At 47.9% G+C, this 143879-nt stretch overlaps 4 protein-coding genes and 1 long non-coding RNA gene across 7 annotated transcripts in view; 2 read left to right on the top strand and 3 right to left on the bottom strand.

The window, feature by feature from the left end:
* yif1a (Yip1 interacting factor homolog A (S. cerevisiae)) overlaps positions 1 to 11949 on the top strand; it is a 29197-nt gene extending 17248 nt beyond the window's left edge. The window contains exons 6-8 of one of the 2 annotated variants that reach the window (XM_072550912.1): positions 4927 to 5082; positions 8367 to 8460; positions 10292 to 11949. In XM_072550912.1, the coding sequence (XP_072407013.1) occupies positions 4927 to 5082; positions 8367 to 8460; positions 10292 to 10444 (403 nt within the window). In that variant the 3' untranslated portion in view covers positions 10445 to 11949. Of the gene's footprint in view, positions 1 to 4926; positions 5083 to 7469; positions 8341 to 8366; positions 8461 to 10291 lie in introns of those variants that run through there. The other variant, XM_072550913.1, reaches the window with a different exon arrangement.
* A 14378-nt stretch (positions 11950 to 26327) lies between these two features.
* Positions 26328 to 78936, top strand: naaladl1 (N-acetylated alpha-linked acidic dipeptidase like 1). The gene is made up of 19 exons (XM_072551236.1): positions 26328 to 26527; positions 31483 to 31655; positions 36325 to 36446; positions 39990 to 40109; positions 42164 to 42356; positions 43272 to 43365; positions 47490 to 47591; positions 50214 to 50299; positions 52787 to 52906; positions 54100 to 54185; positions 54682 to 54745; positions 56180 to 56247; positions 58822 to 58913; positions 66991 to 67081; positions 67598 to 67679; positions 70101 to 70274; positions 71606 to 71693; positions 74606 to 74698; positions 78438 to 78936. The coding sequence occupies exons 1-19, from the start codon at positions 26328 to 26330 to the stop codon at positions 78607 to 78609; spliced, it is 2220 nt and encodes a 739-aa protein (XP_072407337.1). The 3' UTR covers positions 78610 to 78936.
* Positions 78937 to 80806: 1870 nt separating this feature from the next.
* snx15 (sorting nexin 15) lies at positions 80807 to 109080 on the bottom strand. Of its 2 annotated transcripts, XM_072550909.1 has the most exons (9): positions 108187 to 108344; positions 100772 to 100804; positions 99383 to 99503; positions 94239 to 94354; positions 93205 to 93439; positions 91433 to 91588; positions 87822 to 88103; positions 83132 to 83256; positions 80807 to 82217 (listed from the first exon to the last, which is right to left on the bottom strand). In XM_072550909.1, the coding sequence occupies exons 1-9, from the start codon at positions 108283 to 108285 to the stop codon at positions 82215 to 82217; spliced, it is 1170 nt and encodes a 389-aa protein (XP_072407010.1). In that variant the 5' UTR covers positions 108286 to 108344; the 3' UTR covers positions 80807 to 82214. The 2 variants fall into 2 exon arrangements, with proteins under 2 accessions (XP_072407010.1, XP_072407011.1); XM_072550910.1 differs by lacking the exon at positions 87822 to 88103 and having other exon boundaries at positions 108187 to 109080.
* Positions 109081 to 112428: 3348 nt separating this feature from the next.
* Positions 112429 to 121606, bottom strand: arl2 (ADP-ribosylation factor-like 2). The gene is made up of 5 exons (XM_072550911.1): positions 121489 to 121606; positions 118617 to 118727; positions 117375 to 117537; positions 115359 to 115439; positions 112429 to 113431 (listed from the first exon to the last, which is right to left on the bottom strand). Exons 1-5 carry the CDS (start codon positions 121551 to 121553, stop codon positions 113297 to 113299), a joined length of 555 nt encoding a protein of 184 aa, XP_072407012.1. The 5' UTR covers positions 121554 to 121606; the 3' UTR covers positions 112429 to 113296.
* A 7598-nt stretch (positions 121607 to 129204) lies between these two features.
* Positions 129205 to 142226, bottom strand: LOC140457011 (uncharacterized). Its single transcript, XR_011953304.1, has 2 exons — positions 134865 to 142226; positions 129205 to 131495 (listed from the first exon to the last, which is right to left on the bottom strand). It is a non-coding gene; the product is annotated as an uncharacterized lncRNA (long non-coding RNA).
* Between the last annotated feature and the right edge of the window lie 1653 nt (positions 142227 to 143879).

Genomic DNA, 143879 nt, shown 5'->3' with positions numbered 1-143879 from the left:
CAAAGTGATATTTAATGAGGGAAATTCTAAACAAAAACATGCTGTAAAAGTAAAACTGAAAATGCTGAAAACATTCAGCAGGTTCAGTTCCATCTGCAAAGAGAGAAGAATAATACTGGTGTTCCAGATTGATAGCTTTTTGCCCAAAGGGCAAAATGTTGACAATCTAGCAGGTTTAACTGAGCACAGAGACATGGCAGGGGTTGGGAGAGGAGGGATATGTGTGATCAACTAGAAAGGGCGGAAACTAAGTGATAAAACGTAAAGGGTGCTGTTGATAGGACAATTGAAGAAAGTGGTGGATCTGGAGGAGCTGTGAATGATGATGGCAGAAACCCTTTAGCCCATCATGTGTGTGCTGACCATGATACCATTCTAACCTTATCCCATCTGCCTGCATATGGTTCATATTCATAAATTATCTGTGTGTTCATGTGTCTGTCTAAAAGCCTGTTAAACATATCTGCTACCAACACCCCTGGCAGCATATTCAAGGCACCTACCACCCTTTGTATTTTTTTTTAAAAACCTTGCCTAGCATACGTCCTTTAAACCTGCCCCTCTCACTTTAAACCTGTGTCCCCCTAATATTTGACATTTCCAATTGGGAAAAATATTCCAACTATCCACTTAATCCATGCACCTCATAATTTTATATACTGTTGTCAGGTCACCCCTTGGTCTCTGACACCCAAATAAAAGCAATCTATGTTTGCCCAACCTTTTATTATAGACAATACCCTCCAATCCAGACAACATTCTCATAAACCTCGTTTGCACCCTCTCTACATCCATCCTATTGTGTGGCGAAAGTGAGGATTGCGGATGCTGGAGATCAGAGTAGAGTGTGGGGTGCTGGAAAAACACAACAGGAAGGGCATCATCCGAGGAGCAGGACAATTGATGTTTCAGTCATCCAGCGTACCCTATACCTACTAGCAATGCTTTTCGCCCATCCCTGGACTCTCATTATCTCATTTTTGAAACCCCCTTCCCCCTCCCCCTCCTTCCAACCATCCTTTTACCTGCATATAACCTCGCCCAAACAATGTTTTGAAACTTCTTGCTTAATGCTGTCAAATTTGGCCTACCTCCAATTTAGAACTTTAACTTGTAGATCGGGGGGTGGGGGGGGAGAAGCTATAGTACAATCCCAGTAAGGTGATAATCCCTTTTCTATTTCTGAGTTCCACCCATATAACCTTACTGGGTGTTTTCCCAGGAATATCCTCCCTAATGTTATCCTTAAACGAAAGTGCCACTGTAAGAGGCATGATCAGATCCGAATGAAGAATTGACATGGCAAGTGGGTAGATGTTTGACAGACAAGTGATTGGCGATATTGTGCAAACACATTGAAGAGGTGAAATGCAGATTGGACACTTTAGAGGGAGCTGCATCACAAACTCTGAGTGCATTGTACTAAATTAGAAGTACCAGTAAATCGTTGATTTACTTTGCAGGAGTGCTTTGTGCCCAGAAGTGCAAAGGGAGAAGGTGAAAGGACAGGCGTGTATCTTCTGCAATTGCACAGGAAGGTGCCATGAGACGGAAAGCAGGATTTGGGGTGAAAGAGGAGTGAATTAGTATGTTGTGAAGTGAACAGACCCATTGTGACATTGAATATAGAGTGAAGGAAAGATAGATATGGTCGGTAGTGGTATCATACTGCAGGTGGTAAAGTATCAGTGGATTGTTCACTTATTCTGGAGGCTGCTGGGGTAAAAAATGAAGAGGACGAGAAGTCCATTTTGAGGATTATATAAATGATTTGGATGTCAGCAGAAGAGGTATAGTTAGTAAGTTTGCATTGGACGTGTAGTGGACAGTGAAGAAGGTTACCTCAGATTACAACAGGATTTTGATCAGATGGGCCAATGGGCTGAGAAGTGCAGATGGAGTTTAATTCAGATAAATGCGAGGTGCTGCATTTTGAGAAAGCAAATCTTAGCAGGACTTGTACACTTAATGGTAAGGTCCTAGGGAGTGTTGCTGAACAAAGACTTTGGAGTACAGGTTCATACCTCCTTGAAAGTGGAGTCGTAAGTAGATTGGATAGTGAAGAAGGTGTGTGGTATGCTTTCCTTTATTGGTCAGAGTATGGAGTACAGGAGTTGGGGGGTCATGTTGCGGCTGTACAGGACATTGGTTAGGCCACTGTTGGAATATTGTGTGCAGTTCTGGTCTCCTTCCTATCGGAAGGATGTTGTGAAACTTGAAATGGTTCAGAAAAGATTTACAAGGAAGTTGCGAGGATTGGAGGATTTGAGCTATAGAGAGAGGCTGAACTGGCTGGGGCTTTTTTCCCTGGAGCGTCGGAGGCTGAGGGGTGACCTTATAGAGGTTTACAAAATTGAGGGGCATGGATAGAATAAATAGACAAAGTATTTTCCCTGGTGTCGGGAAGTCCAGAACTAGAGGACATAAGGTTGAGGGTGAGAGGGGAAAGATATAAAAGGGATCGAATGGGCAACTTTTTCACCCAGAGGGTGGTGTGTGTATGGAATGAGCTGCCAGAGGATGTGGTGGAGACTGGTACAACTGCAACATTTAAGAGGCATTTGGATGGGTATATGAATAGGAAGGGTTTGGAGGGATGTGGGCCGGGTGCTGGCAAGTGGGACTAGATTGGGTTGAGATATCTGGTCGGCATGGATGGGTTGGACTGAAAGGTCTGTTTCCGTGCTGTATAGTTCTGTAACTCAATGTGGGAGTGTGGTAGGGACTGCAGGAGGGCCTGAAGTGTGAGAAATAGAATGGGCATGTTGTCAAAGGCAGTACTGATGGGATGGGAGTCCTTGGTTGAAGTTTGAGATAAAAACATGAGATGTTGTTATGCAATATTGAATCAACAGAACAAAATAGATGCGGGATGTATTTCCCAACAGAACCCCAATGGGAGGAAATATAATTAAGGTTATTGTGAGGAGGCACTGGGTTTATAGATGTTGGTGCACAGCAGCATTCCCTGTAATATTTCTTGCTGCTGCCTGGACCTCTGAGGTCTATGTGGGGCAGCAACCTCTGGAAGCAGAAACATGCATTGGCACACCAGCTTGGAGGGAGTGTTAATACACGGCCTCTCTCCAGACGTGGTGATAGAGAGGTTGAAGAAGGGAAACACCAGCGATAATGTTTTCTAGTTTGAACCAGCAAGAAGCAGTACAGATATAGTCAGTGGGATCTGTCCTGGGTATGCCTGTATTTGTGCAGGTTCCAAAAAGCTCCATGGTAGAAAAGGTACAGCTAACATCCACATTGAATCCAGCTGCTGCAGGATAGTTGTGTGTAAAGGTCAGAAAGCTGTTGGGAGCAGAGGGTGGCACACATAGGGAAAAGGCTACGCAAGGAGAAGAGAATTGTTTGTTGTAGGAAGTTAGTTTGTTCCATGGCAGAGGGGAAAGAACTGGCTGCTGTGTGCCAGTGGATAGTAGTGTTACACTTGATTTGAGGGCATTGTGTAGCATTGCACTGTCAGGGGATGTGGAGAAGTGGATGTAAAATTGCAGAAACTGCAGCTGTGTGCAAAACACTGATTTTATCTTAACAGTGCAACCGGGTAATGTGTTTGAAAATTTTAATTTTTAAGTTAAATATTAGTGGCCAGGACAATTCCTTCAACTCTATACGACTGTATCCTTTTCACAGATGTGGCCCATCTTTCTCACCCAAGCTGTTCATTGCCTGCCTGTCTCCTTAGAAAAATATTCAGTGGTATCTATCAACCCATCGTTTTCCAATTTATTCTGCCTCACTCTTCGGCTGTGTTGCAAACATAGAAAATAGAAGCAGGAGTAGGCCATTTGGCCCATTTGATATTACTCCACCATTCAATACAATCATGGCTAAACTCAGTTCTCTGTTGCAACACCTTGCTGTCTCTGGTTGTCCCCTGATACCTTTGACTTCTATAAATTTCTTAAGTATATTCAGTGACATTGCCTCAACGGCCTTTTGTGGTAGGTAATTCCCCAGGTTTGTACCCTCTGAGTGAAGAAATTTCTCTTCATCTTAGTCTGAAATGGCCCACCATGTCTCCTGAGATTGTGATCTCTTTCTCTGACACCTCTCCCCTGTTCACCACCTCCGGTTTCCCCCCCCACCAAGGGACCATTATCCCTCTTCAGTCTCTCAGGATTATATATGTTTCAATTATATACGTTTCAGTGAGTTTCCCCACACATTCTTTTAAACTCTAATGAATATAAGTTCAGTCAACCCAATCTCTCTCCAAATGGGAAACCTTCCATAAAGGAATTGGACTGATGAGCCTTCACTACCCTCCCTCTAAGGCAACAATATCTTTCCTTGGATACGTAGATGAAAACTTCACACAATTGGACATGCACAGGCTATGTCCCCATGCTATGATCCCATACCACAAATCTTCTTTGTAATGACTAACCTATCATTTGCCTTCCTAATTACTTGGTACACCTGTGTGTTTGCTTTCAGTAACTGGTGTAAAAGAAGCCTAGGTTCCTTTTGTATGTCAATATTTCCCAATATATTAGCATTTAAACAGTATTCTGGCATTTTGTCTTTGTTTTTCTTGTCTGAATGAGCAGCTTCATATTTATCCATGTAGTGCTTCAGCTTCCATGTATGCCCTCTTATTCAACTTATCCAAATTGTGCTGAAGCCTCTTTACATCCTCTACACTACTCTTACTCCTACCTAGTTGTTCTTACTATTTAGTGGTTTCTGTTAAACATTTATATGGACTTATTACAGAAACCCACAGCCACAAATGGTATTTGGGTCTGTGGCAATTGTATACGATAGGAGTTACAGAGAAAGGAATTGATTCATTGGGCGAATGGGATAGGGCATGGGTCTGTTGCGTTCGTGCATAGTGGGGTTGAATGTTATATTTTGTAGTGATGTGTTTTTCTGGTAATAAGACTGTGTGTATTTGTGTTTCAGGTTTTCTCCTGAGGTGCTGGGAATGTGTGCCAGTACTGCTCTGGTATGGATCATTATTGAAGTTTTAGCCCTTGTCCTCGCACTGTACTTGATATCAGTACATACAGACCTCACTACGTTTGATCTTATTGCCTACAGTGGATATAAGTATGTCGGGTAAGTGCTGGCGAGGGCCTGTTCCACTGTGTTATTGTACACATTGTGATGCTGGACCGTTATAATGGGGTCAGTGTAATAGCATCATGTAAGGTGAGGTATAATGAGGGAAATCATGCCTGGCATATTTTGAGTAGGTAACAAATAGAAGGAAAGAAGTGAATTTAATATATTTGGATTACAAGATGTTTGAGAAGGCACCACAAATTAGGCTACTTAGAGATTTGAGCCCACTGTGGTGGAAACAATATTAGTATGGGTAGAAGGTTAGCTAACTAATTAAACATCATACATTGGGATATTGGGGTCATTTTCAGCATGGTGGCCAGTGGCGTACAGGGATCAGTTCTGTAGCCACCGTTCATTATAATATATACTAATGACATGGTGAGGAAGGTGAGTGCATTGTCACCAACTTTGCAGATGACACAAAAACAGGTACAAAAGGCAAGTACTGAGGATGACACCCATACAGTCTGTTGGGGGAGGTGGACAGAGTGAGTCAGTGAACAAAAGCTTGCCAGACTAAATGTAATGTGGGGAAGTTTGAGGTGACAGGAAGTAAAAAAAGGAGCTGAGTATTAGATGGAGAAAGACTGCAGAAAGCCATAGCACAGCAGCACTTTGGAGCCATCATTCATATACCTCGCATCCAGGTTCAGTGGGAAACACAAAAAGCAAATGGAATGTTGGCTTCTATTTCAAAGGGAGTGGAGTATAGTAACAAGGAAGCCTTGCTAAAATTATACATGGACACTAGTTAGACCACATTTGGATTACCGTAATCAATGTTGGGCAGTTATCTAAAGAAGGATACGCTGGCATTAGGTGTAGTCTAAGGTTGAGTAGGTTGATCCCAGGTATGGAAGGATTATCTTGTGAGGAGAGATTGATTAGGTTGGGCCTGTATTCATTGGTGTTTAGAAGATTTGAGAGGCAACCATATTGAAAAGTACAAGACTCTTAGGGGGTTTGTCAGAGTAGATATGGAGAGATTCTTTCCCTTTGTGGGACAGTCCAGTATCTAGATGGAATTATCTCACAGAAAGAAGTCATCAAGTTAGAGCAGAAATGGAGGAATTTCTTAATTTGCGGCTTATGAAACTGAAATTCTTTACTACAGAAAGCAGGCAAGGATGGGTTGTTACGTATATTCAAGACTGAGCTAGATTTTTAATCACTGAAAGAATTGAGGGTGATGGGGTGGGGGGAGGCAAGAGTGTGCTTTTGAGGTTAATCCTATCAACAATGATCTCATTGAATGGTAGAGCAGACTTGATGAGCTGCGTGGCCTATTTCTGCATACACGTCTTCTAGTCTTGTAGGCTGCCAAGGAGTATAATATCACTTTACAAGGTGGTATACTCTAGGATGGTGTAATGTCACAGTAATTGGTGCACCCAGTGATCTTCAAGAGTGTGTTCATAGAGGGAAACGTTACGTGCTGCTGCTGGGTCACTGCTGCGGCCATCACCACAGCAATGAAGAAGCACCTCTCTCACTTGCACTTGGCCACCTCAGCTCCCTTCAATAAAAGATAACAGCATCCACAGATTCAAACTTTCGCACTTTCAAGTGGGATCAACACAGAGATAGAACATCAGTCTGAGACCGCAGTGAATGTGTAATTGCAGTTCTTGTGCCAACCCACAGCAGGCAATGGCACAGAGCAGTGTATGAGAACGAGACACAAACATGGTTTGTAATCTAATCATGAGAGCAAAGCTCGAGTAATTTATTGCCATAATCTGCAGATTAGGGTGCAGCCTTGAATCTCGTGTTTCCTCAAACAAACTGTTGCAACAAATATCTTGGTTCTGTGTCATGTACCTGGAGGTTGGCTAGATTTTCCATTGGATTCTCAGTGGATTTTCCAAAAACCTGAGAGGCAAAACTACCACATGCCAAGGTGTAGAGACTGAAGGGTTGGGATAGAGGAAGATTCTGAGTGAAAGGCATGGTCCAGTTGCAAGGTGTAAGAGGTGATGAAGAGATGCCACGTAGTAACCATCTCTGTAGGAAATACCCTGTATTTTAGAAGCTGTCCCACGTTCCCCAGAGTGATGACACTAAGTGCCACCATGAGAGAGGAAAAGAAATTACGGATTTTTGAAGAGGAGTAATATGGATTGTGAGCAGATCAGAGTGAACAGTTCCAACCAAGGAGCTATCGCCAGCACTGACACAATGGGCTAAATGTAACTTGTACAATTGTACTGTGGAAGCAGGAATACTGAACCCTTTTATGTGCTACAAAGGCCCAAGTTCAACTACCAGCTGCTGTAACCTGGTGAGTTGTAATTGGATAAAGAGTAAGTTTGTGTGACTCCGTGTTGCTTCTGAGGTCTCTTTCCCACTGATTTCTCTTTATTGGGATACCAGTACAGGATGATAATCACAATTCTAGCCGGCTTATTGTTTGGGCGAGATGGTTACTATGTGGCATTGGCTTGGACATCCTGCACCATCATGTTCTTCCTAGTAAGTGACTCCTTTGTGCTCTCTTGCCTTTCAGGAAATGGAAAAAATATCACAGTTCCTTTTTTTACCCCCATCCTCCCTGTCCCCTCATGATAACAATAATGAAATGGCTAACTAATAGAAATGAAATGTTCTTCAATGCTGTGTAGGTAAGTGAGGATTGTATTACAAAGGTGCCAAATATCCTCTACTTTGCAGGATATTGCAGAGTGATTGGAGTTCGATAAAGTCTCTTAACAAGGGTGTGAGTTAGGATGCTATGGTTTTGAATCCCTCTGCAGAGATCTGAATGCACAATCTAGGCTGGTAGGTTTACACATTCCTGAGAGGATCTGCACTGCCAAAGGTGCTGTCTTTTAAATGAGATGTTAAAACTTGGTACCATTTATCCTCAAATGGATGTAAAAAGGCCCATGACCACAATTGTAAGGAAGGGGTCGTGGGTGGTATTCTCCTTGGTATCCTGAGGCCAATATTTATCCTTCAATTGACATTACAAAAACAGGTTATTTAATGCTGCTTGCTGTACCACAGGATGGCTTCTGTGTTTCCTATGTTAGTGATTACTTAAAATACTTTGCCTGTAAAATGCTTTGAGATATCCTACAGTTGTGGAAGGTGCAGTGGAAATGCAGGCCTTTCTTGAATTGGCAGTAATTCACTCCCTCAATCTCTCCTCTCTTGTTTTGATGAGAATACAGGAACCTAACCTCTTGATTTCAGATTGTCTCACTCTGATTCCTCATTTCTGGTCAATGTTTATCATTGGTAAAGTGGTCTGTTCCTATATCTCTCTCCCTCAGGATGATAATCACGATTCTAGCCGGCTTATTGTTTGGGCGAGATGGTTACTATGTGGCATTGGCTTGGACATCCTGCGCCATCATGTTCTTCCTAGTAAGTGACTCCTTCGTGCTCTCTTGCCTCTCAGGAAATGGAAAAAAAAATTCACAGTTCCTTTTGTCTTACCCCCATCCTCCCTGTCCCCTCATGATAACAATAATGAAATGGCTAACTAATCATAGAACTGAAATGTTCTTCAATTAGCCTTCAGGCTACTTATTAAAATCTTGCATTGAAACACACTGCGACTTGTCCAGTCCAGCATCCTTATAACCAAGTTGTTTCTGGATTTCAGAAATTTCCAGATTATAAAGTGGCACTAGAATACTAACTACAAATGAGTCCACTAGGATGTGTTGTCTTTATTTACCTGAAACATCAAACAGTAGGAATAACTGAGGAGGCGATTGCCTCATGGTATTATCACAAGACTATTAATCCAGAGACCCAGATAGTATTCAAGGGAGCTGGATTCAAATGGCTGATTGTTGACTTTGAGTTCCATTATACAAAAAATCTGGAATTGAGGGTCTAATGATGATCATTGTCAATTGTCAGAAAAACACATCTGGTTCACTAATGTTCTTTTGGGACTGCCATCCTTATCTGGTCTGGCCCACATGGTCAGTCTCGCAGCAATGTAGTTGATTCTTAAACTGCCCTCTGGGTAATTAGGGAATGGCAATAAAATGCTAACCTAGCCAACTACACCCTCATCGTCTAAGTGAATTAGAGTAACTGGAATGTTCTTTTCTATCTTTCTTGTTTCTGCTCCAAAAGTACTGTACTAAAATGCTGCTTGGGCCTTAATGAAAGGGTGACTGGGCATATTACAATGTATATCTAATTCCCTTTCAAAAATTGCTATTGAATCTTTTCCTACCACCCTTTCTGATAGTACATTCAAGATCACTGAGCAAATTTAAGCAAAATTTCCATATCCCTTCTAACACTTCATTGAGCAGGTGAACTGCCAGTGGTAGAGATGTTTGGGAATCAACAAATTAATAATTCCTCCCAAGCAGGCTGTACATGCCACACTTCACACCTCAAATCCTCTACTGTTTCTTAAAGGACCAGTTATTCGAGGCCATTATAATGTACTTTAAGCAACTGGAAAAGCGAGTCATTTCATATTGCTCCAGTGCATTAACAACTATTTTCCATGTCCAGGATGTTGTGGTCAAGTCAAAGACACTATTTCTGCTCTAGAAATAAGTAATGTGATGTATGGAATTTCAGACATATTAGGAAACATAACTCTGGCGTTTTGTGGTGACTGCATTCAACTAGGCCGTGCTTTGAACACTCCGGACCTAATGTCTGATGTTAGATGTAGTTCTGTGATTGGATAGTACTTGCTAGATAATCCTAAGTGTATTAGAATTAAGCTAACAACAACTTAATATTTCTTTCAGGCTCTCCATGTAGCTTATTTACACTTGCTAGAAGCTACACACATTCATGTGCAGGGACCTGTCCTCTACCGGCACAATGAACACATCCAGACTTTGCACTTTTTTTTTGACTTAAACAAGAGCATGATGGACACCTATTCCCTTGTGCACACTCTGTGGTCACCAATTTGACCAATTGGTACCCTTTCCTTATGCAATATGAATTGTTCCCTTTAAAATTTTGCATTCTTGCAATTCTATGTTGATTAGTGCAAGGTAAAAATCTTCAACAGTACATCTTTTTCATTCAGTGATATAATAATGTGTTCGCACTGATGAGTTTTCAATTTACTCCGTCATTTTGTCCATACCAGCATCTCTCCATGCTTGTTGAACTACTCTCTCTGAAGACTGCTGGTACCACATTGCATGCAGTCTCACTCTCACTCTCTCTTTCTCTTTCCCTTCCCACCTTGCCCCCTCCACAGGTCCGTTCCTTGAGAATGAAAGTCCTGTCCTCCACCTCCGATGGAGTTTCCAGCCATAGCTCCAGGAACCAACTACGGATGTACGTCACCCTGGCTGTTGCTGCATTTCAGCCTCTCATCATTTACTGGCTGACTGTTCACCTGATTCGGTGAGGGATACTGAGGTGGTAGTCTAGGGTTTGTGGTGGGGGGGGGTGTATAGAGTGCCAAGTATTGTGGGTTTTGTCATTCTATCCCAATGTATCATTGCACAATATTAAGCTGGTCCCTTCCTCAGAAGATGCTAGCAGTTTATAAAGGAGTGCCAAAAACGTTCCACTTGTTTACTTTGAAACCAGAATTCTACAGCCTCAGCCAGAGCTGTATGTGGTACATAATTCCAGACAGGGGTACCGTCTCTAATGCTGTCTGAATGAAGTATGAGTTTGCTGTGGTGAGGACTTTTATTGTACAGGGTGTTTATCCTGGTGTACAGGAAAGTTTGGGAGAGTTGCACTCACATCATGAGTTATTGCTCATTTAGACCATGGCTGTGAAAACATGAAAGACATGAGAACAAGAGAAGAATCAAAGCGCTCTACTCTAAATCTTTACTCCATCTGTATCGCACACTCCCCTCAAAAGGTTTTGATTAAAAGCCCCACTCCAGGATACATAACAGAGGCTGATATTTCAATGTTACACTGACATGTTGAAGCAATACTTTAAGCCAAGGCTGCATTTGCCCCAGATATTCCACCCAGCCTTACAATCCAAGCCTCAATAAAAGAAATGACAAAAAGATGCTGCAGCATATTGTGCCCATGCTGTTGTTGCAGCACTCGCTGATACTGTTTATAAAACTGACATCCTGGCCTAATTGAGTTGTACAGTACCAGTAATTCTCCCAGTTATCCGTTTGTGCATTCTCTCTCATCTTCCACTCCAACACCATCCTTCCCTGCTTCCCTGACCCTCCTGTTGGAGGAGGAAGTGCCTTAAAAAAAAAAGTCCTACACTACCACAATACTATTGATTAACACCTTGGTCTAATTTTTAATAAAATCGCCAGTATGTCCAGAGAGGTGACTTGGTGCAACTTCCCTAATATATTGTGAAATTTTAGTTTTATGTTGAAGCTGGGAGCCAGCCATCACCCCAGATAGCCACTCCTGCATCTGCTATTTGAGAGTGTTTCCTGCCTTGGAGAGGCATGGCTGTTCGTGGCTTAGAGAAATGGCTTAGTGATTCAGGAGAGAGGATAAAACCGACCTGGACACCCTCCTAGAGCTATTCTAGGCAGCTACAGTGTATTAGAGTCTTTGGCGCAGCTCAGCTGTTACTTCCCAGCCATCAGCAGTGGCAATAAAACTGAATGTCCCTCCCTAACAAGCAGGCTGTAATAGAACAGAGACTCCTGAACCTCTCCTGCAGGCTACCACCATTACTGTTTTTTCAGTAAATGGGCATTAGTCCCATAAGTACAGCAGATGACAGACACGGAACTTCGCTTTATTTTAATCAACCTGTGGCTTCTTTGACCATTTGCTGGTTTGAGAATGAATGGAGGACCTCTCCCACCAGTTGATCTTTGCAGTGTTTTCTAAACGTAATGTGTTTTAAATCATTGCCCTGCTGCTGACTCTGTAAATAATAAATAGAATGCATCATGTTTTAAACCTGTTTGTTGTCATACTCTTCATTACTTCCAATGTTGGTTGCAAGTTGGGTTGCCAACTCCATTCTTTCATGGCTGTTCACTGGTTGGTCCCTGTCTCGTGGAAAACAGAGCCACACTGGTTCCCAGTTAGAAAGCTTCTGCTCATTGCCTAATAGTCCACTGGCCATGAGTGGGGGGAAAATTAATAACATTTAATAAATCATTTGTGGACATCAATGAGATACAATGGCCATTAAGGATGCTGCGTTTTCTTTTACTCCAACTTTCACATTTGTGATCCATCCCACATTGTCACTTGGGGAAGTGGTGATGAGCGAACACCTTGAACCACTGCGATCCTTGTCTGGGTACAGGTGTGGTTCTGTTAGGATTGGAGTTGCGCCAGTGAAAGAATAGCTAATATAGTTTCAAATGAGGATGGTATGTGGCTTATTTGGGGCTCTTGTGGGTGGTGGTGTCTCCATGTATCTGCTGCTCATACCCTTCTAAGTGGGAGAGGTTACGAGTTTGCAAAATGCTGTTGAAGGACCGTTGGTGAGTTACTGGAGGCGCACCTTGTAGATGTTGTACTTAGCCACTACTGAGTATCAATGAGCTAATCAATGACCACTCCATTGTCTACATTCAACCATCAGTAGGGTGATGGAAGGGTCATTCCAACAGTGCCTTCAAAACAGTGCTTATCAATAACCAGCTCGCGAACACCATGTTTGGGTTCTGCCAGGGCCACTTAGCTCTGAACCTGATTCCAGCCTTGGTTCAAATATGGATTTAAAAAAGCTAAATTCCCAAAGTGAATTTGATTAAGTGTGGCATAATCAAGGCATGCTAGCAAGACTGGACTCAGTGGGAATTAGAGTGAAAGTTCCATTGGTTGGTGTTATATCTGGTGCAGAGGAAGATACTGGAAGTCTGTTGTCTTGGCTCCAGGACATCTCTGCACAAATTCCCCAGGGTAGTGTCCTCGGACAAGCCATTTTCAAGCTGCTTCATTAATGGCCTTCCCTCCATCATAAGGTCAGAAAAGGGAATGTTTGCTGATGATTGCACGGTGTTGAGCACCATTTGCAACTCCTCTGGCAAGGCTTGGGCTCATAAGTGGTAAGTAGCATTTGTGCCACACAAGTGCAGCAATTAATGTTCCCAACACGGTCAGCTATAGAAACAGTGTGTATCATCTATAAGATGCACTACTGGAATTCATTAAGGCTACTTCTACCACCACCACCACCATGTAGAAGCATGAGGACAACAGATACAAGGGAGTGCCATTAGCTGCAAATCTCCCTCCAAACCACTCATACTGACTTGAAAATATATTGCAGTTCTCAGTGTTGCTAGGTCAATATCCTGGAATTCCGCAATAGCATTGAGGGGTCACTTCCACAAATAGATTGAGGCAATCCAAGAAGGCATCTTAAGGACAATGAGAGGTGGGTGATAAATGCTGGCCGGGCAATGACTTCCCACAGCCCATTAATGAATTAAAAGGATGTGGTATCTCTGGCAAGGGTTATGTCGGAGCTATGCAAAACTTTGATCAGACCATAGTTGAAGTGGTGTGTGTAGCTCTGATCACTTTAATCTGGGATGGAACATTATAGCTTAAATGAAAGGCTGGGTATGTTCAGGTCATTTTATTTTGTAGAGTAGAGAAGGCTGAAAGGGGACCTGATTGAGATACATAAAACTGAGCAGCATTGAGAGGATCAATAACGTTGTGGCGTAAATATAAGGTGAAAGGCAGGAGGTTTAGAGGGGATCTGAGGGGAAAATAATCACCCAGGGTAATAGAAGTCTGGAATGTACTGCCTAGTGGGTGTGGGGTAATTGAGATCGGCAACCTTTTAAAAGGATGAGCACACAATCTTATAACACAGAAGACGATCAGCCACATGCTGGAAAGTGGGACCAGTGTAGATATAAAGTAATTTTGTTGATGCTGACTTGTTAGGTTGAAGGGCCTCTTCTATACTGTATGATTCTATGTTCAAAGTTTGGGAGAAGATTTGTAGCTCGGGTGCTCGTTGTGGTTCGCCGAGCTGGGAATTTGTGTTGCAGACATTTCGACCCCTGTCTCGGTGACGTCCTCAGTGCTTGGGAGCCTCCTGTGAAGCGCTTCTGTGATGTTTCCTCCGGCCTTTATAGTGGTTTGTCTCTGCTGCTTCCGGTTGTCAGTTCCAGCTGTCTGCTGTAGTGGCCGGTATATTGGGTCCAGGTTGATGTGTTTGTTGATAGAGGCATGGCACTCATCCACAGATTCTGAGAATTCCCTGGCTGTTCTCTGTTTGGCTTGTTCTATAATAGTAGTGTTGTCCCAGTCGAACTCATGTTGCTTGTCATTTGCGTGTGTGGCTACGAAGGATAGCTGGTCCGTGTCGTTTCGTCCACAGATTCTATCAATAAACACATCAACCTGGACCCAATGTACCAGCCACTACAGCGGACAGCTGGAACTGACGACCGGAAGCGGCAGAGACAAACCACTACAAATGCCGGAGGAAAGATCACAGAAGCGCTTCACAGGAGGCTCCCAAGCACTGAGGATGTCACCTAGACAGGGGACGAAACATCTGCAACACAAATTCCCAGTTCGGCAAACAGAACCACCACACTGATTCTATGATCTGTGTTCTTCAAATAGCTGCTGTCTTTTAAATATCACTTTCTACACAATGCAGTCTTATCCATCTTCCCTCAGCCCCTGGCTGTAATCGAGGCTGGAGGAATGACTGTTGCTCTCGTCCCTTACACTATGAGTCACGACATAAATTAAAATCAACCTTTCCAGCTGCCAAGATGATCATTGCCGTATCTATATCAAGTTTAAATGAGACCTCTCAACCAGGTTCTTGAATAACCACCATTATTGGTTTATTGTTAAAAAAAAGTTAATGAAAATGTAATAATTATCAGCAAAGTTTCTCCCTTGAAATATTCCCAAAACATACACAAAAATAAACGCATGCTCTTAAGGGGGATAAAAAAGGGGAAAGATAGATTTCGCGTCAGAGGTTAGCTATTAAAACAAAAGTTCAGCAAAAAAAATTGTTGTCGGAGGCAAAATGAGAAAGTGGAATGTTCCAGAGCTTGGCGCTTGTGTTCCAGAGCTGTGCTGTTTGGGTGCCTGCAGTCAAGTAACTAATCACACATGGTAGTCTTTTGAAGTTTTACCATCACCACTTCCTTCGGAAATACCACCTTGAGATATTCTGTCAAAACAAACAAAAAGATTTTACCTTGCGCTCAGTGAGAAGGTTTACTTTTCAGATGTTAGATGAAAGACATAGCTTGTTCTTAAAAAGGCTTCCTTCCCAATCTCAATTTGTTCTTGGTGCACTTTCCTCTCAATCTCAGTTTGTTCTTAGTGCGCTTTCCTCCCAATTTCAGCTTGTTCTTAGCGCACTTTCCTCCCAATCTCAGCTGGTTCTTCGCACGCTTTCCTCTCAATCTTGGTTTGTTCTTAGCACGCTTTCCTCCCAATCTCAGCTTGTTCGGAGTACGCTTTCCTCCCAATTTCAGCTTGTTCTTAGTGCGCTTTCCTCCCAATTTCAGCTTGTTCTTAGCGCGCTTTCCTCTCAATCTCGATTTGTTCTTAGCATGTTTTCCTCCCAATTTCAGCTTGCTCTTAGCGCGCTTTCCTCCCAATCTCGGCTTGTTCTTAGCGCAGGCTTTCCTCCCATCTCAGCTTGTTCTTAGCGCGCTTTCCTCTCAATCTCGATTTGTTCTTAGCATGTTTTCCTCCCAATTTCAGCTTGTTTTTAGCATGCTTTCCTCCCAATCTCAGCTTGTTCTTAGTACGCTTTCCTCTCAATCTCGATTTGTTCTTAGCATGCTTTCCTCCCAATCTCAGCTTGTTTTTAGCGCGCTTTCCTCCCAATCTCAGCTTGTTCTTAGCGCGCTTTCCTCCCAATCTCAGCTTGTTCAGAGTACGCTTTCCTCCCAATTTCAGCTCGTTCTTAGCGTGCTTTCATCCCAATCTCGCCTTGTTCTTAGCACGCTTACTTCTCAATCTCGGTTCGTTCTTAGCGCGCTTTCCTCCCAATCTCGCCTCGTTCTTGGCGCGCTTTCCTCCCAATCTTGGCTCCGTTCTTAGCGCGCTTTCCTCCCAATCTCGCCTCGTTCTTGGCGCGCTTTCCTCCCAATCTTGGCTCGTTCTTAGCGCGCTTTCCTCCCAATCTCGCCTCGTTCTTGGCGCGCTTTCCTCCCAATCTTGGCTCGTTCTTAGCGCGCTTTCCTCCTAATCTCGCCCTGTTCTTAGCGCGCTTTCCTCCCAATCTCGCCCTGTTCTTAGCGCGCTTTCCTCCAATTCAACCAGGTAAAGCAAGAACCTCTGTAATGTAGTCACTATTCAGGCAGCTGCAGCAAGAACCAATTATTGCCAATCATGTAGTTTGACCGGAAGCCTTGTTAATTTAAAAAAAAATCTGTTAGTCGCAATAAAACATTCAATTTCCTCTTTCAAAGAAATCGCAGCAGCGGCTTCCATGAAACACAAATAAACCCAATTTCAAAACTTGTGACTTTTTAAGTAGTATTAAATACTCAGAATCTTCATATCCCACAAACTAAGAAAATGGTGTTAAAATGCTGAATGTTGGAGTTGTTTCCATGGAGTTCTTTTAACACTGGCATTTACACCATGGAGTCTTCATACTCACTGCAATTGAGGTTGCCACCTATGTGCCTCATCCTGGCACCATTTTCAATGCTCACTTCTCAGGAATATATTGAAATAGACTATACCACAATCATACATGGGCAAATCTGCAATTGCTGAATAATGAAAATGACTCTACTTGCTATTGCTGCTGACTTTTTCATATTAGTAAGTGGGAGACTTGGCAAATAGCAGACAATTTGGATAGGGACTGTCGACCTCATCCTGGATTGCAGTCAACGTAGGCACTGCGGTTGCCATACTTATCCTGAGGGTTGGTCAGGAAGTTATGGGGCAATGAGTTTGACTTCCATTGTGGGTGAATGTGTGGGAAGCCTTCTTTCAAGTTAAGGTATTGGGCATCCAAATCAAAGTGAAATGGTATGAGGCTAACTTCATGTCGAAGAAGAGGTGTGAAAGTATGCCTCATGGACTTGGTAGGTATTTTTAGTCAACTTGTGACACACCTCTAGAATAAATGGAACTTAAACACAGGCCCTCGAGCCTGGATGTAGGGGCATCGCTATTGCACATCCTTGGGAGAGCTGTGGTAAGTGGCTGGGATGATCTATAATTGGTTGATTGATAGAACGCGGAAGGGAGTGGTATGGTGGAGAGAGATTTGAAGATACTTGGAAATTATGTTCAAATTGGAGTTATAGTAGGTCCTCAAGTCTACTCTGCCATTCAATAAGACCATGAATGATCTGATCTTAGAGAAACAAAGGAATTCTGCATAGACAAAACAAAATCCAGAGCATGTATTACATAAGAGTAAAGAAAATAACCTTGCTGAGAAATGAGAAATATTGACAATATATTTAAGCTTGTTGCCATAACACTCAGTGACAGTGATGTGAAATTATATTGAAGGATCAAGGTTGAGCTGAAATAGTGCCTTCTCTGTGAATCATGACTCATAGAACATTGTGCCACGGCCATCAGAACAGTGTGTAAAGAAATGATATTGCAGCAATAGAAAAGAGATAGAGCAGAGGGCAAGAATTAGATTAGATTACCTACAGTATGGAAACAGGCCCTTCAGCCCAACAAATCCACACTGACCCTCCGAAGAGTAACCCACCCAGCCCCTAACACACCTAACACAATGGGCAATTTAGCATGGCCAATTCACCTGGCCAGCACATCTTTGGATTGTGGGGGGGGAAACCCGTGCAGACACAGGGAGAACATGCAAGCTCCACACAGGCAGTCACCCAATGCAGGAATTGAACCCAGGTCCCTGGTGCTGTGAGGCAGCTGTGCTAACTTGTTGGATGCTGCCTGAACTGCTGTGCTCTTCCAGCACCACCAATCCAGTATTTGCTTTCCAGCATCTGCAGTCATTGTTTTTACCTCAGCTGTGCTAACTGCTGAGCCAGTGTGCTGCCCCTAATTTTATTGAAATCAAATTCACCATAATGGGATTTGAGGCAATAACCAGACAGCATCATCCTGACCCTCTGCATAACCAGTTCAATAACCTCACCAGTGTGCCACCACATCCCTAGAGTAGAAATGATTATGGTGATGAAGGGACTCAGTTTTGAAGGGCAAAGATGTAGACTTAAGCATGTTCTCACTAGGAACGAAAAGGTTGAGAGGTTGTTCATTTATACATTTCAGGATTCTTAAATGAGCAGACAATAACAACCCCAAGGTGCTGTTTCACACCGTCTGACCAGAGGACAAGTCCTGCACAGTAAAGGTTTTAAGGTAAGAGGGGAATGATTTTAAAAGGTACATGAAAGGCAACTTTTTCACATAGAGGGTGGTGCATATATGGAAGTAGTGGAGGTGGATAGAATTAGAATCCCTACACTGGAAACAGGCCCTTCGGTGCAAAATGTAGAGTAACCCATCCAGACCCATTCCCCAACCTCTTTTTACCCCTGACTAATGCACCTAACCTACACATCCTTGAACACTATGGGGCAATTTAGCATGACCAACTCACCCTCACCCTCACCCTCACATCTTTGGATTGTGGGAAACTGGAGCACCCAGAGAAACCCATGCAGATACAGGGAGAGCATGCAAACTTCACACAGTTGCCAAAGGCTGTGATCAAACCCAGGTCTCTGGTGCTGTGAGACAGCAGTGCTAACCACTGAGCCACCATGCCACCCTAATATGATCGCAACATTTAAAAGACATTTGGACAGGTATATGGATGCGAAATGTTTAGAGGGATATGGCCCAAGCACAGTTTAGTTTGAGAAATCTGGTCAGCATGGACAAGTTGGATTGAAGGGTTTGTTTCCAAGCTGTATGACCCAATGAATGAAGTCAAAGATAATGTTCAGAAATGATCTTTGAATAAAGAGGTAGTTGGCTGGTGTACAGAATATATCTTCTGGGGAAGCCAATGGGAAGTATTGATGGTTTGCGCACAGCTTTAATATTGGTAGACCTTTTCACATACCAATGTTTTGGAACATATGAAATGCGTCATTGGAGGCATACCATGCCATGTGGTAAGTGTAACATGCTCTGGAGGAACATGTGACTTTGGGTGCTTAACTTTGGTGGTTCAAATAGTCTACTTCTGCTCCTAATCCCTATGGTTTCCAGAGCAGTTCATCACTGGAGGTTCCCTCTTGTCATGCCTGGACCTAATGAGGCTGATTGCTCTGAGTAATCAACACCTTCAGGCTGGATCAAGAGTCATGAAGGGTGTAATGTCAGGGTGTAACCCTTGGGGGGGGGGGGGGGGGGATGCCCAACCTCTGCTCCATGTTAGAACCAACAACACAGGAAATATTAGGGAAAGGAGCACCTGAAGAGCACCAGGAAGGAAAGCTAATTTGAAGAGTAGGCGCCAGTCTTGAGATTAGTACTCAAGACATACCAAGGAATGGGTCTGGATGGGTTACTCTACTTGTTGGGCCGAAGGGTCTGTTTCCACTCTGTAGGGATTCTAATCATGTTTCTAATTGATACAAGTTATAAAGGTCAAAAGATGTGGGATGGAGAAATTCCAGTTTCATGGGACATATGGCAGTATTATCCTAAGGATTCAGCTATGACAACAGGTCAGGCTGGGACCAAGGGTCCTAGTGGAATGGGTAATTAGGATTGTAAGTACAACATTAACAAGGTGGGAGGGATATAGTAGAAATCACATTAAAAGAATAAGGAAATGAGATTAAAGGGCCAGCTAAATAATAATAGTTGAAAATGTGTTGCTGGAAAAGTGCTTTTCAAAGTTATAGGGCGGCACAGTGGCTCAGTGGTTAGCACTGCTGCCTCACACAGGTTCAATTGTGTGAAGTTTGCACATTCTCCCTGTGTCTGCGTGGGTTTCCTCTGGGTGCTCTGGTTTCCTCCCACAGTCTAAAGATGTGCAGGTTAGGTGAATTGACCTTGCTAAATTGCCCGTAGTGTTAGGTGTATTAGTCAGGAGTAAATATAGGGTAGTGAACAGGTCTGGATGGGTTACTGTTTGGAGGGTCGGTGTGGACATGTTGGGCTGAAGGGCCTGTTTCCATACTGTAGGGAATCTAATCAAAATGGGCAGAGATCAAATAAAGCTGTACAGCATGAAGACTAAGCAAACTGCAAAAGTGATGAAAAATATAAATAATTTAAATTTTTTTGTGGCTGACTCTGAAACTGAGGGGAAAAGCCTATATTTTCTTTGTGCCTTTAATTCCAAAGTGAAACTGTGGATTATTTTGAAAAGGGTTTAATTGGGTTTTCTACCAAGCATTTTAGTCCCAGGAAATGCTTGTATTACCGGAGGTTATAATGGGGCTAAAAGATAAAATTTGTTAGTTTGGAGATCAGATCACAATTGGGTCTCAGAAGCTGCAATTTGAAAGGACAGTAAAATTGACCAAGGACTGAAGGTAGAATACAGAAAATATCAGTTTACGAGGAAATGATGGTGGAATTACATTCCTAAAATACTGAGCCATCATCCAGTGCAACCTGCAATCTGAAAGACGTATTCATCTTGATTACAATAGAAAGGTTTAGACACTTGAGGCAGGGCAAAAGTCTTTAACCATGTTACACAGGTGCCATCTTTTTCCAAGTCAGTAAAAAGTGAGCAGTTATTTCTGTTTGTTTACCAAGTGCTCTCACCTGTGTGGGATCCCCTCCTGCAGAGCCCACTGCAGCTGATTATTGCCACACAAAAGCTTTTTGCAGTATCATTGACAGTGACAGTACAGGAGAAGGCCATTCAGGTCAGTATGTCTGCACAAAGGAGCAATTTACTCAGTGTCATTCTCTCCACAACCCTGTGTGTTTTACCTTTTCATTCACAGTCAAATTCCCTTCTGGTTACCTCAATCAAAGTTGCCTCCAACATACTCTAAGGCAGTGCATTCCAGATCCTACACGCTCGCTGTTCAATTTTGCTTCTTTTACCTGGTCTTTTTATTTTGACTTGTTTTTGATTGTGGACCAAAATACAAAAACAAGTTTTAGAAATGAAACAAGGATTGTTGAGTGATTGCTGCACCTTTTGAAGAGCGTGTAATCTGACACTCTTTGTAAGTGCTTTTTAAACTGGTTTTGAGTCGTGTTTAAAGTGAAGTTTGCAGAGGCACAGCTAATGGGTGTATACAAATAAAGAAGGGGCAAGAAACTGGTAGCTGATTGGATTTTAGACTAGTGACCAGTCATTGGTGACAAAGGCATTCTGGCATTCCAGACGGGCCAACCGAAATAGTGAACTAATGGTGGACGATAATAAACTTATCATGGAGTTACAAAAGATGGACAATGATTAAAGCATGCTGGGAAATAGAACCCAGCCTTGACCAAAGTGACTGTGCTAATCCACATGCTGCAGAATCCAGACAGGCTTGCAAACAAACCTGACAGCTGCAGACCCTGCAATACACACCTGACATTGGGCTTGAATGAGACAGTGAAATGTCACCTTTGGGAGCAGCAAGTCATTCTGTAGACACCGAGGTGCCGAGCACCTTTTTTTAAATTTCAAAAATATACTTTATTCATAAAATAATTTGATGGGGTCAGTACAGTTGGTCATGCCATACATATGTAAATATTTGCATACAGAGATCAGAATTTATCATTTGTATATACAGGTCTGTACGTTTATCCAATCATATGTCCATATCTTTAGTTGAGGCATCAGCAGAGCCCAAAAGACTGTGTGGGCCCCCTGTTCTTCTTAGGCAGGCCGATCTTACATGGTGTTCTTTCCCCACCGCGCCTTGGCAGCAGCTGCCCCAAGCTTCAGCGCGTCCCTCAACACTTAGTCCTGGACCTTGGAATGTGCCAGTCTGCAACACTTAGTCGGGGTCAACTCCTTCAGCTGGAAGATCAACAGGTTTCAGACCGCCCAGAGAGCTTCCTTCACTGAGTTGATGATCCTCCAGGCGCAGTTGATGTTCGTCTTGGTGTGCGTCCCGGGGAACAGACCGTAGAGCACAGAGTCCCGCGTCACAGTGCTGCTCGGGATGAATCTCGACAAACACCAGTGCATTCCTCTCCAGACTTCTCCAGACCTGGTGCTCGTTGGAAAGCACCTTCTTTTGGAGGAGGCTATGTGCACCCAGCACCTACAATAATGAACACCTAAGGACCACCCTGCCATCAATATGCCAACACCTGGTTAGGTCTGTTTGATCAGGATAATCGAACCTAATCAATCCATTGACAGATCCTCAAGGCCTCTCCCCACATGGATGCAAAGACTTGGAAGGATCGCTGCAAAGGCCCGTTCAGCGCAGTAACTCAAGAATAACCACTGAAAGAGAAGACACCTCCAAGACCATCGGAGGAAGAAGACGACACCACCACATAGAGCCTGGCCAAGTTCTAGTGTGGTTGTATGTGATCATACAGGGTTAGGTAAAGTAGAAGATCGTTTGTAGTGTTTATCATGAGTTTATAGTATACTTTATTGTTCTAATATTAATTGTGTTCAATAAATGAATTTTATTGTTTATAAGATCAACTCTCAGTTCTTTTGCTTGAACTAAGAAGTTAAACACACTGTGTGGAAATGCAACACACCTATGTACTTGGCTCCCAGATAGCTTAACAGCTTGACATTGTGAACAAGATAGGGAGAAGTTATCGGTCCTCCACAGTCTTAAGAGCTATTTTCTGCGCTATAAGAAAATAAAGCAATTTAAAGCAAAACAAAACCAGTTCTATTTTTCCTTCGGCAATTGCTATAAGCCGTGACATCTAAATAAGTCACAGACTTTTATAAGTGTGACCTTAAACAAGTGAAAAGCATCAACAGAAAGAAGATCAAGAAGCAGTGTTCTGATCAGCACAAGAACCATCTCAGTGGATTTGTAGACAGAAACCACTGAACTGGTGTCTCACTCTTTCCCTCCTCCCATAACACCCATGTTGTGTTTCCTAACTGTGTCTGGCTGTGTGTGTGTGTGTCTGTTCGTAAGGGGGAGAGTTTTAACTAGTATTGAATTAGTATGTTTCTGGTAGTTTTAACTATGCTGACAGTTTCATAATTGTTTACCTGTAGCGAGAGTCTACTTATTTGTAATATAAAGGAATTCTTATTAAGTACGGAAACCTGGTCTGTGATTTCCTTCAGCCTGGATCTAAAAGACTGGTAAATTGAGAAAACTTGGCACATTTTTAAAAATCTTTAACTTTTGTGATGACTCTGAAATAGTGGGGCTTGATTTTCATTAATCAAAGGTGTGTAACACCCTTAAATCTGTGCCCTCTCATTCTTGATCCCTTCATGAATAGGCGCAGTTTTGCCCAATCCACTCTCTCGTGATCCCTCATGATTTTGACTGACAGTGCAATTGGAATACTTGCTGCCGAGGTATTTATTAATTTCCCATTCCATGCCTCTCATGCTATAACCATTTCATTTCTTCTCCTATTCTTAACCCCATGCCTTCTTCCTGAGCCCACCACCCTCTTTCCATTCCTCCATCCACTCCAATCCATTTGTCCTCCCCCCATGTCTCCCACTGCCTACGGCGTACCCCTACCCCATTAAACATTGTGTTAAGTCCAGTCAGATTGGTCAGCAAATGTATAATGATTAGACCTTCTGCTGAAACAGATTTTTTAAAAACGGTGTTGTGAGGGCTTAAATGAATGAAAGTATATGAAGGCAGAGTGGGAATGGGCTACTGAGTTGGATGATCAGCCATGATCATAGAGAGCGGTGGAGAAGGCTTGAAGGGCTTGCTCTCATCACGTCAAAAGCTAGTGCTTCCAAATACACCTGTTGGACCATAACCTGGTGTTGTGTGATTTTTAACTTTGGCCACCTCAGTCCAACACCGGCTCCTCCAAATCTATGGTATTCAGTTCACCCAGGCATTGCCCATCATCCAAAACAGTCCAGAAGCCAAACTTGTGTATTGTCACAGATGTCCAGGGCAGCCTCCACAAGTTCATTTTAAACTGTCTTCCGGCCACAGTCATTGCTCATCCCTAGTTACCCTTGAGAAGGTGAGGAGTGGTGAGTCTTCCGCCGAACTGCTGTCGTGAAGATGTTCCCAGAGAGCTGGAGTTCCAGGATTGTGACCCAGCACTGTTGGAGTAATGGTTAATATATGTCCAAATTAGGATGGTACATGTCTTGGGGAGCAAAGTGGGATGTGATGGTGTCCCTATGCTGTTGGTGCTCTTGTCCTCTGCAACGGAAGCTACAGGAAGCGTCAATTGATTATCCTGGGGCACCATGTAGATGCTACCCACTGTAGCCATGCTGCATCAACGATGGGGTTGGGACTGGTGCATTGGACATGGAATCCAATAGCAGTGCCACTGATCATGGCAACTGCGCTGCCTCAGACAGGGTTGACTTTCTCCAAGTCTCCCCAGCAAGGTTAGTGATGACTATTCCATTAGACCTGACCTAGGACTTGTGGGGCATGAGTTGACTTTCGGGGGTGGTTTATTTTGTTTGCCACAAAAACCAGATGGAGACATTTGAAAGCTTCAGCGATGTTCATGCATTTGACGGGAGATACACTCTTCCCACGGGAAAAAATGGATCTGCTCAAGCTGTCACAAAATATTTTGCATATGTACTACATTATTTGAATGTACAAATCAGCTATGATACATATGATTCCATTTATCTGTTCGTAGTCAAATTCCAGCTATGACATTAATAATAAATTAACACCAGGACATATACACAGGAAGGGAGGGAGCTAAACAGATAACCAACTACAATGTCTTTGGTCTTGTTTTGAAGGGACATGTAGTGTTTACTGACAGGTAAATCTTATCTGCTTATTGCCCCAGAACAATGGCTTAATGTCTCAGGATGACACATCCAGTCTTTTCTTGGGAAAAGAGTACATGGCAGTGGTATCATTTCCCTGTCCTGTCTAATTCTAACTCTGGAGCATGACCATTTGTTTTAACCCTTTTCTCCTTTGTTCTGTCAATATGTCTGACCTCTAGATGGATTAATTCAATTACTTTTCAAAAGCTGCGTTCTTGCTCCAAATCCTGCCGAAGATTATTTAAACTTCTATTTTCCCCCTATCATGGGAGCTGGGGAAGATTCCATATCCATTATTATTTCGTGACACTGCCCACTATGTATCCATGTTGAACAAGAGCAATCTGATGCCCTCCACAACTTTCCAAGCTGGCAGACAGTGAGTTCATTCTCTCAGTGAAATAGCATTGGCTATTCACAGGGCTTAAAATGTGTTGCTGGAAAAGCACAGCAGGTCAGGCAGCATCCAAGGAACAGGAGAATCGACGTTTCGGGCATAAGCCCTTCTTCAGGAATGTAAGTCTCATTGAAGTCTTCAAGATACTAAGGAAAAGGCAGGGTTAATAAAGATAAACTATGCCCATTGGTTGGTGATTCTAGAACTTAGGACCACACTGTTCAGGAGAGATGTTAGGAAACACTTGTAAACATAAGGGATGTTAGATGTTTGGAACTGTTTTCCACAAATGGTATAGAGTCATACAGCATAGAAACAGACCCTTCGGCTCAACCAGTCCATGCCGGCCATAATTCCAAACTTAAGTAGTCACACCTGCCTGCGCTTGGCCCATATCCCTCCAAATGTTTCTTATTTATGTACTGAAACAAATATCTTTTAAATATTATAACTAGTTGGTGCTCAATCAGTTGTTAGTTTTAAATCTGAGATGTTTTTTTGTGAACCAAAGGAATGAAAGAATATGGGTCAAAGGCAAGTTAGACCACGGATCAGCCATACTCTCATTGAATGGCAGAACATACTCAAGGGACTGAATGGCCTACTCCTAATCTTATGTTTCTATGTTCCTATATGAAATAGAGAGTGCTGATTGATTGATTGAGTGCTTTCAATATATAAATAGAGACCACTGGGTTAGTAGTTAGGAGGTTGACATATTGTAATGGTACATTTTGTAAATAAAGAAATTCACACTCAAGAAAGAGGATGTGTATCTAATTTCATGTTTCACCATCTGGCTTGGGATCTCTTTATCATGAGGCGATAACATGTCACCCTACACTGGGGTCAAGGTGTTCAAAGTCTGATGCAGGTTGCTGAGCATCAGAGTTTCATGATTGTGTTGCTTGAACTTTATCTGTATATAAATCTCAGGTGGTTGCTAATCGATAACTGCAGGTTACATATTAGCCTGATATTGCTAATCAGATTGAAGCCTTCTATTGGTACAAGACTGCCAGATCTGCGTATGAGCAGAGGGCTGGCTACTTCGGGGATTTGAGCTGGTTGTTGTTTTGCTGAGAGCCAAGGCTGAGGATGAAGAACTGGCACATCGCTTTGATCACCGGAATCACCGGAGCCGTTGCCCTTGCCATCGGACTCCTGATCGGCCACTATGCCATCCTGAAGCATGGCAACGCAGAACAGGGGCATGGCTCCATTGGGGACATTGACGAGTCCCTCATCCAGCACTTCATGAGCGAGATTGACAACAAGCGGATCGAGGACAACTTGAGGTATGGGTGTGGAGGAGGGTGTGGCTGAAACTAGAGATGTGTTCAATTCTGGCCACCAGAGCTTAGGGAGGACGTCAAGGTCATGGCGAGGGTGCAGTAGATATTCACCTGGGATGACGACTTTCAGGGGATGTGGAGAGACTGGAAAAGCTGGTACTGCTTTCTTTCGAACAGAGGAGGTTAAGGGGCAGATTTAACAGACACGTTTGAAATCATGAAGAACTTCCTAGTGTAAATGAGGAGAAATCATTGCCAGGGACCAAGGAGGGTGGATAACCAGAGAGACACAGATTTGAGATAATCGGCAAAAAAAAAGCCAATATGGTTTGGCTACTCACAGAATTATTACAGTGCGCACGGAGCCCATTTGACCCATCGTGTCTGCACAAGCTCATTAAGTGAAACCATTACCTAGCGCCAGTCTCCTGTTCTCTCCAACACCCTTGTATATTATTTTTATCCAAGTAGTCATCCAAAGCCTTCTTGAATCCCTCCATTGAACCGTCTCTATCACACTTCAGGGCTGTTTTGATTTACAGTTGGTTGTTTAGATTAGATTCACTTCTCTACAGTGTAGAAACAAGCCCTTTGGCCCAGCAAGTCCACACCGAACCTCCGAAGAGTAACCCACCCAGACCCATTTCCCTCTGATCAATGCACCTAACATTATGGTCAATTTAGCCTGGCCGATTCACCTGACCTGCACATCTGTGGGAGGAAACCGGAGCATCTGGAGGAAACCCATGCAGATACGGGGAGAATGTGCAAACTCCACACAAACAGTTTGGAATCGAACCTGGGTCCCTGGTGCTGTGAGGCAGCAGTGCTAACCACTGAGCCACTGTGCCGTTGTTCGCTCACGCAGTGAGTGTGATGCAGAACACTGCCTGAAGGACTGCTGAAGCAGATTCAATTGCAACTTTCCAAAGGAAATCATACAAGTAAGACCATCAGACGTGGGAGCAGAAGATTGTCCGTCAGTCCATTGGGTTTACTCTGTCATTCATGGCTGGTCTGACAATCCTCAACTTTCCTGCCTTTTCCCATAACCCTTGATTCCCTTACTGACTAAAACTTTGTCTCTCAACCTTGAACATACCTATCAACCTAGCTTCAAAAGTTCTTGAGGCAAAATTCCCAATGCTCTGAAAGAAATTCCTCTTTACCTCTGTCCTAAATGGGTGGCGCATTATTCTGAGATTATACCCTCGGGTGCTGGACTCTCCCACAGGGGAAGTGACCTTTCTACATCTACCCTGTCAAGCCCTGTAAACTCTTTTATGTTTCAATAAATTGCCGCTCACTATTCTATGTTCCATTAAGCATAGGCCCAATCTGCTCAACCTCTCCTCTGTAAGACAGTCTTTTCAGAAGTGGAGCTTTGACAAAGGGTCAGTTAGACTCGAAACGCCAGCTCTTTTCTCTCCTTACAGATGCTGCCAGACCTGCTGAGATTTCCCAGCATTTTCTCTTTCGGTTTCAGATTCCAGCATCCGCAGTAATTTTCTTTTATCCGTTTTGTCAAAAGTGGTATCACCTTGTGCAGGATTTCTAACCCAGTGTCATTCCCATTATTGCTCCTCTCTTTTATGAGAAGTATGCAGTTTGACAGAAAGGATTGTGAAGAGGCAGTATCGACTCAATGGCATGGTTCTAAAGAGGGTCCAAGAACACGGAAACCTAGTGGGGGAAGTGCACAGGTGACACATCGAGTGAGTAGTTAGCAAAGTGTCAGCTCACTTGGGAATCAAGCTCCCACTGTTCCTGATGTCACCACAAAAGTTAAACAATCTAAAATGTGAGTAAATTTACTCCAATTTACCTGATTTTAGACCCAAGTTGATGTAAAGGAAGGACCAGGTATCTGTACGTAACAAGAACGACTGTTTATTCCATATAAATAAGGCCTAGTTAAAGGTGAACAGTTAGAAACCTTCAGCATGTAACTCTACCAATTAAAACTGCATATAAACTCCCTTTTACACTCACACAGATAAGAGAATTTTAAAAACAAATTGGTGTTATGGATGAAGGGAAAACTGTTAAAATGGATTGATCATGCTAAATTGTTCATAGTGTCCACGGATGCGTAAATTCAATAGCTTAGCCAATGGGAATGCAGGGTTATATAGATAAGGTGTGTCTGGATTGGATGCTCTTCAGGTCAGTGTGGACCTCGTAGGCTGAATGGCCTGCTTCCACATCATAGGAATTCTACGATTCTATGTATAGGTAGTCCAGCTAGGGAAGCAGACATATTGAATCATATATTTGGGCAGAGAATTTTGGGAATAGTGATCATAATTCTGCAAGTTTTAAAGTTCTAACGTAGTTACGTAAGAGGGTAAGTCTGGTCCTCAGATGAAAGTACTAAATTGAGGGAAGGCTTCTGACAACGGTATTAGGAAAAATTGGATCGGGCCAGCTGTTTGAAGGTAAATCCACATCTGATATGTGGGAGTCGTTTAAAAGCCGGTTGACCAGAGTTTAGGACCGGCATGTTCCTGTGAGGTAATGTAAGGTTTAGGAAACATAGATTAAACAAGGCCCTTGAGGAGTGTGAAGAAAACAGAAAAGAACTTAAAAATGAAATTAGCAGGGCCAGAAAGGACAAGGGAATGACCTTGGAAATAAGGATTAAGGATAATCCCAAGACATTTTATGGAATTTATGTGTGGAGCCAGAGAAATGGGTGAGGCCCTTAATGAGTACTTCACAACGGTATTCACTAAGGAGAAAAACATGGATGACAAGAGAGGGATTTGTTTATTCTCTAAGGTGTATCAGTATTAAGAAGAAGGAGGTGTTGGGTATCTTGAAAAAGATTAAGGTAGGTAAGTCCCCAGCGGCTGAAGGGATCTATGCCAGGTTACTGAAGGAGGCAAGGGGCCTTGACAGAAATCTTTTATCCTCTTTAGCCACAGGTAGCATCACAGAAGACTGGAGAATAGCCAGCGTTGTTCCTTTGTTCAAGAATGGCAGCAAGGATAATCCAGGAAATTATAGGCACTTTTAGGGATAGTCAACTTAATGCAGGGGAATGGGGGGTGGGGGCGGGGTTAGCTGCTCCTCGGATGCTGCCTGAACTGCTGTGCTTTTCCAGCACCACTCTAATCTAGACTCTAGTTTCCAGCATCTGCAGTCTTTGTTTTTACCTTAATACAGGGGAGGTCTTGTCTCAAAACTCCAGTTGAGGTTTTTGAGGAACTGACAAAGATGATTGTTTAGGGTAAGGCAGTGGATGTTTTCTACACAGACTTAACTAAAGAATTTGACATGGTGGCTGGTCCAGAAAATCAAATCACATGGAATCCATGCTGAGTTGGCAAGTGGATACAAAATTGGCGTGGCCATAGAAGGCCAATAGATAGTTGTTTCCTGACATGAGGTCTGTGACCACTGATGTTCTGGAAAGATCAGTGCTGGGACCTCTGTTGTTTGTGATATTATATATATATATAATTTGGATGAAAATATTGATGGTCTGACTAACAAATTTGCAGATGACATGATAATTGACGGCTCAATGGATATTGAGGAAGGATGTCAATGGATATGGCAGGATATAGATCAGCTGGAAAGTTGGATGGAGAAAAGGCAAATGGAGTTTAATCTGGACAAGTGTGAAGTGATGCATTTTGGGAGGTCAAATACAAGAGGAAAGTATATTGTAAATGGCTGGGCCCTTAGGACCATTGATATACAGAGGGATTTTGGGGTGTAAGGCCGTAACTCCCTGAAAGTGGCAATATGAGCGGATGAGATGGGAAAAATATTGTACAGCATGCTTGCCCTCATCGGTTTGGGCACTGAGTTTGAAAGTTGGCAAGTCATGATGCAACTACATAAGACTTTGGTCAGGCCACATTTGGGTACTGTGCACTGCTCTGGCTGTCGCATCATAAGAAGGATGTGGAGGCTTTGGAGAGGATGCAGAAGAGGATGTTACCTGGATTGAAGAGTATTTGCTATAAGGAGAGAGGTTTGACAAACTTGGATTGTTGGAGGCTGAGTGAGCAACCTGATAGCAATTTATAAAATAATGAGAGGCATGGCTAGGGTGGACAGTTGGAATTTTTCTCCCAGGATGGAAATGTCAAATACCAGGGGTCATAGGTTGAGGGTGAGAGGAGGCAAGTTCAAAGGAGATGTGCAAGGAAAGTGTTTTACAGGGTAGTTGGTGCCTGGAATGCACTGCCGGCGGGGGGGGGTGGCAGAAGCAAATCCGACAGCAAAGTTTAAGAGGCATGTGAATAGGCAAAGAATAGCAGGATATGGATCATGTGCAAGTGAATGAGATTGATTGAGAGCAGCATCATGGTCAGCACAGACGAGGTGGGTCAAAGGGCCTGTTTCTGTGCTGTACTGTTCTATGATCTATTTAAAGTGATCAGCCTGTACTTGCCCATGAATTAGACCCATTGTCACTTTAGGACGGATCATGTTACATACAGACCCTTACTGAGAAAGGAATTACATTATGTGATATGGGGAATCACTTAGAGACAAAATAAACTGCAGATGTTGGAATCCAAGGAAGACAAGCAGGTTGCTGGAAGAGCACAGCAGGTCAGACAAGCATCAGGAGGAGGAGAGGCCAACATTTCGGGTGTAACCTGAAGAAAGGTTTCAGTCCTGAAAAAGGATTACACCGAAAACGTTGACTCCTCCACCTCGTGATGCTGTCTGGCCTGCTGTAATCTTCCAGCCTCCTGTTTGTCTTCCTTGGGGAATCATTTGGCGATCTGAAAACAGCAGCAAATACACTGACTGACAATGCCACAAGGTATCTGTGACGTAGAGGTGCTGATGTTGGACTGGGTTGGACAAGGTCAAAAATCACACAACACCAGGATGGACTACAACCTGACAAGATATCTACTCAGTTATTGCATGTATGTATTTGATTTGATGCTCCGGGCACTCATATACTGTATTGAATTTTCCTGTCATAGGGAACTGTCTAAAAAGCCACATATGGCCACAACCAAAGGGGATATTGATCTGGTCAAGTTGATGTTAGACAGATGGCAGAACAAAGAGACAGGTTTGGATGAAGCAAAGAAGGTGACGTACAATGTGTGGTTGTCCTTTCCGCAGAAGGACAAACCCAACAGTGTTACTGTAGGTAAGAACACCCACTTCAGCAATCACATCAAATATCCCAGCACAGATTGGACTCAGTAAAGGTTTCTCTGCACTGTCTAGTCATGCAATTCCGCAGGAATTGGATTCAGTGTAATGCTCTCTATACACTGTCCCCGTCAAATACTCCCCAGTACAGGGACAGCACAGGGTAAGATACAGAGTAAAACTCTCTCTACACTGTCCCTCATTAAACACTCCCCAGTACAGGGACAGCATGGGGTTAACTACAGAGTAAAGCTCTCTCTCCACTGTCCCCCATCAAACATCCCCAGGACAGGGACAGCATGGGGTTAGATACAGAGTAAAACTCTCTCTACACTGTCCCCCATCAAACATCCCCAGGACAGGGACAGCACGGGGTTAGATACAGAGTAAAACTCTCTCTTCATTGTCCCTCATCAAACACTCCCCAGGACAGGGACAGCACGGGGTTAGATACAGAGTAAAGCTCTCTTTACATTGTCCCTCATCAAACACTCCCCAGGACAGGGACAGCATGGGGTTAGATACAGAGCAAAGCTCTCTCTATACTTTCCTCCATCAAACACTCCCCAGGATAGGGACAGTATGGGGTTACATAGAGAGTAAAGCTCTCTCTACACTGTCCCCCATCAAACACTCCCAGAACAGGGACAACATGGGGTTAGTACAGAGTAAAACTCATTCTACAATCTTTCCCACCAAACACTCCCAGGACCGGGACAGCATAGTAAAGGTTTCCCTGCACTGTCTAGTCATGCAATTCTGCACAAATTGGATTCAGTGTAAAGCTCTCTCTACACCGTCAAACACTCAAAAGCACTGTCTACACTCCCAATACAGGGACAGTATGGGGTTACATAGCGAGTAAAGCTCTCTCTACACAGTCCCCCCTCAAACACTCCCCAGGGCAGAGACAGCACGGAGTCAGATACAGAGTAAAGCTTCCTCTACTCTGTCCCCCCATCAAACACTCCCCAGGACAGGGACAGCACGGGGTTAGGTACAGAGTACAGCTCCCTCTACACTGTCCCCCTCAAACACTCCCCAGGGGAGGGACAGCACAGACTTATATACAGCGTAAAGCTCTCTCTACACTGTCCCTCAAACACTCCCAGAACAGGGACAGCATGGGTTAGCTTCATGGCCATAACTTTATATTTCCAGATTTATTAATCAAATTAGAAGTTGATAGTTGCTGTGACAGGTTTTGACAAGCATTTGCCTGGGCCCCATGATTATTGGTTCACTGACATTAACCTTACGCCACTGTAAGCCACAGAAGGAGGTATTTGGACAAATGACCAAAAAAGCCTGGCTAAAGAGTTACTTAAAAGAGTAGAGTGAGGCAGAGAGGCAAAGAGGTTTTGAGAGGGAATCCCAGAGATTAGCACCCTGTGCAGCTCGAAGCACAGCCACCAAAGGTGGAGTGATGGTCATCACAGGATGGGACGAGAAGCTGGCATTGGAATATTCAATGAGAAGAGAAATTAGGGTATTGTGTCCTTTGGCCTGTTCAGCACTTAACCCTCAATGTAAATTCTGTACAATTGGCTTCTTTATCACATTACCAGGAAAGTATCACTTTGTTTTAGTTCACTCATGGGACATGGGCATCGCTGGCTGGCCAGCATTTATTGTCTGTCCCTAGTTGCTCCATGAGGAGGTGGTGATGAGCTGCCTTCTCGAATCGCTGCAGTCCATGTGGTGTAGGTCGACCCACAGTGCCCTTTGGGAGGGAGTTTGAGGATATTTTTGTTAAAATGTGTAAAAGTCACGGAATAGTTGCAACAATTATTTTTAGCCCATTGTACCTACGCTTGTTCTATGCAGGAACAACTTTGTTAGTTGCAATCCACTGCCTTTTCTCTACAGCCTTTCCGAAGTCCATATGCCCCCTGTCATCCACATTACATTAATCTTTGCTGTTGATATTTTTAATCAGTCTTTTCAGACATTTAATGACACATGTGTGAGGCAGGTGGAACCCTGATCCCAGATTTTCTGGCCGAGGGATAGGGACATTGCCACAATAGGCCCAAAGCCATTGCTGTTACCTCACAAAATACACAAATGATGAAAGATGACTTTCCTTTAACAAATCTGCACTAATGTTCCCTTATTGATTTGCACCAATCCAAGTGAGAATTATTTCTATCAACTCAAAGCTTTTCCATGACTGAAACTAAACTGACTGGTCTGTAGATTCAGGGATTATTCTTACAACTTTCTTTGAACAGGATTCTCCACTCCTCTGGCAGTGGGCCCCACCTCTGAGGAGGATTAGATGGTTGTAGTCAGTGCTTCAGCATTCTCAGAGACAATTTGTCTGGTTCCAGTGATCTAATCAATGGATCTCTCTAATTCATTCTCTATCTGTATTAACCTATTCATTGTCTCGCTCACTTTCCCTCTCACTAAGACTTGGGCAATGTCTTCTTCCTTGTCAAAGTCAGATGCAAAGTTCTCATTTCATGTCTCAGCCAAACTCTCTGTTTCCACGTGTAGATCCCCTTTTGACCCCAATCAGCACTTTTCTGCCTTTATGCTATTTATGCAGAGATTGAAGGTTTGTGAATTTCCTCCTTTATCGGTTGCCAGTTTTCACTTGTACTCTCTCTGTCACCTGGATTCCCTTTGTCCTTTCCCCCACTCTCCCTACATTCAGCGTGTTTATATTCATGTTGTCAACTTGATGTGTGTCACATCATGTAGGCTTTTGCTTCATCTCGCTCTCCATCTGTTTTGTCACCGAACGAGTTCTGTTTTTGTGTGACCCAGCTTTCTCTGTCATGGAACTGTCCCTGAGCCATCTCCTCTTAAAAGGCAGCCCCGTTGCGTTACAGTTGACCTGCTGATCTTTGAGTTCAGTTTACCCAGGACAGATCCATTCTCTTACTCCTGAGATTTCATTCCTTAAATTCGGACCTGAACATGATCAGACATTCACATAGACGTGAGCTCTACTTTGGTGGGAAGTTTGCAAAAGCAAGCTTCCAAGCCAGAGCTTGCACTGGCTCGTAAACACAATCCAAACTCAAACAACTTGGAAGTTGACATTAAATTCTCAGTGATTTGCCAAATTCTATTCTCACTCCAATGCAAGTTAACGGTCTGTATATCTTTTATATCCAATTCCAAGATTAGCCTAGATCATCCTATTGCCAGGGCCTTATTGTCTAATAAAATGTTGAATCTTTGATTATAAAATGCCCAGTAAAATGTTGAATCTTTGTTTAAACCATAGGTTAAAAGCCCATCCTTAAGCTTTCGTAGAAACACTCAGTTCAGGACTACTTTGCTTCTTGATTCCCATGAGCAGTTCTTCAGCTTCAAAATCTTCTTACAAAAACTCCATTGTTTGTGCAGTTTAGGGAGGACTTTGGTAGTGGCTGTGGGTTTGGAAAGAGCTGTTGGAGGAACTTTACTGAGTTGCTGCAGTGTGGATGGTACTCATTGCTGTGACTGAGTGTGGGGATTACCTGATCTAGATTCAGCAACTCCTCCTTAGACTGGCATACTGGTCTAGAAAATTCTCCTGAGCACGCTTCAGAAACTCACTCCCCCTCTGCCCTTTACGTTCTTAATATCCTGGTCTGTACGAGGACAATTAGAGTACCTTATTGTAATTACACACTTTTGCAATTCTCTATAACTTCCCCATAAATTTGGTCCTCTGTATCATCCTCCGCCACTTCCGCCACCTCCAAACGGACCCCACCACCAAAGAGATATTTCCATCCCTACCCCTATCAGCGTTCCGAAAAGACAATTCCTTCCGCGACTCCCTCGTCAGGTCCATATCCCCCACCGGCCCACACCCCACTCCTGGTACCTTCCCCTGCCATAGCAGCAAGTGCAAAACCTGTGTCCACACCACTCCCCTCACCCAGTCCAAGGCCCCAAGGGATCCTTCCACATCCATCAGAAATTTACCTGTACCTCTCCCAATATCACCTACTGCATCTGTTGCACCCGGTGTTGTCTGCTCTACATCGGGGAGACAGGACGCCTTCTTGCGGATCGTTTCAGAGAACATCTGTGGGACACCCGGGCCCACCAACCCCACTGCCCCATGGCTGAACACTTCAACTCCCCTTCCACTCTGTCAAGGACATGCAGGTCCTGGGCCTCCTCCACTGCCAAACCCTTACCACCCGACGCCTGGAGGAAGAACGCCTCATATTCCGCTTTGGGACCCTGCAATCAAACAGGATCAATGTGGATTTCAACAGCTTCCTCATTTCCCTTCCCCCCCCAACATTATCCCAGTCCCAAGCCTCCAACTCAGCACCGCCCTCTGGGCCCATCCATCACTGCCCCCCTCTGACCTATCACCTTCTCCCTCACCTTCATCCACCTATCACTTTCCCAGCTACCTTCCCCCCAACCCCTCTCCCCTCTCCCATTTATCTCTTAGCCCCAACCCACAAGCCTCATTTTTGATGAAGGGCTGATGCCCGAAATGTCAATTTGCCCGCTTCTCGGATGCTGCCTGACCTGCTGTGCTTTTCCAGCACCACACTCTCGTCCTCTGTATCTTTGCCAGTATTTGGTTGCCCACTGGCTGTTTTTCTTAAACCAGTAACTACTGTTTGTAAAGTATTTGGCTGATTGTGACACGCTGTAGGGAAAGCCCTGGGTTCACGCCAGTCTTTCTGGTCCTACAGTTTCGCCAAATGGGACGGAACTCTTCAAGTCGCAGATGAAGGAGTTGAATTACACCAAGGACCAGCTGGACCCAGACGTGGTGCAGCCCTTCGCAGCCTACGCACCAGCAGGAACTCCCAAGGTTTGTCGGTGGGAAATGGGCAGAACCCTGTGGGACAGCGAAACATGTTGCCGCAGACGTTTCTCATCCCGCAGTCGGCAGGGCAGTTGCAAGATCTCCAAGATCAAACAATTCGGGATCCTTGCATTTTTCCACGTGAGGGCAAGGTGAAAAGCTTTGGCAACATGTTCTCTCTTTTCAGGAGTGGGATCTTACCTGTCAGCAGGGCTAAAATCAATCTCAAGACTCACCACAGGCCACCTGGGGAATGAAGAAAGACATGCATTTCCATACTCATGACTTCAGGACGTCCCATTCCAATGAAGTGCATGTTGAACTGTAGACACTGATAAAATTTATCAATCAATGAAGGCAATCTGTCCATAGTAAGGTCCTACAAAGAGCAACATTATCCTGATAATCTGTCTTTGCCATGGTGGTTTATTAATAACAATTGGTCTCAGGACCCTGAGGAGAATTCCCATCACTCTCCCCAATGGTTTTCATCCAGTAGTGACCATGGGATCCCTTAAATCCATCGGAGAGGCTAAAAAGAGCTTTTCATAACTTCCCCTTAGCACTGACCCTCAGACAGTGCAACAGCCCCTTAGGACTAATCCTCTGACATTGCAGCGCTTCCTCAGTAATGACCCTTCAGTGGAGCAACACTCCATTAGCACTGACCCTCTGACAGGGCGGTGCTCCATCAGTACTGACTCTCCAACAGTGCGGTAATCCCTCAGTACTGACCGTCAAATAGTCGAACACTCCCTCAGTACTGACCCTCAAATGGTCGAACACTCCCTCAGTACTGACCCTCAAACAATGTGGAGCTCCCTCAGCACTGACCCTCAAATAGTCTAGCGCTCCCTCAGTACTGACCCTCCGACAGAGCGGCACTCCCTCAGTACTGACCCTCCAACAGTGCAGCGCTCCCTCAGTACTGACCCTCCGACAGAGCGGCACTCCCTCAGTACTGACCCTCCAACAGTGCAGCGCTCCCTCAGTACTGACCCTCTGACAGAGCGGCACTCCCTCAGTACTGACCCTCCAACAGTGCAGCGCTCCCTCAGTACTGACCCTCTGACAGTGTGGCACTCCCTCAGTACTGACCCTCCGACTGTGCAGCCCTCCCTCAGTACTGACCCTCTGACAGTGCAGCGCTCCCTCAGTACTGACCCTCTGACAGAGCGGCACTCCCTCAGTACTGACCCTCCAACAGTGCAGCGCTCCCTCAGTACTGACCCTCCGACTGTGCAGCACTCCCTCAGTACTGACCCTCTGACAGTGCAGCGCTCCCTCAGTACTGACCCTCTGACAGAGCGGCACACCCTCAGTACTGACCCTCCAACAGTGCAGCGCTCCCTCAGTACTGACCCTCCGACAGTGCGGCACTCCTTCAGTACTGACCCTCCGTCAGTGCGGAACTCCCTCAGTACTGACCTTCCGACAGTGGGGTGCTCCCCCAGTACTGACCCTCCGACAGTACAGCACTCCCTCAGTACTGACCCTCCGACAGTGCAGCGCTCCCTCAGTACTGACCCTCCGACAGTACAGCGCTCCCACAGTACTGACCCTCCGACAGTGCAGTGCTCCCTCAGTACTGACCCTCCGACAGTGCAGCGGTCCCTCAGTAGTGACCCTCAAACAGTTCAGCGCTCCCTCAGTACTGACTCTCAAACAGAGCAGCGCTCCCTCAGTACTGACCCTCCGACAGTGCGGAACTCCCTCAGTACTGACCCTCCGACAGTGCAGTGCTCCCTCAGTACTGACCCTCTGACAGTGCAGCGGTCCCTCAGTAGTGACCCTCAAACAGTTCAGCACTCCCTCAGTACTGACCCTCCGACAGTTCGGCACTCCCTAAGTACTGACCCTCCAACAGTGCAGCACTCCCTCAGTCCTGACCCTCAAACAGTGCAGCGCTCCTTTAGTACTGACCCTCCAACAGTGCAGCACACCCTCAGTACTGACCCTCAAATAGTGCAGCACTCCCTCAGTACTGACCCTCAAATAGTGCGGCACTCCCTCAGCACTGACCCTCAAACAGTGCAGCACTCCTTCAGTACTGACCCTCCAACAGTGCAGCACACCCTCAGTACTGACCCTCAAATAGTGCAGCGCTCCCTCAGTAGAGACCCTCCACCAGTGCAGCACTCCCTTAATACTGACCCTCGAACATTGCAACACTCCCTCAGTACTGACCCTCAAACAGTTTGGGACTCCCTCAGTACTGACCCTCCAGCAGTGTGGCACTCCCTCAGTACTGACCATCCGACAGTGCGGCACTCCCTCAGTACTGACCCTCCAACAATGTGGCACTCCCTCAGTACTGACCCTCCAACAATGTAGCACTCCTTCAGTACTGACCCTCCGACAGTGCGGCACTCCGTCAGTACTGATCCTCCGACAATGCGGCACTCCTTCAGTACTAACCGTCCGACAGTGCGGCGCTCCCTCAGTACTGACCCTCCGACAGTGCGGCACTCCCTCAGCACTGACCCTCCGACAGTGCGGCACTCCCTCAGTACTGACCCTCCAACAATGTGGCACTCCCTCAGTACTGACCCTCCAACAATGTAGCACTCCTTCAGTACTGACCCTCTGACAGTGCGGCACTCCGTCAGTACTGATCCTCCGACAATGCGGCACTCCCTCAGTACTGACCCTCCGACAGTGCGGCACTCCCTCAGTACTGACCCTCCGACAGTGTGGCACTCCCTCAGTACTGACCCTCCAACAGTGTGGCACTCCCTCAGTATTGACACTCTGACAGTGTGGCACTCCCTCAGTACTGACCGTCCGACAGTGCGGCGCTTCCTCAGTACTGACCCTCCGACAGTGCGGCACTCCCTCAGTACTGACCCTCCGACAGTGCGGCACTCCCTCAGTACTGACCCTCCGACAGTGTGGCACTCCCTCAGTACTGACCCTCTGACAGTGTGGCGCTCCCTCAGTACTGACCCTCTGACAGTGTGGCGCTCCCTCAGTACTGACCCTCTGACAGTGTGGCGCTCCCTCAGTACTGACCCTCAGACAGTGCGGCACTCCCTCAGTACTGACCCTCTGACAGTGTGGCGCTCCCTCAGTACTGACCCTCTGACAGTGCGGCACTCCCTCAGTACTGACCCTCTGACAGTGCGGCACTCCCTCAGCACTGACCCTCCAACAGTGCGGCACTCCCTCAGTGCTGACCCTGTGACAGTGGAATACTCATGTAATCCAGTGGTGCTGACGATATCCCCCGATGCCTGGAGCAGCTGACTCTCCAGGGACAACATGTTGCACTGCTTCTCAGCCTTCCCTGTTTCTTTTGCAAATTCATCGATGGAATGTTAGTGTTGCTGGCTGGGCCAGCAATTTGGGCCAACCCTAATTGCCCAAGTTAGGAGTCAACCACATTGCTGCAGGTCTGGGAGTGATATGTAGGTCATACAGTTCAATAATGCATTAGTGAACCAGGTGAAAGTCCTGTTCCTTTGAAGCTTTCAGTGGAGAAAGGGGTAGTTATTACAGGTTATTGCAATGTCATAATGCGGTAATAGATTTTCTCACCTTCCAACACAGGGCAGGCTAGTCTATGCGAACTATGGGACAATGGATGACTACCAGCATTTGAACCAAACCATTGACCTGAAAAACACAATCGCTATTGTTAAATATGGTGGTACTGGCCGGGGCAACAAGGTAAGGTGGGGTTATTGTGTGACCCTTAGACTTAATTAGCAGGGGTTTTTGGACGTGGAGGGAGTGGGAAGGTTGGGCCTCCGAGGCAGGGTGTTCAGCAGTGAATGAGCTTCTGGGGCTGCAGTCCACAGATCCTCCATGCTTGGCCATTTTCTGATGGGCTTTGGCAGAGCCCGGGATGGGGGTGGAGGGTTGGCAGAACCCAGTGACAGCAGTGGCACTCTCTCACACTCTCTCACACACACACTCTCTCTGTCTCACTCACACACACACTCACTGTCAATTCTCTAACCTCTCACACACTGTCTCTCTCACTCACACACTGTCTCTCTCACTCACACACACACGCTCTGTCTCTCTCTCACTCACACACACTCTCTCTATCACACACACTCTCTCTATCACACGCACACTCAGTCTTTGTCTCTCACTCATACACTCTCTTTCTCCCACACACACACACACTCTCTCTGACTCACACACACTCTCAATCTCTCTAACCTCTCACTCACACACACTGTCACTCACACACACACACACTCTGTCTCTCTCTCATTCACACACAGACTCTCTCACTCTCTCTCTCTCACACACACTCTGTCTCTCTCTCATTCACACACAGACTCTCTCACTCTCTCACACACACACACGCACACACACACACTCACTCACACACACACGATTGGCTCACTCAGGAGCGGGGCTCAAACCTACAACCCTCCAACCCAAGGGTGAGAGGGAGATGCCCACTTAGCCAAGGCCAACAGGTCAGGCAGCACCTATCCCAGGCTCAGGGGATGCACCACTGCAATGGATGGTGAAAGGGAAAAATTCAAAGTTTAGGTACGAACAAAACATGTCCTTTAAATAATGAAATGTTAAATTCATGTGGAACTAAGAATGGAGTTGCTACACGTAGAAGTAAATAACTGGAATATTCAGTGAGCTGAGCGCGTGCTAAGTCAGTTTGCAGGCCAATTGGGTAATGGGAAAGTTGGGGGATTAGAAAGGTGATCTTCAATGGACAGTTAAGGATGAGAGGGAATGTCTTCAGTGGGGAGTTAGGGAATTGAAAAGTTAGTCTCCAATTGAAGAGTTGGGTAACTAAATTTTTAATGCATCAGTAGATTAAACGATCATTTCTCCATGGTTTGCTTTGGATGTGGCCCACATCAGTAGCTCCCAAGAGAGCTGAGCTGTAATTTGCATTTTTAAAATGGCACATTAGAACATACATGACCACAAGACAGTTCCCCCCACCAACCCGGTTCACCCAGATCTCTGAACAGACCTGACTCCTGTCCTCCCAGTGATTGATGCTGTTGAAGTCTGTTCCCAGCTTGGGATGTTAGCACTCCATCCTCCAGGCAGGGCGCAGGATACCAGCCCGTCACTGGATAGGCCAGTGGCTACATGCATGGAACCAGGTCAATCCCGTACCCGAAGGAGAGGGGCTGAGTGGAGAGCGGAGGGGGCTTGAAGGATATGTGGGTGCAGGGTTAACCCCCAGAAGGTTGGGATGGGGTTGGGTGTGAAAATCCCCACTTAAATGAAGGAGGGATAGTGGGGAGCCAGCAACCAGTCAGCTCCCAGGAGGTGGGTTAATTTCAAGATGAAGATAGGTTCTGCAGGCCTCAGGTTTAATCTGTCTTCCCATTTGATCCCTGGACGGTCTGTTTTCCCAGGCCATGGAAGGGAGTTGAATGGAGGTGGCAACCCTGTTTGTACCTTTCCAGCACAGCTTGCGGGGGAACCTGTAAGCGCAGGAATGCTTCACTCTGGCTGCCAACCCAGCCAATTCCCACAGTCAAACATCCTTTCCTGCCCCAGAATCAGCCACCATTCCTTACCAGTACCCCAGGTTCTGAGACATTCTCTTAAGCTCCGTTACGTGCAGAAAGCAAATCAGGATGAGAAGTTGGAAGCTTGGATTGTGACACAAAACCACCATCCATACACCCCACCTTGCCTCCCCCAACCCACCCAAGGATTTTGTCATTGAAAAGGTTTTAATAGAGTGTGTTTTGGAAGGGTGTCTTTGTTCTGTTCGGCAGGGTATAAATGGTGCAAAGTTTGGGGTGACTGGAGTCATCGTTTACACCGATCCTGCTGATATAAACGACGGAAAGACCAGCGACAAAAATGAGACCTACCCTCACTCCTGGTACCTGCCCCCCTCTGGCGTTGAGCGTGGCTCCTACAAGCTCAACTTTGGTGACCAGCTGACACCTTATTACCCTGCCAAAGGTATGGTCACCACTATTTCCCCTAGGGCCTTGTGTTAGGAGTGTAACTGCCAGCCTAGATCCAAAAGGTCATCAGCCTTATCGAGTACCAGCACTTCTGTTCAATACCCAGCATGGGCTCCCAAACCTAGTCCTTGTCCCAAGGTCTCTGATCAGAGTATACATAGAATCAGAGAATCCCTATGGTATGGAAACAGGCCATTTGTCCCACTGAGTCTACACCAACCTTGTGGAGAGCATCCCAACCAGACCCACCCCTCTACCCTATCCCTGTAACCCTGCATTTCCCATTGCTAATTCACCTAGCCTGCACTGGAAACCAGAGCACCTGGAGGAAGCCCACACAGACACGGGGAGAATGTGCAAATCCCACACAGGCAGTCACCCGTCGGTGGAATCAAAACAACGCTGTAAGGCAGCAGTGCTAACCACTGTGTCACCCTTATCCTGAGGTACCTGCTCGGATCCTTGTCCCAGAGTCGTTACTCAGGGCATTATCCCAGAGTCTCTGGGGCTTATCCCAGGCTCTCTGCTTGGGCCTTATTCTGGGATCTGCGCTCAGGTCATTATCCCAGGGTCTCTGCTTGGGGCATTATCGCAGAGTCTCTACAGAGGGCATTATCCTCGGGTCTCTGCCTGGGGTCTGGTCCCAGATCTCTGTTTGGGACCTGGGCACAGGTCTCTGCCTGGGACCTGGAGCCTGGCACAGGTCTCTGCCTATGGTCTGGTCCCATGGTATCTGGTCGGGGTAATGGGGGGGTGGCTCCCAATGTGGTTTTGTTCACTGCTTACCCTGTGGATTTATTTCAGTGCGTATATGTGACAGTTGGTCACGGGTCTGTTTGATAGAATCCTTGATGGTCCAGTGAAACTCAGGAGGTCAGCCATAAACAAATCTCGTGTTACCTGTTTACAGATTATACCTTCAGACAGGCTGAATCTGATGTCAAAGGTTTATCACCCATCCCTGCACAGCCCATTGGGTTTGAAGATGCCCGTCAACTCATCTGGTGAGTTCTTGCTCCAAGAATTTGGATTTGTTAGCCTGAACTGAGCGCTGTGGACAGAGAGCTGGCAAGTAGCTACGCTGTGTGCTTAGTTACATATCCATTGATGAGAACCTTTATCAGCTGATTGTTTGAAATATTTCCTTTAGAAACATATGAGAAGGACTAGGCTATTCAGCCCTTTGAGACTGCTCAACCATTCAATATGGTCAAGTGCACAGCCAAATGTCCCCATGGCTCATATTGCACCAACTGGTTTTGAAGTACCTGAACAGGGAAGAGAGGCACAGCTAAGAGAGGTGTGTGACCAGGTTGGGATGAGTCTACAGAATGATCTGGAATTTGGGAGAGATATATCCAGGAAACATGGTGGCAACCATGCTGAACACTGTAACTCAAGGCTCTGTCACTGGGGTCACAAACAAGGTTGGAATTGGAACGTTAGAAAGAGTTTGGATAAAGGAAAAGAGGGTAAAGTTAGAGAGTGCAGGACAAGTGTTCAAAGCTGAGGAGGAGAGATGAGGTTAATCGGACGTAGGAGACACATTACATGGATGGCACAAGTGGGGAAGGTGAAATGGGAGGAGTCAAGTGGGGAAGGTAATGGGGAACAATTGGGTAAGGTGACAGAGGTTAAATGGGGAAATTATGAAGGAGCAAATGGGGAAGGTGATGGGGAGCAACTGGAAAGTGACAGGGAACACATGCAGAAGGTGGTGGGGAACGTTAGGAAGGTGATGGAGGAACACGTGGGGAAGGGGACAGGGGAACAAGTGGGGAAGGTGATGGGGGAACAGGTGGGGAAGGTGATGGGGGAACACGCTAGGGGTGACATGGTGAGGGAACACATGGGGAAGGTGATGGGGGAACAAGTGAGGAAGGTGATGGGGGAACAGTTGGGAAAGGTGATAGAGGAACTCATGGGGAAGGTGATGGGGGAACAGGTGGGGAAGGTGATGGGGAACACATGGGGAAGGTGACGGGGGAACAAGTGGGGAAGGTGATGGTGGAACACATGGGGAAGGTGATGGGGGAAGAGGTGGGAAAGGTGATGGGGAACAAGTGGGGAAGGTGATGGGGGAACAAGCTAGGGGTGACATGATGAGGGAACACATGGGGAAGGTGATGTGGGAACAAGTGAGGAAGGTGATGGGGGAACAAGTGGGGAAGGTGATGGGGGAACAAGTGGGGAAGATGATGGGGGAGCAGGTGGGAAAGGTGATGGGGGAAAAAACTCGGGGTGCTATAATGAGGGAACACATGGGGAAGGTGACGATGGAACAAGTGGGGAAGGTGATGGGGAACAAGTGGGGAAGGTGATGGGGGAACAAGTGGGGAAGGTGATGGGTGAATAAGTGGGGAAGGTGATGGGCAACAAATGGGGAAGGTGATGGGGAACACATGGGGAAGGTGATGGGGAACAAGTGGGGAAGGTGATGGGGAACACATGGGGAAGGTGATGGGGGAACAAGTGGGGAAGGTGATGGGCAACAAATGGGGAAGGTGATGGGGAACACATGGGGAAGGTGATGGGGAACAAGTGGGGAAGGTGATGGGGAACACATGGGGAAGGTGATGGGGGAACAAGTGGGGAAGGTGATGGGGGAACAAGTGGGGAAGGTGATGGGTGAATAAGTGGGGAAGGTGATGGGGGAACAAGTGGGGAAGGTGATGGGGAACACATGGGGAAGGTGATGGGGGAACAAGTGGGGAAGGTGATGGAGAACAAGTGGGGAAGGTGATGGGGAAACAAGTGGGGAAGGTGATGGGGGAACAAGTGGGGAAGGTGATGGGGGAACAAGTGGGGAAGGTGATGGGGGAACAAGTGGGGAAGGTGATGGGGGAACAAGTGGGGAAGGTGATGGGGGAACAAGTGGGGAAGGTGATGGGTGAATAAGTGGGGAAGGTGATGGGGGTACACATGGGGAAGGTGATGGGGAAACAAGTGGGGAAGATGATGGGGAACAAGTGGGGAAGGTGATGGGGAACACATGGGGAAGGTGATGGGGGAACAAGTGGGGAAGGTGATGGGTGAATAAGTGGGGAAGGTGATGGGGAACAAGTGGGGAAGGTGATGGGGGAACAAGTGGGGAAGATGATGGGGAACAAGTGGGGAAGGTGATGGGGAAACAAGTGGGGAAGGTGATGGGGAACAAGTGGGGAAGGTGATGGGTGAACAGGTGGGGAAGGTGATGGGGGAACAAGTGGGGAAGGTGATGGGGAACAAGTGGGGAAGGTGATGGGGAAACAAGTGGGGAAGGTGATGGGGAAACAAGTGGGGAAGGTGATGGGGAACAAGTGGGGAAGGTGATGGGGAAACAAGTGGGGAAGGTGATGGGGAAACAAGTGGGGAAGGTGATGGGGAACAAGTGGGGAAGGTGATGGGGGAACAAGTGGGGAAGGTGATGGGTGAACAAGTGGGGAAGGTGATGGGGGAACAAGTGGGGAAGGTGATGGGGAACAAGTGGGGAAGGTGATGGGGGAACAAGTGGGGAAGGTGATGGGGAACAAGTGGGGAAGCTGATGGGGGAACAAGTGGGGAAGGTGATGGGGAACACATGGGGAAGGTGATGGGGGAACAAGTGGGGAAGGTGATGGGGAACAAGTGGGGAAAGTGATGGGGGAACAAGCGGGGAAGGTGATGGGAGAACACATGGGGAAGGTGATGGGGGAACAAGTGGGGAAGGTGATGGGGGAACAAGTGGGGAAGGTGATGGGGGAACACATGGGGAAGGTGATGGGGGAACAAGTGGGGAAGGTGATGGGGAACAAGTGGGGAAGGTGATGGGGAACAAGTGGGGAAGGTGATGGGGGAACACATGGGGAAGGTGATGGGGGAACACATGGGGAAGGTGATGGGCAACAAATGGGGAAGGTGATGGGTGAACAAGTGGGGAAGGTGATGGGGGAACAAGTGGGGAAGGTGAGGGGGAACAAGTGGGGAAGGTGATGGGGGAACACATGGGGAAGGTGAGGGGGAAACAAATGGGGAAGGTGATGGGGGAACAAGTGGGGAAGGTGATGGGTGAATAAGTGGGGAAGGTGATGGGCAACAAATGGGGAAGGTGATGGGTGAACAAGTGGGGAAGGTGATGGGCAACAAATGGGGAAGGTGATGGGGGAACACATGGGGAAGGTGATGGGTGAATAAGTGGGGAAGGTGATGGGGGAACAAGTGGGGAAGGTGATGGGTGAATAAGTGGGGAAGGTGATGGGCAACAAATGGGGAAGGTGATGGGTGAATAAGTGGGTAAGGTGATGGGCAACAAATGGGGAAGGTGATGGGGGAACAAGTGGGGAAGGTGATGGGGGAGCAAGTGGGGAAAGTGATAGGGGTACACATGGGGAAGGTGATGGGGGAACACATGGGGAAGGTGATGGGTGAACAAGTGGGGAAGGTGATGGGGAACAAGTGGGGAAGGTGATGGGGGAACAAGTGGGGAAGGTGATGGGTGAATAAGTGGGGAAGGTGATGGGCAACAAATGGGGAAGGTGATGGGGGAACAAGTGGGGAAGGTGATGGGGGAACAAGTGGGGAAGGTGATGGGGGAACAAGTGAGGAAGGTGATGGGGGAGCAGGTGGGGAAGGTGATGGGGGAACAAGTGGGGAAGGTGATGGGGGAACAAGTGGGGAAGGTGATGGGGGAACAAGTGGGGAAGGTGATGGGGGAACAAGTGGGGAAGGTGATGGGGGAACAAGTGGGGAAGGTGATGGGGGAGCAGGTGGGGAAGGTGATGGGGGAACAAGTGGGGAAGGTGATGGGAGAACAAGTGGGGAAGGTGATGGGCAACGAATGGGGAAGGTGATGGGGAAACAAGTGGGGAAGGTGATGGGGGAACAAGTGGGGAAGGTGACCAGGGAACAAATGGGGAAAATGATGGGGGATCAAGTGGGGAAGGTGACAGGGATCACGGGGAAAGGGAGAGGGTATCAAATGGGAAGGGAGGGAAGGAGGTGGGATCAAGGGTAATAAGTTGGATTTAGCAAAATTATGGGGCGATATTCTTGCATCACAGAGATATCCCATGAGACTCTTGATTGTTGGCTTCAATGATTGGCATGCTCCAGCTGACATCATTCACCCTGTTGGCCAATCTGACGTTGAATGCTCCTTCATTTCTTCCAGCGGATTGGCTGGAGATGAAGCTCCTGAAAGCTGGCAGGGAGCCCTTGGCTGCAGATACCACCTGGGACCTGGCTTCCACAACAAGAGCTCCTTTGTAAACAGGTTAGCTTGCTTTGGTGCAGAGATCGATGAGTTTGCTAATGCTTACCTGAATGCTGCCATTGGAGATTTAACTGGGCAAGGTCGGTTTGAACCAGTATCTGTTTCTCCACAAGCAACATGACTGGATATAGTCCTGTTTTCTCTCATTGTTTCACTGGATGTGGGTGTCAATGGTTAGGCCCAGCATTTATTGCCCGTCCCTAATTGGCCCTTGAACTGAGTGATTTGTTCAGCTAATTCGGAGGGCAGTTAGGAGTCAACCACATTGCTGTGGGTCTGGATTCCTGCATCGGCCCAGGCCAGGTACGAACAGCAGATTTCATTCATGAAAGAGCATTAGTGAACCAGATAGGTTTTTACAACAACTGATGAAAGTTTCCAAGCTCACTATCACTGAGAAACATAGAATCGTTGATAGAGTCATAGAGATGTACAGCACGGAAACAGACCCTTCGGTCCAACCCGTCCATGCCGACCAGATATCCCAACCCAATCTAGTCCCACCTGCCAGCACCTGGCCCATATCCCTCCAAATCCTTCCTATTCATATACCCATCCAAATACCTCTTAAATGTTGCAATTGTACCTCTACCACTTCCTCTGGCAGCTCATTCCATACCCGTACCACCCTCTGTGTGAAAAAGTTGCCCCTTAGGTCTCTTTTATATCTTTCCCCTCTCACCCTAAAACTATGCCCTCTAGTTCTGGACTCCCCCACCCCAGGGAAAAGACCTTGCCTATTTATCCTATCCATGCCCCTCATAATTTTATAAACCTCTATAAGGTCACCCCTCAACCTCCGACGCTCCAGGGAAAACAGCCCCAGCCTGTTCAGCTTCTCCCTGTAGCTCAAACCCTCCAACCCTGGCAACATCCTCGTAAATCCTTTCTGAACCCTTTCAAGTTTCACAACATCTTTCTGATAGGAAGGAGACCAGAATTGCACACAATATTCCAACAGTGGCCTAACCAATGTCCTGTACAGCCGCAACATGACCTCCCAACTATTGTACTCAATACTCTGACCAATAAGGGAAAGCATACCAAACACCTTCTTCACTCTCCTATCTACCTGCGACTCCACTGTCAAGGAGCTATCATCTTTCAATTTCAGATTTTATTTGTTGAATTTAAATTCTACGACTGTTGTTTGGGGGTTTGAACCCACGTCCCGTGGTTTACTAGGCCAGTGACAATACCACTATACCACCATCCTACTTTTCCTGTTGTCCTCCCTTGCCTGAGGTTGGCCCTGAGCTGTCAGACAGAGGCCGTAAATTTCAACCCTCCATCGGATCCGATATTGGCCTCAGGACACTGCACTCCTGAGTGGCCGAGAGACCTTTTGCATCTTCCTGAGTATGGTCTCAGTATTACATCCCAACTAAAAGGCAACATCCCTGACAATGCAGCATTCCCTCAGCACCAGCCTGCATTGTTGCATCCCTAACTAGTTCCAACTCAGAGAGGGAGAGGGAGAGGAGGGGAAAAACTGATCAGGATATTTTAATGCATAAGGCATCATTGACTTGCATCATCCCTCCCTTTCAGGAAGAGGAGAGCACACTCTGGCCTAATACAGAGCTGATGGTTGATTGAAGAACTCTTGTGTTAAATGCTGTGCAGGTGTCACACAGTGTAGGAGTATTCAGAACTGCGAGGAAGGGTACGATTCTGAAAGAACTTGCAAGAGCTGACAGACCCTTTCAGGGATGTGTGGGGTGTGGCAGGGGAGGATGCACTTGCACACATCACTAAAGGCGGCAAGGCAGTTTGCAAATGTAGCTAACTCAGCTCTGAGCTTTACGTTAGGGGCAAGAAGGTTATGTTAAACTTGTCTGAAACACTGGATCAGCCTCAGCTGGAATAAAGTATCTGGACACCAAACTGCAGGAAAGGTGTGAGGGAGAGTTTATAAAGAATTCACAAGAATGGTCCCAGGAATGAGGAAATTCAGTGATCCCCAAGCAGAACAGAGCTGCCCTGCCCTCTGCACATTGCTTGACCTTACTCCCGTCACGATAGTGTCAAGCGATCAAATTTGAATGCCTAGAACACAAGAGCAAGATGGTTATATTAAACTTGAATAAAACAGTGGTTCAGACGCAACTGGAGTACTGCGTCCAGTTCTGTACACCATACTTCAAGAAAGATGTGAAGGTTCCAGAGAGGGTGTCGAGCAAACCCAGGAGAATGATCCCAGGGTCAGGGTTTTCATTGACATGGACAGATTGGAGAAGTTGGGAGCGTTCTCCTTCAAGAGGGGCATGGAGACTTGATCAAAGTGTTCAAAACCATAAGGGGTCTGGGACAGAGGAGAGCAGGAGATACTGTTCCGACTGGAGGAAGGATAAAGAAGAGGGTACAGATTGTGGGTGACTGACAACAGTTTCATGAAACAAGTGGTTGGGTTCAGGAATGCGCTGCCTAGGACTGGGGGCAAGGCAGGTTCAATCAAAGCTTTGCAAATGGGGAATCGGGTATTATTATCAGCAGGGGAGTGGGATGTCAAGAGTGAATCCAGTAGAGAGCTGCGATGAGACCCAGGTGCTAATGGCCTCTTCCTGTGCTGTCATCACCTTGAGATTCTCAGAAATTAACCGCATGTTGCTTTGACTGCAGTGAGGTACAAGTCAACGTGTTCAACAAGCGGGAGGTAAAACCATCAGACAATGTGATCGGAGTTATCCGTGGGAGTGTAGAACCAGGTAAGTGTGCATCTGTGGGCAGCAGGGCTGCTTCTAGCATGGAAGGGCACTGCCAATGAGAAGAGTGTGAGGTGTAAAGTGCAAAATGATGACAGGAGTCCTGTCTGCAGACTGTGGAGTCCTGCATTTCCTTCTTTGGGGAATTCTGATAAAATAAAACATACTTCTGGCTCTTCCCAGGCCAACTTGCACAGGATTTCACCAGTTTCCTCATTTCCCCTCCCCCCACCTTACCCCAGTTCCAACCTGCCAGCTCAGCACCATCCTCATGACCTGTCCTATCTGTTAATCTTCCTTCCCACCGATCCACTCCACCCTCCTCTCCAACCTAGCACCTTTACCCCCACCTCCATCCACCTATTGTACTCTTAGCTACCTTCTCCCCAGCCCCACCCCGCTCCCATTTACCTCTCCACCCCGGAGGCTCCCTGCCTCATTCCCGATGAAGGGCTTTTGCCCGAAACATCGATTTTCCTTCTCCTTGGATGCTGCCTGACCTGCTGTGCTTTTCCAGCACCGTTCTAATCTTGTCCCGGGATTTAGGACCACAAGTTGAGGGAGTGGGGTGTAGAGGATTCACCAATCGCCAAGGGACCAAGGCCACAGGGGACTGATGCCAGGTGAATAGGTGAGGGAAGTGCCCGCATCACTGTGAAAGATGGAGATGTGGGTTGGCTTAGGCCTTCAGGGGGTGCCCACCTCCCAATGTCAGGGCATTGAGATGCCTTTAAATGCCACACAGTGTGCCACGCATGGTTAAGATCCGGTGAAGGGACAGATATCCCCCTCCGCCGCCACCTGCCGCCCACCCTCTCGCTACTGGTTTTGAAGCATCAAACCTATCATCGAAAAACCTTCATCAGGTATCTGGGAGCAGACGACATTAAAAAGATCTCCTCGAGTCAGGGCACTGGCTATGGATCAGTCAGACAGGCCGTGGAGCCAAGAACATCCTGTATTTATATATCTCCTTCCACAGCCACAACACCCCTCATGGCAAATTGGCTACTGCTCTGAAGTTTAGCCGTAGACCCTTGATGGCACAGAAGGAGGCTGGTCAACTCTGTACTCCCCTCCACCCCACACCTCCTCAGCCCACGTCAGTATTGCAAACTAAGAAATAGGACACCAGTTTCTGCGCAGCAAGCTCTCATGAACAACAATGTGATACTGGCAAGACAATCTGTTTATTGTAACTTTTGATGGGTATGATAAATTTTAATCCCAGGACAGGAGGAGAAATACCCATTCACATCCCCTGTCCCAGTACTGACCCTCCGAGAGTGCGACATTCTCTCAGTACTGACCATCCAACAGTGAACACTCCGTCATTACTGATCCTTCAACAGTGCAGAACTCCCTCAGTACTGACCCTCCGACTGTGTGGAGCTCCCTCAGTACTGACCCTCCGACAGTGCAGAGTTCCTTCAGTACTGACCCTCCAACAGTGCAGAGCTCCCTCAGAACTGACCCTCTGACAGTGCAGAGCTCCCTCAGTACTGACCCTCCGACAATGCAGAGTTCCTTCAGTACTGACCCTCCCAACAGTGCAGAGCTCCCTCAGAACTGACCCTCTGACAGTGTGGCAGACCCTCTGACAGTGCAGAGTTCCCTCAGTATTGATCCTCCAAATGTGCAGAGCTCCCTCAGCACTGACCCTCCGACAGTGCAGAGCTCCCTCAGAACTGATCCTCCAACAGTGCAGAGCTCCCTCAGAACTGACCCTCTGACATTGTGGCACTACATCAGCACTGACTCTCCAACAGTGCAGAGCTCGCTCAACCCTCCAACAGTGCAGAGCTCCCTCAGTACTGACCCTCCGACAGTACAGCACTCCCTCAGTACTGACCCTCCGACATTGCAGCACTCCCTCAGCACTGACCCTCCAACAGTGCAGCACTCCCTCAGTACTGACCCCTCGACAGTGCAGCACTCCCTCAGTACTGACCCTCCGACAGTGCGACACTCCCTCAGTACTGACCCTATGACAGTGCGGCGCTCCCTCAGTACTGACCCTCCGACACTGCGGCGCTCCCTCAGTACTGACCCTCCGACAGTGCGGCACTCCCTCAGCACTGACCCTCCGACAGTGCAGCACTCCCTCAGTATTGACCCCTCGACAGTGCAGCACTCCCTCAGTACTGACCCTCCGACAGTGCGACACTCCCTCAGTACTGACCCTCCGACAGTGCGGCGCTCCCTCAGTACTGACCCTCCGACAGTGCGGCGCTCCCTCAGTACTGACCCTCCGACAGTGCGGCACTCCCTCAGTACTGACCCTCTGACAGTGCGGCACTCCCTCAGTACTGACCCTCCGACAGTGCGGCACTCCTCAGTACTGACCCTCCGACAGTGCGGCACTCCCTCAGCACTACCTTTGTACAGTGCAGCACTCCCTGTGACCCGTCTGTCTCTGCACCGTGTGAGTGTCCTTATTGAATATTAAGTCTTCTGTGGCCTTGCTTCTCAACTATCCTCCTGTTTCAGATCGCTATGTAATCTATGGCAATCACCGTGACAGTTGGGTCCATGGTGCTATCGACCCCAGTAGTGGCACTGCGGTCATGTTGGAAATCACCAGAGTCATGGGCAAGATGGTGAAGGAAGGTGAGTAACCAGAAGAATGGGATCTTCCCCTGTCACATTGTACACTGACCTTTTACCTCTGGGGAGGTCTGCTTCAGGCCTAGCCCAGCCTCGCAGTATGACCACAGCCTCGGGCAGTTGGAGTTACAGATAGCACCAAGATGACAACAGTATATTCACCAGTACTAGCATTTGAGGAAAGGAGTCTGTCACACCAAAGCTGGCATGACATGTACAATCTGGTGAACCCGGCATTTTGAGCTCTGCCACATCTGGACACAAGTTTCTTGGCTTGACAAAGTAGCTACAGGTTATGGAGGGATAAAAGAAAAGTTGAAGCCACAATCTGATTGGCCATGATCTTATAAAATGGCAGAGCAAGCTCATTCCTTGTTTATATGTTCCAACATGCTCTCTGTTTCTCACAGCTGCCTTTCACTCCCTGATTTCGCATAAGCCTTCATAGACTGGTTAACATGGAGGCCACTAGATCCTGCACAGGTCCTCTCTCAAAGCTCACTCTGCTCCCCCCTCAATTCCCTCGTTTTTTTAACCAGTGCCTACCATCCACGCCCATTGGATGAGAGTATCCCACTACATGCCAACTGTGGTCTAGCCTCCACACACTCATGCCTTGATACCCCACCACAATACAATAGAGGGAATTCTAAATGCGAAGGCTAGCCTTCATCTCCACAAGGACTGTGCAGTGGTCATTCTTACTAATACTGCCATGGACGGATGCATCTGTGCCAGGCAAATTGATGAGAACAAGGTTCAAGTGGATATTTCTCTCCTGTTGGCTCCCTCATTACCTGTCACAGACCCAACCTGGCATCAGTGTCCTTTAGGACTCAGTCAGCTCAGTCACTTGTGCTGCTACTGAGGTATACTTGGTGACAGACATTAAGTCCCCCATCCAGAGTCCAATCTGCACCCTTGCTATCCTCTGTGGTTCTTCCAAGTGTTATTCAACATGGGATAGTAATGATTCACCAGCTGAAGGGGAGGTGGGAAGCAGAATGTGGGAATCAGTTCCAGTACCCTAAACCTCTCCATCTCTCTTCTCCTTTCAGGTAGTCTTTAAACTGTTCTCTTTGACTAAGGTTTTGATCACCTGTGTCTCAGATCTCTTTGAGTGACTCAGTGTCAGCCCTTGTTTGTTAATTGTTCCTTTACTGGGACATTATGGTTACTCACTGTTGTTGTTGTAGGCAAATGGCGGCCACGCCGTTCAATCATTTTCGGCAGCTGGGGCGCGGAGGAGTTTGGCTTAATCGGCTCCACAGAATGGACCGAGGTAAGATGGACACAATCCGCAGTCAGGAGTCTCCCCATGTTGTTTCAGCTCCCTGGGTGCTCACAGTGCATTGAAATAAATGGGGAAACCCCGAGAGGTGAGGATGAACAACTAGCTCCCATCGCACATTCTTTGAGCACAGTTATTCCATCATGCTGAGAGCAAACCTTTGCATTTACCTGGCTGGCTTTCGCCACCTCAGGAGCTCCCATGGCGCTTCACATATCACAAAGTGCTCTCGTAATTTGGCAACCAACCTGTGCACAAAACTGTCAGGAAATAATGAACTAGATCCTCTGTCTTTAGTCAGGTTGGTCAGGATTACTATCCTGGATTATTGGCCCAGATATTTATGTTGGAGTCTCTGGCCTGGGGTTTGAATCCATCACCTATAGCTACTCAATTAGCCACGGCCAACACTGCCTAGTGGTGGACACGGGAGGGTGGGAGGGAGCCTGTTGGCCATATTTCCCATTGTGTTCTCTCCCTGATCTAGGAATACTACAAGAAACTGATTGAGAGGACTGTGGGATACATCAACGTGGACATTGCAGTGTTTGGTAAGAAACCTTGAGTGTTTGTCACATGTTATCTTCCTCTATCTCTCCCTCACTATTTGTGTGTGTGTGTGTCTTTCTGTTTCTCAGTCTCTGACTCACTGTCTTTCTCTCTCTCTGTTCATGTCTGTGTCTGACTGTCTCTGTCTCTCTCTATTTTTCACTCTTTCTCTAATCTTCCTCTGTCTCTCTTGATTTTGCTTCCTGTTTCCCATTTGCCTTCCCTAATTCTCACGCACATTTTCACAGTTCCTGTCTTGTTCCCTATATCTGCTTTAAGTTCCACAAACAGTATCCAGAATGAGAGGTCATAGATTTGGGATAAGGGGTAGCAGCTTTCAAACAGAAATGAGGAATTACCTCTCTCAAAGGGTCATGAATCTGTAGATTAAGTACCCTAGAGTCTAGTGGATGCTGGGATATTGAATAAATTTAACCAAATGATAGACATTTTTAAATTAGTAATGAATTAAAGTGTTACGGAGAGTGGGCAGGAAAGTGGAATTGAGGCCAAGGTAAGGTCAGCCATGATGGTATAAATGATGGAACAGGCTCAAATTGCCTACTCCTGCTCCTTGTTCTTGGATTCTTACGTCAGGTTGTCTGGAAATTTATTTACTTGCATTTAAATAATGCTTTTAAAAATACTTTTGAGGTGAATAGACAGAATGATTCCAGATGTAAGGCAATGTGCAGGTTTCAGACAGAGAAAATCAGATCATTCCGAGAGAGGGACCTGTATCAGCAGCAATCTCCAAAACAGTGAGGGCAACAGAAAATAAGTGCCCAACGCCATGGAAGCAGTCGACAGAATAGCCCCAGAAATAGACGGCTTTAAGATGTCAGAGAGGAGAACATCCGACCGGGCTGTTAAGTATATGGGTTTAAGAACGCATGTTAAGGAGTATGTGAGCTTTGTTAACAATTCGCTTCTGGGTCTCATGAAGTGAAGAAATAGCATAGAGTGCATGCAAACGTTTGCTGAAAAGGAACTAAAATTCAGCTGTATCCACAGAGCAAGGAGCAAGAAACAGCTCCTTCTGTGGGGGTTTGAGGATCTGTATGGTTGTTGTGGAAGGTGAAAGGGTGGAATCTTTATTTCTGAGATTCTGAAATGATAAGATCATTTCAAACGGTGGAACAGGGTTCTTTTTTGGCCTTTGTGTGTAACAAACATGATTTTCTTTTGCTCAAAGTACATTGGCAGCCTCTTGTGAATATGTTGAGTGACTGATCTCAAGGGTAAACAAATTGCAAAAAATAAACCATGTGGTCTGTAAAGCCAGGTTTCCCTCTGGGATCTGACTTGTTCAGTAATAGCAGCTGGAATCAGGAATTTTGAGAGCACTAGGAAGACCCGCCTGGCGATGGTCTGAAGCTCTCTTTTAATGATGAGGTGTTTATATTGATCATGATTTTTCTCTGCAACGATTACAGCCAATGCCACCTTGAGAGCCAGTGGGTCCCCAGCGGTGCAGAGTGTGGTGTTTGACGCAGCTAAGCAGGTAGGCACTGTCCAATTCTCACCTGAGAAACCTGCCTTTGGTCAGCCACTGCAGCCACTGTCCAGAGTAAAGACCCTTCCCACCTTCCATGTGATGGAATTACACAGAATCGACAGCTTCAAAATGAGCCATTCAGCCCGTCTGCCCTGTGCTAGACTTTCTTCTCCACACCTCCTCTCTTACCCCATCACCCTATCCTTCCATTCCATTTTCCCTCGTATTTACCCCGGCCTCCCCTTGAACACATCAGTACAATTGAGTAAACAAGGAGGAGCTTTTTCCAATGGCAGGAGGGTCAGTGACCAGAAGAATACCACAGTGACCACAGTTTGAGAAGAATTGGAAAGTTCTTTCAAAGAGCTAGCACAGCGCAATGGGCCAAATGGTCTCCCTGTGTGCTGTAGATTTTATCGCCGATGTCGTAATGAGTTCCAAATTCTCACCATGCTCTGGGCTGTGATGAAGGCACATGACTTTATTTGCAACGTTGGGTTTTATTTTTGTGGCCATACTATGGCTTTAAATGGTATATTTTGATTTTGTGTTTTTTTTGAAGAGACATGTTAAGACAGAGGCGCCAAGCTATCTGTCTGAATCCAGTAAAGAGCTTGTGAGGCATTGTGACTTTTTGTTAGAGTTGGAACAATAGAAGCAGCCTGAATGGGTGTGGTCAAGCTCCCCCAAGCCAGGATATTTGGTTTTATTTTAGCAGGAGCAGCTGCTGGGGTCATGAAGCTGGGTTTGGAATCTACAGTACATCTGTTCCTGCTACTCTCTCTCAGAGTTTTCGCTTGATGTTTTTTCTCCTGGACTGGAGAATGCCTGTGAGACGATCTATTTTAATTAATTTCCTTTTGCCAAGGTGTGTTTATGGGATGTTACTATATTGGAACAGTTACTGTTTTGTGGTTAAGTGATCTATTATTCTGTTAAGTTTTCCAGTAGAATTAAATCATTCCAATTTCTTTTCTCTTTTGTGGTATTTTAACTATAGTGTATGAATAAAGTGTGGTTTACTTCATGACTGGTAGTTTAACCAATCGAATTGCATCTGAAACGCAATGCCTGGTGAAAACGTTATGGTCCAGGCTATCTCCTTAATATATCTTGAAGAGGTTTGGTAAAGTCCGTAACAATTTTAAAGTGGCCAGAGCCTCACAGAGCTTCCAGTTCGAATTGTATTTCCAAACTATGGTGTTAAGAAATAGACAATAGACAATAGACAATAGATGCAGGAGTAGGCCATTCTGCCCTTCGAGCCTGCACCGCCATTCAATATGATCATGGCTGATCATTCCTAATCAGTATCCTGTTCCAGCCTTATCTCCATACCCCTTGACTCCACTATCTTTAAGAGCTCTATCCAATTCTTTCTTAAATGAATCCAGAGACTGGGCCTCCACTGCCCTCTGGGGCAGAGCATTCCACACAGCCACCACTCTCTGGGTGAAGTAGTTTCTCCTCATCTCTGTCCTAAATGGTCTACCCCGTATTTTTAAGTTGTGTCCTCTGGTTCGGCATTCCCCCATCAACGGAAATATGTTCCCTCCTGCCAGAGTGTCCAGTCCTTTCATAATCCTATACGTTTCAATCAGATCCCCTCTCAGTCTTCTAAACTCAAGGGTATACAAGCCCAGTCGCTTCAGTTTTTCCGTGTAAGGCAATCCTGCCATTCCAGGAATTGACCTCGTGAACCTACGCTGCACTCCCTCAATAGCCAGAATGTCTTTCCTCAAATTTGGAGACCAGAACTGTACACAGTACTCCAGGTGTGGTCTCACCAGGGCCCTGTACAGCTGCAGAAGCACCTCTTTGCTTCTATACTCAATCCCTCTTGTTATGAAGGCCAGCATGCTATTAGCCTTCTTCACGACCTGCTGTACCTGCATGCTTGCCTTCATTGACTGGTGGACAAGAACACCCAGATCTCTCTGAACAGCCCCTTTACCTAATTTGATACCATTGAGGTAGTAATCTGCCTTCCTGTTCTTGCCACCAAAGTGGATAACCATACATTTATCCACATTAAACTGCATCTGCCATGCATCTGCCCACTCACCTAACTTGTCCAGGTCACCCGGTAATCCCCTAACATCCTCATCACATTTCACCCCACCACCTAGCTTTGTGTCATCAGCAAATTTGCTAATGTTATTGCTAACATTAGCAAATCTTCTATATCATTTACATATATTGTAAAAAGCTGCGGTCCCAGCACGGATCCCTGCGGTACCCCACTGGTCACTGCCTGCCATTCCGAAATGGACATTGATGTGTTTTAGTTTTGAGCTGAGAGAGGGGTACTGCATTGTCCGCAGGTTTGGTTACATACATCTAAATGTGATCTTTAAAACCTGAAGTGAATAGGTCAGTGCACTAGAAACAAGGGTAGAGGACAAAAAGAATACTATTATTGCCCAACAACAAGTTGGGAGACAGGAAGACTGAACTATCCACGAGCCTCATTGTGAGGTTTAAGATCCTGCAACTGACGAGTGTTGCTGTGCTCCTGATGCAATGTCTCGTTCTAGTTCTGTGACTGGGCTTTTACTGCTTATCATTCTGGGTTTCTAGGTCTCAGCTCCTGGACACAGTGACCTGTCTGTCTATGAAAACTGGATGAAGCATTCGAACCGAACAAGTGCTCTCCATGGCCTCATTCCAAAGTAAGCTCGCTCCTGGATATCTAACCAGAACCCCCATGATCTTAAGGAATTTGACACAGAACCTTGTTGTGGTAATAAAACTTCTCATCTGCCATTGCATTGGTGAGGTGAGAGAGACACCAAGGTCTAACACAACATCCAGGCACTTTGGGCGGCACGGTGGCACAGTGGTTAGCACTGCTGCTTCACAGCGCCAGAGACCCGGGTTCAAATCCCGCCTCGGGTGACTGACTGTGTGGAGTTTGCACGTTCTCCCCGAGTCTGTGTGGGTTTGCTCCGGTTTCCTCCCACAGTCCAAAGATGTGCAGGTCAGGTGAATTGGCCATGCTAAATTGCCCGTAGTGTTAGGTTAGGGGTATGGTGGGTTAGTGTGGACTTGTTGGGCCGAAGGGCCTGTTTCCACACTGTAAGTAATCTAATCTAACAGTGCAGGTATAATTAATTGATAGGAACGGAAGGGGGAATACCCATGTGGCAGAGGGTAGTGTAACAGTACAGAGCTAAAGAAAGACTGAATGAATGATAGGTAACAGAGCAGACGGGGAAGAAAAGCTGCCTCAAAAGACAAGGGGATTATTTATACCTTTTCAGTTCTGAAGGAATCATACCGAACCTGAAATAGCTAAGGGCGGCACAGTGGCTCAGTGGTTAGTACTGCTGCCTCACAGCACCAGGGCCTCAGGTTTGATTCTGGCCTCGGGCGACTGTCTGTGTGGAGTTTGCACATTCTCCCCGTGTCTGCGTGGGTTTCCTCCGGGTGCTCTGGTTTGCTCCCACAATCCAAAGATGTGCAGGTTAGGATGGATTGGCCGTGCTAAATTGCCTGTAGTGTTAGGTGCATTAGTCAGATTGGGTGGGTTACTCTCCGGAGGGTCAGTGTGGACTTGTTGGGCCAAAGGGCCTGTTCCCACATCGTAGGGAATCTAATCTAATCCAACTGTTACTTGCTCCACAGATGCTGTCAGACCTGCTGAGATTCTCCAGGGTCATTATTCCCTTATTAACACAGAAAGGTGGTAGCATTGAGGTAAAGTCATTGAACTGGTGAACCAGGGGGGGCCACAAAAGTTACCACATAACTCAAGAAGTGGAGAGGATTTTAAACGAAATAGGGGAACAAGGAACCAAATTTGGGAAAGTGTGGTAAATCAAAAAGTGGAATCCAGGCCAAAGAGAAAGGAACTAAAACAGGAAATGATAAACAGATTGTGGCAGGGAAGGATAGAGAGATACATCAGCAGATGAGGTTAGAATTTATCAACAGAATAAAAGGATAAATTAAAGGATCTAAATCTAAATGCAGATCGCTTTTGAAACAACAGATAAACAGAGGTGGAAATAGAAATGAAGAAGTATGATCCAGTAGCAGTTATAGACAAATGGCTGCAGGATAATATGGTTTGGGTCCAGAATCTTGAAGGGCACTTTAGGAATGAAAGGAAAGTAGGAAAAGGTGAAGAGGTGGCTCTGTTCACTAACGATGGCACAAGCATAATAAAGCAGTATGCCCTAAGTTCGGGAAATTCAGTTTGTGTTAACAGTAGATAGAAATGATAAAGACAAGATGTCACCTGTGGAAGTGGTTCAATGCCTTCCCACCCCCAGTAACGACACAGTAAGGTGGGGCATAAAGGAAGTAGTGATGAAAGCAGGTCAGAAAGGCACAGTGATAATCATGGAAAATCTTAACCTACATGTTGACTGGAACAGGGAGGGCAAGGTAAAGGTAGCCAAGATGAGGAGCTCATAGAATGTTCTCAGGATAGCTTCTGGAGCCAACGGTACGACTGGTATTGTGCAATGAATTAATGATCTCACATTGAAGGTCGCAATGACAAAATGTTGTTGAATTTTATATTTAGTTTGAGGAAAAGTGGACAGCTTATACTGAAGCTGGGTATGGTGCTGGTGAGGCCACACCTGGAGGACTGTGTACAATTTTGGTCTCCTTACTTGAGAAAGAATGTGCTGAGGCTGGAAAGGGATGCTGGGTGATTCTAGAGTTGAGGGAGTTGGCTTATGAGGAGAGACTGAGTAGACTGGGACTATACTCGTTGGAATTTAAAAGAATGAGGGGGATCTCATAGAAACATATAAAATTATGAAGGGAATAGATAAGACAGCAGCAGGGAGGTTGTTACCACTAATGGGTGAAACCAGAACGAGGGGCAAAGACTCAAAATAAGGGGGAGCAGATTTAGGACTGAGTTGAGGAGGAACTTCACCCAAAAGGTTGTGAATCTGTGGAATTCCCTGCCCGGTGAAGCTATTGAGGCTGCCTCATTGAATGTTTTTAAGGCAAAGGTAGATGGATTTTTGAACAGTAAAGGAATTCAGGGTTATGGTGTGTAGGCAGGTAAGTGGAGCTGAGTTCATGAAAAGATCAGCCATGCTCTTATTGAAGGGCGGTAGAATGGCTCAGTGGTTAGCACTACTGCCTCACATCTCCAGGCAACCATCTGTGTGGAATTCGCATGTTCTCCCCATGTCTGTGTGGGTTTCCTCTGGGTGCTCAGGTATTCCTCCCACAATCCAAAGATGTACAGGTTAGGGTGGATTGGCCATGCTAAATTGTCCGATAGTGCCCAGGGATGTGCAGGTTAGGGTGGATTGGCCGTGCTAAATTGTCCCATAGTGCCCAGGGATGTGCAGGTTAGGGTGGATTGGCCGTGCTAAATTGTCCCATAGTGCCCAGGGATGTGCAGGTTAGGGTGGATTGGCCGTGCTAAATTGTCCCATAGTGCCCAGGGATGTGCAGGTTAGGGTGGATTGGCCGTGCTAAATTGTCCCATTGTGCCCAGGGATGTGCAGGTTAGGGTGGATTGGCCGTGCTAAATTGTCCCATTGTGCCCAGGGATGTGCAGGTTAGGGTGGATTGGCCGTGCTAAATTGTCCCATAGTGCCCAGGGATGTGCAGGTTAGGGTGGATTGGCCATGCTAAATTGTCCCATTGTGCCCAGGGATGTGCAGGTTAGGGTGGATTGGCCGTGCTAAATTGTCCCATTGTGCCCAGGGATGTGCAGGTTAGGGTGGATTGGCCATGCTAAATTGTCCCATAGTGCCCAGGGATGTGCAGGTTAGGGTGGATAGGCCGTGCTGAATTGTCCCATAGTGCCCAGGGATGTGCAGGTTAGGGTGGATTGACCGTGCTAAATTGTCCCATAGTGCCCAGGGATGTGCAGGTTAGGGTGGATTGGCCGTGCTGAATTGTCCCATAGTGCCCAGGGATGTGCAGGTTAGGGTGGATTGGCCGTGCTAAATTGTCCCATAGTGCCCAGGGATGTGCAGGTTAGGGTGGATTGGCCGTGCTAAATTGTCCCATTGTGCCCAGGGATGTGCAGGTTAGGGTGGATTGGCCGTGCTAAATTGTCCCATTGTGCCCAGGGATGTGCAGGTTAGGGTGGATTGGCCGTGCTAAATTGTCCCATTGTGCCCAGGGATGTGCAGGTTAGGGTGGATTGGCCGTGCTAAATTGTCCCATTGTGCCCAGGGATGTGCAGGTTAGGGTGGATTGGCCGTGCTAAATTGTCCCATAGTGCCCAGGGATGTGCAGGTTAGGGTGAATTGGCCGTGCTAAATTGTCCCATAGTGCCCAGGGATGTGCAGGTTAGGGTGGATTGGCCGTGCTAAATTGTCCCATAGTGCCCAGGGATGTGCAGGTTAGGGTGGATTGGTCGTGCTAAATTGTCCCATAGTGCCCAGGGATGTGCAGGTTAGGGTGGATTGGCCGTGCTAAATTGTCCCATAGTGCACAGGGATGTGCAGGTTAGGGTGGATTGGCCGTGCTAAATTGTCCCATAGTGCCCAGGGATGTGTAGGTTAGGGTGGATTGGCCGTGCTAAATTGTCCCATAGTGCCCAGGGATGTGTAGGTTAGGGTGGATTGGCCGTGCTAAATTGTCCCATAGTGCCCAGGGATGTGTAGGTTAGGGTGGATTGGCCGTGCTAAATTGTCCCATAGTGCCCAGGGATGTGTAGGTTAGGGTGGATTGGCCGTGCTAAATTGTCCCATAGTGACCAGGGATGTGTAGGTTAGGGTGGATTGGCCGTGCTAAATCGTCCCATAGTGTCCAGGGATGTGTAGGTTAGGGTGGATTAGCTGTGCTAAATTGTCCCATAGTGTAGGTGAGGTGCGTTAGCCATGGGAAATTACAGGGTTAAAGGGACAGGGAAGGGGGACAAGTCTGGATGGGATGCTCTTTGGAGAGTTCTGTATGGACCCATTGGGCTGAATGGTCTGTTTTCACACTGTAGGGATTCTATGGCAGAGCAGGCTCGACAGGCCAAATGGCCTACTCCTGCTCCTGTTTCTTACATAGAGCATAGATAGAACATAGAACAGTACAGCACAGAACAGGCCCTTCAGCCCACAATGTTGTGCTGACCATTGATCCTCATGTATGCAACCTCAAATTTCTGTGACCACATGCATGTCCAGCAGTCTCTTAAATGTCTCCAATGACCTTCCTTCTACAACTGCTGCTGGCAACGCATTCCATGCTCTCACAACTCTCTGCGTAAAGAACCCGCCTCTGACATCCCCTCTATACTTTCCTCTTGTGTTCTTAGAAAAGAGTCGGCCCACGACCCACATCAAATAATTCAAATAAGCGGAATTATGAGGACGTGGAAACCGTCGGAAGTGAGTTGTCAAATTAGGTTAAAGGATGGGCCAGTAGAGATTTTAGGGGATATTTCAGAATAGACTGATTCCAATGAGTTAGAACATTTATGAGCAATGGACTTGGCATCCATGGTATAATCATTACCTAGAAATATTAAAGGTGGTATCAAATGTTTCAAAAAAAGAATGTAATTTTGCAAAGATATGTGGAAGGTTAGAAGACTTGTAGAAAATGTTAGAGAAAAAGCAAGAATGACCAAAATTGGAATCTACAGTCCTTTTAGCCTAACATTTTCCTTATGACAGATGTTATAAACTATTATTAAAGAAGCTCTGTCTGGCACATGGATAAGTTCAAGGTGATCAGGCAGCTTCAAAATGGTTTTGTGAATAGAAAATCATTTTGCCCAAGGTATTGCAGTTCTTTGAGGGGGTAACATGTGTTGTGGATGTACTGCACTTGGATTTCCAAAAGGCATTTGTTAAACTGAGACATCAACGATGACGAAGAAAATGAGAGTTCATGGTAATATATTGGCATTGATAGAAGATTGGCTGGCTGACAGAAAGCAGATTGGCAAGTTTGAAAAATGTCCATACAACAGAGGAGGAAATGTTGGATCTGTTGAAATGCATAAAAGTGGATAAATCCTCTGGACCAGATCAGGTGTACCGTAGAGCTCTGCGGGAAGTGAGGGAAGTGATTACTGGGCCTCTTACTGAGCTATTTGTAGCATCAATAGTCACAGGTGAGGTGCCAGAAGACTGGAGGTTGGCTAATGTGGTGCCACTGGTTAAGAAAGTTGGTAAGAACAAACCAGGGAACTAGAGACCACTGAGTCTGAGTCGGTGGTGGGCAAGTTGTTGGAGGGAATCCTGAGGGACAGGATGTACATGTATTTGGAAAGGCAAGGACTGATTACAGATAGTAAGTATGGCTTTGTGCGTGGGAAATCATGTCTCACAAACTTGATTGAGTTTTTTGAAGAAGTAACAAAGAAGATTGATGAGGGCAGAGCAGTAGATGTGATCTATATGGACTTCAGTAAGGATTTCAACAAGGTTCCCCATGGGAGACTGATTAGCAAGGTTAGATCTCATGGAATACAGGGAGAACTAGCCATTTGGATACAGAACTGGCTCAAAGGTAGAAGACAGAGGGTGGTGGTGGAGAGTTGTTTCTCAGACTGGAGGCCTGTGGCCAGTGGAGTGCCACAAGGATCGGTGCTGAGTCCACTACTTTTCATCATTTTATATAAATGATTTGGATGCGAGCATAAGAGGTACAGTTAGTAATTTTGCAGATGACACTAAAATTGGAGGTGTAGTGGACAGCGAAGAAGGTTACCTCAGACTACAGTGGGATGTTGACCAGATGGGCCAATGGGCTGAGAAGTAGCAGATGGAGTTTAATTCAGATAAATGCGAGGTGCTGCATTTTGGGAAAGCAACTCTTAGCAGGACTTATACACTTAATGGTAAGGTCCTAGGGAGTGTTGCTGAACAAAGAGACCTTGGAGTGCAGGTTCATAGCTCCTTGAAAGTGGAGTTGCAGGAAGATAGGATAGTGGAGAAGGCATTTAGTATGCTTTCTTTTATTGGTCAGAGTATTGAATACAGGAGTTGGGAGGTCATGTTGCAGCTGTACAGGACATTGGTTAGGCCACTGTCGGAATATTGTGTGCAATTCTGGTCTCTGTCCTATTGGAAAGATGTTGTGAAACTTGAAAGGGTTCAGAAAAGATTTACAAGGATGTTGCCAGGCTTGGAGAGTTTGAACTATCGGGACAGGCTGAACAGGCTGGGGCTACTTTCCCTTGAGCGTCAGAGGCTGAGGGGTGACTTTATAGAGGTTTGTAAAATCATGAGGGGCATGGATAGGATAAATAGACAAGGTCTTTTCCCTGGGGTGGGGGAGTCCAGAACTAGAGGGCATAGGTTTAGGGTGAGAGGGGAAAGATTTAAAAGAGACCTAAGGGGCAACTTTTTCATGCAGAGGGTGGTACGTGTATGGAATGAGCTGCCAGAGGATGTGGTGGAGGCTGGTACAATTGCAACATTTAAGAGGCATTTGGATGGGTATATGAATAGGAAGGGTTTGGGGGGATGTGGGCCAGGTGCTGGCAGGTGGCACTAGATTAAGTTGGGATAGCTGGTCGGCATGGACAGGTTGGACCGAAGGGTCTGTTTCCATGCTGTACATCTCGATGACTCTGTGTAATGTGTGATGTGCCACAGGGATCGCTGCTAGAGCCTCAACTGTTCACAATTTACACAAATGATCTCGATGAAGAAACAGAAAGCACGGTTGCCAAATTTGCTGATCACACAAGGATAGGTACGAAAGTAAGTTGTGAAGCGAGGTTAAGTGAATGGGCAAAGATCTGGCAAATGGAGTATAATGTGGGAATATGTGAAGTTGTACGTTTTTGAAAGGCAGAATGAAAACAAAGTATGTCAGTTCTTAGATACCGAGAGATCTGGGTGTACTCGTGCAAGTACAACAAATAACAAGGGAAACTAATAGAATGGTATCCCTTATTGTGAAGGAAGCTGAATGTAATTGTTACTGTCAGCCAGCTGGACTTCACAGAATGAGTGTTCTCCAATTGGTGAAATCAGGGAGCCCCGGCTGACAGATAAAAAGGGTGAATGTCAGGGATATTGGAGCTCTCTGAATACCTGGCTTAGTGAGAGGCAGTGCTATTGTCAAAGGCTATGCATTTGTAAATAAAGGTTATGGGATACCAGCCTGTGAAGAGTTTCAAGGCACTACTGAAACCATATCTAGCTAACTGCGTAGAGTAGTGGTCTCCTTATTTAAAGAAGGATGGAAATGTGTTCCAAACAGCTCAGAGAAAGTTTACCAGCCTAATGTCTGGAACGGATGAGTTTTCTTTTGAGGAGTGGTTGGACAGGCTGAACTTGTATCTTCTGACTGTTAGATGAGCTAGAGGTGACTCGATTCGGCATATAAGATCCTGAGGGGTTTGGACAGGGTGAATGTGGAGAGGATGTTTCCTCTTGTAGGAGATTCTAGAAATAGGGTTGGCAACATCTATGGAGGAAGCAATCGAGTAGACTTTCTGATTCCAGTATCATATCGGACTGGTAGCGTTAAATCTGTTTCTCTCTCTCTCCACACATGCTGCCAGACCTGCTGAGTTCCTCCAGCATTCTCTCTGTCTTTCATATTTCCAGCGGCCCCAGTATTTTGCTTCTGCTAGAACTTGGATGACGTGTTGAAAAACCTCATTGAAAACAGGGAAGAGGCAAAACCATAATCTGTGTGGGGAGACCTTCAAACACTCTTCCTCAAAAGGCAGTAGAAATAGAGTCCTCGAACATTTCAAAATCAGAGGTGGATATATTCTTGTTAAGCAAGGGGAATGAAAGGTTTGCAGTTTTAAACCCAGCGGTTGGTCCTTCTAAGATATTCACTGTTTCTTCACAGCTTGGGGAGTCTGGGAGCAGGAAGTGACTATGCACCCTTCTTCCATTACCTTGGGATCAGCTCCATGGACATTGCTTACACATACGACAAGGTAGGAGAAGCATCTTCTGTGTCCAGGTGAGCAGAGATTCTCAACTGAGGGCCAGGTGCTGGGTGTGTTACTGAGGCCTGGCTTGTTGGTCAGCTTGATACCTGGATATAACTCTGGGGCTCTGAAGGTGTGGATGGTGCAGCCAAAGTCATGTTGTACAATATTGTTTGTAGGCACAGGCAAGTGTGTTTGGTATTTCTGTGTACATGCTTTGGTAATTATATTCATTGGGACCATCCAAGTGTGTGCTTGTTAATTATTTGTTCTTATGTTCCAAGTGCCAGGGTGCATTTATGTGTGTGTCATTGTGGATGTGTGTTATTGTAGGTGTTTCTCTATTCTGTTTCAGGAAGTATCGCTGTATTGTCAATGTGGGAGTGTTTTGGTGTAAGTCAGTCTATATGTTGTTGCTTTGGTGTGTGTGGTGTGGTTTTTTTTTTGTCCAGTGGCTGTTTCTACATATGCATATGCTGCAGTCAATTTCACTAACTTCTGCTGTCTCTGTTCCCACAACAGACAAAAACAAAAGCTCGAATCTACCCTGCTTACCACACAGGCTACGATACTTTCGATTATGCTTCTCGTTTCATTGATCCAGGTGTGTGTGACCTGTCCAAGTGCTGAATCCACCCCGACATTCAGGGGCTCAGAGCACAGGCAACAGGTGGTCAGGACTTGGGGCAACTTTGGGTGCATCCCAGCCTAGCCATTTACTGTCACAGAAACAATGTAGGAAAGAAATGGGATCAGTACTTAGGGAGTGCCATACTGCCAAGGAATGCTATACTGTCGGAGAGTCAGTACTGAGGGAGTGCTGCACTGCCGGAGGGTCAGTACTGAGGGAGCGCCACACTGTCGGAGGGTCAGTACTGAGGGAGTGCTGCACTGTCAGAGGGTCAGTACTGAGGGAGTGCCACACTGTCAGAGGGTCAGTACTGAGGGAGCGCCGCACTGTCGGAGGGTCATTACTGAGGAAGCGCCGCACTGTTGGAGGGTCAGTACTGAAGAAGTGGGCACTGTCGGAGGGTCAGTACTGAGGGAGTGCCGCACTATCGGCGGGTAGGTACTGAGGGAGTGCCGCACTGTCGGAGGGTCAGTACTGAAGGAGTGCCGCACTGTCAGAGGGTCAGTACTGAGGAAGCGCCGCACTGTCGGACGGTCAGTACTGAGGGAGTGCCACACTGTCAGAGGGTCAGTACTGAGGGAGCACCGCACTGTCGGAGGGTCAGTACTGAGGGAGTGCCGCACTGTTGGAGGGTCAGTGCTGAGGGAGTGCTGCACTGTCGGAGGGTCAGTACTGAGGGAGTGCCGCACTGTCGGAGGGTCAGTACTGAGGGAGTGCCGCACTGTCAGAGGGTCAGTACTGAGGGAGCGCCACACTGTCAGAGGGTCAGTACTGAGGGAGTGCCACACTGTCGGAGGGTCAGTACTGAGGGAGTGCCGCACTGTCGGAGGGTCAGTACTGAGGGAGTGCCGCACTGTCGGAGGGTCAGTACTGAGGAAGCGCCGCACTGTCGGACGGTCAGTACTGAGGGAGTGCCACACTGTCAGAGGGTCAATACTGAGGGAGCACCACACTGTCGGAGGGTCAGTACTGAGGGAGTGCCACACTGTCGGAGGGTCAGTACTGAGGGAGCACCGTACTGTCGGAGGGTCAGTACTGAGGGAATGCTGTGCTGCCAGAGGGTTAGTACTGAGGGAGCGCTGCATTGTCGAAGGATCAGTGCTGAGGGAGTGCCGCACTGTTAGAGGGTCAGTATTTAAGTGATATGTCTAAATGACTTGGATGAAAGTGTGGATGGGTGGGTTACTAAGTTTGCTGGCTTGGTCAAGTTGTGGATGGTGTAGAAGGTTGGCAAAGATACAGCGGGATAGGGATCAGTTGTAGATATGGGTGGAGAAATGGCAGGTGGAGTTTAATCTGGCTAAGTGTGAGGTGCTGAACTTGGGGAGATCAAATATTAAGGAAAAGTATACAGTTAATGACAAGACCCTGAACAGCATTGATGTACAGAGGGATCTTGGGGTTCAAGTCCATAGCTCCCTGAAAGTGGCCCCGTGAGTAGATAGGGTGGTAAAGAAGGCGTTTGGCATGCTTTCCTTTATTGGTCGGGGAATTGAGTACAAGAGTCAGGATGTCATGTTGCAGTTGTATAAGACTTTGGTTAGGCCAGACTTACAGTATTGCATTCAATTCTGGTCACCACATTACAGGAAGGATGTGGAGGCTTTGGAGAGGGTGCAGAACAGGTTTACCGGGATGCTGCCTGCCTGGATTGGAGGGTATGAACTGTAAGGAGAGGCTGGAAAAACTCAGGGTGGTTTCTCTGGAGCAGCGGAGGCCGAGGGGAGGCTTGATAGAAGTCTGTAAAATTATGAGATGCATAGATAGGGTTGATGGTCTTTTTCCAGAGTTGAAATGGGAATGTATTTAAGGTGAGGGGGGTGGGGGGAGTTCAAAGGGGATGCGAGGGGCAAGGATTTTATATAGAGAGTGGTAGGAGTCTGCCGGGGGGTGGTGGAGGTAGATATGATAGGGGTGTTTAAGAGACTTTTAGGTGAGCACATGAATATGGAAGGAACAGAGGGATATGGACTAAGGGAGGGCGGAAGGGATGAGTTGAATTTGGCATCATGTTCAGCACAACATGGTGAGCTGAAGGGCCCGTTTCGGTGCTGTATTGCTCTATGATCTAAGTGCCAAATGGAGACTTTTTCTTTCAACCAGTGTTGCCCTTGAATGGTGTCTGTGATTTGGAAGTTGTGGTGGATTGTCTATATCTTCCCCTGAGGGGTAATTGATGACAGTGTGGTAACAGCATCATATACAGAGTTTGCCATTCCAGTGAGGCCAGCAAGCACCATGGAGCTAAGACGTAGTCTCCGATCTCTCAGCCCCTTTTCCTGGGCACTTCAGTCTGCTGGCAGCGTGTTCTGCTCCCAAACATTGGGGTACTCCTTTTTATTTACCTGGCCTCCTCACCGCCCAGGCTCATCCTCTGACTTTTCCACCTTTCAGGTTTCGCCAGCCACCAGACAGTGGGTAGGACAGCAGGCAATGTGTTAATGCGGCTGGCTGACAGTGTCGTCCTCCCTCTCAATATCAGAGACTACAGCGAGGCCATCGACCAGCTCTACAACACAGCAGAGAGGGACTTCGCTCCAGAGCTCCTGAAGCAGAATATCTCCCTGGGTTAGTATGAGTACGAGGGGACACATACCAAATGGCCACAGAGTCATACCTCCAGCTAGTCCCCTCATGTACTCACCAAGTCACAGCCCAGTTGATCACTCACTTGTGCTGGTCCTGGGATGTGACTCTGAACTTGGGGCACACAAACGTACCAGTTAGGAGCTGAATTTGGCCACTTGGCTCAGTCATTCAATGAGATCAGAAGATCGCCACATTCCCGCTCACTCTAAATAACCTTCCCATCGCTCCTTCTCACAAATCTGTCTGTGTCTCTCAAAAGGCTCTGCTTCCTCTGCCTTTTGAGGAAAAGTGTTCCGTAGGTGAGCTCTTATTTTGAAAGTGACCGCTAGTTCTGGATTTTTCTCCAAGAGGAAATATCCTCTCCTATCCACACGGTCAAGACCCCTCAGGATCGTATATGTTTCAATCAAGTCAGCTCTTACTTGTCCAAACCCCAGTGGATATCAGCCCAACCTTTCCACATAAGGTAGGCGAAAGTGAGGACTGCGGATGCTGGAGATCAGGGTCAAGATTAGAGTGGTGCTGGAAAAGCACAGCAGCTCAGGCAGCATCCAAGAAGCAGGAAAACCGACATTTTGGGGAGGAGCCCTTCATTAGGAAGGATGAGGAACTCTTTCGTCTTAAGATAACCCACCTAGTCCAGGAATTATTCTGGTAAACTTTCTCAGAACTGAAGGTCTGTGCGCAGTATTCCAGATGCAGTCTCACAAGTGCCCTGTATAATACCGTAACTAAAATAACTCCACACAGGCTGGTATCCCATCACAAGGTCACCCTTTGTTTACATCTGGAGAGACCTTGACACTGATCCAGCTCCCTCAGAGCCAGCTCTCAGAGTGAGCAGGATGTTCTGATCCTTCTGTTTATTTTTTTGTTGTTGTGAATGGAACCCTTGACACTCCTGGTTGTTTATTTTTTTTTCTCTTATCGTTTTTTTTTTCTTTTTTTAAATTTTTTTTTATTTACCCCCCCACAACAGGCTCTGAACCCATCAATGCCCCCTGCATCACCGAACATGCCAAGAAAACCAGTTCTGGCTTACCACATTGCCGCAGCCGTAGCTTAACATCTCTGATCCCATAGTAAAGGATGTGGGCTTTGTACACAAAGTTCCTTTTCGCTGCCCCCCCCCCGCCCCGACTTCACTGGCTTCCTCTACCGCGGTGCCATGGTCAGTTAGCTCATTCACCCTGAAGTTTCCAGTCGCGCCCAAACAGGTCGGAAGATCCTCCAGCCTGTTTGTTAACGGGGCGATGTACTAACCTCGCACCGTCTCAGGTCGCCATTTCACAACTCCTTCTGTTTTCCAGATCCTCTACGTTCTGCCGTAAAGAAGCTAAAGGAAGCTGCTGGGGGTCTTCACACTCGAATATCTGAGCTGAGGGATCGGCAAGTAAGGTGGGTGCCCTCCGCCCTTTGACCTTTCAGATCTTGATTTATACCTGACCTCTGAACCCAACTAGGCAGGATCCATGTCCAGCAGCTGGTGTCAAACTGGGCGGGGGGAGGTAGAGAGCAGGCAGTGATGATGTTCAGAAAGTAGGAGCAAGACAAGGCCATTCAGCCTTTCAAGCCTGTTCTACCATTCAGTAGGATCATCCAAATAGGTCCCTTGTTCTCACTCTCTGCCCCATACACTTTGATCCCTTTAGCCCCAAGAACTATATCTAACTCTTTCCTTGAAAATGTACAGAGCTGATGCTGACTCTCACACACACACACAAACACACACACTGCTGTACCTGGTACCTCAGTAAGAGAAAACGTGGGTCACTCTCAGCTCTCCAGTCTGAAGCTCATGTGTTGAAGTTGCAGACCGGAGGCTTGAACACACAACTTCAGGCTGTGAAGAGGTGAAATCTTCATGAAGTGACAATAAATTGAGGTGAAAGTGAGGACTGCAGATCCTGGAGATCAGAGTCAAGATTAGAGTGGTGCTGGAAAAGCACAGCAGGTCAGGCAGCATCCGAGGAGCAGGAAAATCAACGTTTCGGCCAAAAGCCCTTCATCAGGAATGAGGCAGGGAGCCTCCAGGGTGGAGAGATAAATGGGGGGGATAAATAGAGGTGTCTGTTAGGGGGAATGTCATCGGACAAGGCAAAGGAAGATTGCCCCTCGATCAAGATGACTTAAAACAATGATCTGGCTCGATATCATAGAGATGTACAGCACAGAAACAGACCCTTCGGTCCAACCCGTCCATGCTGACCAGATATCCCAACCCAATCTAGTCCCACCTGCCAGCACCCGGCCCATATCCCTCCAAACCCTTCCTAATCATATACCCATCCAAATGCCTCTTAAATGTTGCAATTGTACCAGCCTCCACCACATCCTCTGGCAGCTCATTCCATACATGTACCATCCTCTGCATGAAAAAATTGCCCCTTAGGTCTCTTTTATATCTTCCCCCTCTCACCCTAAACCTATGCCCTCTAGTTCTGGACTCCCCGACCCCAGGGAAAAGACTTTGTCTATTTATCCTATCCATGCCCCTCATAATTTTGTAAACCTCGATAAGGTCACCCCTCAGCCTCCAATGCTCCAGGGAAAACAGCCCCAGCCTGTTCAGTCTCTCCCAGTAGCTCAGATCCTCCAACCCTGGCAACATCCTTGTAAATCTTTTCTGAACCCTTTCAAGTTTCACAACATCTTTCCGATAGGAAGGAGGCCAGAATTGCACACAATATTCCAACAGTGGCCTAACCAATGTCCTGTACAGCCGCAACATGACCTCCCAACTCCTGTACTCAATACTCTGACCAATAAAGGAAAGCATAACAAACACCTTCTTCACTATCCTATCTACCTGTGACTCCACTTTCAAGGAGCTATGAACCTGCACTCCAAGGTCTTTTTGTTCAGCAACACTCCCTAGGACCTTACCATTAAGTGTATAAGTCCTGCTAAGATTTGCTTTCCCAAAATGCAGCACCTCACATTTATCTGAATTAAACTCCATCTGTTACTTCTCAGCCCATTGGCCCATCTGGCCCAGATCCTGTTGTAATCTGAGGTAACCCTCCTCGCTGTCCACTACACCTCCAATTTTGGTGTCATCTGCAAACTTACTAACTCTTATGCTCGCATCCAAATCATTTATATAAATGACAAAAAGTAGAGGGCCAGCACCGATCCTTGTGGCACTCCACTGGTCACAGGCCTCCAGTCTGAAAAACAACCCTCCACCACCACCCTCTGTCTTCTACCTTTGAGCCAGTTCTGTGTCCAAATGGCTAGTTCTCCCTGTATTCCATGAGATCTAACCTTGCTAATCAGTCTCCCATGGGGAACCTTGTCGAACACCTTACTGAAGTCCATATAGATTACATCTACCGTTCTGCCCTCATCAATCTTCTTTGTTACTTCTTCAAAAAACTCAATCAAGTTTGTTGAGATATGATTTCCCACACACAAAGCCATGTTGATTATCCTTAATCAGTCCTTGCCTTTCCAAATACATGAACATCCTGTCCCTCAGGATTCCCTCCAACAACTTGCCCCCCACCGAGGTCAGGCTCACTGGTCTATCGTTCCCTGGCTTGTCCTTACCGCCCTTCTTAAACAGTGGCACCACGTTTGCCAACCTCCAGTCTTCCGGCACCTCACCTGTGACTATCGATGATACAAATATCTCAGCAAGAGGCCCAGCAATCACTTCTCTAGCTTCCCACAGAGTTCCCGGGTACACCTGAGCAGGTCCTGGGGACTTATCCACCTTTAACCATTTCAAGACATCCAGCACTTTCTCTGTAATCTGGACATTTTGCAAGATGTCACCATCTATTTCCCTACAGTCTATATCTTCCTTATCCCTTTCCACAGTAAATACTGATGCAAAATATTCATTGAGTATCTCCCCCATTTTCTGTGGCTCCACACAAAGGCCGCCTTGCTGATCTTTGAGGGGCCCTATTCTCTCCTTAGTTACCCTTGTCCTTAATGTATTTGTAAAAACCCTTTGGATTCTCCTTAATTCTATTTGCCAAAGCTATCTCATGTTCCCGTTTTGCCCTCCTGATTTCTCTCTTCAGTATACTCCTACTGCCTTTATACTCTTCTAAGGATTCACTCGACCTATCCTGTCTATACCTGACATATGCTTCCTTCTTTTTCTTTGTGAGACCTTGCTGTGTGAAAATTATTGCCTCCATCACAATAGTACCAATGCAGTAGAGCAATAAGAATTGTACAACAGAAGGCTCTTAATTGACTGTAAATCAGAATGGGACATCTGAAAGGCACTAGACAAGTGCAGTTTGAGTTGCTATTCCACCTCAGTGACGGTACTTTGTCTCCCTCTGATCCAGCCCTCTGATGCTGCGCATGGTCAATGATCAGCTGATGCTGCTCGAGCGATCATTCCTCAATCCAGTCGCCTTTCCTGACAAGCTGTACTATCGGTAAGTCTGCCTCCTCCTGGTCACCCCTTGTACTATCAGTAAGTCTGTTCCCCTGCTGGTCACCCCCTGTACTAGCAGTAGGTCTGCCTGCCCCCTGCTGGTCACCCCCTGCACTATCGGTAAGTCTGCCTGCCCCCTGCTGGTCACCCCCTGTACTAGCAGTAGGTCTGCCTGCCCCCTGCTGGTCACCCCCTGTACTAGCAGTAGGTCTGCCTGCCCCCTGCTGGTCACCCCCTGTACCAGTAGTAGGTCTGCCTGCCCCCTGCTGGTCAGCCCCCCCCCGCCCCGTACTATTGGTAAGTCTGCCTGCCCCCTACTGATCACCCCCCTCTACTATTGGTAAGTCTGCCTGCCCCCTGCTGGTCACCCCCCTGTACTATTGGTAAGCCTGCCTGCCCCCTGCTGGTCACCCCCCTGTACTATTGGTAAGTCTACCTGCCCCCTGCTGGTCACCCCCCTGTACTATTGGTAAGTCTACCTGCCCCCTGCTGGTCACCCCCCTGTACTATTGGTAAGCCTGCCTGCCCCCTACTGATCACCCCCCTGTACTATTGGTAAGTCTACCTGCCCCCTACTGATCACCCCCCTCTACTATTGGTAAGCCTGCCTGCCCCCTACTGATCACCCCCCTGTACTATTGGTAAGTCTACCTGCCCCCTACTGATCACCCCCCTGTACTATTGGTAAGCCTGCCTGCCCCCTACTGATCACCCCCCTCTACTATTGGTAAGTCTACCTGCCCCCTACTGATCACCCCCCTCTACTATTGGTAAGTCTGCCTGCCCCCTGCTGGTCACCCCCCTGTACTATTGGTAAGTCTGCCTGCCCCCTACTGATCACCCCCCTCTACTATTGGTAAGCCTGCCTGCCCCCTGCTGGTCACCCTCCTGTACTATCGGTAAGTCTGCCTGCCCCCTGCTGGTCACCCCCCTGTACTATTGGTAAGTCTGCCCCGTGTGTCTCCTGCTCCCTTTGTGTGGCACACTTTTTCTGGTGTCTTTTTTTCTATGGTTCTTTCTTCCTCTCTCTCTGTCACCACGACTCCCCGATGTGATACACTTTGATTGGGACCTTTTCTATGTGCATGTTGATGTGCTGTCTCTCTTTCTCATTCTCACTCTCTCTGTATGACCATGTCTCATTTGCTCTGTCTGTGTGTCTCTCTCTGACTGTGATGCTGCCTGTGTTTCTGTCTCTCCCTCTGTGATACTGCTTGTCCCTTTCTCGCTGCCTGTGACTCCCTTTAATTCTCTCTCTGTCAAATCTGTCTCTCGTCTTTCTCTGTGCAGTTCTACCACAAGTTCTAGAGTCAAGTAAATTAATGACCTGCTTGCTAATTTCCATCTCCCTAACCTTTAAGAGCAACAGCAGTATTTACCATCTACAAGATGCACTGCAGAAATTCACTAAGGACCCTCAGACCTTCCAAATCCACAACCACTTCCATCTAGAAGGACAAGGGCAGCAGATACTTGGGAACACCCCCCCCCCCCCCCCCCCTGCAAGTTCTCTTCTAAGGCAGTCACCATCCTGATTTGGAAATACATCACCGTTCCTTCAGTGTCACTGGGTCACAGTCCTGGAATTCCAGGGGGCATTGTGGGTCAACCCACAGAAACAGAACTACAGCAATTCGAGAAGGCAGCTCACCAGCTCAAGGACAACCAGGGACGGGCAATAAACACTGGCCCAGCCAGTGATGCCCACATCCCACAAATGAATCCATTTAAGAAAACTACTGTCTGAACTGTCCTTTGGCAATTCCCCCCAGACCCTTGGTTTCAGGTCCACTGGGTTTACCATTGTGGGTTACCATTGCCAGCTTCAGTTGAGTCCGTGTCTGGTTCTCTGGGGCTGGGCACCGCTGCCACCATATGAGAGAGAAAGAGTGGGCAGCAACAGGAAATACTGAAGTAACTATATCTGTCCTAGCGGGAAGAAAGTGAGGACTGCAGATGCTGGAGATCAGAGCTGAAAATGTGTTGCTGGAAAAGCGCAGCAGGTCAGGCAGCATCCAAGGAACAGGAGAATCGATGTTTCGGGCATGAGCCCTTCTTCAGGAATATCTGTCCTAGCCCCAGGCACCAATACCATGATTTAGTAGTGTCCACTACTTCCCCAGCACTATGACTGCATCCACTGCTTCCTGTCTTCTGTCCTGCTTGCTACCTTCTCAAATATTTCAGATAAGTTTCTCAGGCATGACATTTCCTCATGAAGCTGCCTGATCATATCATGCATTTCTAACTGCTCCGCTATTACAAATGTTAGCTGGCCTACAGGCATCATTCTTCTGTCCTCATTTTTAAATAAAGGTGCGACATTGCCACTTTTCCAATCCTCTGGGACTTTTCCAGAATTTAAGCATTCCTGGAAGATCACTACCCCTGCAATCACTATCTCTGCAGCGATTTGCTTTAAAATCATAGAAGGACCCCTCATCAGTTCCGGAGGACCGATCGGTCTTCAGCCCTATTCATTTCCCTAGTACTTTTCCTTTAGTGATAATTACTGTTTTTAGTTCCTGTATGTCTTTTGCCCCTTGAATATGTCATAATTTTGCAATGTTAATATTCTCTTCTACAATAAAGACTGATGCAAAGTGTTTATTCAACTCCTCTGCCATCTCCTGGTTTCCTATTATTTCCCTAGCCTCATTCCCTCAGGAATGAAGTTCACTCTGGCTTCTCATTCCCTCTTTATATATTTACAGAAGCTCTTACTGTCTGTTTTGATCTTCTTGTTAGTTTACTGTCAAACTTATTCTTTTTAATTATTGTTTTGGGACATCTTTTATTGGTTTTTAAAACTTTCCCAATCCTCTGGCTATCACTTATCTTCGCCACAGTGTATTTTTAAAAAATCTTTCCATTTGATATTAACCTTAACTCTTTGATTAACCATCGTCAATTATCCCCTTCCTAGAATCCTTTTTCCCTCACTAGGTTATAATATTCTTGTGAGCCATGAACTAATTTATTAAATGTCTCTTTTCGAGCTCTCTACAGCAAATCTAATCTCACATTTCTTATGATCATTCTGCACTTTTAAACCTCAGTTCTGTAACTTTGTATTCCTCACTCTGTTCTAGCACCATGAGCTTTGTGTGCTATGATTTGCCTGTACTGCACACAACACAAATCCTTTCACACGAGCTAAGTACAGTGGGGCAGCACAGTGGTTAGCACTGCTGCCTCACAGCGCCAGAGACCCAGGTTCAATTCCCACCTCAGGCAACTGTCTGTGTGGAGTTTGCATGTTTTCCCCATGTCTGTGTGGGTTTGCTCCGGTTTCCTCCCATGGCCGTGTAGTAGTGTTAGGTGAAGGGGTAAATGTAGGGGGATTGGTCTGGGTGGGTTGCTCTTCAGAGGGTCAGTGTGGACTTTCCACACTAAGTAATCTAAATCTAGGTCCATGACAATAATAAATCAAGTTTGTTTTTTGTTAAACCTCTTTCCCAATCCTCTCCAGCTACCTCTGTCCTCATTCCTTTGAAATTACCCCGTCTAAAATGTTGAGCACAATAGGTTCCAATCCATCTTTCTCAATCTCAAACTGAATCTGCCTCCCACTTTCTTTCCCTGTCTCTGTTTTTCCATCACTGCTCCTCAGTCTTGCTCCGCCCAATCTTCCTTCATTCTTTCTGTCCCAATAGACCCTCCCCACACCACGTTGCACTCTGTCCAGTGATCATTCTGCCCATTCCTTCAACAGTGAGTTTCATTTATTCCTTCTGCAGACACGTCATCTACGCGTCAAAGAATTCAGATGTGGAAACATTTCCCGGACTAGCCGATGCTTACCAGCGTGCCCTGGCCAATGGAAATGCCTGGGATGATGTTCGGAAGCACCTCACGATAGTTACTTACACTCTGGAGAGTGCAGCCTCAACCCTGGAGGCTGTGATCTAGCAGGCATCTCTAGGCAGCCTTTCATTGAAACCAAGTAACCACAATAAAAAAATGATGTTATAGGGTTTCCTGCTGTTCCATCTTACACATCCTCTCACCCTCAAGAATGTGGTGCACTGTGCTAACCTATCACTCCACACTGACATCTCATTCTGGGATGACCCTTCAGTGCTGACCTCACTTTGCACTGACCTCCTGCCCTGCATTGACCACTACCTTATGACCCCTCTGTGCTGACCTTCGACCTTGCATGGACCAGCACGCAACAGCTAAGTGATTCCACAAGCACCAGGTCAAATCTAAGCTCTGTGGTCTTCCCAGATACTGTCATAAATGGTGGTGGACTATTAAACAACTCGCTTGGAGTAGGCTTCATAAATAATCCCATCTTCAGTGATGGGGGAATCTCAGCTCAGTGCAAAAGACAAGGTGTTCACCTTCAGCCAGAAGTGTCAATTTAGATGACCCATCTCAGCAATATGAAGTAATTGCATTTTATATGTCGAAATGATTGAAGGCACTGCTATGCTGCAAAGGCTATGGGCCCTGACAACATTCTGGCAATAGGACTGAAGACTTGTACTCTAGAACTTGCCATTTCCTTAGCCAAGTCCTTCCAGTGCAGTTCCAACGCTGGCATCTACTCAGTAATTTGGAAAATTGCCCAGGTAAGTCCTGTACATAAAATGCAGGACAAATTGAACCTGACCACTTAGTGACCCATGTGTCTCCTCTCAGTAGTCAGTGAAGTGATGGAAGGGGTCATCGACAGTGCTATCAAGCAGCACCTGCTCAGCCATGCACAGTTTGACCTCATTACAGGTTTGGTTCAAACATGGACAAAAGAAGCTGAATTCCAGAGATGAGGTGAAATGACAGCCCTTGGCATCAAGGCTACATTCAACTGAGTGTGGCATCACAGAGCCCCAGCAAAGCTAGAGTCTCTTCAGGAATTCCTCAAGGTGGTGTCCTAGGTCCAACCATCTTCAGCTGCTTCATCAATGACCTTCCGTCCATCATAAAGTCAGAAGTGGGCATGTTTGCTGATGGTCACACTATGTTCTATATACTATTGACCAGAAAATAAACTGGACTGGACCTATAAGACCATAGGACATGGGGGCTCTGCCACTCAGAGAGATCATGGCTGATCGGATAATCCTCTCAACTTCACTTTCCTGCCTACTTCTCATGACCCTCGATTCCCTTCCTGATTAACAATCTGTCCATCTCAGCCTTGAATATATTTAACAGCCCATTGTGGGAAAGAATTCCACAGATTTACCCTCTGACTGAAGAAATACCTCTTCATCTCTGTTTAAAATGTGCAAACCCTTCATCTGGTCAGAGACTCTCCCGCAAGCAGAAATGTTTCTGCCTTCTACTGTCAAGTCCCCTAAGGATCTTGATTGTTTCAATCAGATTGGATCTCTCTGTCCCAATAAGTACACAGTCCATCTGCTCAACCTCTCCTTATAATGCAGTCCCTCCATTCTTGGTATCAGATACAGGGGGGCAAAGTATTCTGACTAGGACCTGATATAGTTTGAACAAACCGCTCTAATTTTCATTATCCTTTCCCTTTGAAATAAAGGCCAACCTTTAATTTGTCTTTGCTATTACCCGCAGAATTTGGATGCAACCCTTGTGTGATTCATGGATCACAATCCCTCTGTCCCGTTGCATTCTGCAGTCTTTCTCCATTTCAGTAATATTCACCCACTCTTGCTGAAGTGCCACATTTCTCCACATTATATTCCACTTGCCGAGTTTTTGCCCAATCATTTAACCCATATCTATCCCTCTGCAGATTCTCTGTGTCACCCTCGCCACTCTTAAACTCAGTCATGGGTTGTGGGTTCCAAACCTACAACCTCTCCCACCGAGATGGGCAGGGGCAGCAGATATATGACAACACCACCCTGTACAAATTCCCTCTGGGCTACTCACCATCTTGACTTGGAAATATTCCTTCAGTGTCTCTGGGTAAAATTCCTGTTTCTCCCTCCCTGAAAGCACTGTTGGTACAGCTATGCCAATAGACTACGTTTGTTCAAGGAGGTAGCTCATCCCTTAAGGGGCAGTTACAGATAGGCAATAAATGCAGCATACTCCAGTCCGATCCTTACCATTCGGAGTGGGATTAAAAATGATGCAAAAGAGTAAAATGTGAAACAGAATAGAATCAACAAGCCAGAGCATTCAGAGTAACTTTACTTGGGAGTTGTACCAAGTGCTTAAAATGTACACAATCACAAAATAATCAGCCCAGTGGGAAACATGAACATTTAAGGCACTGAAATGCAAGGAAGTGGCAGTGGGGAAGGTCAGACAATGCCCTGAAGGTGAGTAAAGGGACTGACTGGTGACTGCACCAGGAGGATTGAGTGACAGAGGGCAACGCTAGATATTCCCGGGAAAATGAGAAATGTAGGATGACAGAACGCAGGGACTGCTCACCATTCACAGCAAGCCAGAATGAAGGCAAGCAGACTGGTTTAGGAAACAGCTCAGCTGGAAATACAAACGGTCCTCAGTGACGAATACATCATGGTCGTGGGGTCTCCAAACACATTCTGTCCGTACCATCAACTTTCAATGATCACTGACAGAGACAGAGATGGAGAATGAGAGAGAGAGAGACAGACAGACAGAAAAAGGGAGAACGAGAAAGGCAGAACCACAGAGAGAGGGAAGGACACTGACAAGGACTGGCTATGGGGGCGTAGTGGGGTTAGGACTGAAACACAGAGAGGAACTGTGGTATGCACAGGGACTGACAAAAATAGAGCAAAGAACTGGCACCCAGAGATAGTTTATGGACAGAGTGCCACACTGTCCCGAGGGTCAGTACTGAGGGAGTGCTGCACTGTCAGAGGCTCAGTACTGAGGGAGGGCCGCACTGTCGGAGGGTCAGTACTGAAGGAGCGCCGCACTGTCAGAGGTGCCAACCTCCAGGCAAGATGCTGCAAACTGCCCTGTCAGTGATATAAAAGATGCAGCCCATTGGCTTGGGGTTAGGTGGGGTGCAGCAGTGTCCAGGGGAAAACATTTGTTACTTTGTCAAGGCCTCGAACAGCTGATGAACTGTCTTAAAGCGGGGTCTGGCTGGGGGAAGCATTGCGAAGGCATGTTCACTTCTGAACAGCAGTCACTGCCATTGAAGGTAATTCGTCAGTGTACAAGCTGGAGAAATTCAGGGACATAAAGGCGATGTTTTGTTAGCTTTGGCAGTGAGGACTGTCCAATTTCACCTCAGGGACCGACAGCCCAACGTCTCACAATACAAACTGCACTTCCCCAAGAGTCATTCGCAACAGCGAGGGCAGCTCATTGTAGCCAGCCCTCCCCTGACTGACACATCCCAACATTAGGGTGAGAATGCTGGGGGGGGGGGCGGGGGGGGTGATGTGGGGGAGAACCCCATTCTCAGCCTCGGGGAAGCTGTGTCCCCAGCCTCTTCGCTGAGCTGATGTCTCTAAGCAGGGAACTGGTTAAAAACGCTGTTCATCGACCTTTTCAGGCACAACTGGATAGATATCTCTTCATCCATCCCTCAGATGTGTGATCTTCACTGTGATGCTGCTCTCTCCAATCCTTCTGAGTCACTGAAAGACAGACAGTGGATTGGCAAGGAATCAAACAGACTGCCGGAAACTACCCTCTACTCACATCACTCACACACTCCCCAGGACAGGGACAGCACGGGGTTAGATACAGAGTAAAGCTCCCTCTACACTGTCCTCCCATCAAACACTCCCCAGGACAGGGACAGCATGGGGTTAGATACAGAGTAAAGCTCCCTCTACACTGTCCCCCATCAAACACTCCCCAGGACAGGGACAGCACAGGGTTAGATACAGAGTAAAGCTCTCTCTACACTGCCCCCATCAAACACTCCCCAGGACAGAGACAGCACGGGGTTAGATACAGAGTAAAGCTCTCTCTACACTGCCCCCATCAAACACTCCCCAGGACAGAGACAGCACAGGGTTAGATACAGAGTAAAGCTCTCTCTACACTGCCCCCATCAAACACTCCCCAGGACAGGGACAGCACGGGGTTAGATACAGAGTAAAGCTCCCTCTACACTGTCCCCCATCAAACACTCCCCAGGACAGGGACAGCACAGGGTTAGATACAGAGTAAAGCTCCCTCTACACTGTCCCCCATCAAACACTCCCCAGGACAGGGACAGCACAGGGTTAGATACAGAGTAAAGCTCTCTCTACACTGTTCCCCATCAAACCCGCCCCAGGACAGGGACAGCATGGGGTTAGATACAGAGTAAAGCTCCCTCTACACTGTTCCCCATCAAACACTCCCCAGGACAGGGACAGCACGGGGTTAGATACAGAGTAAAGCTCCTTCAAACTGTCCCCCATCAAACACTCCCAGGACAGGGACAGCATGGGGTTAGGTACAGAGTAAAGCTCCCTCTACACTGTTCCCCATCAAACCCGCCTCAGGACAGGGACACCACTCTCCGGACCCTGACTGTCTCTCTCCGAGCGATACTTACTGAGTTTGTAGCAACATCCTCTGACACACCGTCCATCAGGTGCTCACTGAAAATGGCTTCCGCGTGTTTCAAATACTCGGCCGTCTTCTTCTTCACCGCGTCGCGCCGTTCAGTGTTCAGGTCACCTACCAACAACAAGACACATACCAATCAATCAGGCCCTTGGGCCCATTAGATCCCAGAATGCTACCCCTGCCTTTTCCATAGTCCAGCAGCCGGCTCCCCTGTGACTGTGTATCCCTGTACTCACACCATCCTGGTGTACAGATAGCAGCTTCTGGAGCCATGAGTTTGTGAAATGCAATTCCCAGGTGGAACACTCACTCCCAATGAGTCAGACCAACGTGGTCTAATGCTTAATTTCATTAGGAAGGATATACAGAGACATCATCCAGAAAAAGTCAAGATTCTTCAGAGAGATTTCGAGCAGCGAGACCTGGGACCAGATGTACTGAGGGCAATAAAGGAGCTGGAACAGACTGACAGTGTGATCAATAAACTATTCAGTAAGCAAGGAGAGAAGGTCACGAGGAGATGTGACCGAGGTGTTCAAACCACTACAAGTTTGGGCAGCGAGAATTGAGAACGAAATAGCACAGATTTGTTGGTTAAAGCAGCAAGGGAAGCAGAAGGAACAACTTCCTCACAGCAAGGAGCTGGGACCGGGAACGCGCTGAGAGGGTGTGGGGGGTGTGTGTGTATGTGTTTTGGGGGGGGGGGGGGGGGGGCGGTGTGTGGGGTGGGGTGCGTGTGTGTGGGGTGCATGTGTGTGGGGTGGTGTGTGTATGTGGGTGTGGGTTTGGGTGTGTGTGGGTGTGCGTGTGTGTGGGTGTGCGTGTGTGTGGGGTGTGTGGGTGTGGGTGTGCGTGGGTGTGGGTGTGCGTGTGTGTGGGTGTGCGTGTGTGTGGGGTGTGTGGGTGTGGGTGTGCGTGTGTGTGGGTGTGCGTGTGTGTGGGGTGCGTGTGTGTGGGGTGCGTGTGTGTGGGGTGCGTGTGTGTGGGGTGCGTGTGTGTGGGGTGCGTGTGTGTGGGGTGCGTGTGTGTGGGGTGCGTGTGTGTGGGGTGCGTGTGTGTGGGTTGCGTGTGTGTATGTGTGTGGGGTGCGTGTGTGTGGGGTGCGTGTGTGTGGGGTGCGTGTGTGTGGGGTGCGTGTGTGTGGGGTGCGTGTGTGTGGGGTGCGTGTGTGTATGTGTGTGGGGTGCGTGTGTGTGGGATGCGTGTGTGTATGTGGGTGTGGGGTGTGTGTGTGTGGGGTGGTGTGTGTGTGGGGGTGTGTGTGTGTGTGGGGGGGGGTGTGTGTGTGTGTGTGTGGGTGCGTGTGTGTGGGGTGGTGTGTGTATGTGGGTGTGGGTGTGTGTGTGTGTGGGGGGTGCGTGTGTGTGTGGGGGGGTGTGTGTGTGGGGGGGTGTGTGTGTGTGTGTGTGGAGGTGCGTGTGTGTGGGGTGGTGTGTGTATGTGGGTGTGGGTGTGTGTGTGGTGTGTGGTGTGTGTGTGTGGTGTGTGTGTGTGTGGGGTGTGTGTGTGGGGGGTGCGTGTGTGGGGGGTGCGTGTGTGGGGGGGGTGTGTGTGGGGGGTGCGTGTGTGGGGGGTGCGTGTGTGGGGGGTGCGTGTGTGGGGGGTGCGTGTGTGGGGGGTGCGTGTGTGGGGGGTGCGGTGTGTGGGGGGTGCGTGTGTTTGGAGGTGGGGGAGCAAAGGTTTAATCCAGGAAGGAAATGGGATTAACACAGGAAAAGCGAGCAGGATCAGAGGGAGAAGTGGGGAGAGGCAGGATCACGACTCAGGGCACTGCAAATTCAGAGAGCTGACAGAGATACAAATGGTCTCCTGTGCTATATCGTTCTGAGAGTGGGGTGTGTCTGCTCCAGAACAAACAGCCCAAGGCATTACTGAACCTACAGGAAGTGAACCCACATATACAGCCAACTTTCTGATTCACCAACAGTTTACACACACACTCTGTACATTTAATCATCAACCACACAGACCAGTACCACACAGACCAGTACCACACAGACCAGTACCACACAGACCAGTACCACACCGCCCCTCTGAGGAGGGTTCGAAAGCTGGGGCAGAGTGTGTGTGGGGTGTGTGTGTATGGGGTGTGTGTGTGTATGGGGTGTGTGTGGGTGTGGTGTGTGTGTGTGGTGTGTGTGTGATGTGTGTAGGGAGTGCGTGTGGGGAGTGCGTGTGTGTTTGTGTGTGGTGTGTGTGATGTGTGTGGTGTGTGTGCGTAGGTGTGTGGGCAGTGTGTGTGTGTGGCCGATGTGTGTGTGCGTGGTGTGGTGTGTGTGTGGGCTGTGTGTGTGGGCTGTGTGTGGTGTCTGTGGTGTGTGTATGTGTGGTGTGTGTGTGTACGGTGTGTGTGTGGATGTGTGTGTGGAGTGTGCGTGTGGGGTGTGTGTGGATGTGTGTGTGGAGTGTGTGTGTGGGGTGTGTGTGGATGTGTGTGTGGAGTGTGTGTGTGGGGTGTGGGGTGTGTGTGTGGTGCTTGTGTGTGGGGTGTGTGTGTGCGGTGTGTGTGTGTAGGGTGTGTGTGTGGATGTGCGTGTGGGGTGTGTGTGTGGGGTGTGTGTGTGCGGTGTGTGTGGGGTGTGTGTGTGTGGGGTGTGTGTGTGTGGGGTGTGTGTGTGTGGGTGTGTGTGTGCGGTGTGTGTGGGGTGTGTGTGTGGGGTGTGTGTGTGGATGTGTGTGGGGTGTGTGATCTGTGTGTGTGGTGCGTGTGTGGTGCAGTGTGTGTGCATGGTGTGTGTACAGTGTGTGTGTGGGGGGGGGGCTGAGGGGTGTGCGTTGTTTGTGTGTGTGGTGTATGTGCTCTGTGTGTGTGTGTGGTACGTGTGTGGTGTGTGAGTGGGTGGTGTGTGAGTGGGTGGTGTGTGCGTGGGTGGTGTGTGCGTGCGGTGTGCATTTGTGGGAGGGGATGTATGGGGGGAGGGGGAGAGAGAGAGAGAGATCATACATGTACAGCACAGAAACACACCAACTCCTCCATGCCAACCAGATATCCTAAACTGATCTCGTCCCACCTGCCAGCGCCCAGCCCTTATCCCTCCAAACCCTTCCTATTCATGTCCCCATCCAGATGCCTTTTAAATGTTGCAGTTGTACCAGCCTCCACCACTTCCTCTGGCAGCTCATTCCATACACCTTCTGCCAGAAAAAGTTGCCCCTTCGGTCCTTTTTAAGTCTATCCCCTCTCACCTTAAACCTATACCCTCTAGTTTTGAACTTCCTTACCCTGGGGAAAAGACCTTGGCTGTTTACGCTAGAATGGGACAAACAGTGTAAGAGGGTTTTTTTTTTGGGTGGGAGGGGGGGGGGGGGTTGGTGAGCCAACAGAATGGACCATTGAGTGGATGGTCCACACTTACATTCATAGATTCTTACTAACAGCAGCAAGTACACCACAAGTATACACAGATATCATTTTTTCTCAAACGTCTCACATGACAACAACTGAGTATTCCCAATGTAGACTTCTGAAGGACCTCTGAACCTCCCCTATGTTAACCCAACTCTCTCCTGATTCCATTCCGTGAGTCAATTATTACCTGCCATTCACCCCAGGAATTATCATCGGCCTGAAACTGAACTGAACCAGCCATATCAATGCAGTGGCTACAAGAACAGCTCAGAAGCGAGGAATGCTGTAGCGAGTAACTCAGCTCCTGACCCTCCCCAAAGCCTGCCCAGTATGGGCAAGGCACACCTCAGGAGTGAGAGGAAATACTCCCCACTTGCCTTCAGCAACACTCGAGAAGGTTGACACCATCCAGGACAAAGCAGCCCCACTTGATTGGCACCACATCCACAACTCCCTCCACCCCCATGACACTCCGTAGCAGCAGTGTGTACCATCTACAAGACGCACTGCAGCAATTCACCAAAGATCCTCAGACAGCACCCTCCAAACCCACAACCACTTCCAGTTCAAAGGACAAGGGCAGCAGATACATGGGAACACCACCCCCTGCAAGTTCCACTCCAAGTCACGACCCATCCTGATTTGGAAATATATCAATGTTCCTTCACTGTCGCTAGGTTAAAGTCCTGGAATTCCCTCCCTGGGGGGTTTGTGAGTCAACCCACAGCACATGGATGGCAGCGGTTCAAGAAAGAAGCTCCTCACTGCCTTCTGAAGGGGCAACTAGGGATGGGCAATAAATGCTGGGCCCAGCCAGTGATCTCACACTGAATAAAAATGTCTAAACAAGGGCAAGGTTATTTTTCAAGTAGATATCCCTCCATTTCACCCGAGTTCTGAAGCCATCGCTGGGCCCAAGGCATGAACTCAGTTTCTCTGTCTGCAGAGACTGCCAGACCTGCTGAGTTCCTCCGGTTTCTCGGAGTTTCGGCTTTAGTTCCCGTGTTTCACCCTTCCCTCCGATCTTGTTCATCCCCCTCTTGTGTGAGATCTAGCAGGCAGGCCTGGAACATGGCCGCAGTGCCTCTGCCTTTGAGCTGCTCTCACCCATTATCAGCGCAAAGGGATACCTCCAGGGTGACTGTTCTCTTTCACTTTGACATGACTTCCAAACCCTGAAATCCACTGCTCTCGGTCGCTCTGGGCTCTGGTGGTGGAGGGGGGGGAGGTTTGGAGGGAGGAACAGGGAGTGTTGATATTGAGGACTGTGAGAGACAGCCCCCCCCTCCAGGTTCTCTCCTGTCGAGACAGTGAGTCGTCCACCCACCTTGTACTCCTTTCAGTAGGATGTCCACCCCGTTGCGGTAGCAGCTGAATGCCGCTCCGTACTCCTGGCTGGCTTCCTTCTGCAGCGCCTCGTTGATCCACTCGGCCGCTGTAGTCAGGTAATCAGCATCACTGAGACCATCTGAACCCAGGCTGACGGGGGGAAGGAGCCGGTCCTCTGGCTGCACCCTGAGGTGCAGGAGTCTCCTCTCCAGGTCTTCGGGCTGTTTGTCGTTCAGCGCTGGGAGGCTGCTCCACCGTTGGCTCAGATCAGGCAGAGAGTCTGCGACACAGAGAAACCCATCTGAGAATGTTACTCGTTCATTCACCAAGGGGAGACCAAACCCTGGCCCTTCTGGGCTGTCACTGTCCAAGACCCCTCTCACACACTGACATCCAGCCGAAGCAGCGAGTAAGTGTGTGTTCTGGGGATAACACGCACTACGGGATTGGCCTCCCTCACTCCCTCTGGCAGCTCATTCCATACACACACACACGACCCTCTGCCTGAAAAAGCAACCTCTTGCATCCCTTTGATATTTTCCCTCACCCTAAACCTCGAGTTTTGGATTCCCCTACCCTGGGGAGAAAAAAAGACCATGGCTATTCACCCTATCCATACTCCCTCATGGTCTCTGTAAGGTCACCCCCCTCAGCCTCCGACGCTCCAGGGAAAACAGCCCCAGCCTGATCAGCCTCTCCCTGTAGCTCAAACCCTCCAGTCCCGGCAACATCTTTTCTGAACCTTACAACATCTTTCTTATAGCAGGGAGACCAGAATCGAATGTAGTATTCCAAAAGTAGCCAAACCAATGTCCTGTATGGCCGCAACATGACATCAATTTTCTTAATGCTCTGATTAACAAAGGGAAGCATGCCAAACGCCTTCTTCACTATCCTATTCTGTATCTAACCTGCGACTCCACTCTCAAGGAGCTAAGAACAAGCACCTCAAGGTCTCAGCAACACTCCCCGTGACCCGATTGTTAAGTGGACGATTCCTTCTTTCACTTGCCCAATTGCCAATCCCTTTGGCAAAAGCACCAAGAAACCTTTCACCCTTAAACTCTGTTGGGTGCCAATCTATCTCGTACCTTCCCTTTGGTTTGAACTGCCCTCGTCAAAACCAACAACATCCCAGTTTGGAGGAAAGATCAGTATTGATGTATCCGGTCAACTAACTAACACATACACACACACACACACACACACAGACAGACAGACAGACACACACACACATACACACACACACCCACACACACACCCCACACAGACACACACACAGTCATGCACACACAGATATACACACAGACACAGACACCCACACACACACACACAGAGACACACACACACACACAGACAACCCCCACACAGACACACACACACACAGACACACACACCCACACACAGACACCCACACACAGACACCACACACACACACAGACACACCCACACAACACACACCCACACAGACACCCACACACCACACCCACACCCACACAGACACACACACCACACCCACACAGACACACACACAGACACACCACACACCCACACACACCACACCCACACAGACACACACACCACACCCACACAGACACACCACACACCCACACACACCACACCCACACAGACACACACACAGACACACACACCACACCCACACAGACACACACACCACACCCACACAGACACACACACAGACACACCACACACCCACACACACCACACCCACACAGACACACACACAGACGCACCACACACCCACACACACCACACCCACACAGACACACACACAGACACACCACACACCCACACACACCCCCCACACAGACACACACACCCACACACACCCACACACAGACACACACCCACAGACACACACACAGACACACACACACAGACACACACCCCTCACACAGACACATACACACACACACACACACACACACACACACAGCCAGACCAGCTGAGTTGAATTTTAGTGTTTATTACAGATTTCCAGTATCCCATTTTCTTTTTGTACGATGGGCAAGTTCCAGTGGATGAGGCACCTGATCAGAGAGGTCAGGAGAGGAGCTCAGGGGTTGGACCGGTCTGGCAGAGTCACAGTCACTCAGCCACGTACACCGACTGAGCCTCCAGCTCTGACTGGGTTACCGGGACCCAGCCCAAACACTCGGCACCTCGGCACACGGGTAGACTCAGAGGATCCAATGCTGCAATCACCAACCCTGCCAGCAGGAGGCAGCATTGTGGAGAGGTGGTGGGGCTGGGGGAGGTGTGTGGAAGTGCCTGGGGGGATACAAGGCTATGGAAGCCTGGGAGGATGTCTGTTCACCCACTGAGCTGCTGATCTTAAGCTTTGAGGACAAGGGAATCTGCATCAGAGGGACATGACAGAATTCCTGGCCCCAGGCAGATATCAGAACATGCCTTCTTTAAAGATATATCCCACTGTATGGGCACGTCCATCACCAAAGGGAATGATGGAATACAATTAGCACATGTCTGATGGGGGGACAGTGTAGAGGGAGCTTTACTCTGTATCTAACCCCGTGCTGTCCCTGTCCTGGGGAGTGTTTGATGGGGGGACAGTGTAGAGAGAGCTTTACTCTGTATCTAACCCCGTGCTGTCCCTGTCCTGGGGAGTGTCTGATGGGGGGACAGTGTAGAGGGAGCTTTACTCTGTATCTAACCCTGTGCTGTCCCTGTCCTGGGCAGTGTTTGATGGGGGACAGTGTAGAGGCAGCTTTACTCTGTATCTAACCCCGTGCTGTCCCTGTCCTGGGGAGTGTTTGATGAGGGACAGTGTTGAGGGAGCTTTACTCTGTATCTAACCCTGTGCTGTCCCTGCCCTGGGAGTGTTTATTGGGGGACAGTGTAGAGAGAGCTTTACTCTGTATCTAACCCCGTGCTGTCCCTGTCCTGGGGAGTGTTTGATGGGGACAGTGTAGAGGGAGCTTTACTCTATATCTAACCCCGTGCTGTCCCTGTCCTGGGGAGTGTTTGATTTGATGGGGGGACATTGTAGAGAGAGCTTTACTCTGTATCTAACCCCGTGCTGTCCCTGTCCTGGGGAGTGTTTGATGGGGGGACATTGTAGAGAGAGCTTTACTCTGTATCTAACCCCGTGCTGTCCGTGTCCTGGGGAGTGTTTGATGGGGAACATTGTAGAGAGAGCTTTACTCCATGTCTAACCCCGTGCTGTCCCTGTCCTGGGGAGTGTTTGATGGGGAACATTGTAGAGAGAGCTTTACTCCATGTCTAACCCCGTGCTGTCCCTGTCCTGGGGAGTGTTTGAAGGGGGGGAACAGTACTCTGTATCTAACCCCGTTCTGGGGAGTGTTTGATGGGGGGCAATGTAGAGAGAGCATTACTGTGTATGTGTGCCATGTTGTACATTCCCTGACAGTCTCAAAGTCCTGTAATATCCTGGTGCCTTGTAGCTGAATGGAAGTGTGAAAGCAGGGCTGATTTGGTCTTTGTTGTGACCCTGGGTATCCTTTTGCCCCCCCACACCTGTCCCAGCTGCCAGGGGTGACCTGGCACCTGGTCCCAAGGGACACTCGCGATTCCCAGCTGATCGGTCTCCGAATGGTCTGAACTCACCCACACCGTCCTTAGCACAGGGATCAAACAAGGCCAGCTCGTGGTTGGAGAGTGGGGAGCCAGACCGCAGTTGGTTCTCCTCCTGTTTGTCCTCGTTGTCCAAGTCGAACAGGGAACTTGCCTCCTCCACTTGCCGGTGTTCAGGAACCGGTTCATCTGCAACACAAGAGCCGCACTTAGAACCTGGACAAACTGTTCAAATCGGGAGTCAACGGGAGGGTCCCCCTCACTACCAAAGGCAGGCACACTAATGCAGGACATGGGCTGCAAATCTAGGGGTAAGGAGTCTGAATCATTCCCACCAGGAATGTTCAGATTGGGAACAGTGATACAGTAATCCAACTGTATAGAAAGCCAGGGAATTCAGATTTGGAAAAGCGAGAGAGTAATCCAAGAACACAGGAAACTGGGAAAGTTTATGTTGGAAAAGATGAGAGATTAATCGGACGACATAGGAAGTTAGGAGAATTTATATCAGGAAAAGTTAGGTGATAATCTGACAAGACAGAAAGCCAGGAGAAATTATATTGGGAAAAGTGGGAGAGTAATCTGACAAAAGCATCATTCATAGCCACTCCTCCCTCCCCACAATGCCGGTCACACCCTGTTCACTGCCCCCCCCAACTCTCACACACCGCCTGCATCAATCCCACCGACACCCTCTTCCTATTCCCACACATTCTTGCACCTCATCAGTCCCACACATATCCCCAAGCAAACTTGCCATATCCTTCCCTAGTCCCATCACACTCTCCCCACATTTCAGCACAGTTGATCTGGAGGAAGGTATAGGTGGTCTGATTGGCAAGTTTGCAGATGGCATTGAGATTGGTGGAGTAGCAAATAGTGAAGGGGACTGTCAGAGAATGCAGCAGAATATAGACAGATTGGAGAGGTGGGCAGAGAAATGGCAGATAGAGTTTAATCTGGGTAAATACGAGGTGATGCATTTTGGAAGATCCGATTCAAGAGCAAACTATACAGTAAATGGAAAAGTCTTGGGAAAATTGATGTACAGAGAGATCTGGGTTTCCGTTACATTGTTCCCTGAAGGTGGTAACGCAGGTCGATGGAGTGGTCAAGAAGGCATACGGCAGGCTTTCCTTCATCGGACGGGGTATTGAGTACAAGAGTTGGTAGGTCATGTTACAGTTGTACAGGACTTTGGTTCGGCCACATTTGGAATACTGCGAACAATTCTGGTCACCACATTACCAAAACGATGTGGAGGCTTTGGAGATGGTGCAGTAGAGGTTCACCAGGGTGTTGCCAGGTATGGAGGGTGATGGCTATGAGCAGAGACTGAGTATAGTAGGAGTATTTCATTAGAAAGACTGAGGTTGAGGGGGGGTACCTGATAGAGGTCTACAGAATCATGGAGGTACAGACAGGGTGGGTAGCAAGGAGCTTTATCCCCAGAGTCGGGGACTCAATTACTAGGGGTCACGGGTTCAGGGTGAGGGGGAAAAGATTAAGGGAGATAAGCAAGGAAGGTTCTTCATGCAGAGGGTGGTGGGTGCCTGGAACACTTTGCAGTGGAGGTGGTAGGGACGGGAATGATAGCATCATTTAAGATGTATCCAGACAGATACATGAATGGGCAGGGAGCAGAGGGATTCAGATCCTTAGAAAATAGGCGACAGGTTTAGAGAGAGGATCTGGATTGGCGCAGGCATGGAGGGGCCGAAGGGCCTGTTCCTGTGCTGGAATGTTCTTTGTTCTAATTCCAGTGTACCCCAGTGAAGGCCTCGCTGCAGTGGGGAAGTAATTACCCTGAGAGTGGTGTATGTGTTGGGCTGCACTGAGGGGCTCTGGCTCGGCTGCCTCCCCTCCTACCTCCTGCTCACTCCTGGTCGGGGGCTGGGAGTATCGCCTGGACTCTGGTGATTGCCTGGGAAACCACTCTGGGGTCCTGCCCTCTCCTGAGGGCAGGGGGATGAGTGGGGCAGGCAGACTGGAGGGATCCTGAGGAGCACCGAGTTCCAGAGGGCGGGAAACCTCTCCATCTGGAGAAAGAGGAGGCAGACAGTGAGGACCACTACACCAGCCACACTCGCAAAGCTGCCTCCCTCACCCCACCAGTTCCCTTAACCCCACCCCCTTCCCATAACCCACCCCCTTCCCTTAACCCCACCCCTTCCCATAACCCAGCCCCTTCCATACCCCAGCCCCTTCCCATAACCCCACCCCCCTTCCCATAACCCCACCCCTTCCATAACCCAGCCCCCTTCCCTTTTACCCACCTCATCCCTTCCCTTCACCCCACCCCTCTTCCCTCATCTCACCCCCCCTAAACCCCCTTACCCCACCTTCCCTCAATTTACCCCCCTCCCACACATCGCTCCCCACTACTTATCCTATTCCTCAGCTCGCCGCCAATATATCCCACCCTCGCCTCACTGCCCTCGATTTCTTCCTCACCTCGTCCCCTTTCACTCACCTCACCCCCCCCACCCTTGTCAACTCCCTCACCCCCTTGAATTGCTCCATCTCCCCCATTCATGACCCTTTCCATCCCCCTCCCCACCCTCCTTCTCACTGACACCAAACCCTCTCCTTTGCCTTCAGCTGTTCTGTTGTTCCTCTGCCTCACTCCCTCCCCTGCTTTGCCTCATCCCTTCTTCCCTCACCTCAGGAAACCCCCCTCAGCTGCCTCGCTCTGCCTGACAGGCCTTTGGTGCCCTATTCTTATGCAAACGTGCTGTTTGCACAGAGACACAAGCCTCTCCAGGGGCAGCCGAGAGGGGGGAGGACCTTGTTTCGAGTTGGGGGAAGGTGGGGGGGAGTGGAGGCAGGCAGTACATACCTTGAAGAAGTCCTTGAGCTGTGGGCTGTTGCTCAGGGCAGGGATGTTAATGGTAAACTGCAGCATCTCCTCAGCACACCGACGTCTCTCCTCGATAACAGCCTCTTCAAAACGTCCTGCGACAGCGAGCAGAGAGAGAGAGAGGTCAGCTCCTGACACGAGCCGGGCTCAGAGCACAGCACACACCCATCCCAGCTAGAACGCCAGAGTCGGGGAGAGAGAGAGAGCTAGAGCAGGAACGAGTGGTTAGCACTGCTCCCTCACAGCGCCAGGGATCTGGGTTCAATTACACCCTTGGCTGACTGCGTGGGGCTTGCACGTTCTCCTCGTGTCTGCATGTCTCCCCTCTGGTTTCCTCCCACAGTCCAGGGATGTGCAGGTTAGGGTGGATTGGCCGTGCTAAATTGTCCCATAGTGTCCAGGGATGTGCAGGGTAGGGTGGATTGGCCGTGCTAAATTGTCTCATAGTGCCCAGGGATATGCAGGTTAGGGTGGATTGGCCGTGCTAAATTGTCCCATAGTGTCCGGGGATGTGCAGGTTAGGGTGGATTGGCCGTGCTAAATTGTCCCATAGTGTACAGGGATGTCCAGGTTAGGGTGGATTGGCCGTGCTAAATTGTCCTATAGTGTCCAGGGATGTGCAGGTTAGGGTGGATTGGCCGTGCTAAATTGTCCCATAGTGCCCAGGGATGTGCAGGTTAGGGTGGATTGGCCGTGCTAAATTGTCCCGTAGTGTCCAGGGATGTGCAGGTTAGGGTGGATTGGCCGTGCTAAATTGTCCCATAGTGCCCAGGGATGTGCAGGTTAGGGTGGATTGGCCGTGCTGAATTGTCCCATAGTGTCCAGGGATGTGCAGGTTAGGGTGGATTGGCCGTGCTAAATTGTCCCATAGTGCCCAGGGATGTGCAGGTTAGGGTGGATTGGCCGTGCTAAATTGTCCCATAGTGCCCAGTGATGTGCAGGTTAGGGTGGATTGGCTGTGGAAAATTGTCCTAGGGATGTGCAGTGCTAGGTAGGTTAGCCATAGGAAATACAATATTACAGGGATAGGGTAGAAGGGTGTGTCTGAGGGATGCCCTTTGGCAGGTCAGTGTGGACTTGGTGGACTGTCACTGTCACCTCTGGAATGCAGCTCTTTTGTCCCTGTTTGACCCAAGGCTATGATGAGGTCAGGAGCTGAGTGGCCCTGGGGCTTCCCAAACTGGGTGTTACTGAGGGGTGCTGCTTGATAGCCCTGTCGGTGACCTGTTCCATCACCTTACTGACCGTCAAGAGGAGAGTAATGGGGTGGTAATTGGCCGGTTAAAGTTTGTGTACAGGAAATGCCTGGGCAATCCTCCACCTTGTCAAGTTAATACCAATGTTGGAACTACACTGGAAGAACTTGGCTGGGGGAAGCAGCAGATTCGGGAGCACAAGTCTTCAGCACTACTGCCCGAATATTGTCAAGGGTGTCACTGGCTGGCCAGCATTTATTGCCCCCTTGAGAAGGTGGGGATGAGCTGCCTTCTCGAACCACTGCAGTCAGTGTGCTGTGGGCTGACCCACAATGCCCTGAGGCAGGGAATTCCAGGATTGTGACCCAGCGACAGTGAAGGAACAGCCGACATATTTCCAAGTCAGGATGGTGAATGGATTGGAGGGGAACTTGCAGCTGATCGTGTTCCCCACATATCTACTGCCCTTGTCCTTCTAGATGGAAGTGGTCATAGTTTTGGAAGGTGCTGCCTGAGGATCTTTGGTGAATTTCTGCAGCGCATCCTGTAGATGGTACACACTGCTGCTACTGAGCGTCGATGGTGGAGGGAGTAGACGCTTAAAGATGCATTGCCAATCGAGCAGGGGCTGCTTTGTTCTGGATGGTGTTGAGCATGAGTGTTGTTGGAGCAAGTGGGGAGTATTCCATCACGTTCCTGACTTGATCCTTGTAGATGGTAGACAGACTTTCAGAAGTCGGGAGGTGAGTTATTCTCTGCAGTATTCCTAGCCTCTGACCTGCTCTTGTAGCCACTGTGTTTATGTGGTGAGTCCAGTTGAGTTCCTGGTCGATGATATCTCCCAGGATGTTGATGATGGGGGATTCAGTGTTGGTATCACCATTGAATGTCAAGGGGCGGTGGTGAGTGTGTCTCTTATTGGTGATAGCCATAGCCCGGCATTTGTGTGGTGTGAATGTTACTTGCCACTGAGATGATGCTGTCACTTTAGAAAGGTTATATTCTCCTTGGATTGATTTGAAGAGAGGTTGTAAGGGCAGAGGTGCTGAAGGGTCCAGCTTAGCAATGGAAGGGGAGTGACCACTTCTCCCAGTTTCAGGGTTTTTTTTCCCCCAGTTTGTTTTAGCTGTAACAGTCACAAGATGTTGGAGACCAGGGGAGTTGCAACTCCAGTAAAGGATTCCTCTGACTTGCTCGGAAGTCTCTCTCTGGATGTTGCTCCATCCTCCTGTCAGAATCTGTGTTTGAATTTCACTTTTTGCCAAAGATGTGTTTATGGGATGTTACTGTATTGGGACAGTACAGGTCAGTGTTTTCTAATAGATAATTTATTCTGAATAACGTTTTCTTTTATTTGTGATCCTACTATAGTGTTTAAATAAATTCTGCTTTGCTTAAAGCCGAGTGGTTTGACCAGCTGCATCACACTTCACATAGAATCATAGAGATGTACAGCATGGAAACAGACCCTTCGGTCCAACCCGTCCATGCCGACCCAGATATCTCAACCCAATCTAGTCCCACCTGCCAGTACCCAGCCCATATCCCTCCAAACCCTTCCTATTCATATACCCATCCAGATGCCTTTTAAATATTGTCATTGTACCAGCCTCCACCACTTCCTCTGGCAGCTCATTCCATACACGTACCACCCTCTGAGTGAAAACGTTGCCCCTTAGGTCTCTTTTATATCTTTCCCCTCTCACCCTAAACCTATGCCCCTCTAGTTCTGGACTCCCCCACCCCAGGGAAAAGACTTTGTCTATTTATCCTATCCATGCCCCTCATGATTTTATAAACCTCTATAAGGTCACCCCTCAGCCTCCGACGCTCCAGGGAAAACAGCCCCAGCCTGTTCAGCCTCTCCCTGTAGCTCAAATCCTCCAACCCTGGCAACATCCTTGTAAATCTTTTCTGAACCCTTTCAAGTTTCACAACACCTTTCCGATAGGAAGGAGACCAGAATTGCACGCAATATTCCAACAGTGGCCTAACCAATGTCCTGTACAGCCACAACATGACCTCCCAACTCCTGTACTCAATACTCTGACCAATAAAGGGAAGCATACCAAACACCTTCTTCACTATCCTATCTATCTGTGACTCCACTTTCAAGGAGCCAAGAACCTGCACTCCAAGGTCTCTTTGTTCCGCAACACTCCCATTAAGTGTATAAGTCCTAAGATTTGCTTTCCCAAAATGCAGCACCTCACATTTATCTGAATTAAACTCCATCTGCCACTTTTCAGCCCACTGGCCCATCTGATCAAGATCCTGTTGTAATCTGAGGTAACCCTCTTCGCTGTCCACTATACTACCAATTTTGGTGTCATCTGCAAGCTTACTAACTGTACCTCTTATGCCTGCACCCAAATCATTTATATAAATGATGAAAAGTAGAGGGCCCAACACCGATCCTTGTGAGCACTCCACTGGTCACAGGCCTCCAGTCTGAAAAACAACCCTCCACCACCACCCTCTGTCTTCTACCTTTGAGCCAGTTCTGTATCCAATCTGCCTTTAAAATAAGAAAAAGTTAGGCTCTAGGCTACCTTAAAATATTTTCGGGGGTCTGGCCTGGTCCCAAAACACCCAAGTCTGGATATTGTTCAGACCTTGCTGCATTTGAACACAGACTGCCTCAGTGTCTGAGCAGCTGCAAGTGATGCTGAACATTGTGCACTCATCAGCACACACCACCACATCTGACCTTAGGATGGAGGGAAGGTCATTGATGAAGCAGCCGATGGGCTGAGGACACTCCCCTGAGGGACTCCTGCAGAGATGTCCTGGAGCTGAGATAACTGTCCCTCCAACAACCACCACCGTCTTCCTACGTGTCCAACCAGCAGACCGTTTTCCCCCAATACCCACTGATTCCGGATTTGCCAGGGCTCCTTGATGCCACACCCGGTCGAATGCTGCCTCAATGCCAAGGGCTGTCCCTCTCCCCTCCCCTCTGGAATCCAGCTCTTCTGTCCACATTTGAACCGAGGCTGTGATGAGGTCAGGAGCTGAGTGGCCCTGGGGGGGGGGGATCCCAAACTGGGCGTCACTGAGCAGGTTATTGCGGAACGGGTGCTGCTCGATAGCCCTGTTCATGACACCGTCCATCGCTTTCCTGATGATCGACTAATTGGCCGGGACATATCTGGGCAATTTTCCACATTGTCGGATAGATGCTAGTGTTGGAACAGTACTGGTACAGCCTGTGAAGCGAATTGGCCAAAGACTGGCATCTTCGAAGCTGTAGGAGGCCAAGATGGACCATTCACTCAACCAAGGTGGATACAAATGTCTCAGCCTGGGCTTGTCTTTTGCACAGAAGCACTGGGCTCCCCCCTTTTGCTTGCAGGTCACCTGTCCCTGTATGTGCCAAAGCATTCCAGAGACCTTTTTCTGGAGTACTGTCTCCAGTTCTGGTCTCCCTGTTATAGGAAGGATATTCTGGAGATGGTTCAGAAGAGATTTCCCAGAGTGTTGCTGGGAATGGAGGATTTGAGTTATAAGGAGAGGCTGGGACTTGTTTCGCTGGAGCGTAGGAGCTCGAGAGGTGACCTTACAGAGGTTTATACAATCATGAGGGGCATGGATAAGGTGAATGGCAGGTGTCTTTTCCCTCGGTCGAGGAATTTCAGGACTGGGGCCATATTTTTAAGGTGAGACAAGAAAGATTCAAAGACATGGGGGGATACTTTTTTTTTACACAGAGGGTGGTTTGTATGTGGAATGTTTATAAGACATTTAGATAAATTCCTGGAGAAGAAATGTTTGGAGGGATATGGGCCAGGAGCACGCAGGTAGGGGGACTAGTTTAGTTTGGGATTGTGATCGGCACAGACTGGTTGGGCCGAAGGGTCTGTATCCGTGCTGTATTACTCTGTCAGAAAGTGGGAAGCAAATGTTTAACCGTTCTTGGGGTCTTACCAAACACCTGCGCCCTGGGGAAGGCAGGGAACTCTTCTGACTTCCTGAACAAGTTCCGGTGAATGTAGGACAGCTCTGCGTGAAGCTTTTTGAAGTCACTGTAACGTTTGTAGACTGTTATCTGTATGTAGCAGAGGATAAGAGTCGTGAAGCTGCACAACGGGAAAATCATATCTATACGTCGAGAGATTGTGAGCGCACAAGTGCAAAACAGATCTGGTGCAACCACACTTCACTGTTGCTGGGATAGGAGGCTCTGCAATTATTTCAATGAGGGATTCACGCATCACGCAGAAGCTCCCAGGATCCGGAAATCGAAAAGTCCCTTCGCAAACGCATGTGTTTCTGGTCAGAACTAGGAAGTCTTGAAATAGTGCACGTCCACTCCATTCGAGATAGCTTCTATCTCGGGGGTTGGGGGGGGGGGGGGGGCGTGCAGTGTACATTACCTGGGATCGAAGGGTTAAATCAGGAGGAGAAGGGCCAGAGTCCCTGGAGATTCTGACAAAAGGTGTCTTCCCCACTGTTATTAGGCTGCTGAATGGGCCTCTCGAATTTCAAATTTAATATCGATCTCGCTTTTGTACACCTCCTGTACAGCCGTAACCCCTGTATGACTCGTTCTATTCAAACATGATGGAACATAAAAACAAAACTTTTCACTGTACTCAGGTACATGATAACAGTAATTCAAATACAAATCAAAAACGTTTGACTGGTTAAAACTCTGATTCACTCCTCTGATAATTCCAGCCCTTTGCATTTACATTGTGCAGATCATGGACTCCCTACAGTGTGGGAACCAGGCCATTCGGCCCCAACAAGTCCACACCTACCCTCAGAAGAGTATCCCACCCAGACCCATTCCCCTACCCTCCTGCTCCACATTTCCCCTCATGGGGGAAATCCAATCGAGGGGTTTAAGATGCTAAAAGGATTTACAATTATCGATAGAGAGAAGCTACACCATGGGAGTAGAACAAGAAGAGAGTTGGAGTGAGGGAAATCCAGGATGAGGTTGGGCAGGAGGTGGGGGGGTGGGTGGATGGGGTCAGGACTTCAAAAATGACAGCTGAAACCTTTCTGGGGATGTCATGAAGCAGAGGGGAGGGGAAGTCTGGAATCCTCTCCCTGAAGTAGAAAGTGGGTGAGGACTCGGCTGTGGAACTGAGCTCGGCGGATTGTGGGTGGCAGGAGGGTTGAGAGTTGGTGACACAGACCAGGCCTGAGGGGCTGAACACAGGACCAGGCCTGAGGGGCTGAACACAGACCAGGCCTGAGGGGCTGACACAGACCAGGCCTGAGGGGCTGAACACGGCCCGCCTCTCCGGCTGAAAAACTTCACCAGCACATCTGCTGCCCGACTCGAATCCTTGCAACTGCGCTTACCTCTTTGACGTCTGCAGTCTTCGGAGAAAAGATCTGGAGTTTGGGGGGGGGGGGGGGGGGGGGGGGGGGGGGGGGGGGGGGGGGCAGAAAAGAACAAAGAGCACAGGTCACAAGAGGGGTCATGGAGGAGTCAATGCACTTGCTGACGCATCCCCTGAACGGTGGTGCTGAGCCGACCAGCTGTGAGGAATCACAGTCCCCTGCTAGACATGCCCCTTCATTAAGGTTCTCGCTCCATGTCCTGTGTCTCAGTCACACTGAACCTCAGTGGGGCACTGGTCCCTGGTACTTTCAATAGATCAGACCTGAATCAAGCCCACCCACCTCCCCCCTACACGCATGCGCGCACACACACCCCATACACACACACCCCCGCATACACACACCAACACAACCCCAGCGCGCACACACCACACACCCCCCTCGCACACACACACCCCCCTCGCACACACACCACACACCCCCCTCCTCGCACACACACACACACCCCCCTCGCACCACACACCACACACCCCCCTCGCACACACACCACACACCCCCCTCGGCACACCCCCGCACGCACACACACCACACACACACACACCAACACCCCCCCCCCCGCACGCATGCACACACACACCCCCCGCGGGTGCACACACACACCACACACACCCCCGAGCACACACACACACCCCACACACCCCCGAGCACACACACACACCCCCGCGCGCACAACACCACACATACCCCCTGCGCACACACACACCCCCACACACCCCCTGCACGCACATACACACCTCCCGTGCACACACACACCACACACACCCCGCCGCGCCACACACCACACACACACCCCCACCGCGCGCACACCACACACACACACACCCCCCCGCACGCACACACACACCACACACACCCCCCGCGCGCACACACACACCAGACACCCCCCCCCCGCACGCACACACACCCCCCATGGGCGCACTCACACACCACACACATCCCCCGCGGGCGCGCACACACACACACCACACACACCCCACACAGACCCCCGCGCACACACACACATTGCCCGCGCGCACACACCACACATACCCCCCACGCACACACACCCCACACACCCCCTGCGCGCACACACACCCCGTGCACACACACACCCCGCACCCACACACCACACACACACCCCGCGCACACCACACCACCCCCTCCTTGCAAACACACCACACACTCCCCCGCCGCGCACACAACACCACACACACCCCCCGCGGGCGGACACGCATACCACACACCCCCCCCCCGCGCGCGCACACACACCCCCCGTGCGCGCACACACACCACACACACCCCCGCGCGCGCACACACCACACACACACCCCCGCGCACATACCCACACCACTCACACACCCCCCGCGCACATACCCACACCACACACACACACCCCCCGCGCACACACACCATACACCCCCGCGCGCACACACACCACACACACCCGTGCACACACACCACACACCCCGCACACACACACCACACACACCCGCGCACACACCCCACACACACCCGTGCACACACCCCACACACACCCGTGCACACACCCCACACACACCCGTGCACACACACCACACACACCCCGCGCACACACACCACACACACCCGGCACACACACCACACACACACCCGTGCACACACACCACACACACACCCACGCACACACACCACCACACACACACCCGTCCACACACACCACACACACACCCGTGCACACACACCACACACACACCGTGCACACACACCACACACACACCCTTGCACACACACCACACACACACCCCGTGCACACACACCTGTGCAACACACACCACACACACACCCGTGCACACACACCACACACACACCCGTGCACACACACCACACACACACCCGCACACACACACCACACACACAGCCCCCGCACACAACACACCACACACACCACCCCGCGCACACACACCACACACACCCGTGCCACACAAACACACCACACACATACACCCGCGCACATACACACCACACACATACACCGCGCACAGCACACACACAGACACACACAGACCCATACAACCCTCAAAACTCTGGGAACAAAGGCTGCATTTTCTGTCTTGCCACCTCCCAGTTCAATGCAGACTTTCCAAAGGACAGTCACCACCGGAATGGAGGAAACTCTGCAGCCAGTTAGTGCACAGAAAGCTTTCTTCCAAACCAGGACATGTGTTTTTTTAAAAGGTGATGTTAATTGGGGGATGAGTATTGGACCCAGGATGCTACAGGAAATTCTCAATCCCTCCCCTTCCCCACCACACAGGCCTCCTCTCCCTAAAATCATAGCCATGGATTATTCACACCCATTCCATGGTGGGGGGTGGTTTGATATCTTATAGAACATAGAAAATAGACAATAGGTGCAGGAGTAGGCCATTCAGCCCTTCGAGCCTGCACCACCATTCAATATGATCATGGCTGATCATTCCCTAATCAGTATCCTGTTCCTGCCTTATCTCCATAACCCTTGATTCCACAATCCTTGAGAGCTCTATCCAACTCTTTCTTAAATGAATCCAGAGACTGGGCCTCCACTGCCCTCTGGGGCAGAGCATTCCACACAGCCACCACTCTCTGGGTGAAGAAGTTTCTCCTCATCTCTGTTCTAAATGGGTCTACCCCGTATTTTTTAGCCGTGTCCTCTGGTTCGGCACTTACCCATCAGCGGAAAACATGTTTCCTGCCTCCAGAGTGTCCAATTCTTTAATAATCTTATATGTCTCAATCAGATTCTCAATCTTCTAAACTCAAGGGTATACAAGCCCAGTCGCTCCAGTCTTTCAGTGTAAGGTAATCCCGCCATTCCAGGAATTGACCTCGTGAACCTACGCTGCACTCCCTCAATAGCTAGAATGTCTTTCCTCAATTTGGAGACCAGAACTGCACATAGTACTCCAGGTGTTGTCTCACCAGGGCCCTGTACAGCTGCAGAAGAACCTCTTTGCTTCTATGCTCAATCCCTCTTGTTATGAAGGCCAGCATGCTATTAGCCTTCTTCACTACCTGCTGTACCTGCATGCTTACCTTCATTGACTGGTGGACAAGAACACCCAGATCTCTTTGCACTGCCCCTTTACCTAAATTGATTCCATTTAGGTAGTAATCTGCCTTCCTGTTCTTGCCAACAAAGTGGATAACCATACATTTATCCACATTAAACTGCATCTGCCATGCATCTGACCACTCACCTAACCTGTCCAGGTCACCCTGTAATCTCCTAACATCCTCATCACATTTCACCCTGCCACCCAGCTTAGTATCATCAGCAAATTTGCTAATGTTATTGCTGATACCATCTTCTATATCATTAACATATATTGTAAAAAGCTGCGGTCCCAGTACTGATCCCTGCGGTACCCCACTGGTCACTGCCTGCCATTCCGAAATGGAGCTGTTTAACACTACTCTTTGTTTCCTATCAGCCAACCAATTTTCAATCCAATTGCCCCCAATACCATGCGCCCTAATTTTACTCACTAACCTCCTATGTGGGACTTTATCCAAAGCTTTCTGAAAGTCCAGGTACACTACATCTACTGGATCTCCCTCGTCCATCTTCAGAGTTACATCCTCAAAAAATTCCAGAAGATTAGTCAAGCATGATTTCCCCTTCATAATTCCATGCTGACTCTGACCTATCCTGTTACTACTATCCAGATGTGTCGTAATTTCATCCTTTATAATAGACTCCAGCATCTTTCCCACCACTGAGGTCAGACTAACTGGTCTATAATTTCCTGTTTTCTCTCTCCCACCTTTCATAAAAAGTGGTATAACATTAACCACCCTCCAATCCTCAGGAACCAACCCTGAATCTATCGAACTCTGGAAAATAATCACCAATGCATCCACGATTTCTCGAGCCACCTCCTTCAGTACCCTGGGATGTAGACCATCAGGCCCTGGGGACTTATCAACCTTCAGACCTAACAGTCTCTCCAACACCAATTCCTGGCAAATATAAATTCCCTTCACTTCAGGTCCTTCAGCCACTGTTACCCTCAGGGAGATTGCTTGTGTCTTCCCCAGTGAACACAGATCTGAAGTACCCATTTAATTCTTCTGCCATTTCTTTGTTCCCCGTAATATATTTCCCCTGTTTCTGTCTTCAAGGGCCCAATGTTAGTCCTAACCATTTTTCTGCCTTGCACATACCTAAAAAAGCTTTTACTATCCTCCTTTATATTATTGACCAGTTTACCTTCGTACCTCATTTTTCCTCTGCGTATTTCCTTCTTAGTAATCCTCTGTTGCTCTTTAAAAGCTTCCCAGTCCTCAGTTTTCCCACTTATCTTTGCTATGTTATACTTTTTCTCTTTTAACTTTATATGTTTCTTAACTTCCCTCGTCAGCCACGGCCGCCTATGCCTCCTCCTGGGATCTTTCTTCCTTTTAGGAATGAACTGATCCTGCAACTTCTGCATTATACCCAGAAATATCCGCCATTGTTCCTCCACGGTCATCCCTGCCAGGGTATTGCACCATTGAACTTTGTCCAGCTCCTCCCTCATAGCTCCATAGTTCCCTTTATTCAACAGAAATATTGTCACTTCTGTCTATACCCTCTCCCTCTCAAATTGCAGATTGAAGCTTAATGTATTAAGATACAGCACACAACAGGCCCTTTGGCCCACGATGTTGTGCTGAGATTTAATCCTAATGTAAAACACAGTAACTTAACCTACGCTGTCAACTCACTGCTGTCCATGTGTATGTCCAGCAGTCGCTTTAAATGACCCTAATGACTCTGCTTCCACCACCACAGCTGGCAACACATTCACAACTCTCTGTGTAAAGAACCTACCTCTGACATCTCCTTTATACCTTCCTCCTAATATCTTCAAATTATGACCCCCTCGTCCCAGTCAGTCCTGCCCTGGGGAAAAGTCTCTGGCTATTGACTCTATCCACGCCTCTCATTACGTTGTACACCTCGATCAGGTCTCCTCTCTTCCTCCTTCTCTCCAGAGAGAAACGTCCGAGCTTATTGAACCTCTCTTCATAAGGCAAGCCCTCTAGGCCAGGCAGCATCCTGGTAAACCTTCTTTGCACCCTCTCCAAAGCCTCTGTATCTTTCCTATATTAGTGCGACCAGAACTGGACACAATATTCCAAATGTGTTCTCACCACGGTCTTGTAGAGCTCTAACAAACCTCACGGCTCTTAAACTCGATCCCCCTGTTAATGAAAGCCAAAACACCATATACTTTCTTAACAACCCTGTCCACTTGGGTGGCAACTTTGAGGGATCTATGTACTTGCACACCCAGATCCCTCTGTTCCTCCACACTGCCAAGAATCCTGTCTTTAACCCTATATTCAGCATTCGAGTTCGACCTTCCAAAATGCATCACTTTGCATTTACCCAGGTTGAACTCCATGAACTCTTCGATCATCGTACATCAAGGAGGCAGCTGGCTCACACAGCAGGTCGTGTTTGGGCTGAACCTGCATACTCCAGAACAGTCGCATTCTTTTCTGCTCCCGCCTTTTAGCCTTGCTCCCTTTTCTCCACCTTCCTGACATTGTGGGAAGACTGGGGCAGTCTGGGTGGTGACTCCTGACACAAAGGCCTGACGTGTAGATTCCTGGAAGGGTGGAAGGGAGGGGGTCAGCTGCAGCGAGGGCACAGCAGGGGCTCCTGGCTGTGGTAGGCCCAGAGCAGGGCCCTTCCAAAAGCTCAGGAGCTGAGTTTGGGACACCAGCTGATGAAGATAACCTCTATGTAAGTACTCTATTCTTTTATTTTGTTCCTCAGAATGGTGCCAGATTGTGCAACAGAACACTTCTCACTGTATTGAGAGATGTGGGAAAATAAATCATTTATTCCTCTCATATGACAAATGGCCCTTTGGTGAGTGCGGCGCTCCCTCAGTACTGACCCTCTGACAGTGCGGCACTCCCTCAGTACTGACCCTCCGACAGTGCGGCACTCCCTCAGTACTGACCCTGTGACATTGCGGCACTCCCTCAGTACTGACCCTCCGACAGTGCGGCACTCCCTCAGTACCGACCCTCCGACAGTGCGGCACTCCCTCAGTACCGACCCTCCGACAGTGCGGCACTCCCTCAGTACCGACCCTCCGACAGTGCGGCACTCCCTCAGTACCGACCCTCCGACAGTGCGGCACTCCCTCAGTACCGACCCTCCGACAGTGCGGCACTCCCTCAGTACCGACCCTCCGACAGTGCGGCACTCCCTCAGTACCGACCCTCCGACAGTGCGGCACTCCCTCAGTACCGACCCTCCGACAGTGCGGCACTCCCTCAGTACCGACCCTCCGACAGTGCGGCACTCCCTCAGTACCGACCCTCCGACAGTGCGGCACTCCCTCAGTACTGACCCTCCGACAGTGCGGCACTCCCTCAGTACTGACCCTCCGACAGTGCGGCACTCCCTCAGTACTGACCCTCCGACAGTGCGGCACTCCCTCAGTACTGACCCTCCGACAGTGCGGCACTCCCTCAGTACTGACCCTCTGACAGTGCGGCACTCCCTCAGTACTAACCCTCTGACAGTGCGGCACTCCCTCAGCACTGACCCTCTGACAGTGCGGCACTCCCTCAGCACTGACCCTCTGACAGTGCGGCACTCCCTCAGTACTAACCCTCTGACAGTGCGGCACTCCCTCAGTACTGACCCTCCGACAGTGCGGCACTCCCTCAGTACTGACCCTCCGACAGTGCGGCACTCCCTCAGTACTGACCCTCCGACAGTGCGGCACTCCCTCAGTACTGACCCTCCGACAGTGCGGCACTCCCTCAGTACTGACCCTCTGACAGTGCGGCACTCCCTCAGTACTAACCCTCTGACAGTGCGGCACTCCCTCAGCACTGACCCTCCGACAGTGCAGCACTCCCTCAGCACTGACCCTCCGACAGTGCAGCACTCCCTCAGTACTAACCCTCTGACAGTGCGGCACTCCCTCAGCACTGACCCTCCGACAGTGCGGCACTCCCTCAGTACTGACCCTCCGTGACAGGGGTCAGAGGGAAGAGGTGGGAAAGGGGTCGTGGGAGAAGTTGGGAGGGGGTGGGTGGAGTGAGTGGTCAAGGGTCAGAGTGGGGTGGGGATGTTGGATCAAGATGAGGCGAAGGGTTCGGGTAAGGAGATGGGAGAGGGTCAGGGTGGGGTGAAGGGTTAGGGCGAGGAGAGGGGTCAGGGTGGGGTGAATGGTCAGTGTGGGGTGAGGGGTCAGGTGAAGGGTCAATGGGGTCAAGAGTAATGGTGGGGTGAGGGGTCAGGTGAAGGGTCAATGGGGTGAGGTCAGGGTGGGGTGAAGGGTCAGAGCGGGGTGAGGGGTCAGGGTGGGGTGAAGGGTCAGGGCGGGGTGAGGGGTCAGCAGTCTCCTCCCCTCCCTTACCGTGACGGTGACCCGGTACTCGGTAAAGCCGTGCGGGTGTTGCCGCGGATCCGACACTCGATAACGGATGTCGTCCGCCTTTCCCCTTCTCCATGACATCCTGACTATACACCAGCGCGCAGGCGCACAGCTGCCCCGCCCACCGCCGTTAGAGCGCAGGCGCAGTGCCATCTCCGCCCAGCACTGCTCGGGCGCCTGCGCAAAACTAACCCCGCCCACAGCCATGAGGGTCAATGTTCCAACGTTGGACTGGACTCAGAGAGTCATAGTCATAGAGATGTACAGCATCAGCTCCCTCACTCCCAATAACATGTTTGTCCCGTTTAATGACAATAAATACGCAGAGTGACTTTCAACTTAGCTGCTCAACCAACGTCTCCTTTACAGAGAAGACAAAACCTCCCATTTCTGTAGTTATGTCAATTGAGGGATACACATTGAGTCCAGGGACAGCCACTGGCCCTGGGATCTTGTCCACCTACCTGCAAGGTTCAACATTTCAATGTTTAAACCTGTTTCACATTTCTCGTTAAAGGCAGCACCTTCGACGCTGCAGCACCTACTCAACCTGCATTCCCATTCCAAGGGATGAAAGGACTTTACAGCATTCTCGGTTTGTCCATCTCATCAGTCGTATGACACTGATCTTTTTCTATAAATTCTGTGTCCTATGATCCTGCCCCACTAGCTACTTGATGAAGCAGCAGCAGCAGCACTCTGAAAGCTTGTACTTTCAAATAAACCTGTTGAACTATAACCTGGTGTTATGTGATTTTTAAACTTTGTTCACCCCAGTGCAACACTGGCAAGTCCATATGGTGCCTACTCAATCTTGGCAGTGTAAAAGTGGACATTGCAAATCCGAAATGAGGAAAAAAAAACTGCTGTCCACACACAGGTCAGCCTGGCAATGTTTGAGGAAGGAAACAGGGTTAACATCACAGGTCAATCAAAGATCATTATATTAGATTACACTTAAGTCTCTGTGGTTCAGTTTGAATCCACAATCGTACATCTTGGAGAAAAAAAGTGCGATTGAGGGAGCTATGAGCAACATCTGGTGGTAGGGGAATGAAGGGGAGGGTTTGGTCATTGCTAGGAAGGTGCAAGGAGCAGAGTCCTGGAGATAGTTGATGAAAATATCTTCAGAGGCTGGTCATTCTGACAGAGCAAGCTCAATGTGAGCAAGGGCTGAGAGTACAATTTGTTATGAAGTTGAAAGAGTGTACTTTAAAATAGTGTTTTCTGAATTTTGGATTGAATTTAAAGTGCATGATCAGCTGCCTGAACAGAACGACTGGGAAATGGAATATTCCAAAATAGATAGATGTAACAATTGGCTGTTTAAGGGATACCTGAGTTATGGTTGCTGTTTGACAACAATTCAAATTTAACCATATAACTTTGTTATGAAGATGTGAGTGTACTGTGCCTTTAAGAGAGTTAGAAGCAAGTGTTCTGAAAAGAAATTCGGTCGAACAATTCGATTACCTGATTGCCTGGAAATGACAAAACAGATTCAAATTAGGCCAATCAGTTTAAATTATACCCTGGAAAATACCAAACCCCAATCCAGTTTGAATTTAGTACACTTGCAATCTTAAAAGCCAATAACACAATCTGAAGCTTTGGGGGTATAATACTGGGGAAAATTGAACAGTTGAGAGGAGAACTGCTAAGCCCCAGCATGTAAAAAGACTGCCCAAAAAATATCTTTATTGATCAGTAACCTGTGAAGCAGAAAACCCGAAGAAGATCGAGAGAACAAAAGCTGCCCGGTTTTGAGATGTTTTGTTTTGTAAATCGTAATTGGGAGTTTTATCAGACTACTACTTTAGAAGGGAAGGTAACAAATAAGTTAGAGTAAAGAACTGCAAATACTTGTTAGTTCATTATTCTGTTATACTTTGAGAAATAAAGTTGTTAATTTTTACTTTAACTAGTTCTTGGCTTATCAAATTTTCACAGATTACTGCATGGGATAGATCTTTTCTGTGTTGCTGCTTTTAAATTAAGCAGGAGGGTTTACCCCGTGTCGTAACAATTTCAATTATACCCAGAGTACTAAAACCCAATCGAGTTTGAATTTAGTGTTTTAACAACATCAAACCAATGAGGGGGAATGATGTTGGAGGTGTTAAAAAATGCAGGCATTTTGAAAATTGGTCAGAACAACTGCCACTGATCAGCACAACACCTGCCGTCGAACTGCCTGTCTAACATCATGCTCTCAAAGAAATAAGGCAGCCCTTTAACAAAAGGTACCTTTTCCTGTACAAGATTCTGGCTATTGAGGGAGTGCAGCGTAGGTTCACGAGGTCAATTCCTGGAATGGCAGGATTGCCTTACACGGAAAGACTGAAGCGACTGGGCTTGTATACCCTTGAGTTTAGAAGACTGAGAGGGGATCTGATTGAAACGTATAGGATTATGAAAGGACTGGACACTCTGGCAGGAGGGAACATATTTCCGTTGATGGGGGAGTGCCGAACCAGAGGACACAACTTAAAAATACGGGGTAGACAATTTAGGACAGAGATGAGGAGAAACTACTTCACCCAGAGAGTGGTGGCTGTGTGGAATGCTCTGCCCCAGAGGGCAGTGGAGGCCCAGTCTCTGGATTCATTTAAGAAAGAATTGGATAGAGCTCTTAAAGATAGTGGAGTCAAGGGGTATGGAGATAAGGCAGGAACAGGATACTGATTAGGAATGATCAGCCATGATCATATTGAATGGCGGTGCAGGCTCGAAGGGCAGAATGGCCTACTCCTGCATCTATTGTCTATTGTCAAGCAAAACGACGACCCAGGGAGCTCAGAAGACTGAAAAGTGAAGAAAGTGGAGATGACAGAGACTCTGTGGACTTGAGATTAAGTTAATGTAGTGTTTAAATAGTGGGTTACTGGAACAGCATGTTAATAGGATTGTGTTCAGTTAAGGGAGAGCGTGTTCAGTTTGTTAGTGGTTTTGCTTAGTGTTCACTATTAGAGTGAGGAAAATAAATTATTTTTCTTTAAATAGTGGAAATTAAGAGTTCTCTGTCACTCACACATTGCAACAGATTATGAGGTGAGGCGAGTTTTTAGATTAGATTAGATTCCCTACAGTGTGGAAACAGGCCCTTCGGTCCAACAAGTCTACACCGACCCTCCGAAGAGTAACCCATCTCGACCCTGTATTTACCCTTGCCTAATGCACCTAACACTACAGACAATTTAGCATGACCAATTCACCTGATGTGCACATATTTGGATTGTGGGAGGAAACTGGAACACCCAGAAAAAACCCACACAGACACGGGGAGAATGTGCAACCTCACACAGACAGTTGCCCGAGGCTGGAATCGATCCCGGATCCCTTGTGCTGTGAAGCAGCAGTGCTAACCACTGAGCCACCGTGCCGCCCTAAGAGGTTACAGGCAGTGCCTCACAGAACGCTGGGACCCTTCAGTGTCCTGGGGTCTGCAGTGAAGGCTGGAGTGAGGATTCAAACTGCAAATATTAACCAAGTCAGACCAGCCACTGAATGGGACAGCAATTCAATGGCTGAATGGCCTACTTACACATAGAGTTATAGAATCCCTACAGTGTGGAAACAGGCCCTTCGGCCCAACAAGTCCACACTGACCCTCTGAAGAGTATCCCACCCAAATCCATTCCCCCTACCCTATTACTCTACATTTACCGCAGACTAATGCGCCTAACATGCACGTCTCTGAATGCAATGGGTAATTTATCATGGCTAATCCACCCGAACCTATTATCTTTAGACTGTGGGAGGGGGGTACCAGAGCTACCTGGAGGAAACCCCACCCAGACACAAGGATAGAATGTGCAAACTCCACACAGTCACCAGAGGGTAGAATCGAACTTGGGTCCCTGGCGATGTGAGGCAGCAGGGCTAACCCACTGAGCCACCGTGCCACCCTTTTCTGGGTGTTTGGTTTTAATTAACAGAGGGGTTCAATCTCTGGGCAATATGAAGAAGACAAGATAATCACAGAGGTGGCAAAGTGTGCAGAACAACGGTCAAAAAGTTGTTGGAGCGAAAGCTCCCCTCCCCCGCTCAAGGGGCCAAATTCCCCGGGAGAAGTCTCAACCTTAGAAACACTCAGGGCGAGGGAGTTCGGGGGAGGAATGAGACGCAGAATTTCTGTCGAACACTGACTTGGTGAATGACTTAATGCCAACAGTTCATTGGCGAACGTACACAACATGGAATGATTCAACACAGAGAGGCCAGTTCTGTTTTTCTTTAAATGTAATGTGCTGCACTGTAAAATAATTTAAACAAGAGTTAACCAGCAAGACAATACAAACAAAGTCGTCAGTGCCCTTCCCACGTTCTGATCACCACTGCTGGTGGACTCGGGCCTCCCCACAGTTGCCACGGAAACTGGGCTCAAAACACAAATGAGCGACAAAATGCCAACAGGAGGCACCCTAGGCAAGACCGCGCGGCACAAATCACCACACCCACAAACAAAGTGATGGGGCAGGGAGGTAAAGGGAGAGGTGGGGGAGAGAGGAGGTATCAGATAAGTGACAGGGAGGGTCAGGGAGGTAAAGGAAGGGTGGGGAGGGTATGCGACAGGAGGAAGAAGGATGGGAGAGGGAGTCAGTGGGAGAAATGGACTGGCAGGTTGGAAAGCACAGGGAAGAAGGGGGCGAGAGACAGATAGAGACAGCTGGAAAAAAAGGATGGTTCAATAAAGGGAGAGAGATGGTCCTATCGCATCGGTACAGGCATCCCGAACACTGCTCAGAAATGAAAGTGACCATCTTTGCCACAACAGGCCTGTGAAACCAAGTGGAGTTTGTGACGGAAGTGATCCAGAACTGTGTCCCCATGTCCACAAGAAAAGACATTTACATTTTATCAAAGCGAACATTTTCCCAGATGACATTTCTCTACTCCCGGCGTTCAGGACGTTAGCCGCCGCGTTCAAACTCTGTTTATACCATCCAGTACTCTCCCATCTCTCAAAATACAAACCAAACACAGCAGGTATCAGACGGCCTGTGAGACAATCTCATTGGGATAGGTGGGGGCGGTGCTGTAGTGACAGAGGGAGGGGGAGGGGGGGGTGTGGGGAGCTGGGGTAGCGGTGTCAGTCCGCAGTAAATATCCGGCAGGATATGTCGTCCATCAGCCAGTCAATTCCGGCCAGCAGGTTCTCCCCAGTCACTGCGCTGCAGTCTCGGATACACCAATGGTGGGTCTTAATACTGTCAAGGTCCAGCGTCTGTGAAACCAAGTGAAGGTAAGGAGGGTGTTAGGAGGTGTGAGAAAAACACATCAACGACAATTTGCAATCAACCAAGTGACTCTCACAGAATGAAACGTCCCAAACATTTCACGGCAAGCCACGCAGCGGTATATTTTGACAGGAGACCAAAAGAAACTGGCACTTCGGAGGAGGAGAAGGGGAGAGGTTTAGGGAGGGAACTCCAGAGTTTAGGGAGCCAGGCCAGCACAGCTCCTGAAATGGTGATAATGACGGGAATTGAGAGGACGCTGAAGGGGCCAGATTAGAGGAGCGTGGAGATTTCAGAGGGTTGGGTGAGCACTTCAGACTCACTCCTGTTCATATACGTTCTTCACACACTGGCTGAGTGACAGGAGACAAGAGAGTTGGGTGGAGTGGGGTTGGGGTGGTGAATGATCAGGCTCTAACCAGAAGGATATAAGGAATGGAGTTCTATAGGATCTGTTTTGAGACCTCAGCTCTTCATTGCCTTTACTAACAATTCAAGATGATGGGATGGGGGAATCACATATCTACATTTTCCAATGATATTGTGCACAGTGCAAATGATAAGGAAGTGCGAAGAAATTCAGTGAAACAGAGGTAAATTGAATTCCATGGGGTTATATGTGACATCGTTCACTTTGGAGCTAAAAGAGGTAGAACGGTGGTCTTTGTAAATGGGAAAGGCTTGAAGTGATGGAGGACCACAGAGACTTTGGGGGTCCTGGTAAACCGATCATTAAAGTGTCCTGAACACAGTCAGAAAATAATCAGGAAGGCTGATTATTTGGTTGTCATCTGGCTGGCAATCAGTAACTAGTGGTGTGCCTCAGGGATCAGCATTGGGATCACAATTATTCACAATTTACAGAGATGATTTGCAGTTGGGGACTACCTGTAGTGTGTCAAAGTGTGCACATGACACGAAGATGAGTGTGCAGAAGAACATAGATGCTTTAAGTGAATGGGCGGGTGGAATTAAGGACTGTTACTTGAATGGTTAAAAAGTTTCAGCATGCTGCTATGCAGAGGGACCTGGTCTGTGGGTACAACAGGTAATTAGGAAAGCAAATGGAAGTTTGTCCTTCATTGCTAAAGGGATTGATTTTAAAAGCAGGGAGGTTATGTTGCAGCTGTATAGGGTGCTGGTGAGGGCACACCTGGAGTACTGTGTGCAGTTTTGGTCTCCTTACTTGAGAAAGGATGTCCTGGCACTGGAGGGGGTGCAGAGGAGGTTCACCAGGTTGATTCCGGAGATGAGGGGGTTGGCTTATGAGGAGAGACTGAGTAGACTGGGATTATATTCATTGGAATTTGGATGAATGGGGGTGGGGGGGGAGAGAGAGGAGAGAATCTTATAGAAACATTAGAAACATATAAAGTAATGAAAGGAATACATAAGATAGATGTAGAGAGGAATGTTTCCACTGGTGGGTGAAACTAGGACAAGAGGGCACAACCTCAAAATGAGGGGGAGCAGGTTTCAGATTGAATTGAGAAGGAACGCCTTCACCCAGAGGGTTATGAATCTGTGGAATTCCCTGCCCAGTGAAGTAATTGACACGACTTCAGTAAGTGTTTTTTAAAGCTAAGATAGATATGTTTTTGTACAATAAATGAATTAAGGGTTACTGTGGGAGGGCAGGCAAGTGAAGCTGAGGCCATTGAATACCCGAAAAGTCATTGCTGAGCAAATGAATGCTGTATTTTGAAAAAGGTGGGGGGATGGGGTTGGGTGTTTGAAGGCCTTTGGAGGAAAAGGAGAGGAGGAAATCGATTAAGGGTTGAAAGGGCTCAACTGACTGAATACAAGGCAAGGATTGTGATAATGGGCCTGCAGATGGGAAGACAGAAAACAGGGTGGCTCTGTCTGCTCAGAGGCCCCCGTGCGCGTGAAAACATTGTCCAAACCAGCTCTTACATCTTTAATGGCATCTGAGGTCAGTGCTCCAGGCAGATCCTGCTTGTTGGCGAACACTAAGAGAGTAGCTCCAGCCAGACGCTGTACATAAAGAGGAAGCAGATCACAGAGAGTTGTTAAACAATATTTGACACTGCAAAGAGTCGGTCAGAGGACGTGAAACCTTCCACAGGAGCAGGCAGCTCTCCTACACTCTGAGCCAAGCTACCATCCTTTTCTTTGGCATGTGACATGGGGTATTCAGCTGTGAAAGGCTTCGCGTTCAGGACCACAGTCTTCACTTTCAGAAGACTGGTCAGATGTTCACAGACTATAGATTATAGATTACGTTACAGTGTGGAAACAGGCCCTTCAGCCCAACAAGTCCACACCGCCCCACCGAAGCGCAACCCACCCATACCCCTACATCTACCCCTTACCTAACACAATTTAGCATGGCCAATTCACCTGACCTACACATCTTTGGATTGTGGGAGGAAACCGGAGCACCCGGAGGAAACCCACGCAGACACGGGGAGAATGTGCAAACTCCACACAGACAGTTGCCTGAGGCGGGAATTGAACCCGGGTCTCTGGCGCTGTGAGGCAGCAGTGCTAACCACCGTGCCACCGTGCCGCCCACTATGTTCACAGACAGAGGGTGTCAGCAGATATCTGTCACCTCTAACACCCGTAGCCCAGCCCCAAAACCCACTGCCCTGCTACCCGCACCCCACAGGTCCCTCAGTACCAACGCAGGGCCACCAAGCCAGAGCAACTCAGGCACAGCTTAGTACGTCCCCAGAGATAGCTGGCTAAATCAACATTGGGTGTATGTTTGGTTTTTCTTTGGGGGGGGGGGGGGGGGGGGGGGAGAGAGGGGGGACATCTATACACATGCCAGTCCTTTTGTTTAAGAAACATTCCTCTGACTGTACTTAACAGCCAACACATAGTGCCTCCCCTTTAATCACAACCAATCACAAGGTGCACTGACATGACAAGCGCAGTGCTCCCCCCACACTGACCCTCCGACAGTGCGGCGCTCCCTCAGCACTGACCCTCCGACAGTGCGGCGCTCCCTCAGCACTGACCCTCCGACAGTGCGGCGCTCCCTCAGTACTGACCCTCCGACAGTGCGGCGCTCCCTCAGCACTGACCCTCCGACAGTGCGGCGCTCCCTCAGTACTGACCCTCCGACAGTGCGGCGCTCCCTCAGTACTGACCCTCCGACAGTGCGGCGCTCCCTCAGCACTGACCCTCCGACAGTGCGGCGCTCCCTCAGCACTGACCCTCCGACAGTGCGGCGCTCCCTCAGTACTGACCCTCCGACAGTGCGGCGCTCCCTCAGCACTGACCCTCCGACAGTGCGGCGCTCCCTCAGCACTGACCCTCCGACAGTGCGGCGCTCCCTCAGCACTGACCCTCCGACAGTGCGGCGCTCCCTCAGCACTGACCCTCCGACAGTGCGGCGCTCCCTCAGCACTGACCCTCCGACAGTGCGGCGCTCCCTCAGCACTGACCCTCCGACAGTGCGGCGCTCCCTCAGCACTGACCCTCCGACAGTGCGGCGCTCCCTCAGCACTGACCCTCCGACAGTGCGGCGCTCCCTCAGCACTGACCCTCCGACAGTGCGGCGCTCCCTCAGCACTGACCCTCCGACAGTGCGGCGCTCCCTCAGCACTGACCCTCCGACAGTGCGGCGCTCCCTCAGCACTGACCCTCCGACAGTGCGGCGCTCCCTCAGCACTGACCCACCGACAGTGCGGCGCTCCCTCAGCACTGACCCACCGACAGCAGGGCGTTCCACCAGCCCTAACCTTCAGACTGTATGTGACTGGGGAACGTTGCCCTATAAACTCAAGCCTGTCCGATTTGGGCTGAACAGATTCCCAAGCCTGGTCCCAACTGGTGACCAGTGAGTTGCACAAAGGACAACCCTGCCTTTCAGAAGATCCTGTAGCCCAAGTCCCAGGCAATCTTCGATTTCCCAACCTGCACCCTTGCGCACCACCACCCAGATGATCAGGTTTGTACCTCTTCCTGTAGTAGGACGGAGAGCTCGCTTCTACAGTCGTCCAGTCGCAACCGATCGGCACTGTCCACCACCCAGATTAGACCATCTGTGCTCTCAAAGTAGTTCCTCCAGTACGATCGCAATGACTTCTGACCTCCCACATCCCAGATATTGAGTTTGAAACTGGGGAAGGGAAAAGGATCTTGTCACAGAGACCGATCGGACAGCATTGGCTGCTCAATCGAGAGTGCACGAACAACGGCACTCACAACCAAATAATGATAAGCCTCAGACTGGTGACATGGCTCAGCTGCACCTGCTTGGAGGTTATACATGTTCACATTTGGGACATTGATAAAGACCAGCGGGGGGATGAGGGGTGGTGCTGGTTTCCTGGGGCACTCCCCTTGGCAGACAATTTGCCAATCACTCTTCTCATACAAGTCAAATTTGGCAGCACGGTGGCTCAGTGGGTTAGCACTGCTGCCTCACAGCACCAGGGTCCCAGGTTCGATCCCACCCTCGGGTGACTGTCTGTGTGGAGTTTGCATGTTCTCCCTCATGTCTGCGTGGGGTTTCCTCCGGGTGCTCCGGTTTCCTCCCACAGTCCAAAGATGTGCAGGTTAGGGTGGATTGGCCGTGCTAAATTGTCCCATAGTGCCCAGGGATGTGCAGGTTAGGGTGGATTGGCCGTGCTAAATTGTTCCACAGTGTCCAGGGATGTGCAGGTTAGGGTGGATTGGCCGTGCTAAATTGTCCCATAGTGTCCAGGGATGTGCAGGCCAGGTGCATTAGTCAGGGGTAAATGTAGAGTGATGGGGAATGGGTTTGGGTGGGTTACTCTTTGAAGTGGACTTGTTGGGCCGAAGGGCCTGTTTCCACACTGGAGGGATTCTATGATGATCTATGAAATGACTGTTCCCTCTGAAATCTGGCATTCTTGTATCTGTCCTGGCCAGTGCAAGACAAAAAGATTTGGAAGCATGTTTTTTTTTACATCAGCAAGACTCACAGCGTGCCGTGGCTGTGTCGCAAAGGGATGGGAAAGCAGGACAAGCTTCTGAGAGTACCCGACCTCCATGTGGTAGCCGATTCCCAATAGCATGTGTGGGTGTCCTGTCCTGAGAAGAAGGGAATGTGTTGATCTACGAGGGGAGAACCCTCATCTGACTTTTCTCTGTACAATTCCCCAGAGTGAGTTAATACCATTCTCCGAAACCCCGTTGGATTAGACAGTGAAACCGCGGCTCCGTAAATCTTACTTTCTGTGCTCCAGGGTCTTAATGTTGAATCCCAGTGTGGGCGAGATGGTGTCGATATCTTCTCCATTGAACTTTTTGAGGATGGTAGTCTTGCCGGCATTGTCTAGCCCACTGGCCGTGTGTTAAGGGAGAGCAAGGACAGTAACGTGTTGGTGCCTATCTTATCCCACCGGCTGGAGTGGGGGTAGAGGGAGGAGGGAGAACTGGAGAAGGGAGAAATCGACGGTTTCTGGGTTATAGGACCCACTGTCCACATCGAGCATGAGAACTTTGATTCTGAACGAGTCCCGCTCAGAGTACAAATGCGTTACCAGTTACTTAAATAATATTAGGGTCCCCCATCGTTGCTGCCAACCCACATTACATTCCAACTACCAATTTTTGCCAACTGACAATCCGTCTGTGTCCTTAAATTCCACCCATCTGTCTTGGTTCCATAACCCCCAAACTGGACAATAATCCCAATCTCACTGCCAGCTTTGTTTGCCTGGGAGATTTCCACACCTGTTTATGTGAGGAATACTACCTGACATTCACCCACCTCCCTCCCTGCACTCCCCCCGCCCTCCCACCACACAACTTAACCCTTTAATCCAGGGGAAATTCTGATGAACCTGCGCTGTACCTTCCCCCACTCCCAAATCAACCAGCCAACCTATCCTTTCTGAGGCAGGGGTCCCCCAGAGTCAGGCAGCGACTCAGGAACAGAGGAGGAGCTGGATATAATAAAGGCTTTGGCCCACTGAGTTGCATTTGGAGTGCCGGACCGGGAACCTAGAAACAGGGTGTAGGACTCTCCATTCAGGCCATCAGGGACAGGCAGCTAGGAGTCAGGGACAGGAAGCTGGAAGAATATTGTCTCCCTCTCCATTTTACTCAGTCAAACACACACCACTGGACAAACAGGAATTACCTGCCAGGGCCCTGCTCACCATATCTGTGGGGCAGAATTGGACTGTCTGAGCCAAAGCTAGTCCCAGTTTGACATAACCAATTCACTCCAAAACCTCAGTCCAGGTCCTGTCCCGAGTCCTCTCCCAAATACTCAAACCACAATCGCACTATTTCCCTCCTCCAGAGGACACATATTTTCCTCTTTCCCACTCTATCTCCCCCTCCCCAGGTCCTGCTGATTCACCTCATGACCTCATCCATTCCCTACCGCCCACTCCCTCCCAAGGTCTCATCCCTGCTCCCTCTTCCCAAGACTGTATCCGTTCTTCCCATTGCCCACACTCTGCCTCCCTTTTAGCTGCACAGATCCAGTTCATTCTCCCCAGAACCTGCCCCTCATCCCAGCCGCACCCACACTCCTCCAGATCCATCCCCTCACTATCACTGGACGAGACTCACTCACCCCAGATCCTGCTCACTATCATCACATTTCTCCCACTCTTCCTAGACCCTGCTCGCTCATCCCAAACCCCTCACCCTTGATGGACTTATTTTCCTCCAGATCCCTACCAACACTATCATTGCTCCACACTCACTCACCCCAGTCCCCACCCTCACTATCCCTGCACTGCTCTAACTGACCCCAAACCCCTCCCACTCAACCCAGACCGCTCAAACTCTCCCCAAATGCTCTCCTCCAGTATCCTCCCACCTCTAGACCACCATCTCCCTCCTCCTGTACCCACCCTCCCCCTGGACTCCCATCTTTCCCTCCTCCCATACAATCCCTCCCCCGGAACATCTTTCCCTCCTCCCTTACAATCCCTCCCCCGGACCCCCATCTTTCCCTCCTCCTGTACAATCCCTCCTCCCATACAATCCCTTCCGCTGCACCTCCATCCTCCTTCTCCCACACGATCCCTCCCCTTGGACCCCCAACTCCTCCCCATCCCCACAAACCCTCCCACCTCCTGGACCCTTACTCCCATTGGACCCCAACCTCCCTCCCCCTGTACGCTCCATCCTAAACCCCTGGACTCCACCGCCCACCTCCAGACCCCTACCTCCTACCCCCCGTACCCCCACCTCCCTTCTAACCCCCGTATCCTTTCCTCCCACCTCCCTGTAACCCCACCGCCCAGTACCCACCCAGCACCTCCCACCTCCCCCAGTACCCCCCCCAACTCCCCCACCCCCTACCTCCCCTGCCCTCCCACCTCCTACCCCCCCAGTCCCCCCCACCCCCCACCTCCTACTCTCCCCCCCACCTCCTACCCCGCCCTCCCACCTCCTACCCCCCCAGTCCCCCCCACCCCCCACTCTCCCCCCCACCCCCTACCCCCCCAGTCCCCCCCACCCCCCACTCTCTCCCCCACCCCCTACCCCCCACCCCCTACCCCCCCAGTCCCCCCCACCCCCCACTCTCCCCCCCACCCCCCACCCCCCCAGTCCCCCCCACCCCCCACCCCCCCAGTCCCCCCCACCCCCTACCCCCCCAGTCCCCACAGTCCCCCCCACCCCCCCAGTCCCCCCCACTCTCCCCCCCACCCCCTACCCCCCCCAGTCCCCCCCACCCCCCACTCTCCCCCCCACCCCCTACCCCCCCCAGTCCCCCCCACCCTCCCCCCCCCCACCCCCCCCAGTCCCCCCCACCCCCTACCCCCCCAGTCCCCCCCACCCCCTACCCCCCCCAGTCCCCCCCACCCCCTACCCCCCCCAGTCCCCCCCACCCCCCACTCTCCCCCCCACCCCCCACTCTCCCCCCCACCCCCTACCCCCCCCAGTCCCCCCCACCCCCCACTCTCCCCCCCACCCCCTACCCCCCCCAGTCCCCCCCACCCCCCACTCTCCCGCCCACCCCCTACCCCCCCCAGTCCCCCCCACCCCCCCCAACCCCCACTCCCCACTCCCCACTCCCCCCCAACCCCCACCTCCTACCCCCCCATCTGCCCCCGGTTTGTCTCCGTGCTCAGGATACAGCATCAGGAGCCGCACCTCCCGCTCTTTCTGCTTCATTTTCTTCAGGATGCTCAGGAGCCCCATCCCCCAGCATCGATCAGCCGCGCTCCGCGCATGCGCCGACACCCTTGCCTTAAACCCCGCCTCCCCAAACGCCCTGCCCCAATCGGACGCGGAGCCGGCGCGGCTCACGCTCCCTATTGGACGGCGATGCTTTACCCCCTTCCCCAATGCCTGTCCTCTGCCGCATTCGTTTGGCCGCTGTATCTGTCAATCACCCGTCCCCTAGCCGAATGCCATCACCGATTGGACAAGCGTTCTGTCAATCGCCTCGCGCCTGTTCCCCGATTGGTTTCGCCTCCCGCCCGCCCCTTGGTTACCGCCAACAAGGGTGCGACGCGGTGCAAGAAGAGCCCCAGTCGACCGGGAACAAGTACCACAGCGCCACTCACAGCTCGGCGATTGCAGTGCATCTTCAAGAACCAGCGCGCTCTGTGTGGGGCAAGTGTAACAGAATGGGATGTGCCATTCCTCTGAATAATAATAGAGCGAGCTCCTGGGACAGAAGCAACATAAGCAGCAGGAGCAACAATAGGCCACTCAGCCTATCGAGCAATTCAATATGATCATACCAGAGCCTCAACTACACTTTGCTGCAGCACAGTGTATGGGGGCAGTCCATTGGGTCCATCAAGACCACACCAACCCTCCAAAGGCCATGCCAGCCAGTTCTGGACTCCCCGACCCCAGGGAAAAGACTTTGCCTATTTATCCTATCCATGTCCCTCATGATTTTATAAACCTCTATAAGGTCACCCCTCAGCCTCCGACGCTCCAGGGAAAACAGCCCCAGCCTGTTCAGCCTCTCCCTGTAGCTCAGACCCTCCAACCCTGGCAACATCCTTGTAAATCTTTTCTGAACCTTTTCAAGTTTCACAACATCTTTTCGATAAGAGAGAGACCAGAATTGCACAAAACCACTAATTTTGGTGTTATTGGTAAACTTACTAACGGTATCTCCTATGTTTACATCCAAATCATTTGTATAAAATGACAAAAAGTAGTGGACCCAGCACCGATCCTTGTGGCACTCCACTGGTCACAGGCCTTCAGGTGAAAGGCAACCCTCCGTCACCACCCTCGGTATTGTACTTTCGAGCCGGTTGTGTTTCCAAATGGCTAGTTCGCCCTGTATTCAATGTGATCTAACCTTGCTCACCAGTTTACCATGAGGAACCTTGTCAAGTACCTTACTGAATTCCATAACAACAGGGGACGATGCTCAGTTCATCGATTGCCAGTTCCGACGTGCCATAGCGAGAAACCGTGATGACCCCCTCAGGAGGCGGGATGCAACCAATCGGGTATTACTTCTTGGGATCTGAAAAACTAGTGTTCTTCTCAGTGATAAGGTGTTGCAGGCTGCAGATAAGCACCTCACCAAAGCCTTCTCTAAACCTTTACTTCTCACCTTTAATCGACTGCCAAACCTCAAAGAAACTATTGTTCACAGCAAACTGCCCAGCCTTCAGGATAAAAATCGATCACCACACTGTACAACCCTGTCATGGCAACCACTGCAAGATGTATCAGAGTGTCGACGTGGATACCACCATTACACATGGGGACACCACCCGCTGCGTACGCTGTAGGTACTCATGTGACTTGGCCAACATTGTCTATCTCATACGCTGCAGGCAAGGATGCCCCGAGGCATGGTACGCTGATGAGACCAAGCCAATGCTATGACAACGGAGGAATGGACACCACACAACAATCACCAGTCGGGGAACACTTCAGCTGTCAGGGACATTCAGGTGACCATTCTCCAAGCCAGACTTTGGGATAGGCAACAACGCAAAGTGGCTGAGCAGAGGCTGATAGCCAGGTTCAGTATCCATGAGGATGGCTTCGACTGGCATCTTGGGTTGATGTCACACTACAGGTGACCCCACTACACTATACACACACACACACACACACAACCCCCACACACGCACCCTCTTATACTCCATGACGTGCGCGCACACGCGCTCTCTCATGCGCACACACACACACACACACACACACACACATAAGTCAATGGGGTGAACTTGTCTTTGCAGATACATTCTATTTTGCTCAAATAATGTCTGCAGATTGTGCAGGCAGTCGATCCATGTAATATTTTGTAAATCCCACTATGGAAATAAAACCAGTCTGCCTCAAGATTGGGATATAGACAGACTCTAACCTCACACCATTAATGCATTGTTGGAGCTGAGATATCACTTTTTTTGGAGAAAAACTTAAGTTATCTCGAGAATGTAACTTAAAAGTTCTGGAATTTACATATTAATGAACCGAAACCTGTAACCTATTCCAAAAGACAAAAGACCTAACAACAATCTGGGTTTGTTCAATGTATCATTTCTGTTGCATGACAATGTAATTTTTTGCTGTAAATTCTGTGTCTTATGATCCGGCTCCCCAATCACCCAATAAAGGAGCAGCACTTTCAAAGTTAGTGCTTCCAAATAAATCTGTCGGACGATAACCTGGTGTTGCGAGATTTTTAAACAAAGCCCACGTAGATTGTGTCCACCTCTCTGTCCTCATCAAACCTCTTCATTACTTTGTCAAAAAAGCTCAATTATGTTTGTCAGGCATGATTTCCCACACAAAGTCACGTTGACTATCCTAATGAGTCCTTGCCTTTCCAAATACATGTAAATCCTGACTCCCTCTAAAAACTTGCCCACCACCAATGTCAGGCTCACCGGTTTATAGTTCCCTGGCTTTTCCTTACCATCTTTCTTAAATTGTAGCACCACATTAGCTAACCTTCAGTCTTCTGGCACCTCACTTGTGACTATCAATGATACAAATTTCTTAGTAAGGTGCCTATCAATCACTTTCCCAGCTTCCCAGAGCTCTAGGGTACACCTGATCAGGTCCTGGGGATTTATCCACTTTTACACATTTTAAGACATCCAGCACTTCCTCCTCTGTAACATGGACATTTTAAGTGGTCACCATCTATTCCCTCACATTCTATATCTTTCATGTCCTTCTCCACAACAAACACTGATGCAAAATACTCGTTTAGTATCCTCCCCCCCCCCCCCCCACCCCCACCCACCCCCCACCCCCCATTCTCCAGCAGTTCCTTACAAAGGCTGCCTTGTTGATCTTTGAGGGGCCCTGTTCTCTCCCTAGTTACCCTTTCGTCCTTAATGCATCTATAGAATCCCTTTGGATTCTCCTTAATCCTATTTGCCAAAGCACTCTCATGTCCCCTTTTTGCTGTCCTGATTTCCCTCTTAAGTACACAGAGGAACCTCAATTATCCGAATATCAATTTTCTCGAGGTCCCGATACAAACATTACCTTAAAGACGTGTTTCCAACACTGATTGCATCTTTTGTTTAGTGATTAAACAGGCACCGTTTCCAAATGACTGACCTCCCGCCTTCTCTTTCTCCCCGCACTTTCCCTGGAGTTCTACAGAGGGGTGTACCCTAATCCCCCCTTCCCCAGATGACCTCTCCAGCATTGTCCTGTGTCAAAAAGTTGCAGTAAAAAGTTGTGTGGGTGTGGGGCTATGGCTGTGTATGTCTGTGTGCTGGTTGGAGACTTACCCCACAAAGGCAGCAGCAGTCTTGTTGTTGGCGTCCAGTCTGGCTGCCCCAGAGAGGATGGGCAGTTTTGGACAGGGTTGGGGGGCAGGGGCTCATGCACGGTTGATTATCCAAAAAAAATGCCCGCCCATCTCGTTCAGATAATCGAGGTTCTTCCATACTCCTACTGGCTTTATACTCCAAGGATTCACCTGATCGGTCCTTTTTCTTAACCAAACCCTCACCTTCTCTCGTCATCCAGCATTCCCTACATCTACCAACCTTGCCTTTCACCCTAACAGGAACATACTGTCTCCGGACTCTCATTACCTCATTTTTGAAGGTTTTACCTGCAAGTTTCTTTCTCCAAATCAACTTTTGAAAGTTCTTGCCCGATACCGTCAAAACTGGCCTTCCTCCAGTTTAGAACTTCAATTTTGAGATCCAGTCTATTCTTTTCCACCACTATTTGAAAACCAATAGAAGTATTGTCCTCCAATGACATCTCAGTCACCCGCCCCGCCTTATTTACCAAGAGTAGGTCAAGTTGTGCACCTTCTCTAGTCAGTACATCCACACATTGAATCAGCAAATTTTCCTCCATGCACTTAAATTCCTCTCCCTCTAAACCTTTAACACTATGGCAGCCCCAATCTATGTTTGGGGAGTTAAAATCCCCTACCAGTACCACCCGATTATTCTTAGAGATACATGAGATCTCTCAAATTTGTTTCTCAATTTCCCCACTGACTATAGTCAGGGAAGTCTATACACAATGCTATTAAAGGTGACCATTCCTTTGTTCTTTCTCAGTTTCACCCAAATAACTTCCTCAGACACATGCCCAGGAATATCCTCAAGTACAGTGCAATGTTATCTCTTATCAAAAATGCTGCTACCCCCTCCTCTCTTCTCCCCCTTTCTATTCTTCCTATAGCATTTGTATCCTGCAACATTAAGCTGGAGCCCCTGGTTCAGGACCCCATCATTGCACATCAGGCCGTTACTTCCAGGACTGACACAAACCTCCACTCCGAGATCTCCCCTTTTTGGCTTCCTACCTCAGATCCCAACCCCATGCAGCCCACTCCCATGTTTTAAATTGGCAGACCCATCATTGTCGGCGGTTCCTTCCCCACTGAAGTTATTCATTCTTAATCTTGACTCAATATTGGTCCCCTTGTTCATTCCCTTCCCACTTACATTTGTGTTTCTTTGAAACTTGGCAGCTGTTTCACGATTTCCAGTGCCCGAGCCCAAGCTGCCTCGTCTTCACAATGGACTTGGGTGTCCTTAAAGAAGCGCATAATACCCGCCAATACCCTAGAAACTTTCAGAGACAAGTAGGCAACACAGGGTTTGGAGTGCGTTATCAAACCCTCCAACTTCAGTTTAATTTAAACCCCTCCCTCATCCCCCAATGTTGCTGTTGTACTGCCCCTAGTGGGCAGTGCCAGTATTTCATTAGTTGTTCAATCGGTTACACAAGTAAGGTGGAAGTTTGCAGAAAGAAAATGGTGGTCTACCTGCAGCAACCTGATATAATTTTTTTTAAAAAGCACTTCCTTAGGCAGTTGGCCATCCAAATTCCAACTGCCTGCTCCTTTGCGGTGGTTTGTTTTACCTGGGTGTTGGAGTGAACACTATTATCAAAGCATTCAGTGAGGGGAACACTGCAAGGGCTGGATGCATTATTTCACCCCTCTACTTTAGTTACCTCATTATCACCCCTACCCCACCTTAACATTCCCCTTCGCTATTTGGTCATCTTACAATGCCCCTAGCATTCATTACAACAGCTGGGCTCCTCCCCACTTGGGTTTCTGGACAGGGAGAGGATTCTGAAGGGAAAAGGTGGAAACTGGTGTGTGAGAGAAAATAAAACCCTTGTAGATCTCCAAGCCCAATTCAAGGGATGCATGTTGCTCTGTGGTACAGGGGGAGCATCATAAGACAGGCGGGGGAAGGTTTGACACGAAAGACGGGGTATTGGAATTCCAGATGCCCATACAGACCAAGCAGGATGAAGCAAATCGGCCACACACTTCAGTAGGATAGGTCTTCCAACAGTCAGTCACACAGCAAGAAAACAGACCCTTTGGTCCAACCAATCCATGCCAACCATAATTCCAAACTAAACTGGTGCCATGTGCCTGCACTTAGCCCATATCCCACCAAACATGTTTTTACCATGTACTTATCTCAATGCCTTATAAACATTGAGAGTATACCTGCATCCACCACTTCCTCTGAAGTCATTCCACATAAAAGCCACTAAACAAAATTGCCCCTCACGTCTTTAAACACCTCTCTCCTCTCACCTTAAAAAATATCCCACTGGCTTGAAATCCCCGACCTGAGGCAAAAGTCACCTGCCATTCACCTTATCTATATGCCCCTCATTTTATAAACGCCAAAAAGGTCATCTCTCAACATCCTACGCTCCAGTGAAAGATGACCCAGACTAAGCAGCCTCTCCTTTTGACTCAAACCCTCCATTCCCAGCAACATCCTTATAAATCTTATGAACCCTTTCCAGCTTTAATATCTTTCATACGACAGGGCAACCAGACCTGGACAGTTCTCCAGAAGAGGCCCAAATCTTGTCCATCTCAACATAGTGTGTAAAGTGAGGCTGACCAGAACAGTCTCAGGGATGAAGGATTTTAGCCACAGTCAAGAGTCACTATCCTGGGGGTGAAGGAGATAGAGGGGAGATTTGATCGGATCCTACTTTTATTTAGGAAATTGGCTTCCATTCACTGGAAGTACAAGGACCGGGTGAGGGGAGACAGGTTTAGTGTAAGGAACTTTATTGACCCAGAACGTGCTGTCCCAAAAGGGAGGGGGTTAGAGAAGCAGAGACGATGAGCAATTTCAAAAAGGGAACCGGATGGGGTACCTGCGGGAAACAAACCTACAAAAGGCCCCACACACGGTATTGGAGGGTGGGTGAATGGACTGACCAACAATAATTCAGCGTCAGTCCTGCCCAACAAAGGGCGGTGAAAGCAAATTCAATAGGGCACCTTCATAACAGGGGAAGAAAGGGAAAGACATGAAGGGAACAAATAATTGCCAAACCATGGGGAAGTGTGTTGTGAGGGGTCGGGGAAAACGATGAGTGTAATTGGATAGCGCGCACAGTTCAAATAGCTCCTTTTTTTCCTATACCATTCAATGTTTCAGGGTGTTGGCTTCCTCATGATTTAATGACAGCTTAAACAACTGAAACACAGACCACCTCCCTTCCCACATACCGTTGGCAAGGAATGTCTGCTCTGTGCCCAGCTCCTGAAAGGGTCACTTGGCTGTGCAGATAACCACACACAGGCGTGATGTGTACTGGCAACTGAACCAGGTTATTTCTCAACAGCCAACACAAACAAACCACCAGGTGAGCACCAGAGATGCTCCGGCACATCAAACTGTTATGTACGGGCTGTTAGAATGAGCTAGCACAGCTCAGGAACTAAACAGATTCCCTTCCCAAAAGGGAGCGACCCAGAGAAAAGGCTGAAACCAGGAGGGTTAATCCAGCAAAGGCTGGGGCCACAGCACATAAGAGGTGGCAGGAATCTGATTACACAGAACTTGCAGACACGTGAGCGCCATTCTGATTGCCTTGAATCACCCAGTGGGAAGGAGCCTCAGACACTGCTGTTACTGTCTTGATGATGGACGGTTTCATTTGCACTAGTGTCACCCAGACTAACTGCTGCCAAAGCACAGCTGTGCCCTTTGCAAACTGCCTCAAAGTCAGACTGGTTACGGATTCTGGGCACGTACTGTCTGAAGGGGGCCTTGTGAGGGAATAAAACTGCAAACAGTCACACACTGGAGCTAATTAAATGCACCATTATACTGGCCATCAACTCCAGGCTACAAACAACTTTTGGTCAGCGCAGCAAGATGACATATTCCCTTTTGTAAATAACTAAATTTTCAACATGAAAATCCAAATGAAAATAGAGAGAGTGGGTACTGGATTCCATTGTAACTGTACATACATTCTTGTCAGCTTCAGTAACATTAGATGTGGCAACAGATGAATTTTACTAGTACAGACTCACTCTGCACTGACCCTCTGACAGCACATATATACACAGAAAAAAAAATACGCTCAGGACATGACATTTGTGCATGAAGCCTTTATTGACAATACTGTTTGTACATGAATTCCCAAAGAGACAGTGGTTCATGCTAATACCTAATCATCATACAGAACATAGGATTGAAAATACAGTAGCTTTGATAAAAAAAAACTACACAATGACAAGAACTGACCATGAAAACTATGAGGTTTCGATATGAAGACCTGCAGGTGATGAGAATCTACACAGGTTAGGTTCTCTCTTGCTTGGGTGATATGCAAACTGCACTTTGCCCTGGGATGTCTTGTTTTGAGATTCAAATATTGGTCACATGGAGCACATATGGGAAAGTGTTTTGAAGGGATGAACAGGAGGTGGGGAGAGAATTGCCCAAAATCTTGCCCAATAATCAGGTATTGCCATTGTTAAGATTGTTATTTTCCTTTCCTGTAACTGTGACACACCAGTACACTCTCGGGCGAGCTAGAGAAAGCCAGCAGAATAACTTAACCGCAACTACTCTACTGAGTGGAGAGTCAAAACAATACATCTCCCACTCCAAGTCCAATTCAGCTTGCTGCCCGAGGTGAAGTTGACACTGTTTTAACCTTCGTGGTCCTCACTTGCCTTGCCAGGTAGCGAGAATATGACAGAAATCCTGTGTGCTCTCAAGGGAGAAACTGACTTTAGTCACGGACGTACATGAGCTAACACTCAGCCAAAGATAAGCAGATTTCAGCTCACAAGATGACCATTTCTAATCTCACAGTCACGTTGCTTTGGGAGAAGTGTCTGAATTATAACCAAAACATTCTCCATGTTCATGTTCAACATTAACCAGACCGACTACATATGACATGCTGTGTAGTGATTCACTCTCCTCACGCAAGGACATAACTGAGCAGTTCAGAGAAAGTTCATGCTATGATTTTTTTTGGAATGAAGAGATTTCTATGAAAGCTTGAGTGCTTGGGCCATTACTCATTGAAGTTTCAATGAGAGGGAGGTGACATTGAAAGGAAACATGGCTTCGTTGAGTTCAGAGAAGATTTACTAGGATGACCCCTGGTATGGAGGGAGTGCCTTAAAAGCAAAGTTTAAACAGGTTGAGACGCTACTCACTGGAGTTCAGAAAAGACGACCTGACAAACATGACAGGTAAATGCTGAGAGGATGTTTCTCCTCATGGGACAGTCTCGGATCAGAGGGCATAGCTTCAGAATAAATGGGCTCCAATGAGAAGGAATGTCTTCTCTCAGAGGGTTGTAAATCTTTGGAACTCCTGACAGAGATCTGCGGGGCCAGAGTCCATGAGTATACTTAAGGCTGAGAGATGTATTGTTGATCAGTTGTGGAAGCAAGAGTTACAGGGAAAGGGCACTAAAGTGGATGTGAGGAGTGTCAGATCAGCCACAATCCGATTGAGTGGTGGAACAAGCTCAAGAGGCTGAATAGCCTACTCCTGTTCAGATTACTTATTTTTGATAGATTGAATGCTGGGAGAACGTTTCCCCTCAAGGGGAAATATTTAGAACGAGGGGGACACAGTCTAACAATCTAGGGTCTCCCATTTAACAGAGATGAGAACTCTTGTAAGTGGAGTTGCAGGACAAAAATCTTAAAATTCAGTCCAATAATTGTGAACAAAATGACGAATGAATTTTTTTGCAAAAGAATTACCGTTTCCTAAAGCAACCTGGGAACAGCGGTCCGACTTGGGAAGTTAAATCATTCAAAATCGGGCAAAATGTGACTAGTGAGAACGAACAGCTGAGTTGCCATCAGCTTCAAATTTAATGTGCTTCTGAATTTTGCATAAAGGTTGGACATTAAAGATCTGATAATACCTGAATTTTCTCCACACAGACTGTTCCTCTATGGAATTCTCTACCACAAAGAGAAGTTGGGGCATCAAATAGAGTCACGGCTGTTTTAGACAGAGTTTGATTCAGGAGGGAGTCAAACATATTGGGGGTGGGGGGAGTACAGGAAAGAAAGTTGCATTAAAATCATAATCAGATCAGTCATGATCTTTTGAATGGCAAGGCAGGAGCGATGGGGTGGAATGGCCGACTCCTTTCCCTATTTCTTAGGGACAATAGTAGCAATAAAATAAAAACCGAAGCAGATATTGCAGCGCAGTTTGTCCGAACCTTAAGAACAAATTTCAGGTAAGCTCTGTGTCATGTGTATAAATAGTTCAAAGGGATTACCACTCAGTTAATCTTCAGGTAGCAGAGGAGCTACTTACCAGACAATGAGCCACTGGACTTGGATCAGTGTCCAACAGCAGCAACTCTACCAGGTAATAGGTGCCAGGCTCCTGGGGAGGACTGGGCAGGGGAAGAAATAAAAGCACCAGAGCAGAGTAAGTGATAAAGTACTTTCAGACAGAGACAGGAAACAAAACTAAACTGTGAAATCTCCTTACTGATGGTATTCTGTTTGCAACAGCAGTGTTCACAAGTGTCACTCGAGGAAGTTGTGCATCCCCTTCCCACTAAATTAGTGGGAAATGGATTCTTATCAAAGAACCCCATTCCGTTGCCTCAGAATAGCTCATTCCCAGGGTTACCAAAGTTTTATTCTACCACTGTTCAGCATTCAGGTGGCCAAGGAGTGGATTCCTGGGAGTTATTTTTCAGAGCAGTGTTTTAAGGCAAAGCAGGCTCACAGGTTTAATAAAGGCAGAGATGACAGCAGCAGCCCAAAGTGCCAACCAACTGAACCAGTGAGTCGCCCCAGTACGTGATCAGCACAGCACCCCAAACAACCCATCCTGTTAAGCTGGGGGCTCAGCTCCCAGCAAATTCACTGACTGTGAGCCGCCCTCCTCAGCAATGAACAAGTCAAATCTTTGAACCAAGTTGCAAAAGCAACCGTTCAGTGATCTAAATTTTACCATGTAGAAAATACACTTTTGTTTTTGGGATGCAGCTGAAACAGTACCAGTTCCCGAGTCTAACTGCTCCAACATTATGAGGCCACCTTTTATTTGTAGGACTGGAGTCAGAAAAGCAAGCCGACATCAGACCAGAGTAACAGGTTTTCCTCCGAAGGACTTCACAAAAGTAATGGGATGTGTTGACAATCTGCACACTTCACCGTTATTTATCTATAGCTGACCCCAACTTAATTAGAAACCGAAAGAAGTACGGATGTTGTAAACCAGTGTCAACAATAGAAATTGCTGGAAAAGCTCAGGAGGTCTGGCAGCATTTTCAGAGAGAACAGAATTAACGTTTTCAGTCAAGTAACCCTTCCTCAGAACTCAACTAAAACACTTATTGCACTCAATTTTACAATTTGCTGCCATCAAGTTAAAGATGGCACACTGATGTGGCAAAACAGAACAGGTTCATTTTCTATGACACAGTAACATGTCACACTGATTGAGGGAGAGCCAGGTATAATGGTAATGTCACCGGTCTAATAATCCAGATGGCCAGACTAATGGGAGACATAGGTTCAAAACCCTGCGGCTGACAGAATTTAAACTCAATTAATTAATGAAGTCAACTACCATCCACTGTTGTGAAAGACCATCTGCTTCACTAACATTCTTTAGGGAAGGAAAGCCTGCCATCCTCACACAGTCTGGCCTACATCAGATTTGAGACCCACACCAATGGGGTTGACTTAACAACGCTCTGAAATAATCCAGGCAAGCCACTCAGTTAGAGGACAACTAGGGATGGGCAACAGATGCTGACCTTCCCACTCAATGAGAAAAAGACAACATGCCCAAGGCTGAGGTCTCAGAACAGACATTACTTCGACCTCAGGCCCCAGCCTAAATTGGTCTCTGTTTACTCAACAATGAGACTCTAGTCTCTATTCTGGTATGGAAGCAATGTGGGACCCACTCACCACTGAACTGCACCTCCTCAGCAGACTCAAATACATTTCAATACAACTTAGCTCACACTGTAAACAAGACAACTATTGTTATCTGTATACCCATTAATTCTGTGCAACCCCAAACAGTTCGACCCATTCAGATGGGTAAAAAGGAGACGACTGGTTGAAGTGCAGCACAGGAAGCGTATAACAATGCAGGTTAAACATTCCCTTTCCCAAATTACTCACCTCTCTCTCTCAATTATAAATATTTTGAGAGAATGTAGCTCCTCCAGTGAGAGCACAGCTCATCTACCCAGAAAACCTGGTGGAATGGTGTGACTGGATAGCTCTTTGTAAAGAATGTCAGTCAGAGGAAAGCAACAATAGGGTTACAACAAGCATGCACAATGGCTGAACATTGCAGTGAGCTGATTAAGTGACAGTGAGGTGATCTCACTGCAAGGAAAGCTACACGGTAGCCTCAGTGGCTGCACCTCTTGTAATTCTAAAGAGCATCAGAATCTGATGTAAGAGCACAAATCACAGGGAGACTAGATTATATGGTCTGTCAAGGTTGTTTTGCCATTCTGTACAATCATGGTTGATCTTTAGCCTCAACTCGCACTTTCCCGCCATATTAGCTTCCTTCAATTCTGACACAACAAAGACTGAACTCCAGCCTAGTCTAAACGCCCGAGCTGATTACCCAGGCCAACAATCTGAGGAAAGTACCGAAAGTGCAGATGTTCATACACTGCCTTTATTATAGGATAGAAGCATAGGATCAAAGAATTCCTACAGTGTGGAAACAGACCCTTCAGCCCAGCAAGCCCAAAAAGAGTAACCCACCCAGACCCATTCTCCTACCCTATTACTCTACATTTATTCCTGACTAATGCACCTAATCGACACATCGCTGGGCACTATGGGCAATTTAGCATGGCCAAATCACCTAACCTGCACATCTCTGCACTGTGGGAGGAAACACCACACAGACATGGGAAGAACATGCAAACTCCACACAGACAGTCACCAGAGGGTGGAATCAAGCACTGATCCCGAGCGCTGTGAGGCAGCAGTGCAAACTACTGAACCTCCATGCCACCTCTTTAGGGTGAGCTTCATAAACAGAGGCTCCAGCTGCACACCCAGATAGCTGTAAAAAGGTCCGAGGGTGTTACTGGCAGAAGAGCTGGTGACAGGGTACAGGTCAGGAGGAGTTACAGGGAGATCCCTCTCAGGATTTGGCTGACATTGATCTCCCAATCAGCTCAGCACCTTTGATGAAAGATCAACCAGCCGTTTTGCTTTTGTTCGTTAAATATGGGTGTTGCAGGCTGGCCCAGCACTGGTTTCCCATTCTAAATGCCCTAAAGAACGTGCTTTGGAGCTGCCTTCACAAACAACGCAGAGATGTTAATTCCAAAGCAGCCCTCAGTCAAAGGCTTAGTTCTGAAGCACAGACATGCAGCAGCTATTTTGTGCACAGCAAGGTCCCACAAAAAAAAAAGTGAACAAACAGTTAGAGCTGTTCCTTGTTGGCATGGCCTGGGGGTGAAATGCCTCCTGAGTATTGCAGGATTGTCTGCCCACCTGTGGAGGCAGACAGAACCTCTTGCTTTCTCTTCTCAAAAGGCCCATCAAGTCCTATTGACAGGTCAGCAACACACTAATCCCAAAGGTATTCATAAGGAAAAAAGGAAAACTTTACCTCCAAATGTCTAAAGGTACCACAGATAAAATCTGAGATCTGTGGTATAGCAGCACTTAACTCAAGTACACCATCCAAAGCCATGTGTGCAGTACTATAAGCTCACCTTAGTTGAGAGAAACGGTCAGCAAGTGTCAGAACATCTTACCACAACACTTTCAGAAGATTTTCACCTCTGCTGTCTCAAGCTGCCAGGAGATTGAATTACTTTGTAACGTGGTTGAACTGGAAGACGTTGGAGGAGTTTGGTCAGGCTGCAGAGGAGGACCTCCAGTGGCAGAGCGAGCAGGGTCTGGAGGGAGAAATATTCAAGAATTAATCAGTCGTCTTAGCACTGATAAAGCAATCAGGCACGTGGGAACAGGATTCAGTGTCTAGAGGTGTTCCCTCTTCAAGGCAGCAAATCTTAGAATATAACTGAACCATGCCAGTGGCACGAGTGTAAGGCCACATTCAGGACTTCACATGGTAAACATTTGTGTTCTGTCTGCCCCAGTGATACAAACAAAACCAGCTAGCCACAATCTTCCGATTTCTACTATGCACTCGAAATTCCCTGTGGTTAGTGGGGATTCTGCTCGTACCCTTCATTATGGAGCATGGCCTGGAAGTATAACAAAAACGATGCAAGTGTGGGCACCTAATTTGTCAGATTTGAAACGCCATCTTACTTGGAACAGAAAGCCACCAGACAGAGAATCCTAGAGTAGAAACAGGCTATTTGAAAAGTAGCCTTTTCACCAACTCTTTAAAAAAAGTAACCCACCCACACCAGTTTCTCTACCCTATTACTCTACATTTACCCTGACTAATGCACCAAACCCACACATCTCTGAACATGGGGCAATTTAGCACGGCCAATCCACCCTGACCTGCACATCTTTGGATTATGGGAGGAGACCCTACGCAGGCATGGGGAGAATGTGCAAACTCCACACAGTCACCCGAGGCTGGAATCGAACCCAGGTCCCTGGCATTGAGAGGCAGCAGCACTAACTACTGAACCACTGTGCCACCCATAAAGCCCACTAGTAATCCCTGTCCATGCTTGTCATTTTCCAAACTCAACTATTTAAACTCTCCCTGATCAGCCTCCCAGTATAGCTTCCACCTTCTATAAACTTAATCTCATCAAAAACCTCACTGCCGGCTCTCACCATAGCCAGTTCATATATCACCGGTGCTTAGTGGCCATTACTGAGGAGGTGTGGATGGAGTTCAACTTAACAGAATGTGGAAAGTGGAAGACAAGCTAAGAGACCACTGAAACAGTCAAAACTGTAGGTTGAGATTAGGTGGTTGTTTTTAGCTGGAATGGAAGCAAAGGGCCTTTTTCTGTGCTTATAGACCTTTGTCTCTCTTTCCTGTTCAAGCCCATCTCAATTTTAGAAAAAACTACTCCCTTGACAGCCTTGCTCTTTGCTATCTTGTGATTTCCTCCAGCTCCACACAGCCCTCAAAGTACCCTGCATTCCTTCACATCTCGTAACGCATCCATTTCCCTCCTCCCACCACAGAAGGCAATGCTTCAGGCAGGTGAGCCCCAAGTTCAGGTACTGCTCCCTCCAAGCTCCCCCTCACTGCGGCCACCTTTGAGATTTCTTCACGCAGGGCACTTGACATCACCCAGCTAAAGGATGAAAGGTTTGGACCAGTGCTTTAATTCAAGTTTTGTTTGTGCAGGAAAGAGCATTGTTGTTGCAACATCTCAATCTTCAACCAGGCTTTAAAGTCCCCCTTTTCTCATTCATATTTCTATGATGTGCCTTGGAACAAGTTTTATTTTTAAATAACTCAAGCTTTGTTGAAGCCAAGGGATTTTTCAGACTTGTTGCTGATCAGCCCACTCAAACTTCAGGTAAGCAACTGGTGATTCTGAGCATTCGGCAGCCTATCTCGTTTCTCGGAACTCCCGATTCCTGGAGAGGCAGGAAGCATCTTATCCCAAAGGGGCAAGATGAGCTTCTCATCAAGGGTACTATCCTCTTGCGCACACAAAAATGTAACCTACGGTAACCCAGCCTAGCATCATACTGCAGCCTGCAAATCCCTGGCTCCAGTACCCCCATCTAACAAGTAACAGCATTGGTTTGAGATCTGCAAACACATATTAAGGCTGGCCTTCAGTCCAGATCAACCTTCACTGTCACATTTCATACGTTAAATGGTCACAATCGCCTTAGATGGTTGACCTTCATTAAGCTCCTTTCATCTCTTGACATGTGGCCACTCTCCCTCACAGAAGGATAAATGCAATCCTCAACAGAATTGCTGAATGATGAAAATAAAGGCCTCTGCATAGCGGGAGGCCGGATACTCCATTTAAACTGTTCCATTTCCAGCATTCACACTGCTTCCATTGTCTCATCATTGAAAGCAACAAGCCGGTCATTGTTCCCAGATCCCCCTCAAAAGCCCCTGGTTGTTCTCCTCCCAATGCGGGTCACCACCTCAATCCCTTCGTCCAAGATGTAACTCTTCGCACTGGTCGGTTTAATTTCATCGCTTCTCCACTGATCAACATTAACAGTTCAAACGCATCCCAAGTATCCACTGCAATGCCAAATCAGCTGTCAATGCAACAGCTAGTCACTTCTGCAGGTAGAAGATTAGGACTCATGTGCCAACCTGTGCAGGACTCCAGTCAGCATTGCCCTGCCTATCAACCATGTACTCAACACCACCTGGAGTCTCATGCTGTATTGACTGTGCCATATATCTTTCATGCCCAACCCAGTCTCTCATTCTCTGTTGGACTTGTAAAAGCAGTGAGGGAAACTAACTCAAACGAAAGACCACAAACAACTGGCTGAGCCAAAATACGCAAGTTGGTGAAATGAAGGAAGTGCATGTTAGCCCTGGCTCAGGGAGTAGTGCTCTTGTTGAGTCAGAAAACTGTAGGTTCAAATCCCACCCCAAGACTGCAGCGCACAAACTGACAATGAAAGAGAGCCATACTGTTGGAGGTGTTGGCTTTCATATGTAGTGCCAAATCAATGTCCCATTTTGCTCTCTGGGGTGGAGAGGAAAGATCCTGAGGCACTATTCAAAGGGAAGGTATCCATGGAGCTGATGGCTAAAATATAGCAATCAACATCTCAAAAACCAAGCACAGACAGACAATCTGGTCATTAACGCATTGGAGATTGGCTGCTCTCACCTTCACAAGAGTGATGCCTCTTCAGAAGCGTTTCAGGGCTATAAAGCATTTGAAGACTTTCTCACAGGTTACATGGTTTTATACACACCCCTTTCAGGAGAAGGAAATGTGCAATATCTGGGCTGAACAGAGCAGAGAGCTTTTGATTCTGCTTTTTGTGTGTTTCTGCAGTTTTTTTTTGTCTCCAACCATGTTTTTAAGACACTGCAGGTTTGGGTATTCCCAATTTTGATTTTTAAAAATTAAAGTACAGATGAAGAAAGAACAAAGGACATGCTGCTGCAGTCCTCCAGGATCCTTCTGTTCCCTCACCTCTGCCAACATTGGATATGATCAAATGCTAAAAACATTTCTGTATCCCAATGTCGAGTTGCATATCGCAAAATTGGAACACTGATGTTCTGGCTCACTGCCGCTGCACAAGACACTCACTGACCACTGAGCAAGTGGAGGAGTGGTTCAAGAGAGCAAGGGACACAGAGGTCCATGGTGCCCACTGCTGCCTCAGGCCGCTTACATTGGAGGCCTTAACGACATCTTCTAACATCAAGCAGCTGGTCCATTTTGTTTTACAAACCATTTTTCCCATTGTGACCACCACATCATGTTCCTTCCCACACAACTCAGTAAATGCAGTCACCATGTGAGAGTACACACAACTTTGGAAATCTTTTTATATTTCATCCAGTGCTTCTGCTCTGAGATAAAACGAAATAACTTCCTTCTCTTGCACAATCTAGCTTACTCCTTGTTGGAAACATATTGAAGAGATGCCACCGGGGGGGGGGGGGGGGGGAAGAGATTATGGTTTTGGGGGTGGGAGGGATGATGTCGAAGGGACACACAGAGTGCGAGCTGAACGTGCACACTGATATTATGGTCACTCATCTGGAACTTCTCGAAATTGGCCATAAATATTTTCTTGAGGGGAGTTACTGATTCAGTCATGAAGGCCTCATCTTATGCAAAAAGAAATGCTGACCAGATTGGATTGATACCTGTTGCAGTCATAATGTTACCGAAACTGAAGGAACTTAATGGGTGGTGTTTCCTCTTGAAAAGATGATTACAGTCTCCCATTTAAGAGGTGAACGGAAATGAGGAAATTCCATCTGCTATCCTCACAGCTAAAGGAGACTGGTGAAAGATTTGAGAGGTGTTCAAGATTACAGCAGATTTGCAAAGACAAAGAAAAGCCTCTGCCATTTGCTGATCATATAAGGACTACAGGACACAGATTTAAGATTGGGGCTGAGTGGTATGGGTTTTGCTTGGAGAGAAACACTCATGGAACAACCTATCTGCAAATGACAGTGTCTTGGGAAAATCGCTGCCCACAGGGTGCTAGAAACTGGCTTGGCACTCAAGAGAATTGAATTTGCAGGGCTACAGGGTTTGGGACCGACTTGATTGCTCGGAGAGTAAGACAATGGACTTAACAGCCCACTCCTATTGGCTCTTATGACTCTACATCCAGTCATACCCTTCATTGTTTATACTTGGCACCACAATCCTGTCCCCCATTGCTTTGATCAGAGGGATGGCTGAAAGATTTGCACATGGGAGAAAATTCCAACTAGGCAAAAGTGAGGACGGCAGATGCTGGAAACCAGAGTTTAGATTAGAGAGTGTTGCCGGAAAAGCACAGCAGGCCAGGTGGAGGAGCAGGGAAAAAAAAAAATCAACGTTTCAGGCAAAAGCCCTTCATCAGGAAAATTCCAACTGCAAACCAAGCAGCCAAATATTCTCCGTCTGTCACGGAGCTCAGAGCTTCAGTAAAATTCTTATCACGCTCATTAGCCACAATAAATCAGGAAAAAGTTTCCCATAAAGGGAAATTTCCAGAAGTTCAAAGGGAATTTAATCTGTTTTGTTTAGACTAACTTCAGTTCAAAATAAAAATAATCCACTTCTAAGAAACATATTTTAAAAGCATATTGCAAATATCACTTAAAGATGATTACAATCTCCCATTTAAGAGGTGAACTGAAATGAGGAAATTCCATCTGCTATCCTCACAGCTAAAGGAGACTGGTGAAAGATTTGAGAGAGGTGTTCAAGATTACAGCAAGTGCCACAGCCTTGACCAGACTGCTACAATGGTATCAAACAACGATCAGTGGACAGTACGGTGGCAGTGGTTAGCACTGCTGCCTCTCAGCATCAGAAACCCGGGTTCAGTTCCCGCCTCGGGCATTGAAGGGGAGTTTGCACATTCTCCGTGACTGCGTGGGTTTCCTCCCACAGTCCAAAAATGTTCAGGTTAGGTGAATTGGCCAAGCCAAATTGCCCGTTGTGTTAGGTGAAGGGGTAAATGTAGGGGAATGGGTCTGGGTAGGTTGTTCTTCGAAGGGTCAGTGTGGGCTTGTTGGGCCAAAGGGCCTGTTTCCACACTAAGTAATCTAATCTCTGAAATAAAATGATTCATTTTAAATGAGGGGGCATTGGAATTTTAGCTACATTGTTCAAGCCATCTGGGAAGCACTAAACATTGTTACAACCGAGCTGACAGAGTGCACTTTGTTCTTGCGCCATTGCACCACAGGTAACAATAGAAAAATATTACTTTTCTGTTACCAAGATGGCCAAATAAATGCCATATCTACATCATGTTTGAAATAAAAAAGGATCTAACATGGCTTCTTAACAAGTACAGTATAAATTTAAACAATAAATTTACTCTAAAACATGCATAAAGCACAAAAAACTTCAGGGAGAGAAAAGAAATCTCTAGTTTATACTCCACAAACAGCTGCACTGATATTCTGGTACAAGTGGTCAAGTCACTAATAGCGCACTCTTGTCTCTAGAATCTTGGCAGTCACAGCTTGCTCAGGAAATGTAATACTAAGTTCCTGCAATCTCACTTTCAGAACATCAAAGAGGGGTTTCACCCTGAACTCAAAAGGTTCCTTCAGCATTGAGAGAGATCAGCTGGCCTGCATTTCCACACAGCCATCTTATCCCCCCAAATGAAAACCATTGGTCCTATCACTGTTCAAAGTGCCACAGCACGATCTACAGCACAACAAGAACCAGTATGTGATTTCCAGGAAGCTTGTTAGAAAAAGGCCCAATGTCCACAGGAACCTTTCAACAATTTCTTTCAAATAAATCACTCAAGGTATTTCCACAAAAGCTGAAATAAGTTCATTTTTTCTACAATCCTTCAAAATGTAAGACCTCCAAGAAATATTGAGGAGAAAGCATCTTCATAACATATACAATGTTGATCATAAAAATTCACATTTATACTGAGGGATTAATGAAGAAAAACATCAAAAGGCACTTTTACAAAAGGTATTACTTAACAAAAAATTAGGAAGGAGGAAAAAAGTAGTGTCTCTGCAGGGTTATGTTTAAGAAAGTGAAATAACTTAAATATAGCTGAGAGTAGAGAGTAACGTTTGTCATTTCAACGATACACAACTGATAATAAAAACAAGACAGCGTTCCTCCAGGTCCCTGGGTACTACAGGGACAGCACAAACTACACGGCATAAAGTGCATAAGCAGTGCAAATCATGCAAGTTATAGTGTAATAGAATAACAGATTTTTCTAGCAGCAATTCAAAGTCATGCAAAAAATTTTAAATGCTAAAAAGAGTCTGATCATACTGCGATAAGGAGCCTGATGACTTGGGGGTAGAAATTGTTAAGAGTCTGGCTGTGTGACAGACCAAATGCTCCTGTATTTTCGGCCAGATGGCAGGAGAGAGAAGAGTTTGAGTGAGGACGCGTGATTAAATTTAATCTCATGATTAAGTTGTATGCTTTGACATAATGCCATGAATATTAAGCAGTACATGTCCAAGGTTGAAATTATTCAGAAAGCTCAGTCAGTAAAGAATAGTTTAATTTGGGTATATTAGGTGTATTTGATATACAATTCAGCTAATTACGGCTTTGTCATTTTACTCAAGTACAGAAAGTACTAGCTCATGCCAATTGACAGAATCTTGTAATTAAATTGCAAAATGTGATTGGGAGTTAGGCAACAAGCCCACAGTGACCACAGTGGAATAACAAGAAAGTTGCAGGTTCAACGTGTAACACAAATACTCAAAGATAATCGCAAACAAAAAGTTCTTTGAATTTGAAAGATGGCAAATCTTTGGAAGTGGTACATATAAGTTCAGAAACATCAGAGCTCAGAAATGATTAACATGGTCTAACATTATCTGTGATAATACTAAAACTTCCAGAGTAAAACTGGATGTTAAATTATCTTTAAAAAGTTGGATGCATAGAGTATTGGAGATACCAGAGGTTATCGTGGTTTTGTTCGCCGAGCTGGGAATTTGTCTTGCAAACGTTTCGTCCCCTGTCTAGGTGACATCCTCAGTGCTTGGGAGCCTCCTGTGAAGCGCTTCTGTGCTGTTTCCTCTGGCGTTTATAGTGGCCTGTCTCTGCCGCTTCCAGTTGTCAGTTCCAGCTGTCCACTGCAGTGGCTGGTATATTGGGTCCAGGTCGATGTGTTTGTTGATAGAGTCTGTGGATGAGTGCCATGCCTCTAGGAATTCCCTGGCTGTTCTGTTTGGCTTGCCCTATAATAGTAGTGTTGTCCCAGTCGAATTCACGTTGCTTGTCATCTGTGTGTGGCTACTAAGGATAGCTGGTCGTGTCGGTTTGTGGCTAGTTGGTGACCCAATATACCGGCCACTGCAGTGGACAGCTGGAACTGACAACCAGAAGCGGCAGAGACAGGCCACTATAAATGCCGGAGGAAACAGCACAGAAGCGCTTCACAGGAGGCTCCCAAGCACTGAGGATGTCACCTAGACAGGGGACGAAACGTTTGCAAGACAAATTCCCAGCTCGGCGAACAGAACCACGACAAGCACCTGAGCTACAAGTCTTCTCCCAAACCTTGAATACCAGAGGTTTATTAGACTGCATCACTTCAAAATGGTCTATAGGGAGTAAGATAACTTCTAGCCTTCCAGCCTGTTCTTGCACTATAATCAAAACATATTCCATTTGGCAAGCTTCTTGATAAAAGTAATTGGGATTAATGAGTCACTTGGCAAATCCTGGAGAGAGATAAATAGGCTCAAGAATTAAAATTAGATCCACTGCAATGCTTTCAGAAAATGATTAAACAAATCAGTTGACTTCCGTTAAATGACAGTAGCTACTATATTGGTCAAAGAGAGAAGGCCATGGACAACAAAGCAGCTAAGATGAAACAAAGAAAAAGCAACCAAAGGCACCAATTTTGATGTGTGGGAACAAATGGGTCTTAGGGTCAAAGATGACATTTGCTTAAAAGGCACAGAGCAAAGCTGGATTTGAGTAAATAAAAACAAAGTACTGAAAACACAACAGGTCTGGGGTGGCAGATGTTTGAAACTCAGCTACAAATGGCAGTGTATGCTGGACCAGTCATTAATTTTAAAACCAAGACAACTTTTTGTTAAGCAAAGATATTGAGAGATATGGACCAAAGGCAGGTGTATGGTCTTAAGCCAGAGATGAATTGCTGAATTGTGAACAGGCTGGAAAGGCTGAATGGCCTACTCCTGTTCCTTTGCTCCAAGGGAAAAACATAACGTTCCAGGCAGTAACATTTGATGAACGATCACAACCTGAAACAGGAGAAGTTCTTTCCACCACAATTGCTCTAAGATCCACCAAGCATTTCTAGCCTTGAATTGGGTAGACTTGGGTCAATATGCCCAACAGTACCTTAACACCACCAATCCAAATTATCAGCAGTGGTACGAGGGAGCTACTCAACATCACTCTGAAGGAGCAGTTAGGAATAGGCAATAAATTTGCCCAGCCACAAATTCCCTGAATGAAAAATGCCAATATTTCAAAGTGGAGATGGACGAGATGAAAAGTGCTAATTAGGATGCTTTGAAAAGGCTAAGGGTTGGTCAGTAGCCAGGTTCAGATGGTTTGGATCCAAGGTTACGAAAGGAAACAGAAAAGGAGATAGTGGAATGGCTTGACATAGTTTTCACAAGATGCAGGTCAGATGTCATCCGTATGGCAGAG

This window comes from Chiloscyllium punctatum, chromosome 31 (genome assembly GCF_047496795.1).
Source record: "Chiloscyllium punctatum isolate Juve2018m chromosome 31, sChiPun1.3, whole genome shotgun sequence".
NCBI classification, from domain to species: Eukaryota; Metazoa; Chordata; class Chondrichthyes; order Orectolobiformes; family Hemiscylliidae; genus Chiloscyllium; species Chiloscyllium punctatum.
Note: the sequence above shows the minus strand (reverse complement) of the source record. Positions and strands in the feature narration are given on the sequence as shown.

What these genes read in the sequence shown, in the direction of transcription:
- snx15 (XM_072550909.1), bottom strand. Translation starts at nt 108,285, where the DNA reads ATGTCATGGAGAAGGGGAAAGGCGGACGACATCCGTTATCGAGTGTCG. An exon ending in AGACTGCAGACGTCAAAGAG is followed by an intron (nt 99,504 to 100,771) that starts GTAAGCGCAGTT and finishes TGCTACATACAG; the next exon opens with ATAACAGTCTACAAACGTTA. An exon ending in CCCCAGGGCGCAGGTGTTTG is followed by an intron (nt 94,355 to 99,382) that starts GTAAGACCCCAA and finishes TCGCTGTCGCAG; the next exon opens with GACGTTTTGAAGAGGCTGTT.
- naaladl1 (XM_072551236.1), top strand. Translation starts at nt 26,328, where the DNA reads ATGAAGAACTGGCACATCGCTTTGATCACCGGAATCACCGGAGCCGTT. An exon ending in GTACTGGCCGGGGCAACAAG is followed by an intron (nt 40,110 to 42,163) that starts GTAAGGTGGGGT and finishes TCTGTTCGGCAG; the next exon opens with GGTATAAATGGTGCAAAGTT. An exon ending in CTGAGGGATCGGCAAGTAAG is followed by an intron (nt 71,694 to 74,605) that starts GTGGGTGCCCTC and finishes CCTCTGATCCAG; the next exon opens with CCCTCTGATGCTGCGCATGG.
- arl2 (XM_072550911.1), bottom strand. Translation starts at nt 121,553, where the DNA reads ATGGGGCTCCTGAGCATCCTGAAGAAAATGAAGCAGAAAGAGCGGGAG. An exon ending in AAGACCCTGGAGCACAGAAA is followed by an intron (nt 117,538 to 118,616) that starts GTAAGATTTACG and finishes TCCCTTCCCCAG; the next exon opens with TTTCAAACTCAATATCTGGG. An exon ending in CCGTCCTACTACAGGAAGAG is followed by an intron (nt 115,440 to 117,374) that starts GTACAAACCTGA and finishes CTTTATGTACAG; the next exon opens with CGTCTGGCTGGAGCTACTCT.